We start from the raw sequence: 129,379 nt of genomic DNA, 5'->3' as shown, positions 1-129,379 counted from the left end.
GATCTGTGGACAATCCACCCCTTCTAAATTGGGTATTAATACTATCCATCTAATCTAAAACAACATCTACAATAATGAGTAAATAAAGTCCGTATCTTTAGATCTTCCATTCCAGCTATCTCAAATGTAAGTGATTCAGAAGTTCAAAAAACAGGAACGAGGAAAACTGTCTTCTCGTATGTGAAATGAAGAAAAGGACAGGGATTCCGAGGTGACTCAGGGTACTCAGGGTTCATACTTGTGTACCATAGATTCCTCATGGATTCTTCTTTTGGGTGTGATGTTGTACCTGAAACACATCATAAAGAGGTTTCACAATCTGACTATATCCAGGAATGTGCACTCTCCAAAATCGCACTGTACCTAAGAAACACAGGGTTTCCTTCTTGTTGATGGGATTTGCCACAGTAGGGACTTTGTTTATCACATCCATTGGAATGTGACGGCGACCATCTTGCCACAGCACTCCCAGAAATTGGATTTCTCTGGCAGGTCCTTTCACCTTGTGTCACTTAATGGCAAAACCAGCTTTCAAGAGAATGTCAATTATTTTGTTGCCTTTTTTGAAGACTTCTTCAGCGGTTTTACCCCACACGATGATGCTGTCGATGAACTGAATGTGTTCTGGAGCTCCACCTTTCTCCAAAGCATCATGGATCACTGCATGGCAGATGGTTGAACTGTGAATCCACCCCTGGGGCAAACGATTGAATGTGTATTGAATGCCTCTCCAGGTGAAGGCAAACTGAGGCCTGCATTCCTCTGCTATGGGAATAGAGAAGAAAGCATTAGCAATGTCTATGGTAGCATACCATTTGGCCTGCTTGGATTCCAGCTCATATTGGAGTTCCATCATGTCTGGTACAGCTGCACTCATGGGTGGAGTTACTTCATTCAAGGCACGGAAATCAACTGTCAGACGCCACTCTCCATTCTGCTTTCACACAGGCCAAATCAGACTGTTGAGAGGTGAATGAGTCTTGCTGACGACATTCTGACCTTCCAATTGATGACTCAAGTTTTGAATGGGCACCAAAGAGTCACGGTTAGTTCTATATTGTCTGTGATGCACAGTTTGAGAAGCAACCGGCAGCTTTACATCCTCTATCTCATGATGTCCCACAACTGCAGATTAAGTATCAACTGCAGTTACAGAATCGAACTGAGAATTTTTTGTTGCAATACTCTTTGGTACTTCTGAAGTAGTAAAGGTGTGTCTCCCATAGAGTGTTCTGCTTCATATCAAGAACAGATGACAGTGGGCAGAGGAAATCAGGCTTTCCCACTGCTCTTTGAATTAGTCACTGCACTGAAGGAAGCACAGTGAGGTTTTATTTATGCACATGCTGAGAGCACTGTGGCTATCAAATCTGTGTTATTGTTTCAACAGGCTCTGCAACCATAGGATTAAAATGTGCACACAAATACGGCTTTGAGATGAGAACTGTGTGTTATATATGTATACTTAGGGCTTTGATTATTTATGCATTTTCTTAGTTGTCTTCCAGTTAGAAATGGTACAAAGTAAAATGTGTTCTGAAACTTGAACAACTGATTATTCCTCCCCTGGTACGCACATTAATGTCTACTGCATTGCTGGTTTTATACATACTAAGATGTTAATTAAAAAAAAAATGAACTGAGATTTGAACTGCTCTTCAATTAATATTTTCATGCTAGGGTAAAATAAAATGTCAAATGAAGTTTTGAATCTCTTTCATGTTTTTCTCATTTAAAGTACTGTAAGTCAGTATTGCCTCCAGTGGCACTGAGTTGTGAGGAGGGAGGAAAGGGATTTGGTGTGATTGGTATAAAAATAACCATCAATACTTGATACACAGTAAATCGGGATAGGCAAGATGAAATATTTTTCACCCCAGTTCCAACTTATCATCACCGTTGCAGAAGAGCCTTGAGCCTCTATCCATTAAAGACACATCGTTCACCAGATAAAAAGAGTGCCTGTGCTGGCTCCCTCTCCCTTTGCTCTGTGCAGCCTGGAGTTCAATCCCTGGATATTTCTGAGGGGAGGAAAAAATAAGAAAAAAGAGATGTGGCACAGAGCATGTCCTTGATCAGCCACAGCACTTGGCTTTGGAGGTTTTGCTGTTTGCCTGTGTAGAAACCTGACTTTCTGAGCACAGTTAGCTGGAAAGGCAATGCATGCATAATAGGCTGTCTAGCATACAGTCATGAAGCTTGAGGAAAGGAGTGTTGTTGGTGTGCTGTTGAACCACAACCTCTTCCAGAAGACCTAAATATATTTTACACTGTGCAGATTAATTCTGTGGTTTCAGTGAAAAGGCCTGGACACACTCCTGGAATCTACATTACCTGCATGTGCCCCAAAACCTGCTTCAGAAAAATTCTGAAGGCATGAGAGAAAATCATACCTAAGCTAATGAGTTAAACACCTTGTGTTCTTTGTAGTACCTTTTACTGTTAAATTCCACGTTTGTTTTCTATCCCATTTCTCACTCCCATGTCTGTGTTTCAGTCTTTCAATACTGTTACCTTGTGTGAGCCTCCCACATGTACCTGAAACCATTGGACACCCATGTTTGAAGTTCATCCATCACTTCACAGTCAGAGTGTATTTCCCTTTGGACAGGCTCCTCAGCCTCCTGGCTCTCATCCCATGCCATATTGCCATAAGTATCACAGAGTAGCTCACAGCTGTGCCCTGGGTCAGGGTCCAGTTCAGTCAGTAGAGCGATAATGAAAGCTGTAATGTGGCCACAGAGGAAACTGGACAGAGATGGGTTATGCATATTTTGGGTACACTTAAGCCTACAGAAAATACTCTCAGTGCCAGAAATTGTCATTACAACTAGGACTGAAAGAAAATAGCCATCCTTCATCCCAGGAAACTGGCCTTTCTTTAAAGTATGGGAGCTGCGGGGGTAAGAAAAGGGAGCATCCATGTCCAGTGAAGACAGTTTTGTTAGTGGCTGACTGTTGCCCTGTGCTGGTTCTAGCTCTCTGGTAACGCATCAGTTCCTTGGCATGGCACCAAGCTGTGCCATCTCTGAGACCCTTTCTTGCTGTAAGCTTTGTTTTTATACCACTGATTCTTTATGTTGGGTGAGGTGAGTTTCAAAAGGACTCAGCTCAGTGGAGTTTGGCCTTCAGTTTCACTTAACTAAGTACTGTGAATTTCTTTTCTTTTTTTTTTTTTTTTCTCCCCAGAGAGTGAGAGGAACTCTTCAGGACACAGGATACATCAGTATAGGAATATAGATGTATAGATAAACCTATATACCATCTGAGTAAGGCAGGGGCACAGGTGTTTATGAGAGCTTCTGGAAAGAAATGGAAGGCCATTACATGAAAACAGAGTTAAGTGTATTGCTCAGAAGTCAGCCATCCATGAAGATGAGGACTGTGTTCTTCAACTGACATAATTTTGTCACTTCCTGAAGTTGCTCCTCTCATGCCAAAGTGCCTATTGGAATAGGCTTTGACCCACATCAAAAAGCACTGAATAAGTACAATTTTTAGCCACTGCCTATGAAGGCTTGGCCCAGAGCCACGCAGTCCAGAAGTCATTTCGTATTTTAAAACCAGATTTTGAGAAGCCCTGCAGCTAACCAGGAGCAGAAAAAGCACAGGCAGGGTGAGGAGATAAACCATGGAGGAGTAGAGGCAGCAGCAGGGAAAAGAACAGAGAAAGGGAGCTTTTTCACACATAAAAGCAAACACATGGGAAGAAGGGTCTGCTGCTGCTTATTTTTCCAGTAGAAAGTGAAGGAGCAAGAGGTAAGAGATGACAAAATACGAGCTCTAACCTCCAGGGAGAGATGAGCTGGCATACGCCAGTGGAGAGACCAGATTTAGTTTGGAAGAGAAGGAGCATAATTAATAAGGATTTCAAGGCTGGCTTACTTTGCCGGGCGGTGGGGTTGGCTGCACTTGTCTGGTCATTAAAAGTTAAGGAATGCTACTTTCCCAATTTGCCACTTGAATCTTCCCTTTTCTTTTAAGTGGTTCCCAAAGCAAATTGCTGGCAAAGGCTTTCGCCCCCGTGCCAGGGGCACCACTGCTACCATGCCTGCCGTCAGGCAGCAAGGAAGTGCTGGTGGATGGCAGGCATACCATGGAGGACACAAGGCTTCCTAAGCTGCTTCACAGCAAGGATTAGCCTCTGTGCTCTTAATGGGCTCAAATTTTTCTAATCCTGTTTATGTGCTGCAGACTGGTTTTCCCTCCTCACGTAGGGCAGACATACACTCTCTGCACTTTTGTCCACCTCAAAGAGCTTGATGAGCACAGAAGATGTAATGATATGAAGCCCCTGTCTCCTGGTAGGTGAGTTGCCTGGGCTCTGGTGAGAGGCAGGTGGCTGCAAACGCCCAGCTGATGGCACTGTGTTTTCATCAGTCTGCCTGGCCGGAGGAGAACAGCGGGTTACCTGCCTATGGTCAGTATCTATCAGGAATGCTCCAAACATGGTGCATGATCTGGCATTTTTATCCATTAATTACCAGTGCTTTGCAGAATAGGGTGGTGGAGTCTGAAGGCTTTGCACAGGGGGAAGCTCTTGCATACACTGAGAACATAGCTTGGGTGCAAATGGAGCCAAAGGCTGTAGCACAGATGGTAGTCCTTGATCTCCTCTTGGGTGTTGCAGGTGGTCTGAAAGCAAGAGGAGTGTCTGGTCACTGGCCTACACTTTCCAAATACAGTGAACTCCAGCTCCACTCCAATACCAGCAGTACTGTCCTCAAAGGAAGAGATTCACTCAATCTTCATTCACAACCAAGCAGATCTATTTCCCTTCTCCACAGCACCTGCGTGCTCTGCGGGGCAGGGTGGGCCCTGCTGCAACCAAAGACATTCCATGCCCATCATGGCCTGCTGGCTCCCTCCACAGCATGGGATGGCAGACCAGATCAGTAAAGCTCCAGCATGAAGCATACCTTTCTTCACAGAATAAGCTGTCTGCTGCTAATGCAATTTAGGTGTGTCTGGCTTGAGGAGTACACCAGATGGCCAGATGGGTAGCTCTCTGATCACTGACAGGTATTTATAATTAATAGTGTTTTTTAGTGGGTCCTTCTGAGGGCATGATCTCTTCAAAGGTTCCCCAGTTTTCTCAGAATTGTCAGGGTTGGAAGGGACCTCAAGGATCATCTAGTTCCAACACCCCTGCCATGCGCAGAGACACCTCACACTAGATCAGGTTGCTCAGAGCCACATCCAGCCTGGCCTTAAAAACATCCAGGGATGGAGCTTCCACCACGTCCCTGGGCAACCTGTTCCAGTGTCTCACCACCCTCATGGTGAAGAACCATAATATCTAATCTAAATCTACCTAATGTCTCATCTAAATCTTCCTAATGTCTAATCTAAATCTACCCTCCTGTAGCTTGGATCCATTCCCTCTAAGTCCTGTCACTACCCAACACCCTAAAAAGTCCCTCCCCAGCTTTCCTGTAGGCCCCCTTCAGATACTGGAAGGCCACAATAAGGTGTCCTCAGAGCCTTCTCTTCTCCAGACTGAACAGCCCCAACTCTCTCAGCCTATCCTCACAGCAGAGGTGCTCCAGCCCTCTGATCATCCTTGTGGCCCTTCTCTGGACATGTTCAAGGACGTCCAGATCCTTCCTGTAATAGGGGCTACAGAACTGGACGCAGTACTCCAGGTGAGGTCTCACCAGAGCTGAGTAGAGGGGGAGAATCACCTCCCTTGACCTGCTGGCCACACTTCTCTTGATGCAGCCCAGGATCTGGTTGGCTTTCTGGGCTGCAAGTGCACACTGACAGCTCATGTTGAGCTTCTCATCCACCAGCACCCCCAAGTCCTTTTCTTCAGAGCTGCTCTCAAGCCAGTCCCTGCGCAGCCTATATCGGTGCTTGGGATTGCCCCAACCCAGATGCAGGACTTGTTGAACCTCATGAGGTTGGCTTGTGCCCACCTCTCCAGCCTGTTCAGGTCCCTCTGGATGCAATCCCTTCCCTCCAGCGTGTCTGCTGCACCACACAGCTTGGTGCCATCAGCAAACTTGCTGAGGGTGCACTCAATGCCACTGTCCATGGCACCAACAAAGATGTTGAACAAGACTGGTCCCAGGACTGATCCCTGAGGGACTCCACTTGTCACTGGCCTCCACTGGGACATGGAGCCATTGACAGCCACTCTTTGGATGCAGCCATCAAGCCAGTTCTTTATCCATCTCATGGTCTACCCATCAAACCCACGTGTCACCGGTTTGGAGATCAGGATGTGGTGTGGGACAGTGTCAAAGGCTTTGTTCAGGTCCAGGTCAATGACATTAGTTGCTTTTACCTTGTTGATGTTGTGACCTTTTCATAGAAGGCCACCAGGTTTGTCAGGCAGGATTTGCCCTTGGTGAACTGTGCTGATTGTACCCAATCACCTCTTCATTATTCTTCTGCCTCAGTAGTGCCACCCCAAAGATCTGCTCCATGACTTTACTGGACAGAGAGGTGAGACTGACTGGCCTATAGTTCTCTGGATCATCCTTCTTTCCCTTTTTGAAAATGGGGATTATGTTTCCCCTTTTCCAGTCAGTGGGGACTTCACTGGACTAACACAAATTTTGGACTATAACAGAGAGCAGTTTAGCAACCTCATCTGCCAGTTCCATCAGCACCTGTGGGTGTACGTCATGAGGTCTCATGGACTTGTACTTTCTCAGGTTCTTCAGATGATCACAAACCTGATCTTCACTTACAATGGGCAGTTCCTTCTTCCATCCCTTGCCATTATCTTCTGTGATTTTGGGAGTGTGGCTGGAGCCCTTGCCAGTGAAGACTGAGGTAAAGAAGTCATTTGGAACCTCAGCCTTCTCCACATCATTTGCCACCAGTTCTCCCATTTCCTTTCTGAGGGGGCCCACACCTTCCCCAGTCTTCTTCTTACAATTAATATAACCATAGAAATTTTTACTGTTCCCCTTGATCTCCCTGGGTAGATTTAATTCTAGCTGAGCTTTAGGTTTTCTAACCAAGGTCTCTTGCTGCTCAGGCAGCTTTCTTATATGCCCCTCATTCTAGCTGTCCTTTCTTCCACTCCTTTGTAGTTTCTTGTAGAGTTTCTTTTCTTGTGACAGTGTGTCCAGGAGCTCCTTGCTCATCCAGGCAGGTCTCCTAGCATTCTTTCCTACCTTTCTCTTTGTCGGTGTACTTTGCTCCTGGACACAGAGAGGGTGATCCTTGAATACTGACCAGCTCTCCTGGGCCCCCCTTCCCTCTAGGGCTTTGTCCCACTGTACTTTGGCCAGCAGATCACTGAAGCAATCAAAGTCTTCATGCCTAAAGTCCAGCATGGTACATTTCCTTGTTCGTTCCTCCACCATTTGGAGGAAGAAGTTGTCATCTATGCATTCCAGGAACATCCTGGATTGCTGGTGCCTTGCTGTGTTGTCCCTCCAGCAGATGCCAGGGTGACTGAAATCCCCCATGAGGATCAGGGCTTGTGAATGTGAAGCCACTTCTATTTTCCCCTTTTATCTGCTTATGTAGGGCATCATCTGCTTGATTCTGCTGGTGAGGTGGCCTGTAACAGACCCCTACAGTAACATCACCTTCCCCTGTCTTCCCTTTAATCTTCACCCATATGCTCTCAACCAGCTCATTATCCTTTGCCAAGTGGAGTACCTGAAATCTCTTTTAATTGATTGTGAGCCTCTCATTGCTACATCATCACTACCCACCTGAAAGATCAGAAGTGGGTAATAACTTGAAGGTCTCACAAGTGTGGGAAGTTTTTCTATGAAGTCCTTTACCTGGGCCCCAGGGAGACAGCAGACCTCCCTGTGGAGCAGGTTTGGTCTGCACATCAATGCCTTCTGCTCCCCTCAGCAGGGAGTCTCCTACTGCAATGATTCCTCCACTTTTCTCCTGAGGGTCAGTTTTTATGGCTGGCCTGGGGCAAGTCGGCCTTGGTGTCACTTCTGGCCTTGCCTCGTCCTTGCTCATACCCAGTTCCTCCTGAAGAGCCTTGTATCTGTTCCACAAGGCAGGGGCTTTGCTTCTCAAAGGGACGTGCTTGCTCCATTTGTTTCATCGGGCAGAGACCTGTTCCCATTGCCCCTGCTCCTGTGGGATACTTCAGGAAGCAGGGGGGATTGCTGATGAGAGGATATGGAATCCTTTGCCCCACTAAGAATTACCATCACACTAAGTTTTTGCAGAGATCAGTTTGTGGAAATAATCAATTTCCCTCTCACACTCTCTGATGTTTCTCAGCCTACTCACCTCCTCCCTGAGCTCCATCACTTCGTCTTAGAGCTGTGTCACCCTCACAAGCAGGTCATTAACCTGTTCACACCACATGCAACCATAGTTAGCATTGCCCCCTGTTGCCAGTGAGAGGCTGTGGCATTCCTCACAGCCTGTGGCCTGGATGTCAATATCCATCTTGGTGGATGCTGGGAACACAGTATTCCTACTCTGAGTAGCCACCATCACTCCTTGAGTAATTTCCAGCACCAAGCTGGAGAAAACTTCAGCCACGCACCCAGGTGACTCAGCACCTCCTACTGCCGACTTTGTTGGGTGCAATTGGAGCGTTTAAATCCCTTGCTGCAGCTGTGGCTCTGCCCACACTTTGCCTGCCTCTCTCTCGAGATGCTGGCTCAGGGAAGGTGGAAGGGATACTCTGCTCTTCGTGCTTTGCTTGGTTTCTGCTCTCCAGAAGCCACCACTCAGTACCAAGCCTGTGCTCCAACATGCTACAAAGACAGAGCAGCTCCAAAGGCTGAGATCGCAGACGCAGATTAGGCAAAAAGAGTTTACTAAAGTTGTTCAGGGCATTTGAATAACTTTGTGAAATATTTGAAGAGCAACAACAAAGGAAAATTTACAAGCACTTCTGCATGTTTTACAGCAGCTTGTGTTATCCCAGGGCATGTGTGGCATCCCCAGACCTGGATACCTGCTGCACTCATTGTTGCACTCCCTGTCCCCACCCATGCCCAAAGCTCCCTCAGTCCCTGCTGTTGCAGGCACTTGTCTGACCCTGTACCCCACAGCCCTCATGCATCCAGGGATGCCAAGGGTTCATGCAGAAGAGGACACTGTGAGGCCACTGCAGGGACAAAACTGACAGTAGAAGAGCTTCCATGTATGTTGGTCTGTGTGCCCCAGATCATGGGGTCTTCCACTTGCCAGCTGTGGTCTCTTGGAGAAGAGGTGGGTAACAACACATGGCACTATGCTCTGTTGATGTCACTAATCGAAGGAAGACTCAATTAAAAAATGCTAGGAACTGAAAACACAAAGTCACTTTAGGGGGTCTTGAGTTTCAGTTGAAAACTGCAGTGAAACCCTGCAGAAATCCATGCAAGTCTCCCTGTCTTACCTTCCCTGGAGCCTGTGCAGAATGTGCAGCTTCCTCCTGTTTTCTCAAAGAGAGCACATCACATGAAATACAGTATTTGAATTATAACTGGGTCCACACTCTAAACAAAAGCTATAAGGTTGTTAAGATCTGAGTCCAGACTCTATCTCTGACTGAACAAATTGCTGTTTTTATTTATGGTTGTGGTGCCATGTGCAGACTGCTGTGGCAAGGAGGGGCCATACATCTAGCACTTTCACTTAAACACTACGTGAAGAATGAAACTGAAAACCACCATTCATATTGCCTTCAGGTCCTCGTTCATTTTAGGGTGAGATGTTTAAAAGCACTAGAAAGTGCACTTCGGTTCTCCATTCTGCTTGCAGGGCAATTAAGAGAGGGCCGAGACAAGCACAATTGAAATTCCACTAGTAATGTTTTGTGTTGGAGTGGGACTCCTGGTTTTACCAAGCACTACACAATGACGCACCTACACAGAGGCAGAAGCCATAGCATAGGTGTGAAAGGAGGTAGCAACAGATCTGTGTTCTCTGTTGCCAACATTGCACTACAAAGCAAAGAGATTAAAGCTTAAAATAGCCACAGAACAGCATGGTCATCCTCTGATCTTGTAAAAGGCAGGACAGAGATTTGAAGATATTATCCATCTGCCTAGCTTCACTGAAGTTATCAGGGCAAGCCAGAGTTGCAGAACAGCAAAGGCTTCCATTTTCTTTTTCTGAGAGACATTTAAATTGTGAGACAGACAAACTTTAAAAGGACAGAGATAGCAGGGGAAAGATGAAGAACACCATCCCAGATTGCAGGAGCAAGTGTCAGGGTAAGCAGCAATGGCTTTGTGACACCTCAGGCCTGAACTGGAAGAGAAGAGAGGTGCCAAGGAGGGAAAGTCTAGGTAGGAGAGAAGTGAGGACCACACACGGCATTCAAGGCTGGGGGTAAGGGAAAATCACAGGAAGGCGCAACAAAGGTGGTGCTTGGATAAGAGCATGAGTGAAGAGAAGGGGTGTAAGGCAGGTGGGGAGAAGGAAAGCAGCTGATCATATGGACAGCAGATGCACAGACTGGAGTTTTACCTGTGGCATGAATCACAGAATCACAGAATGCCAGGTTGGAAGAGATCCCAGGGATCATCTGGTCCAACCTCTGTAGCTGATAATGGAGCTGAAATGACCTGGCACAGTACCCTATCTAGCTGAGTCTTAAAACTGACCAATGTAGGGGACTCCACCACTTCCTTTGGGAGATGATTCCAGTGTCTGACTGCTCTCATGTTGACCCATGGTGATCACTAAAAACAGTGGGGTTTTTTCAAACATACATTTGAGGAAAAGAAAGAAATAGGCGTGCAGTGATTAAGATGAGGTTAAAAAGGTTGTTCATGGCAGGTGGCCTCAAGGACAAAAAGAGAATTAAAAGAGAGTTGAAGGTTACATTTCTGCACGTGTGTGAAGGCAGTGTCCTGTATGTTTGTATGTCCCCTTAGGAGAGCAGCAATGGATGATGTATCTGACCCCTTAACTTCCCATATCTTGCAGAGAAATCTGGCTGCACAGCAAGAGTCTTAAGATTGGCTGCAGAAAAAAAAATCTGCAGTACTGTTGGGCATGATGAGCTGTAACTCTTCGTAAGCACATGAAGCTGGGGAGTATGAAATGGGTGTTCTGACCCTGTCCTGCATTTACCTTAACTCAAACACAAAGGGAACAAATCACCTTTGAACCAAAGGCTAATTTCCTGCTACCTTTTGGAGAGCAATAACCCCTGGCACATCAAATTGGGTCACACTCTGATAAGCTAGCTGGAGGGGGCAAGGACAGGAGCTGGGGGAGGTCAGCAATGCCAGAGCCTTGTGCAGCATCTCCTGACTCTGGACTAGGCCAGTCAAGAGGTGAGCTAATTAGCTGTTCACACTTCTCACAGTGCTCATAGGCTGGCTTCCTCCAGCATGGAAATCACACCAGATGCTCGGACCACAGGCTGTGAGGGGCCAAATGCTGATATTAGTCCGCCCCTGCTTGAAGTTGGGGGAGGTGGGAGGGGGACACAAGGTCATCAAGCTGGCAATAGTCCTTTAGCCAAGAGGGTAGTAAACCACACAGCAATCCTGGCACAGCCATGGGAGCCCACCCTTGGGGCAGGCTCAGAAGAAAGAGGGGGAACTGAGATAATAGGTCACAGGAAGGGTCATTTGGAGTCTTGCCACCCAGCTGCAGCACTGCAAAACAGAGCGTCTCAGAACAGAGCTGTTCCAAACTGGAGCTAGTCCAGGAGGTGCCTTTGAAGATTGTAGATTTTGTTGCACTAGGATATTATTGTGGTGAAAGATTTCATGCCATAGGCTCTCAGGAGACATACTGCCCTTTGCTGGTTTGTTAGACTCCTAGAATAGATACAAAAGGGACCAGTTTGCTCTCACAGGAGAAACTAGAGCACCAAAAAAAGTTGCAATTTCCTTTCAGAGTGGACATTGCTGGGCGGCGGGGGGGGGGCTTCCAAACCCAGGGAGTGCCATGCATGCATCCATGCATGCTGTTGGAAGCAGTCACACATTACCAAGGCATTAAATTAGATTCCCTAATGAGCTCTGAGCAGCTAGTGAGGTCTGCCAGCCCCTGCAAAGCTCGTGTTGTAGGAGGTCCATGAAATAGTCCACAGCGAAACAAACACAGCTGTTTTTGTTTCCTGGTCTCCAAGCACAGGGGGAAGAGCAGGCCTACAGTGCCCCAGAGGAATAAATACAGCTCAACACATGCCACACTGAACCAAATTTAGTTATTTATGGAGGACACTGAACAGTCAAGTGTGCAGCTGGATGGCCATGATGCTTCTCCCACATGAGGTCTGTGAGGGAGAGCTCTGGGCAGCCTAAAATATTTGCAGCTAACATTTGGAACCATGCATTCCTGGCTGTGCTTGGGGGAAGGGTATGACACAGAAAATTTGCTTGTCAGCATAGACCTGACACAGCATTCAGCAGAGAAATTCCTCCCAGTGAAATCTCTTGATGAAAATCACCTGCTGGCTTCTTTGTAACATTGCTTAATTGAACACAATGAGTTTCAGAGAATGTGCATTTCCCATGATGCTGCTTTGATGTCAAAATTACTCTATCACCAGCCCATTTAAAATGGGGTTATGATAAAGCACCGATCATATTAGCTAATTGTGCTTGCTAGTCTACAGTTGTGTACTTCATGGCCAAATTACAACAGTTGGCTGATGGACACTGCAGTCGAAATACTTCTAATTCCCTCTGGATTTCATTATTGTCACTGTGAAGGAAGGAGCAGAATAGCAGCCGAAGCTGTTTATGCTCATGGTGATGCCTCTGCCTTGTACTGAGCTGTGCCCTTAGGCTGAGCAAGTTGGCAGGACTCATCTGGGAGAGTGAAAACACAAATTTTGTATTTGTCTAAGCTTTTTTAATAGGGGGGAAAAAAAGTAAAAAAAAAAAAAATAGCCCTGTGGCTCAGGAGCAGCTGCTCTTTTTTTTGGTGTGAGTCTTAGACTACTTCAGTGTGAAGTGCTTAAAGAGTTTCTAATAGGTAACCTGTACAAGCACACCATAGGTATGTCTGCATCTACGTGATATGCTCAGTACCACTTACTGCTGTTACTGCTATTACAGCAGGATGCCATGTGTCCTGGCCTGCCAGTGGTGCATCATCTTACCAACCCTTATTAACAGATTTTCTGCCAGAACAGGCAGCAAGGACAGCTTTGTCCCCTTGCAAAATTAAGACACTCAAGAAAGGATCTCTCCAGAAGCACCTTATCTTGCAAATCCAATGATTCTTAGACTGCAGGGGCTCATCTCTCTTCATACAATTTTCCTATACACCTCCATGCTAATGGAGCCAAAGAAAAGTTAATTCTCTTTGATTGCTTGCATCTGCAGTTTGTCCATTCAAGTTTGCTGTAATTAGTGGAGACAAGCACAAATAACACACTGATGCCATCCCTCCAAAAGGTAAGGCATGGGTAATGCTCTTGGATCCTCTCTGAGCTTCCCTGCAGCCCACTTCTGAGGAAACTCTCTTTATTTGGGCATCTCGTTTGCTGCTTATTGTCTTTTCCATATTTATTGTCTTTTCCATTGCCTTTCCCTACCTACTGCCTTCCTTGCCTCATTCCTCCAGGTTTAGCTGGGAAAGTTCTGCAAGAGGTCAGCAGGGAAGGGCATAGCTAGAAGGTACAAATACAAGTTGTTCAGCAGTCTGAACACTGAGCAAGGCTTCACCATTTCTGGGACTTACCCCAGCTGATGTCCTGCCTCTGGCTTGGCAGGTCATAAATCCATTCTTTTCTTCTTCCCATTTCCTTCCAAGCCATGGCTGAGATGCTTCTGGAGCCTGAGCAGTTTGTGGCCACCAGATGTTCCACTTGCTTCAAACAAGTTGCCTTGCTATGGCTCAAAAAACTCGATGGGCATTTTTCACTTGTCTTATTACATGCTATTCTTGAAATCAATCTAGATGGTGATTAGGGAAAGGTTGGGGGCCCTGCCCTATAAACACAAATTGTGTAAACATACATATCTAGTTTCTGTGTAGTTCTCCTGCATCTGTCATTCAGGCTTGGCTTCTGTATCATTTATCTCTGAAGCTTATTAGCTTTTCAAGCTGTACATCTTCTGGCAAATTCAGACCTGCAAGCTCTTGTGCTGGGATTTTGGGGGTGAAAATTTTACTTTGATAAAGCTCTCAAGCTCCCTCTTCATCATAAAACCCAAGAACCTCAGATGCTCTTTTTGCAGGCTAGTTTCCTGCTGTGATCCACCACAAGCCCATCTGGGGTTTCTTGTCCTCCTGTTGTCTCATGATGAATGGACCATGAAAAAGCAACGTGCCCTTGTTGCCAAGAAGGCCAACGGTATCCTAGGGTGTGGTACAAAGACTGTGACCAGCAGGTCGATGTAGGTTCTTCTGCTCCTCTCTTATGTCCTAGTGAGGCATCATCTGGAGTATTGTGTCCAGTTCTAGGTTGCCCAGCTCAAGAGAGACAGGGAACTACTGGAGAGAGTCCGACGGAGAGCTGTGAGGATGATTAAGGCACTGAATATCTGTCTTATGATGAAAGGCTGAGGGACCTGAGACTGTTTAATCTGCAGAAGGCTGAAAGGGGATCTGATCAATGTTTACAAATTCCTTAAGGATGGGATTCATCTTTTCACTGGTGTCCCGTGATAGCAGAAGGGGCAACAGACACAAACTGGAACACAGGAAGTTCCACCTCAGCACGAGGAAAAACTTCTACGCTGTAAGGGTGACAAAGCACTGGAACAGGCTTCCCAGAGAGCTTGTGGAGTCTCCTTCTCTGGAGGAGGAAAACCCATCTGGACATGTTCCTGTGTGGCCTGCCCTAGATGATCCTGCTTTGGCAGGGGAGTTTGGCTTGGTGTCCACAGGTCCCTTTAAACTCCTACTGTTCTGTAGTACAAGACCAGACCTTTAAAGACCAGGCTGTGATGCTCCTTGCCTGGAGGCAACGGACTTCTGTGTTCCTAAGAATGAGGTAGTTCTCTGCACTCCTTCTACCAAGCCTTATTAAACAGGCAGGAAACTGACACTTTGAAGTCTCTTTACATTCTCTAGCAATGGTCCAGTGTTAGGTATTAAAATCAAGTTTTGCTCTTGTCATTGGTGCAACTTGGAGAGGTTTGGAAGGGACACAAGCAGCTCCTTCCAACAAGAGAATTTTTCCTCTTGCAGAAAACAGGCTCTTGCAGTGGTGTTCCTGGCCTGGCATTTGAGAGATCTTGTTTCAGTCCAGTTCTATCAAAGACTGCTTTGTGCATGGTTTGTTTGCTTAAAACAAAATAAACCACTTCAGTTCCCTCGGGATGTTCTTCTGAACCCTCCCCTCCCCGCTTGCATCGGACTGACATTGTTACCATTCTTCCCACTCCACCCTTCCATTGACGAAAAGTCAGGGCAATGAACCCCTATGCAGAAAAACACAGCATAATGACCTGCATCCTGTGCCAGGAAAGCTTTCACTGAAGGCAGAAGTGCAGGAAACAAATCAGTAGATGATTTATGGTGAAAAGATATCAAAATGGCTGCATGCATCTAATGAGCTACCAAGGCTCACTAAAGCACCGGAGGCAGTTAGCTAGGGGAGGATTGAGTGTTTTATTAGGTATTTATCAGAAGAGGGACGACTTCCAGATGCCTGTGTCTCCATCATCTCCCTGCAACTTCTGCCTAATTCACTGCCTTCTGCAGCTGCAGAGAGGCATTTTTATATCCCACCTCCCATGTAGCCTCACCTGCCCCTATTTAATCCATCTCTCCTCCTGCAATATATGAGTGCCTACTGATCTTTAATATACTCACCTTGACAGCATCTCCATCAGCAGGGAAAGGGAGGCACAAAGACAGCAAGTGATGGGCCCCAGGCTATAGACAAGGTCTGTGATGGAGCAGTAGTGTGTTGGCCCCAGGCTGTGCCTCTTTTACCTAGTAGCCCCTGGAGAAATGATGGGGCAAGGGTATGTGATATGGTGGCCAGACTGCCCTGCTCCATCTGGTACTGCCAGTGCCTACTGGATGTTTTTTGCCCAAGGTTTGTATTCCTTCAGAACTTAGCATTTAAAATGAGGTTACAGCTAAGGCCTGACAGAAAAGTAATTAAAATCAAAGGATATCTTATCACTATTTCTGGTACTGCAGCAGATTCTTGCTCTTTCTTTCTTTCTTTTTTTTTTTTTTTTTTTTTTTTTTTAAGGACACAGGATTCAGGCCTGTGATTCCTTCAAAGTATTGCAGTATGAAATACCTGCTCACCCATTTACTTCTCTCCTGCTTGGATACGGTCAGATGAGGTAGCTTCTGTCATAGGCTTTAATTCTAGCTCTGTCTCAGAAAATCTATCCTGGCACCAGATCTTCTCCCACTTTCCTTTTGGTATATCTAAGGTAAACAAGGACTGAGCATTAGATGGAGATTATGGCACTAGGTGTCAGAAACACAGCTTTTTTAGGCAGTCTGTGTGTGGGAGTGCAAGCTCCATCCATTTCACACATTTATAATTTAAATAGTAATTAAAAATTCTAAATAAATCTCTCCCTGGGCACTAGCTAATCTTCATTAAACATCTAAATGCCAACTACTAAAAATGGGTCAGCTCCTCAGTGGCCCACAGTGGGAAAAAGGAGTGGTGCCAGATTTCATCAGCACAGGATCTGTCCTCACTGGCTGGGAGAAGGAGCCAGTTTGCTGCATGCACAGACAGCTGCACTCAGAGGACCCCACAGGAGACAGAATAGCTCCTTCAGCAGCAAGGAGCTGTGCTTTCCTGTAAGCAAGGAGGCTAGGTCTTTGAGCTATAGTGGGAAAGCATGGTGGCTCAGGGAGCAGGTATCTGAGGAGGCCTCTCCCTTGTGCTGTTCTGCAATGGCCAGTGCCAGGAAGTGGGTCCCTTGGCTAGCATGAGGTACATGATCACTGTATGCATATTGTCTTGGCAGAAGGAACAGCTGTGTGGCCAAAGGACAAATCCTGCTTTTGCAGCTCCAGTCCTCTGTCTCCAGGTCCCTGCTCTCCCAGCTCCTAACAGCTTCCCAGGTTTTCATACCCCCTCTGCACCAGTGCTCTCAGGTTTTCCTTTCACTCCAAGCCCCATGTCACATTTTGCTGTCCCTGCACACGCTAATCTTAGGGCTTCTCAGCCCACCTTGAGCCCCTTCATTTGTTTTTCTCCTGGAAGCCACAAAACTTTTGCTTCAGAGCTTGAGGGTCAGCACTGCTCTTCTCAGACAGTGCTTCAGTCCCTCATCACTGGAGAGGGTGAAAAGAGACAAAGAACCTGTTCTGCATTTCTGACACAGGAAAAACCTAATAGAAACCAGACAGGCTTTCCTTAACTAGCACATGACCTGCCTCCTGCCCCTAACACTTCTATTGATGAAGAAGGCCATCAACAGTCTCTTATGCTCCATGCAACTAACCACCTAACCAACCAGCTTCATCCTTAATAAACCAAGGGAACAGATGTTCAGAGGAAGTGCAGAACACTGAGACATGTAGCAAAACACTTGACTCTACAGCATGGCACCTTGCCTGTGTGCAGGGGTCCTGCCTGACGGACCTGCTGGTCATTTTCATCCTAACTGTCATTAGCAATTTGCCACAACAGCTTCAGCCTCGGGTTCAGGAATGACAGTGGTTCCCAGGTAAAATAACCCCTCTAATGCAAAGACAGTGATGAAGTGGTTTGCAGTAAAGAGTAATACAAGTAAGAAAACGTGGTGCATCTCAGCTTATTAGTATCTTAAAAAAAAACTGACAGTAAAGAAAGCAGACATTTGCTGTGCCCGTGGGAGGTATATGCCTCTGGTAGTAAGAGCTGATGTTATTAATTGCTTCCATTCACCATCCATCTTCAGCTATCCAGAGGCAGTTAGAACAGCTCTCTGGAGAGGGGGGCCTGCTCTGGGGGTAGGGACCATATACAGGACCTTGCAGAACAAGAATGTGGCCTCACAAAGGTGCTGCTCTGGGATGTGCAGTTTGCATGACTCATAACACACAAAGAGATTGTCTGCCTTCCTCCCTCCCTACCCTGCATTCCCCCTTGAGCTGTCCCTATAAGGCAAAGCATACATAATCAGCCAGTCTGCTCCAGATAGCCTTGCCCGTCCCAAGAATCCTGCATCCTGGGTATGAGAAAGGGATTCTATGCACGTGTGATGGCAACCTCCATTTCTATTGTGAAGACTTGAGCAACTTCTTCTGTGTGGGAGGCAAAGGAAGCCAGGGAGGCAAAGGAAGCCAGGGATGCATGAAACTGTTGGCATAAAGGGGCAGTTTCCCATCCACAGGAAAGAAACTGAAGAACAGGTTATAGAGAAGAAAGATGGCAAAAACCCCACCTTTGTTGTACAAACCCCTATTCACCTCATCCAACTCAGCAAATCATTAGCATCACTAAGCTTTTCTTGGCACCAGGACAGAGAAAGACAAGAAGGTGTGCCTGGGACTACTGCAGATACTCAGCTAAAGGGCAGGCACAGAGCAAAACAAAGCTTGAGCTAAGATTTGGATGGGCTCTGCTTGCTTTCAGGGACATGAGGCAGTATTCCTAAAAAGAAAACAAGGGCTTTGCACTCAAAAGAGAATACAGAGAAATTTCTTTCTTACTTAAAAAGAAAAACTTTATTTTGATACATTAAAAAATCTATACATTTCTTAGACTAAAATACAGTTTTGCATCAGTATCCTGGCACAATGTCAGTTTACACAGAAAATCTAAGATTAGATCAGCACTGTTAATTTCCCTTCTCTTCCTGCATACACAGCTTGCAGTATGAAACATTTCACATTCTCAAGACAACAATAAACTGTGTCACAATTACTTTTCCCATTTCCCAAAGGAGGTGGCATTCCACTGGAAAAAGGAGCACTTGTTAGTTGATCTTGATTCAATGTAAAACACTAAGCCAGTCCAGGGGTTTGATTGCCCTGTTAGAAGTATGAATGAAAAGAGGATGAAAAATTTATTTCCAGGTGAATCTTTGATGGAGTATGACAATGCAAGTACTGTCGAGCCTTTAAAATCTGCTCAAAACATTTTCCTTTTTTTTTTTTTTTTCCCCTTTGGCTAGCTGCTATCACCAGCAACACAACACATCATATAGAAATAATGCCTTTCTATAAGCATAGGATTCCACCTTTTTTCTTGCTCTGAAGAGCTCCAGAGCAAAATAAAAGCATGGCACAGGGGATGTTGCTGTGAGATGTCTGTGAATCAGAATGTGAATTTTCTTAACTACTTGTATAGATCTTGCAAGCATTTTCTACTTGTGCAAGCCTGCTCTCCATGGCTCCACCTAACCTCTGGCAGCTGCTTTCTGACCTACATTAGAATCAAAAAAACCTTCCTGTTTTATCCTTCCTCCTCTCATAGGAGACACTACTATCACACTGCCTGTGTCACTGTTTTCTAATGGGAGGTATTCTCCCTTTTCAGTTTGAGCAGTAAGGGACCCAACCAATACTACGACTGGAGCACTCCCAGTATGTATTTGAGAGTTAAAAATTATTTTCATGGGAACTCCAGTCAGTGCCCAACTTCTGCTGGGTTTCAGGGGTAAACAGCTTCCTAATCTCACAAAACGTTTCTGAAACAGTCCCTAGCTGCCCCTAGCCAGAGGGGGTGCACTTGGGAATGACAGCCAACTATGCTGCCAGTGTCTTCTATTACATACTTAGAGAGGCCAGGGCTGTCACGGGAGTCAGCCTAGTTCTGCTAAAGTCCGCTGGTACTTCTCTGAATTCTTGCAAATCTGGTTCTAAAGGGAGTCCCTTGTTTGTACACAATGCTTAAACCACCAAATTCTGCTCATCATATTCACAAATTGTGATTTGACCTTATTGAGACAGGGGAGAACAATCTGCTGGTTTAGGCTAGTTCTTTATTGAACAGATCTTTGTTAAATGAATGCCAGATAGTTTTGCCCCACAATGGGTATTTTCAGATGTATTCATGCTGCCTGTTATCCCTACAAATATTCTCATAGTCCTAATGTCTCTGAAGAGCTTTGGCTTGATTGCATCAGCTTGCAAACACTGCAAGACACATCACAGCTTCATCCCAGACCAGAAATTCTGCCTCTTATACATGACCCATATCACAAGAGATCTCTCTTCTCTCATCTCTCTAAATATAAAATAAAAAAATACTTTGAGAACAGTATTTGGTACAGAACACAAGAAATACAAATTTACTAGTCTCCATAATCTCTTGGTATGTGACGGAAATAACAGTAGGGATTAAATATGTGAATGAGCATTTTAAAATGAAATATTTAGAGTAAACTTCCATCATTCCATCAAATGAGATGTGTGTAAGGAATGCTTCAAATAAGTCTGTTGGGGTTTATCTTAGGAAATACAAGGGTTTTGTTTTTGTTTTTCACAAAGATGAAATGGGATTTCTGTGGTGGTAATGTGACACACAAGCTGTTCTAGAAACAATGGACTAGTGATGTTTAGATTCAGTAAACAGTATCTGCACAGGCAAAGCCATGATTTAAAAAACAGGGAAGCTGTTAGGTATCTACTTTTAAATCTTAAGTGTTTCTTAAAATGACTGTGCCATATTCAATACAGCATATAATATGTGCTCAGAACAAAATGATCACTGGATGGTGGTAATGAGAATATGTCTGCTACATGCATTTTATTCTGACTCTATAACATACATTCACAGAATACATCATAACCACTCAGAGCAAACAGCTAAAGTGCATGCTCTGAGGGCACATTAAATATGTTGTCTCCAACACTGGCTGTTCAGTTGCCAGAACACTGATACATAAAGGGCTCATTTTTGCTTTATATCCCCATTTTGTGCTGAAAGAGTAAGAGCTAGCATCCCCTGTTCCCTCCATGAAAGGGAGCACTGTGAAGCAGGTGAACTGCCTGCTGCGAAAAAAGCCCTTTCAGAAAGAAGTAACCACCCTGAGAAGGTGCTGTACAGAAACACAAGGAGTCTTGGGTAAGTGGACCTGTGTACTGGGTTAGGCTGGGACAGAGTTAATTTTATTCACAGCAGTCCAAATGGTTCTGTATTTTAGACTTGTGACCAAAACAGTGTTGATAACACAATGTTTTACTGTTTGCCGAGTAGCGCTTTCTCTGTTTCTCACTCTGCCATCCCAGCAGAGCAGGCTGGGGCAGGGCAAGAGATTGGGAGGGCACACAGTCTGGACACCTGACCTGAACAGATGAAAAAATAATTCCAAACACGTAGTGTCATGCTTAGCAATAAAACTGGTGGGAGGTGGTGAGTGCCTTTGCATCACTTTGTGTTTGTTTTTGTCACTTTACTTAATTATCCGTCTTTGACGCTTTTGTCCTTCCAATCCTCTCTCCCATCCTGCAGTAGGAACTCAGCAAGCAACAGCGTAGGGGATTACATGTCAGCTGCGGACAGTTCTCCACAACCTGTAACTGGGTTTTCCAGTTTAAGTTCTCCCTACCAGGACATGCTTTCCTAATGCAGCTAAGGCTGCACGTAAGAAACCCCATCCTGGTTTTGTCAGCTGGAAGTGTGAACGTGAGTTACTGGAAGGCTGAAGATACAATTCTAAGCTGACCATACCCTATCTTTAGTCTAGCTGTGGAGCAGCACTGAAACCATGGAAGTGCACTCCTAACCACAGCAAGTGCAGTAATGGAGCGCTATCATACAAACCCCCTTCAAACGCACAAAAACAAACCCAAAAAACAATCCTCAGCTTGTATCTTGAGTCATTGCCTCAGGAAGGTGAGAAGGCCTGTGTGAGATGGCATGTGCTAAGATTGGTGGGAAAAAGGGGACACTCTGCAACTTGGCACTCCTTTGCTGAAAAAGTAACACAGAAATGAGAGCTAAAAGAACCCCCAAAAATATCTAGAGCTGGAAGAAGCAATAAAGACAACGCACTGCTGTTCAACTGCCAAATAAATCAGAGTAAAATAGTGTGGGAAAAAAAGGAAACTATTTATTGAATGGCATGATATTTTCCTTCGAAACCTGGCTGATCAGGGACTATGATGCAGAGTGTCTGCAGAAACCAAATGCTGCAGAACCAGTAATCCCATCCACTTGGATTTTAAATCCACATTGTCCAGCCTGAATCTGCAGTCCTCAAGCACTACTTGGTTCAGTGGACTTCCCAAGCAGATGATTTCTCTGTTTCAGCTGTCTCTTCTGCTCCTCCTGCAGCATTATTCCCAGCGCAGCATCACTCTCTAGTTAGTCTAGACTGCTTCCCACAAAGCACTGGCTTTAATGGCCAGCTGGCAAAAAAAGAAAGTTATTTAATCCACCACAACTGGCAGACCCCAGCACCTCTACTGCCAACTAGGGATTTACACATCAAGTGTTCTCCTACTCCACTATCCCCACTGGGGAAGGAAAACAGTCTAAATTTGTCCTGAAAAGTTGTCTCTTCAGAGTTCAGTCCTGTGCTTACCTCCTTGCACAAGACAGAGCTAGAAGGGGGCAGCTTGGAGTCTGGTTGCCAATGAACTTCAAAGGACATTCAAAAGCTTTAAAGGGCCACTGGAAAGCCTGTGTGTAGACGGAATGCCTTTTTGGCATGACCAAAAAGCTCTGCATGCTAGATATACACTCAAGTATGGTGCACACAATTTTTATTAAGAACTTTGTAATGATATAGATTTCTCACTTATACATTACAACTACCCATAGAAAAGTGTTGCCTGTATCTTCTAAACACCATGTAAATAAAACAAATTTATTTTTAAAACAGGATAAACTGCTATAAAAATGGTGCACAGTCAAGTCATACAAAAATACAAAATTTGCTTCCAACTGTAGTCCTACTTGCAATTACAGAGAAAAGCCCCTACTCAGGACTTCAAACCAGCAGAGAACACAAACTTGTGGAACTGGTCATGGCAGAAATTTGTTGTCAAAATGACCAGAATGCAAGGCTTCCGTCAAAGCACTTCCAATAACTTCCTCACAAGATGGAAATCAGTTTCTCTGGAAGCAACTGGATATACAATAAAGTCTCTTAGCCTTGCAGTCCAGTTTATAGAATTAATCTCGGCAGTCCAGTTTATAGAATTATTCTTCTGTTGCTAAACCCTTCTGATCTACACAAATATCATAATTCAGTGCCACTGCTGTCTTAAGACCTGGAAGAGCAGGAATGCCTCCTCTCCATGAACTAAAGGCTGCTCCAGTGCTTCTTCTAGATAGTTTGACCTCTAAATTTCACTGAGAGGCCTCACCAGTGCTCCAGTTTTAATCCCTAGGTTGAAGCTCCAGTCCAGTCAGCTCTTACATGGATGCATAACTTACAACTTTGACAGCTGGTACTGTACCAACATGGTTCACTTCAATGAGCATCTAAGTGCTTGCAGGACTGTATGATTCTGCCTCCCTGACTCCCTAGCAGCTATCATTTCTAAATGTATCTTTATTTTCATACCTTTCATACAGTTTGGGATCTGTGATATGAAAAGAGCAAATCCTTTTAATTGGCTTACTAAAAGGAAACAAAACGAATCAAATGACTTCCAGAAGCAGAAGTGAAGAATTTCACTACTGCAAAAAGGTAAGAGCACTGGTGAGCTACATGATACTATGCATTTTTTTCTAAACCTTCAACAGCAATTTAAAAATCTGATCCTTTGAAAGGAAGCACAGATAACTGCTTACTTAACTAGACCTTGACAACACGAGTTGTGCATGTCTCTACCTGGATATACCTCTTCCACTCTATCATAAAGCTTCTATAGAAGGGCTTTTCTCTTTCAAAAGGTGTTCTTGCATGGAGTGATAGAACCATTGAGGCATTATTTATTTGTTTGTACAGAGCTTGTATTTAGTGCAATAAGTTTAAAAAGTCTGCTCTGAAATATTAACTTTACATTAACAAAAATAGTTTTTTTAAAAAAATTGTAACAAAAGGAGTATACAGCATAGACAGATCATGAATTCTTAGCAAATACTCTCCTAAGCATTTACCATTACAATATGCTGAACAACTGAATATTAGCATTCATATCTGGTGAGCTTCCAGATGGAAAAGAAATGTAAGTATCTAATAATAATAATAATAATAATTTAAAAAGCATGTTCTCTTGCCATTATTTGTTAACTTTATATAACTATCCTGGCAGTTACACTTCCAAAGAAAAGCTTCTCTGCCCTTTTGTGTTCTAGCCACACACTACATTACAATCAAATATGAATGAAACAACAGGCAAGGAATGGTCCCTACCACCTTCCAGAGCTCTCTGGCATTGAATGAAATGAAGCATAGAGTACTTTTTTGTAACAGAAGTACAGTTCATTTCTCTTCCCATCCTCATCATCTTCATATTTAGTCATGAATTAATCATGAGTATGGCTAAGACTAAGCTTTAACAACCTGTTATTCCAATTGCTCACATGGAGAATCCATGCCCTTCGAAAGAGCATTGCTGAAGTGTGAATGAGGCTACTGAACTCAAAGGGAGGATAGAGGGCAATATGTATGAGCAGTAATTAGGGTAAACCAGGAAGCTAATTGCATATAAAAATTATCTGTCCCCATTTTGTAGTTTCTGTTTAACAGCAGATGCAAGGGCTCCCACACTTCTGAATACCTGAGGAGTTGGTTATTGTGATGTCTGATACTGATAAACAAAACTGTGCCCTACCAGGGCTGTAAAGTAAAGTGACTGCTTACAAACCCATTCGAACTGAATGAACTCTCAGTGAAATCACTTTTTGAAAAATTAAATTTGAAACATTTCTTGATTTGAAAGTTTTTCTTATATGTCACTGTCATGAATGTAATGCAAATGTAAACAAACTAAACAAATAAAACTCTAAACAGATCATCAGTGTCATGGGAAACCTGTCTCTAAACTCATTCACCATTTCAAATTATCTTTACAATGACACTTCCTCCAGACTGTAAAATATCAAGCAGATAAGAATCAACATTTCCATGACTGCAATGAGTAATTTAAAAAATGGAACAATGATAAAGCTGCTTGTAAAAGCCACCCGTATGAAAAGAGTACATGTTTCACAAAAATAATTGTTAAAAAAAGTATTAAATCCCTGTTCCTTTTCTCTGATTTTGGCTGTTTATTTATATCTTTATATATATATATATATGTATATATGTATATATATACTGTTTTGGAATGTCAATGGGTTCCAATATGGCTGGCTAGTTTCAAGATGAACTTGCTCCAGAGGCCTAGAAAACAAAGTCATACAGTACAGTCTTAGACAAATGCCAAAGGACAAGGAGAAACTGAATCAAAGGGATCGCTGGAAACCATAAAGAAATGTGAAAAGTTTGGGGTTTTTTCCTTGTGCCTTGATACAAGAACAGAAACTCCTATATGTTTCCACATTTCTGCTATTAATACCTACTTAAAATACATCTGCACTCAGGGCATTTCACTTCTAGAACTAATTGTCACGTTTAAGAAACATCTGCACTTCAAGGAGATTCAAGCAAAACAGTAAAGATTTTTTTTTTTTAAAAAGAAGGACAGGGAGAAAGAAAACAGAAACAAAAATCAATCTAATTTTCAGAAACTAAATTACAGGACTGTAAATGCTACTAGTACAGAACAGATTTATGAATTATCCTGTTCCAGATTCAACTAAGGCCTTTTATCAGTGTTTTGGGGAAAGGTATGAGAAATTTCATGGAGGTAACTACTGTGTCCCATCCTTGTGAGGAAATGAGATCTTAATATGTCAGAGTCTACTCAACTTGAGCTGTACACCCGAGAACAGAAGATCACTTGAGAAAACAAGGCCAAATCAATTCCAAACAAGACAATCACGTGAGCAGCAGGACTGGGAGTAATTCAGCAGGTGACACTCGGGCTAAGCCCCAAGTGCTCAGCACCTTCTCCAGCAGTCCTAGGAGGACTTTCAGCCAGTGCCAGGCTCAAGCAGCTAAAGTCAAGGCCCTGGAAGAACAAGACCAGCTTTGACATAAAAGTACATGGTTTGCCTTTTACAAAGGGGAGTGATAAAAAGGTTTTAGCAATTCAAGCTCTGGGCAATCAAGTACAAAAGCAGAAGGAGGGGTCTGTGCTAGCAGTTGATGAGAGTGTAAGTGGAAAACCATGTAAGGTAAACCAGATGTTTGAATTAGAGGTTAACATACTGAAAATTTGGACTCAGATTTTTTTTTTTTTTTTGCATATGAATAGAGGGTTTGTATACCAAATTCTAAATCTTTTCAGTGGCAGCTTTACATTTACAGCATTTGACCACTCTGAAATGCCCAATGTTAGTGTCTGTTTGAACAGCTAGAATTACTCCCAAAACAGTAAATGAGCATATAATTAGTTTTTTAGATGTATAAACACAGCAGCATTTAGGCATAAGCAAATCTAAAAACTGGTCTGCTGTAATGAAATAGCAAAACACACAAAGCTATACATCTGTCCACTCTACAGCAGGAACCCAGCTTGGTAAAAAGTGCTCATGCAACATAGCTTCACAGGTTATTGAGGGGGAAAAAAGGCTACTGTTAGGATACATTGATTTAGATTCCGTGGCAAGGAACTGACTCAGGCCCCCAGTACTCTGAGAAAGTAATGATGGGAAAGTATTTTTATTTCACAAAGATATATTGCACGATGACAAGTCATACCTTGCCCAGCCTGGCTCTCCATCATACGCTCTCAGTTCTCCACCTTCCAAACTCATCCTCCTATCTGTTATCTGTACCATGTATAGCTGTTCCTTATTCCAGGCTACTCAGACATGCAATGCCTTCCTAACAGGCACACCATAAGTAAAACAGGCTGCAGAAGCATAAATGATGCATTGTTCACTGTCTGTGTATCTGACAGTGTGAGATGGAAAGAGCACACAAGAGACAAGCAACGTAAGTAGTTGGCAATAAAAACAAACAACTAGGAGAAATGTCATTTGAGCAGGTTGAAAGGAATCTCTGTGTCCAATTCCTTGGCACTGTGTAAAATAATTTGGTGAGAGCTTTATATGCCTGGCCCTACTTTGCAACAATGGATGTGCTCAGTAGTGTTCTTCAGGCTTTCATGGTGAACATAAAAGGAACAAAAATTGTTCAGCTCTGGGCTGAAAGGAAGACTGAAAATAGCCCAATTAATTCTACAGCCATCTTATTTTGAGAGTAGTTGGAAACTGGGGCTATCTGTGTATACCACATAGCATGCACTAATAATCCTAATGAAATGATATTGCATTTGTTTTGTATGACACAGTTCCTTTCATCTTACTTTTACAGGAGATGGTCTCAGCTGTGACAAAAACTCTGCCATCCAGGTGATAGGCAAGCTCACAAACAGAAAAAGCAGAACATCTTGAGTGATACAGAGAACAAAAACTTCTCCTGAAGAAGTGCAGTCAGTAAAGACAAAGAGGGAGAAGAAGTAAAAGTGAAACTCTTGGAGGATCGCCACCTCCTCATCTGCACCTACCATTGGTTTCAGCTCTCTGCCCTCAGCTCCACCTCCTCGGCCAGCTTCTTTCATAGATTTCCTACTATTCTCCACAAACTCCTGAAAAACAGCAATGAAGTAAAAAGTGCTTTCTTAGACTTGACTCCAAACATCCAATCTCTAAGATGTAACTGCTCAAAATGTCCACACAACTTGTTACTCCTACTTCTCTTGCTTAAACTTGTACACAAAGTATCAAAAAAGCCTGTGTAATAGCAACAAGAGTCTCCCTCAGTTAGTTCTAGAAGCCGTGCAGGTATCTGCCTTGTGTGCTGCCACAACTTGTACACTTACCACACAAGGCTCTCCTCTATGGAGAAGGAATTTGGAGGGTGGTTAATAAAAAAAAAATTAAAAAAAATAAATAATAAAAAAAAAAAGGCCCAAACCCCCAACCAAAGCAGAACTAAACCAGGCAAACAAACAGAAAACAGCCCCAGAGATCCTAGTTACTACATTCTGTCCTCTGAACTGCATGTGGTGTTAGAACTCCATTAAACAGAAGCACTTTGAGATAACTATTTGCAAGGTCTTTTTGATTTTCCTAACTTCCCTTAATACAAACTCTTAAATTTTTCACGGGATCACAAACATCTATTCACAAAGATCAGCAAAGATGCTGATTAAGTTATGTATAATATTTTTCTCTTTTAAGTAAGCACCCTGTAGCAAATTTCAGTAAACTTTAACTTCCGGTGTTTGGTAATATCAACACCAGTCTGCAAGTCTGCAATGCTTTTATGGCTTATCTGTGCTGTCTTCTGAAACAGCACTGTGCATTTTACTATGTGCTTTTTAAAAAGAAAGTCATCAGCTACTGCTTGTTTTATTATATACTCTAAATTCTGTATAATTTTGCAAAATATTTAACATTAAATTCTTGACATGATTTTCCAACAAGTAATCAGAAAAATAAAAATTATGCTAAGAAGTTGTGTGAGTTTTCCTCTAGCCAGCACATGAGGGTACATCTAACAGGGACATATTCTACAGTTGCCACTTAAAAACGTTGTCAGAAAAACTACCTACTTGATAAGAAACTGAATGGCTTGAGAAGCAGAATTTTTACATCTTGGTCTCTAGCTAGAGTGATCAAGGAATAAGAAGGAAGAAACAAGTAGAAACTGAATTGTGAAAAGGGCCTTGTTATAGCATTGAGACTCCAGGACAGAACATAAAACCTGTTGTTTCTGTGAAAGACAGACCGAGAGTCAAATTCTGGTTGCTGTCTACCTGAAAGATGACAAACTCCACCTGTGGTCACTCCGTGTGGGGAGTAGAATAATTCTTTTTTTCCTTTAACATCTCTAGACAGATCCTTCTTAGCAAAGTGCAAATCCAAACCCTTATCCTCATCTTGCTTTACTCCATTCTGCACTATATCACTTAGAAGAAATGATACCCAAGAATACTCTGCACAATGAGTGCTCATATAACAGGCAGCAAAGAGAAGCCAATACCAGTGACGCCAAGGGAAGGAAGCATCATTACTTACCTGATGATGCTCATCATACCACACTGTTTGCTGATCAAGCCATGAAGCAAGGTTAACCCAGATAAAAAAAATACCATATTAAACTCAGCTCATTCCACTGTCAAAATACCCATTTTGTGGAATAACATCCTTAGACTTAGAGAGCAAGTGGAAACTCACCATGAGAACTTTATCCATGTAGAATTCCCTCCCAGGGCTCCCATCATTGTATTTTGTATCGATGGCAAAACATAAGAAAAGGACATCAACAACCATTTCATAAATGGAAAGGAAGCAGTGAGCAACCAGGAATGCAAAGAGGCAGACAATGATGAGTGGCAGCACCCAGATGGTATAATCTCGTTGGTAATTCAGCAACATAATCCCAGCCAAACCTGTACTGCAAACAATCAGGACCTGAAGAAGAAAACACGAGACAACTCTGATGGCAGAAGTCTTTTGATATTTTTCATTTGGTCTGATTTAGGACTTTTAACCTATGCGCATCTTGTTCTGCTGAGCAAAACTGGAACTACAGGTTACAGAACCTAGTGGTAATGACAGCTTTACCTCCTAGATTCCCCACACCGGATATTTTATCCACAGAGGACATTTTGTCCATCCCACCATGTGCAAATCAGAATAGTTTCAAACACATCCTTCAGCAAAAAAAGATATTTTTCAGAGCAAATTATATTTATAACCTGCTGTCATAATTCTAATGCTACAGAACACTGCTGTAAAAACTGACTTTAAAACCCCAGAAACTGATGTTACTAATCAATTAAAATGTAATTTGTTGTTATTGTTGTTAGAGAGGAAAGAAGATAGGTCTTAGGAGGAAGGCATCCTTTTCATTTTGCTGAGGGAAACAACTTCCAAACTTGTCTTATCTCTCTGTCATCTCAACACAGGGGAAGGTAGATCAGAAGTCACATGAAACACTTCATGTAACAGTCTCCAGAAAACTACACCATGCATGAGGTACTAACAGAAACTTCACTAGATACCAGTTCGGTCTTTTGGAACAGAAGGACTAAAACAATTGTTGTGTCCACTCAACATTTTAGTGAGTTCTGAAGCTATTATTACGAACTGCAGCAGAACATGAAATTCTAAAATAGGTCAGCTTTACTGCATTATGTAAACACCAAGACAGACTGGTAGAGGAGAGAGGCTGGTAGCAGTATTCAAATTGACACTATTTGTTACATGCTGCACTGTTCATTTTAGCATTTCTGCTTTCTGTCCATCTCCCTAATAACTTGAACAACATATTTTCAGAAAGATGTTTCCTAATACTTCTCAGACTCCTCTATAACACCCTAAAGACCCATGGTTTTCCAAGTACCTACATCTTTACTATGTGTTTATTTGTTCTCACATTTTATTGACCTAACTGCTAAATTAAAAATTCAGCCCACTGTACTGTGTCTTGATAAAAGTAGAGGAATGTAAGAAGAAAGATATATTGGTCCAACCAGTGTCCAGATGCTTAGATACAAGTGATATAAGTGGATTTGTGTTAATAGTTTTAATAAATAATGGCACAAAATTCTTCAAATGATAGCAATAATTCATTGGAATAAATTCCCATGAAGTGCATTTTCATTATTCGGAAAGTCAAAAAGCTGAGCAGAGCAAGTATTCTAGTCTCCTCTTAATTCTCAGAGTAGTATTAACTAAGTTCCTTAAGCTGGCAGTTCATCACAGCAGTCTTCTGTACTATCTTCCAGTCCAATTTTGTCAAAAACAGTGATCGATGTGTCGATTTCCAACATACACGTGAAGTGTTTTTATTAAACAGAATTTAGAGCTTCAGAAATGCTTCTGTTCCTCACAATTCTACTTTTTAATCACAAAACCAATGAAAATATTAGAACTTCTAATCAATTTTCTCAACTCTCTGGAAAAAAAAAAGAAATCATCATCTTCAGCTATTCCTTTTTAGTTAACATAAGTAGATCATCTATTTATCCTCCATATCCTGGACAATCCCTTCCTGACATAATGCAGCTAGATGTGATAAAGTGCATGCTAAGAAACAGGATTTTTAAGGCATTTTGTACTTGGGGTGCAAGACTCTGTTAAGCAAAGCTTGCTACTATATAGGTCTGAACCAACTGTACACAGCAGACATACCTTTCCTAGAAAGAGCATAAAATCCCCAACTGTGTTTATGGCAGCCACTCGCAAAGCATTTTCCACCAGAATAACAAAGGCATCCTTTGCTGAGGTGCAGAAGTTGGTGCTGTTGATAGCTGTGGCTGTATATGCATTCTGAGAAAAGGAGATTGAAGATTTACTCATGGAAAAATCAGTTATTTCAGATGGGGTTGGGAGGGAGGAGAGGGGATAGATGTGGCTTCTGAATAAGTCACCTAGGTCATACAATGTTAATGAACACAGATTCCCTTGAAAGTTGTTAAAACAAGCAGTGCAAACCAGCTTGCGGAAGACTATGCGTTTATGCTCATCATTTATGCATTAGCAAGTTTATTCAAAAAAACCCCTAATTAAACAGATTTTGCAATTTGTCTACATGGGAAGCTGAGCAGTAGCCTAACTACAACAATTAAGTAGTTGGAAAGAAATTGTCTGGAAACGTAAAAGAGTCTGAGAGTCATACAAGTCCACCAGGACAGTTTCTAGATACCTCACTAGACTGCATTCAAGGTTAGTGCCAGAACATTTTTCAAAGATTACACTGGGTTTTTAAAAATGCTTTCTCCTGATTTTATTTTCTATAGCTCTACAAGAAAAACGATGTAGAAGTACTTAACAAAGGTGTAACTACAGGCCAATAAAACCTCTTTTACAAAGGGGTCTGACCAGCAAGTGTGTTCTAACTTGCGTCTCTTTTTCCACTTTGTAAATGATGATGACAATGATTTGATGTTATGTACAGTCTTTCAATTATGTGAACCTTAAATATTACACTAAGAAAAGCTTCACTCTCTTTTTATAGCGAACTCCAATGTTGTTTGACACAGTGGACATAAGGGAGCACATCTCCAACCACTGAACAAATGTTACAGAAGTTGAGGTACCACATTCACAAATATGAACACTGGGTATTTTTCACCTTTGCAATGCACACAAAGTCTAATGTAGTGATATGTAGTGTAATTTCAGTAATGGAGACAAGACTGAAGTACCATCACTCAAGTTCAGTTCCAAATTTACGATACTTTGTATGTCAGCCTCAGGTTGCATTCTGGGAATGAATACACACACACACACATATATAAATATATATATATATAATCATCCCTTGCATAAAATTTGAATATTGAAAAGTCTTACCTGATTTAAGTAGGTCAGGCACTTTTCTAGACACCAAAGGCAGCAGATACAGGCTTTAAGTAAACAGCGAGCACAAGCGTTTTCCTAGGAAGGCACAGAATGTGGGAAAACAAAGGTAAAGAGTTAAAAATCTTAATTAAAGATCTTAATTAAACAATATTCCTTTTTGTTTCAGTAATACTCAGCTTGGTAACTTAAGCAGTCCCTTTCAATCCTACAGTCCTTTAAATTCCAAAGCAAGACTTCAGCCTCTCAAAAATTAAATTAGCTGTCAACAAGTCAGGGCTTTCTCTTACCTTTCCTTTCAGTTGTGTATGAATGTACATAAGAATCATTCGTGGTATCTTTACTAGTGTGATAATGAAAGACCCCTTTGCTACTGTTCCTAGGTGGTAACAAACAAGGCGATTAACAGATGCCAGAATAGGAGTAAATGGCAAATTCCTTTTCTCCCTGTTGAAAAGAGAAAAAGAATAAAGTAGAACAATCAGTATGCATGTAGTATTATCTAAAAATGCTACAAATTATCACTAAAATAATGTGTACAAAGAATGTATTATACTAGCTTTCAGGGTATAGTGTTCGCTACACATTAAGATTCTGTGCGAGTCAGTTTAGCCTCTAATGCAGTAATGGGAATAGGATAAAGAATCACTATGTCTTAAGGGAAGTCCTACTAGAGGTTGGCTGAATTACCACTATTGACAACTAGCAGCTTCTAGAAAACTAAATTTGGTGGTGTGCAATTCCAAAAAAGTGAGAAACAATGCTACTATTTTTTCAGTTGGATTACTTACACATCTGCTTTCCCCTTCTCCCTGTTCTGTTCAAGATCTTTGTGGAGACTTTTGAAAGGTTATTATCAGCTTTTTTTCTCTAGGTAAATTCTTTTCTCAGATGTTTTGTATTTCTGGTCTAGCTACTATATCCTCAAGGAACCAAGTGATTCTGTGAACTAAGATGTTTTATTGCAGTATGACTAGAATATTTTTCATCTATCAGATGAATACTCGCTTTCACAGTTTTCAAGCAATTCTCTGGTGTTTGTTTATATGTCCTAACAAGGAAGCCATTTCTCTTTCTCTCCCAAAGAGCAGCTCTATTCAACATTTAAAGAACAATTATTCTTTATTAGAAATATGGACACAATAATACAAATATTAAAGGAACAACTGCTAATATTCCAAATACAGAATATCTCCCCAGTTTGACAGTTACTTTCATGTGAGTTTCATTCATTTCATAAAACTAACATTTGTGTAACTTAATATTGGGATGTTAATCACAAAAACAGTTTACCCAAGATTTTCTTCCAATTCACTTTTAGAGTTCAGGTGAGGGAAGCCAGCCCTCAACTCTTTTCGCTTTGGGACACAATCACATAAATGGTATGAGTCTTGCACTCAGGCAACCCAGACACTTCCTTGTTTTGAAGTAAATATAACTGAGGGCAGCGTCTGCAATGCAGAATACCTTGGGGTTGGTTACTGCCCGAGTTGAAAGGAATCCATCTCACTAGCATGAATGTACTTTGACCTACCTAGTGGATGAGGGAAAGGCAGTGGATGTTATCTACCTGGACTTCAATAAAGCATTTGACACTGTCTCCCACAGTACCCTCCTGGAGAAAGTGGCTGCACAAGGAAGTGGTGGAATCACCATCCCTGTAAGTGTTCAAAAACCATGTAGATGTAGCACTTAGGAACATGGTTTAATGGTGGACTTGGTAGGTAGTGTTGGATTCAAAGATCTTGGAGGTTTTTTCCAAAATTAATGATTCTATGAGCATATATGAACTGGAACAGGTGACCAGAGAAACTGTGGATGTCCTCCTCCCTGGAAGGTTGGACAGGGCTTTGAGCAACCTGATCTAGTAGAAGGTGTCCCTGCCCACGGCAACGGGGCTGGAACTAGATGATCTTTAAGGTCCCTTCGAACTCAAACCAATCTATATTGAAAATGTTTCTCCATGGGTAAAAATCTCATTTTCTGTGGAATGCTGCTAAGATGCAAAATAATGGGGAAGCCCAAATAGACGTCCTTTAAGTCACTCTTCAAATTAGAATTGTATGTTAAAATGCACAAAAGGACCAGAGTAGGGAGAAAAGGGTATTTTCTAACTTGAAATAAGATTCCTGTTACACAGTGAGACAATACAGTTTAAAAAAAAAGATAATTCACCGTCAGGTGAAAATAAGTAAACTTACAGATGAAGCATACACATTGCTAAGCCATCTATTTCAATTTGAAGTTATCCTCTCTGTGTTTTCTTAGTTCTGTACTCAATCTTGTTTAAGTATTCACAAAATTACATCCCTGTAACATCTTACAATCACTTCATACATGCTTTTCATTGGTAGACTGTAAGACTTCATCATTAATAGAATAGCAGAATGTCAGCACAATAAATTAATTCCTTGCCTTTGATACTGTTTTAAAGACTAGGGCAGATAAGGAGTCAAAATGTAATTCAGATAACAGTCTTAATTAAAAATACAAACCGACTAAATCATGCACTTGAATCATGCACTTGAAAAATATCTGCATTAAAAAACACATTTTTAAAATTCACAGACTCTTAAAAGAGCCTGGCAAGAATAGAATGTGGTTGCTGGATATCACTGCAATTTTTTTATATACAATATTCTTCTTATGAAAGGCTAAAAGCATACACCAAACCCCATAAGATGAACTACGTGTGTATTTAGGATACTGACGTTTTTTCTTTGTGGGGTGGCATCACTCCAGCATCTGGGGTTTCCTTTTTGAGGTAAACCACCATTGCTAAAAATTACCTTGTAAACATCCACTACTCATGCTGCTCTTTATCTATGGAAGTTTTATTTATACTGTTTGGAAATTATTTTGAGAACATCTGAAATAAAACTACTTCACTAGACACTGAATAACAATGGGGGTAAGGGAGAGGGGGAGGTGTTTGGTTGTTTATTTATTCAGGAATCACAAAATGGTAGGGGTTGGAAGGGACCTCCGGAGATCATCGAGTCCAACTGCCCTGCCAAAAGAGGATCACCTAGGACAGGCTACACATAGAATCATAGAATCAGTCAGGGTTGGAAGGGACCACAAGAATCAGCCAGTTCCAACCCCCCCTGCCATGGGCAGGGACACCTCACACTACATCAGGCTGGCCACAGCCTCATCCAGCCTGGCCTTAAACACCTCCAGGGATGGGGCCTCAACCACCTCCCTGGACAACCCATTCCAGGCTCTCACCATTCTCATGGGGAAGAACTTCTTCCTCACGTCCAGTCTGAATCTCCCCACTTCCAGCTTTATTCCATTCCCCCTAGTCCTGTCACTACCTGATAGCCTAAAAAGTCCTTCCCCAGCTTTCTTGTAGGCCCCCTTCAGAAACTAGAAGGCCACAATAAGGTCACCTCAGAGCCTTCTCTTCTCCAGACTGAACAGCCCCAACTCTTTCAGTCTGTCCTCATAGGAGAGGTGCTCCAGCCCTCTGATCATCCTCATGGCCCTTCTCTGGACATGTTCCAGCCTGTCCATATCCCTCTTGTAATAGAGGCTCCAGAACTGGACGCAGTACTCCAGGTGGGGTCTCACCAGAGCTGAGTAGAGGAGGAGAATCACCTCCCTTGACCTGCTGGCCACACTTCTCTTGATGCAGCCCAGGATCTGATTGGCTTTCTGGGCTGCAAGTGCACACTGACAGCTCATGTTGAGCTTCTCATCCACCAGCACCCCTAAGTCCCTCTCCTTCGGGCTGCTTTCCAGCCAGTCACTGCCCAGCCTGGATTTGTGCTTGGGATTGCCTCAACCCAGATTCAGGACCCTGCACTTCGTCTTGTTGAACCTCATGAGGTTGGCTTGTGTCCACCTCTCCTGCCTGTCAAGGTCCCTCTGGATGCCATCCCTTCCCTCCAGCCTGTCTGCTGCACCACACAGCTTGGTGTCATCAGCAAACTTGCTGAGGGTGCACTAAATGCCTCTGTCCATGGCACTAACAAAGATGTTGAACAAGACTGGTCCCAGGACTGAGCCCTGAGGGACTCCACTTGTCACTGGCCTCCAGTGGAACATGGAGCCATTGACAGCCACTCTTTGAGTGCAGCCATTAAGCCAGTTCTTTATCCATCTCGTGGTCCACCCATCAAACCCATGTGTCACCAGTCTGGAGACCAGGATGTGGTGTGGGACAGTGTCGAAGGCTTTGCTCAGGTCCAGGTAAATGACATCAGTTGCTCTCCCCTCATCTATTAATGTTGTGACATCCTCACAGTAAAGTTTTTCCTCCTGTTGAGGAGGAACTTCCTGGGTTCCAGTTTGTATGCAATGCCCTTCATCCTATTACTGTGCACCAGTGAAAAGAGACTGGCCCCTTTCTCTTGACACCCACCCTTCAGATATTTGTAAACATTAATATGATCCCCTCTCAGTCTTCTCTTTTCCAGTCTAAACAGCCCCAGATCTCTCAGCCTTTCCTCTTAAGACAGATGTTCCAACCCCTTAATCATCCTTGTAGCCTCTATTGGCCTCTCTCCACTATTTCCCTGTCCCTCTTGAACTGGGGAGCCCAGAACTGGACACAATACTCCAGATGTGGTCTCACTATAGCAGAGTAGAAGGGGAGGAGAACCTTCACAGACCTGCTGGACACACTCTTCCTAATGCACCGCAGGATGCCACTGGCCCTCTTAGACACAAAGGCATGTTGCTGTCCGTTAGACAACTTCTTGTCCACCAGGACTCCAAGGTCCTTCTCCAAGGAGCTGTTTTCCAGCAGGTCAATCCCTAACTCTACTGGTGCGTGGTTCTGTTCCTCCCCAGGGGCAGGACCCTACACTTGTTCTTGTTGAACCTTATTAGATTCCCCTTTGCGCAGCTCTCCACTCTGTCCAGATCTCACTGAATGGCAGCAGAGCCTTCTGGTGTGTCAGATGATCTTCCCATTTAGGTATCACCATCAGACTTTCTGAGGATACACTCTGTCCCCACATCCAGGCCCTCCCTGATGAAGATCACAGGATGTTAGGTGTTGGAAGGGACCTCTGGAGATCAAGTCCAACAAGACTGGACCCAGTACTGACCCCTGGGGAGCACCACTAGCTACAGGTCTCTGACTGTTGATTAGCCAGTTCTCAATCTTTCTCACTGCCAACTCTTCAGATCCACACTTTCTGAGCTTACCTAGGAAGACGTTATGGGAGACAGTGTCAAAATAAAGTCAAGGTAGACAACATCCACTGCTCTCCCTGCATCTACCCATGCAGTCACACCATCACAGAACGCTATCAGATTAGTCAAACGTGATTTCCCCTTGGTAAATCCATGACAACTGGTCCTAGTAACCTTCTTTTCTTACACATGCTTAGAGATGACTTGCACAATGAGCTGCTCCATCACCCTTCCAGCAATGGAAGTAAGGGTGACTGGTCTGTAGCTGCCTAGGTCTTCCTTGTCGTATTTGAAGACTGGTGTGACATTGGCTTTCCTCTAGCCCTCAGTCACCTCTCTCATTCTCCATGACCTTTCAAAAATGATGGAGAGTGGTAGAGCAACAACATCAGCCAGCTCCCTCAGCACTCGTGGGTGCATCCCATTAGGGCTCACGGATTTGTGCATGTTCAGTTTACCCAAATGATCTCTAACCCAATTCTTGTCAACCCATGCAGTCTTCCTTCCTCCAGGTTTTCTCTCTTAATTCCAGGGTCATGAAATACCAGATCTAGGCTGACATGTGGAGAAGCTTCATTAAACTATACTTCTACAAAATAGGCATTAATGTACTTGCTTCTCCTTACCAAAAATATTGACTTAGTTCTGCTATTTATACCAAAATGTCATACTTCAGATCACCATTTATTCTCGTATCACTTTTTTCCTAAAAAACTCTGGGTTTTAGATGGCTAAACCAAGAACTTTAATCTTCACTTAAAGTAAATTTTAAGCAATCTTAATTTCAGAAGTTTTCAAATAGTAGAGGCTATGTTTCTGACATTGTTCTTACCTCTGTGAAGCAAAATTTTGGTGCCTGAAGGTTGGCAAAACCATTGCTTAATAATTAGTATTGCCTTCTTGAACAGCTAGCAGACACATGCAGAATAGCCGAGGTATGCCCTGATTCACAATTAGTACACAGATATGGAGCTTTAATGCACATATATTTTGAATCCTTTTTTATTTGTACATGATATTGTCAGAATCTATATGTAAATTATGAATCTAATAAGACCTTAAGTAATCTTGTATAAAAAAAATAAAGCACTGCAAATAATTTAAAGGGCTCTGTCTTGCAGTTAATACAACCAACTATTTTCAATATTTTTTTAATCCTTGTAGAGTTTATCGGCATTAATTATTAGCATCACAGATGACCTTCCAGGTCATCCTGCTTCGCAAGCAGCCATTCATGTCTATACAATGTGCACAGGTTACAAAACAAACAATATTTGAATTCCTAAATGTAAAGAACACCAGCAAAACACATTATTTTAGGACTTGACACAATCTGAAAGAGTCAATACAATTCAACCGCTCTCCAGTTTTCAGGATGAAAGCAAGTTTTCTCCTGTAAAGCTCTGTACCTCATTATTTCTGCTACTTCTGTTCTGGCCTACTCACAACAGTAGAGCTAAGTTGTCCTTACCTTGTAAAATAGTATGTCACAACAGCTCCTGCTACTGTCATCTGCTGACAGGCTAAGATAAACTCGCTGATCCAGATGAGTCCCACTACATGGTACCACCACATGTATTTCAAAGGACCTACCATCCGAAATTCAACAAACCCCTCTTCATTTGGGACAGGGCTACCTAGAAGTAAATGAAGATAAAAAAAGGAAATGGTGTTTACATCACCTCAGAAAGAACGAAGCATGGTATTAGTAGTTCATAACTGTCTACAGCAGAACCCCTCTAGTTTCTAATGATAGTTCAAAATGCCACATTTAGGAAGGTTGTTCATCAGTAAGGTTCAGGTTTGAGACAATGAGTACAACGGTATTTCAAAAAGCACTAAAAAAGACCCAAACATTTTCTGGGCACACTCAAAATCCCACAACACTTCTTTTAATTTTAAGCCACATGGTTAAGATTTCCAAAATTATCCATCAAGAAGTAGCAAAAATTATAATTAAACATAATAGAAGCTTTCCTTCAGTCATTCCTTATTTCAGTGTCTTGTTCTGTTAATATTATTCATACAGTAAGAATCAATATTAAAATTCATAGTTCCTTACACTTAGATATCAATATTAACTGCTTCTGTTTTCCTTACACTAAGTCTTTGTGGATGTATTTGAAAAATATTTGTAGCTTTAAAAGTATTCACAGATATTCACAGTGGTGAGAGCCTGGAATGGGTTGTCCAGGGAGGTGGTTGAGGGCCCATCCCTGGAGGTGTTTAAGGCCAGGCTGGATGAGGCTCTAGACAGCGTGATCTAGTGTAAGGTGTCCCTGCCCATGGCAGGGGGGTTGGAATGAAATGATGCTTGTGGTCCCTTCCAACCCTGACTGATTTGATGACTCTGTATAAGGTGCAGCTTCAGAGATTCTAAACATATTACAGAATTACAGAAACATTCAGGTCAGAAAAGACCCTCAGGATCACCAACCGATAACCCTCCTCTACAAGGCTCACCCCTAAACCATATCGCCAAGCACCATATCCAAACGACCTTTAAACACATCCCGGGTTGGTGACTCAACCACCTCCCTGGGCAGCACATTCCAATGCTTGACCACTCTTTCTGTGAACATTTTTTTCCTGACGTCCAGTCTAAAGCTACCCAGTCACAGCCATTCCCTCTTGTTCTATCATTTATTACCTGTGAGAAGAGACCAGGATCAGCCTCTCTACAGCATCCTTTCAGGTAGTTGTAGAGAGTGATGAGGTTTCTCCCCTCAGCCTCCTCTTTTTCAAACTGAACAGCCCCAGCTCCTTCAGTCACTCTTCATAAGACTGATTCTCCAGGCCCTTCACCAGCTTCACTGCCCTCCTCTGTACTCCAGCACCTCAGCATCTCTCCAAAACTGGACACAATACTCAAGGTGTAGCCTCACCAGCGATGAGTACAAGAGGACAATCACCTCCCTACTCCTGCTGGTCACAGCATTTCTGATACAAGCCAGGATGCCATTGGCTTTCTTGGCCACCTGGGCACACTGTTTGCTCATATTCAGCAGCTTGTCAATTAGAACCCCTAGGGCTCTTTCTGCCAGACAGATTTCCAGACACATTTCCCCAGGCCTGTAGCATTGCTTGGGGTTGTTGTGACCCAAGTACAGAACCTGGCATTTGGCATTGTTGAGCCTCATCCTGTTAACGTTGCCCCATTGATCCAATCTATCCAAGTCCCTCTGGAGAGCCTCCCTGCCCTCATACAGATCAACATTCCCACCTCACTTGGTGTCACCTGCAAACTTACTGATGACACACTCTATGTCTTCATCAAGGTCATCCATAAAGATGCTAAACAGAAGAGGTCCCAACACTGAGCCCTGAGGAACACCACTTGTGACCAGCCACCAGCTGGATTTAACTCCACTGACCACCGCTCCTTGGGCCTCTTAGCCCAGCCAGTGCTTCATCCAGCAGACCCTCTGCTCATCCAAGCCATGAGCAGCCAGTTTGTCCACGAGAATTCTGTGGGAAACAGTGTCAAAGGCATTTCAAAAGTCTAGGTAGACAATATCCACAGCCTTTCCCTTATCCAATATTCAGGTCATCTTGTCATAGAAGGAGATCATGTTGGTCAGACAGGACCTGCCCTTCATAAACCCATGCTGACTGGGCCTGATCCTCTGATTGGTCTCTATATGTTGTGTAATGGTGCTTGAGATGACCTGCTCCATGACCTTCATGGAGGTCAGACTGACAGGTCTATTGTTTCCTGGATTCTCCTTTTTTCCTTTCTTGTAGATGGGCGTTACATTTGCTACCCTCCAGTCCATTGGGACCTCCCCAGTCAGCCAGGACCTCAGGTAAATAATGGAGAGTGGCTTGGCAAGCACATCTGCCAACTCCTTCAGCACCCCTGGGTGTAGCCCATCTGGCCCCATAGAGTTGTGTGTGTCTATGTGGTGTAGCAGATCACTGACCACTTCCTCATTTATTGTGATGACCTCATTCTGATTCCCTTCCCTGACTCCTACAGTTCATGAGGCTCAGTGCCCAGGGAACTGCTGGATTCAATAATAAAGACTGAGGCAAAGCAGGCACTGAGCACTTCAGCCTTCTCCTCATCCTTAGTCACTATGCAACCAATAAAGGATGGAGATTTTCCCCAGTTCTCCTCTTGCTGTTAATGAAACACTTTCCCCACTGACTTGTTTTTTGGCACACAGGGACAGCTTGCTCCTGAGCCTTTGAGACTTCCCTCTTGAAGTATGTCCAGCTTCCTGGACTCCTACATCCTTCAGGGTGGCCTCCCAAGGGACTTTGTCAATCAGTCTCCTGAACTGGCAAAAGTTTGCCCTATGGAAGTTCAAGGTGGCAGTTTTGCTAAGCCCTCTCCTTGTTTCCCCAAAGATAGAGAACTCAATCATCTCATGACACTCTCCAACCTTTACTTCCCCCACAAGTTCTTCCCTGTCCGCAAGAAGAAGGACCAGGAGGACACCTTCCCTGGTTGGCTCCCTCACCAGTTGTGTCAGCAAGTTATCCTCCACACACGCCAGGAACCTCCAGAACTGTTCTCTCCCTGCTGTATTGTATTTCCAGCAGACATCTGAGAAGTTGAAGTCTTCCACGAGAACAAGGGGTAGTGATTGTGAAACCCGCTTATAAAAAATTTCCATCTACCACTTGAATTTCATCTATCTCTTCAGATTTCACACACTCAGAAAGGTATTGACTCTTTGCCTAATCTGAACAGCAATACAGAATCGTAGAATCTTTTTGGTTGGAAAGACCTCTAAGATCATCGAGTTCAACTGCCAACCTGAGACCATGGCCATTAAACCATCTCCTGAAGTGCCATGTCTGCATGTTTTTAATACCCCCAAGGACAGTGACTCCACCAGCTACCTGGGCAGCCTTGTTCCAATGCCTGGCCACTCTTGCAGGAAACTAGTTTTTCCTAATACCCCATCTAAACCTCCCCTGGTGAGCCTTGAAACCACTTCCTCTCATCCTATCACTTGAAACTAGGGAGAAAAGACCAACACCTACTTCACTTCAGATGGTTGTAGAGAGCAAGATGGTCTCCCCTAAGCCTCCTTTTCTCAAGGCTGAACAACCAAGGTTCTCACAGCTACTCCTCATAGGATGTGTTCTCCAGACCCTTCACCAGCTTTCTTGCACCTTAATGTTCTTCTTTGAGGGGCCAAAAACTGAACACAGATTTAGAGGTGTAGCTTCACCTCTAACCAGGGACTCCTGCTGGTCACGCTATTCTTGATACAGGCCAGGATGCTGTGTGCCTTCTTGGCCACCTGAGTACACTGCAGGCTTGTGTTCAGCCAGCTGTTGAGGGACACCTGCAGGTCCGTTTCTGCAAGGCAACTTTCCAGCCACTCTGCTCCCAGCCTGTAGTACTGCATGGGGCTGTTGTGACACAAGTGTAGGACCTGACACTTGGCCTTGTTGAGCTTAATAGAATTAGCCTCAACACCCTGATCTAGCCTATCTAGATTCCTCTGCAGAGCCTTCCCACCCTCAAACACATCAACACTTCTCAGTTTGGTGTTGTCTGCAAATTTACTTACTCAATCCCCTCATCTAGATCATTGATAAAAATGTTAAACAAGACTGGCCCCAGTGCTGAGCCCTGAAGAACACCACTTGTGACCCACCACCAACTGGATTTAACTCCATTTATACACCACTCTGGACCAGCCAGCCAGCCAGTTTTTTACCCAGCAAAGCATCCAACCATCCAAGCTACGAGCACCCAGTTTCTCCAGGAGGATGCTGTGGGAGACTGTGTCAAATGCTTTACTGAAGTCCAGGTAAACAACATCCACAGATTTCTCCTCATGCACTAAGTGCATCACCTTGTGGCAGAAGGAGATCAAGTTTGTGAAGCAGGCCTCATCACCTGGTTGCCCTGCACATGCTGCGTAATGGCACTCAGGATCCGCTCCATGACCTTCCCTGGCATTGAGGTCAGACTAGCAGGTCTGTAGTTTGAGTCCTCCTTCTGGCCCTTCTTGTAGATGGGTATCATTTTTGCCAATCTCCAGCTGGCTGGGACCTCCCCACTTAGCCCTCCCCAGGGCTGTTGGTAAATGATGGAGAGTGGCTTGGTGAGCATTTCTGCTAGCTCCCTCAGTACACTTGGGTATATGCCATCTGGCTCCATAGACTGGTGTACATCCACGCAGTGCAGCAGGTCACTGACCAACTCATCTTGGGGATCTTCTGCTCACCATCCCTATCTTCCAGCTCAAGCAGATGGGTATCCAGCAAACAACTGGTCATACTACTAAAGACTGAGGCAAAGAAGGTATCGAGTACCTCATCCTTTTCCTCATCCTTTTCCACTGTTTTCTCCCCCACATCCAACAAAGGACAGAGATTCTCCTTCCTGTTGTTGCTGATATATTTGTGTGAGGATTTCCTGTTCTCGTGTAACAGATGAGGCCAAATTAATTTCCAGTTGGGCTCTGGCCCTTCCGAGTTTCTCCCTGCATAATCTCATAAGTTTGTAGTCCTCCTGAGTGGTCTGGCCCTTCTTCCAATGGCCACAGACTTCCTCTTTTCTCCCCTAGCTGCAACCAGATCTCTGTACAGCAAAGACTGCTGACTCATATTTCAGCACATGGGAAATCTGTTTCTGCACCTTTAAGACCTTCTTCTTGAAAAATGTCCAGGTTTCCTGGACTCGTTGGCACTTCACAACTGCTTCCCAAGGGACACTGTCCACCAGTCTCCAAAACAGGGCAAGGTCGTCATTCTGCTGAAATCCCTCTTCACTCTTCCAACAACTGAGAACTCTATCATTTCAAGATCGCCGTGCCCAAGACAGCCCCCAACCATCCACAAGTCCTCTATTCACAATCAGCATGTCCAGTAGTAGGGCACCTTCCCTAGCTGGTTCCCTCACCAGGTGTGTTGGGAAGTTATCCTTCACACAGTCTAGGAACGTCTGAAACTGCTCCCTCTCTGCAGTGTTGTACTTCCAGCAAAAGTGAGGCAAGATGAAGTACACCACAAGAACAAGGGCCAGCAATCATGAGACCTCTGCCACATGCTTCAAGAATATTTTATCTTTCTCTTCATCCTGATTGGATGGTTCACAACAGATCACCATATATTAAGACTGACAGCAAACAGAATCATGGCAAAACTCTCCTCAGCTAAGCATTATTTCAGTATATTAATTCACATTGAAGATATTTAATCCTATAAAAGTGTTACATGAACAGCTGATGAAATTCAGTGAAGTAACAAAACACACCTCAAAAAACATTGTTTGGACTAAGCACTGATAACACCTTCTCTACCTTCTTAGCTATGCTTCTACACATATAAAAATTATTATTTTCTTGTGACTAAATTGAACTATTAAAATAATTTTGGGTTCAGTGAACAAGTTCTTCCTAAGTGTAGGTGTCTTCTCATACACAGTTATCCTTGTCTGGATTTAAAAGATCTGGTCCTATTCACACAAAGATTTTGTTTAACTGGTATCGGTGAAGATACAAGAGTGCATATAAAGCTGAAAGCACTTTAAAAAGCCAAAAGCATTTTAAAAGGTAGAAGTCTTTGCAGAATCAAGGCCAACTTAAAAGTTCTGTCAGCAAAATAAAGAATCAATCTGCTACAATAAATTATTGGTTCTGCTACAAATTTTGTTCCTGGGCAGTGGTCTTTACCTCAAAGAATGAAGCATGGGAGTGAGACAGCTCATTTACAGAAGTGAACATTTTCTGCACATAACAGAGCATGTAATGAAAACTGAAATTTTCAACTAGAACAGTAATATACAAATTCTACTACATCAATCTCTTGCTAAGAGTCCAGGCTATGTTAAATACTTACCTTGTATTTTCCTGAAATAGCTCTGTGACCTGAAACACTGCTACATTTAGATCAGCAGTGAACAATGCAGTTCAAAATTCTAAGGTTTTTATAATGAATGATGTTCCTAGTGAATACAATTTCCTATAGCATAACAGAGATACTGATTTTAAAAAGCAGTTGCTAGGTTTCTCCGCTAAAGTAAATATGATATGGACCTACAGGATCAACTAATTCTAGTCGGTCTTCTTAGACCCTGAATACAAACAAAGCTCTCATCTTCTATTCTCCTCTTGGGAAGCAGAAGTTGAGAGTACATTGGCTGCTTTCAGAATACAGTGTACAAACAGCACAACAAGCTTGCTAATCAGCTTGGAAAATTGGGCACCTAAGTTATGAATACTGAAAACTAACTCCAGTATATTTACATTTCAGGAAATAGTAATTGTATGCAACAACCTTTTCATTGCTATGCTTTCATCTATCTGAGTGCTGGCCACAATACACTCATTTTTAAGATTAGCTGCAAGATTCGGCTGGTTTTAACCTATCTGTGTAAAATTAGAGCGAATTACTCAAAAAATCGTTATAGCAATCTTATTAATGGAGCCTTGTGGTTTGCAGCATACCAATGTGCATCAAATAAAAAAGCCAGTCTAAGGCACCAAGTAACATACTGGTAATGCAGACTCATAAACACACAACTTCCTTCCAACGAGTGTTTTGAAGGCCCTAAAGCAGACTAGAACAGAAGCACAATATGGGGGATTTTTTTTTCTAAAGGTTGCCACATGCTTTCAACCAACTCTGCCTGAAAACATGAAAAAACAGAGCAGAATTTATTTAAAAAAGCAACTGGTAGCTCTTACCTGTAGTACCAAGAAAAAGCAGTACTGTGATCCAGTAAGTCCAGAAGAGGACAAGCACAAAGAATGTCCAAAATGGCTGGAAGACTAGCAGTGGCAGGTGAATAAAGACTTTGCCGGCCACGTGGAACAAGGCAATGGTGAGAGCTACTCGTTTGCGCATAATTAACATGATCAAGAACAAGATCACCTGGAGAGAGGAATTTCAAAATCGTATTTTAAAGAACTGAAAAACAAGCAACCTGTTATTTTGCAACCTGTTATTTTGTAGGGTATTAAAAACACACCAAATGGACACATTCTCTACCTACAAGATCACAAGATCTAATTGTAAAACCTCTGTAAGTTTCTTCTGGTGATAAATTACTTTCAAAATCATATTTTTGGGGAATTCCAGTCTCATAGTTATATATTTGGAATCATCAGAAGTCTCAGGCTGATGACAGCAGACCAGATTCTATCCTCAATTACATTTTACAAACCAATCATCATGATTCAACAAAGAACACTATTTAACATTTATATTTGAGTATGCCGTGGTGGTCTTGTCCTGTAAATTAGTTAAACGTTGTGAATTTTTAGGAGTAAAGTCAGTGACTCGGAAAAGAACAGCAAGGCCTAAAGAAGGTAAAACTGGTTCAGTAACTAGTGTTAATATTTTAGTTCACAACAAACCTTCTGTAAATGGAAGAAGTTTGGGAACAAGCAATTTCAGAAGTAGTAGTCTGAGGACTTTCAAATAGGCTTAAATGACTAAGTACCTCTGAACTGGGAACCTAAGGGGAAAAAAACCAAAACTCCTAAACTGAAATTGTAGGACTCCAATATTGTGCCCATTCTTGGAAGAATGTTGACATTTCACAGTAGAAGTTTCACAGTTCAGGGTTGGGAACTCTATCCTGACTCAAAACCAGGTATTAGAGAACAATGCCTAGAAGCTAAAAAAACAAAACAAAACAAAACAAAACCAAACACTGTAACAGGACTTGTGGTAGAAATAAACTTCTCAAGGATGTCTGCAATATAAACCTTCGACTTCATGAAAAATGTAGAGATCACCAGGCAGACAGAACAAGAACATAATACATTCATTAGCAAAGCATACCGTGAAGACTGTAGCTGAAATGGCATAGACCAGGAGAGCCTGAAGATTGTCTTTGGCTATTTGAGTCTCAACAACACCAACAGATGCTCGTTGCTTCGCATACAGCCACCACAGGACTCCTGTACCACCTATGTTTTAGAGAGAGAGAAAAAAAAAAGGAGATAAATAAAAAATGATGAAAGATGCTGTTTCTCTGTGACACAGTCATGCTCCCTGGTATCAGAGAAACTAAACTGTTTCTTCTTTTTATGTCCAGTCTGGTACAGAATACTGAAGGGCACCGACACTTAACCTAGTAGGAGCTTCAGAGAAGTGTTTAGTTCTCTTCCGTTGCCCTCTTCTCAAGTGCATATACTCTTCTCACAGTCTCACCCCACTATGACCAGCTGTTTGTGCTTTAGGGTGAAGTCCATGAAGGAGTAGCCCATGGGGAGCTCAAACAATGAACATCACAGCTCTCTTTAGAGAAATAGATGAATATAAAGAAGAATGAAGAGTTATCTGGTAAGATGTATGTATATATTTACATAAGGCAGGGAGGTAAGAATTTAGGACAGGGAACACAGAGGGACCATTGTATTAGGTTGTGAAATAACAAGAGGAACAAAATAAGGAGCCTCCAACTCCTGGGAAAACTAATCAAGGAGAGAAGTAACAACCATGTTGCTGAAAACAGCACCACATGTTGATGACCTAGAGCTACACCTCCATCAGACAATGTCTTTTGGACGTCGGAAAAAACATAAGCGAAAGGCACAGAAGGCCAATCAAGGTGCTTTCTTCTATCCCTTGTTTCAAAGTCCTAGCCTTACAGCCAGAAAATAATTTTCCTATTCTAGCCATCTTTCCAAGGTAAAACTTCTCACAAATACAAGACTCTAGTCCCTCAAGGAAATGACCTCTCCCATTTGACACCCTTTCCCGCCCCCCGCCCTCCTTTGAGTATCCTTTTCTGTTCTGTTGTTATTTCTGAATCAGCCACACAAACTTATCTAGAGATCACAAGTCTTTGCTGAAGGTACTAAAATGGAGGATGCTCTTCTGGCATCTCCTAAAGGAACAGTGAATACAGAGTAACCAGTATGTTTCATGTATGACATGCTCCTACTCAGTCTGCGTAAGGGATGCAATCTTTTAGAACATAATAACAGATGGTAGTAAGAGAAGTCATTCAAATCTGTCACTCACTATAGCTGCTCAGCTTTTAAAGAGAATAAAATCAAACAAACAAACAAATCTATTTTTTCCTTTTCTGTGGTCCTGACACCAATGATCCTGAAAAAAATACTCTGCTGATTTCTTCCATCCCTTGCGAACATGAATTGCAAGAATTACATTGCCAGTGCTTCCTAATTTAATTACTCTTTTTTTGTGTCTTCCCTACAGTCATCTGCTCATACATTTTGGCTTAGCTACTGATACCAATAATAGAAAACTTTCATTTTACAAATGTAAAGGTTACTGTGGTAAAGTTAAGGCTATTTTCAGGCAAACTGTATAATTCTGGATGAGATGATCTCTGGTCATTCCCAAGACAGCATAGCTAGTTGCATTATATACATGACAGAGGTCATATGGAAAGACAAGGATTTAGAAATGCGAGAAAAGCATTTATGTCCTCTCCTTAAGAACAGGTCACAGACACACCTACAGAGCTCCTCAGAAGACTGAAGAAGATGATCGAACATTTCAGGATTGCACACACAAATCTTCATCCTGAGGTCCCTCAAAGCTGCCCTTTGATTCCACAATGCCTGGGTACAGCCATCAGACACACCCAGCCTAGCTGCCTGGCTACCATGTTTGGAAGGCCCGTTAAGAAGCAAGCAATGTGTAGGGCTGTGTGACAAATGCTGTGAGGAACATCCTGTATTGCCTATGTGGACTCTAGTGAGCTACACCAACAGGAAGCTGGTCAGTCCAGCAGCTGAGCAGCAAGTCTCTAAGAAGCAACCTGCTCTCTGGGAGAGGACTGCAATTACAAAGGTGATATGGCATTTTTGACAAATGTATTGCAAGGGGCTCGAAGAAAAGCTGAAGTAAAATGCATGGTCCAAGATATGTGCAGTGTGTAGCAGGCATGAGGACAAAGATTAGAACTGCGTATTCAGAAACTTACCAAGTGATCCCAGTATGACAAGAATTGTTAAAATCCAGACAAGTACTCTTGAAATGTACCGGATTATAACCATCAGAATCATGGACAGCACTGCAAAAGAAGACAAATAAAATAAGCAGAGAGATTATTTCAAGTAGAAATAGCCTTCCTCATTCTCCTACTGCAATAAGATAACTGCTTTCCAAGAGAATTTTTAGACAGAGATTTCTTTTCTGAGGCTTACAAACTCACTGCACAGACTTAGTTAAGGAAATTATGCACCTCTACAACTTCTGCTTTGATACTGTTGATTAAAACAAAGAGAATATAAATACATTTACATGGTACATTAAATACAAGACATAATGTGTGCATACAGACAGAGATGTATTTAGACAATGACAAAACAGACAGCAGGATATGGAAGTACTCCAGAGTCTGGTAACATAAGCACACCTTCTGAGGACCAGAGTAGAATTTGTACTCAAACATGCCTGTCAAACGAGTGCAGATAATGTGATGCTTGTGTATTCCAAAATGTCACGTCAGTAAGAAGTAAAAAAATTAAGACTTCATTTTCAAAACAAATTATTTAACAAGCTTTGTTCATTTAGTTCCACTGCCATTCAGGAACTGGATGTTAAAAAAGTCCTCTGTGATCTCCACCAACTAAGACCTAGTGAGTGGCATAAAAGCACGTGCATATTTTTGCACATATGTATTTGTGTACAGTAGTTAGATGACACCCACTGAAACGTGGCTTTCTGAAATACACAATGTTAGCTATTATTTAAATATAAATAAATTCTTTTTAACTGTGAAGGTATGAAAACTACTGTTAAAATTAACTGTATGCAAAATTCTGTACTTGAACTTCTGATTCTAACTGAACAGTAGCTCTACTAATCAGCTAGCCACTAGCTTTCAGAACAATAAAGGCAGTCTCAGAGTAAAAGCTTTCTTTATCTGGTACAATTTTGCAGTCTTTCTTTCTAAACCACACACTGCTCATACACACAGCTAATATCTGGAGCCTCCCATTTTAGTATTTCAGATTTCATACTTCATGGGAGTACGCCAGACTTATTAGGAAAGTAATTTATGTATGTGAGCAGCACTCCACCTTAATTCACAGGCACAGGATTTTATTAAAACAGAACTTCAGTCTAGTACAATTCATTACCATAGGACAGAGGCATCTTACAACTGTACATACAATTCAGCACCTCTATACTCCTGGGAATTCTCAGCTCTTCAGACAAGGCTAAGATTTTCAAAGACCTGCAGTTTTTAATTTTGGGGAAAGGGGAAGGAGGAAGTAACATACAATACTGCAAATGGGTACCCAAGGTTTTTTTTGTTTTCCCTCTGAAAGTTCTCATATCCCTGCACAAGTATGTTAAATGAAGCAAACTCAACCCTCTAAACTTTAGAAGAGTGTGCTGTTGCAGATTTCTTGCTCTGTTTGGTTTTGTTGGTTTTGGTTTTTTTTTTTTTTTTTTTACTTATAAAGGGTTTATTTGGATTTGGGTTAGCAGAAGATGGTATTAGAAATGAGAAAGGGAAAATACCATGATAAAAATTAGAAGAATGGGGATGTTCTGTTAACTACACCAAAAATAACATTGGCTCATCAACAGCCAAATATCCTCAATCACATAAATAGTGGAAGAGGGGAAAAAATGAATGCATTTGTATATTGCTTCTGAACAATTCACCCAGCTGTCAAATAACATTTTAAAAGAGCAGCACTCTGAACCATTTTATAAGGGCTTATTGCTATCATACATATTTTTTGCTCATATTGGGGTTAGAGGGTGTTAACAAGCTCCTAATGCAGTACTAAGAAATAGCTAGTAATGAGAAAAACAATTACCTAGTGATAATAAGCAAAGTCCCATTATAATCTCTTTGCTGGTCATAACTCCACTAATCAGCCTGTGTAAGACACTACTGTCACTGACAAAGGTGATCAGGGCCTCTGCAAACTTGGCATAGCAGGAAATGTTCACAGGAGCACAGCGATGGAAGAATGGAATAGGTGCACTGGTGACACAAGAAAAAAAAATCAGAAAAAAAAATTACTCCTACTTAATATAAATGTCACATCAACACAGAAATGAAAAGTGAATAGATGCAACCATTCCACCCTCATAACATCACAACCAGAAACCATGTGTTGAATGTACAAGTGCTGCTGGAATGAGGATGATCACAGTGGGAAGTGATGCAGTTCTTACAAGTAACCCTGTGAGGCTGGAGTGCACAGTCCAATAGGAAATTATTATCCTCCCACCCTTAAACAGCAAGGCTCACAAAATATCTATTTTGCCTTAAACGTCTTTCATTCAACTGTCAGGTGGTGTACCAGCAGCTGAAACAAAGTCTTTCACTCATGTCAGAATGGAATGCTGGCCCGTATTTGCAACGAAAGAAATCCCAGAACGACAATCTCCTTGAAAGCATGCAATTTATGCTAAAAGACATTACCATTTATAACTGCTGCCAAGCAAAACAAATGTATTGATTCTTAGTTTTTCCCTATAAGAAACTTGCTCTTGTACTGAGGAAGTGCTTACTTCCATTAACTTTGTTTAAAATTGTGCACTACATTCTTCGCAAAACATGCGGATGCCTCTGTTGTTTCATCATTCCTGAACTGTTTTGGAAGCATCCTCCTCAAAAATACTGATGCTATGCTCAAAACTTTGCAGAATGCTCAGCAGAACATGTTATCATGTCCATCAGAGGAAGATACAAGGGAACAAAAAGTTGACTTTAAAAGTGCATAATTTTGTTTTTCAAATGTTTCCCATTAAGTAGCTAAGAAACTATGTCAGATTTTAAAGTGGCCTATTACATCTTTTGCTCAATCTTCCCAATTACACTTCAGACACGTGTTCCTTCCTGTAATTCAATCCAATGGAAGAAATGCCTTTCATATTGCCAGTCTTTTCTTCCAACCCCTGTATTTGTTTCACTCTGCCCAATTTTCCTTACTTAAAAGATTTCAGCAGACTGTAGCAGCAATGCACATCATCTTTTGTGGTTTCCCCACTTCTGCAATGACCTAAAACCTTGCAATTTTCTGTACTCCATAACTATTTTTTAAGCCCATGCCTTTCCAAATTTCTGTCATTTTATACACGTACCGAACAAATTAGCTGCCTCAGGCACATTCCTCCTGTGCACCCTTTTTTTTTGGAAAAAAACGTAATGTGCTGAAAAACACTAGTGTGTAATTACTCTGCACAGAATTTGGGAGAAATTTTAGTCACTTGTCATACCCAGGTAATTAGTGGCTTCTAGGTTTTTGTTTGAAGTGATTGAACATTGAGATTAGACACTTTTAAATTTACTGTGCTGAGTAGGTAAATGCATCTGGAGATGCTCATATTGATGGTCTACTTTTGGGTAGTGATGAAGACAGCAATTAAGCACAGCAAAGTAAATGTGAATTAGTCAGTTGTTAAAAAAAAATTAAGCCCATAATGATGGCTGCCCTATTTAAAAGGCGGCCCATGTATCCCCTCAGCCTCTTACAACATAGCCTGTTTTGGAACATGCAGCATACTGGAATAGCAGTAATATTGGAAAAGACTGGAATTTGAGATGTTAACTGCTCCAACTTTGCAGAACACCTAGAGCATTTAGAAGTTGTCAGTATCAGTAACAAAACTCAAATTCTGAGCTGGCAGTAAGCTAAGGACTGTTGTTCCTGCATTCAGATATCAAAGTATCTGTTTTGAAAAGGGGAACGAATGGGATTAAAATACCATTCCAAAATATGTCCCAACAGAGGAGAACATGGATTCTGTGTACCAGTTTGTATTATTCATCTAATATACCCTAGGCAATTTCACTACACATTTCAAGTTACCTATTTTCACATGCAATAATTAATTTCTAACTTTGTTGTAATTAATAAAAAAATTAGGTTAGTGGTTCCTACAAGGTTTCATGTAAATAGGAGTAAATAGGACTCCTGAGAATCCAGCTTTTCAGATACGCTGCTGTTTCAGTGGGTCTCACTGAAGGAACAGGTAAGGTAAGGTGTCTTATTTAATAAAAAAAAAATACAGTAATATTCTGTGCCCTCTGACATTTTATATGGCTTCTTGATTATAACTTGGTATATTACATACTGGAATGGAATGACAAGTTTCTGAAACTAAAATGATGCTTAATCATGAGTACAGTTTCAGTCAGCAGAGGATGGTGTTAAAAATTGTACTTTTAAAGCATTATTCCAATAACTTTAAGAGACCTTATTGTTAGATCAGTAAATTTCACAGGACTGCTTTTTCCTCTTACTACTTCACCTGGGAATATACAGCAACTGGTTGGTGTGGATCTTGGCTGGAATGTAACAGCTGTTGGCTGCTTTTGGATCTCTAGAGGGCAGCCCCTTGGCACAGCTCTGCACAGCTGGTTGACAGATAAATGCTGCAGGGAAAACCTGGATAGGTTTTCCTCTGGAATCCTCTAAATTAGGCTCTACTGAGGCTGAGATATACTAGGCATGGTTTCTGAAAGAAACGTGTATCACTGGCTGCATTACTAGACTGCACTGCTGCGTCAAAGTTGGACATAATGCCTTGAAGCTGAGGGATCAGAGTTCACTGAACTCTGAAGCCTCAGCTCAAGTGCTTGAAAAAGCCTGGTCACCAAACAGAAAATATCAAGGGACAGTCCTCACAGCACAAGCTACCTCCATCCCATGGGACTAATGGGAATCAGTTCATACCCCTGACAGATCAAGTCTGAGAACACAAATGTTAGGTAAGTTCTCCCTGAATGCCTCAGCCTACAGGATGTTGGGCTTTCATTTGTTTGTCTCCACAGGATTCCATTTCCTTTCCAAATTACACTAACTTACTCAAATAATTTAACTATAAAAATCTGAAAAGCGGAGTGGCTTACAGATGCAATATTGGCCCTGTTTTGTCTCAGGACATTAAGTTCAGACTTTTCAATCTCAGAAATATTCAAATATATTGTACATTTTATTCATATAGAGTAAAAAAAAAAAAAAAGGGAAACACTCCACCCACACAATAACTTTTCAAAATTAACTCTTGAGGTAGTTGGGGCAATTTGTGTAGTGCCATTAGAGCTTTAACACAGCATTTTAGCTGTTTTCTTATTAAGCCATATTCATTCAGATTGAATGACATCATGTGAGAAGTCAATATAATTTGGGCAAAAATTAAGACTGGCAAGCTTTTTTAGTATGCAAGGTGGCACTGAGGTTTTAATTTGGTTTTGTGTTACAGCTATAACAGCTGGTTAGCTGCATGGAGCATTAATCTGCTGTTGAGAAAACTTTTTTAAAAATTTTAGTATTCCAGCTGCTCCTTATGTCACTACAATGTAATAAAATTATTTAGTGGAGAGGCTACAACGAAGACAAGAGAGACTTAAACCAGAGTTTATGAGTTTGGTCAATTTTCCCAATTACACTTCAGACACAGAGGTTTGGGGGTTTTTGTGGTACTTGACCATCCTTGTATCAGTCATTTTGGGACTGAAAGAATATAAAATGAAGCAATTTGCTAAACTGCTGAAGTAAAGCATAAGAAGTGAATGCTGCAGAGAGCTGCATCTAAGTACAGCCTTTTTCTTCCCAAGAAACCAAACTGCTCCACCAAATGCTCCATAATTGTCTCTGATCTGCATTGCTGACAGGCAGATGGCTATGGGGTGAAAGCTAGTGCAACAGCTGATACTCAGCAGTATGAGTTACACAAGATAGAACAGAACTTAAAGATACCAGCTCAATATTCTCAATAATACATCCAAGGATACTTTGCATTTTTCTTTAAGAGTTGCCTTTACAATCTTTTTAAAATGCGTGCCAATAATACACTAAAACATCCACTTGTTTCTGTCCTGCATATTTTCTGAAGAACTGTCATGAACAAAACTTTTTGCTCCCTCCACCCCCAATCAGACAAGATGTTAATATTACCTCTCTGGAACAGGGTATTTAGGACACAACTTGGCGGCCCTTGGGTCTGTGGTGTATTCTGATGGTGTTAGTTCATAGCTACACAGAGTGGATCCTGTTGAGAGGGAAGGAAAAAAAAAAGATTGGAAAAAAATAACAATCAAATATTCCTGGTCTTTGAAAATAGTATTAAAACTGCTGCTTCTCATGTTATTACCACAAAATTATGCTACAGTTCATCCTTTAATGGAACAGTGAATTAAGTCCACCACAGGCTTCAGGCTGAGAGAATTAAAGTCACTATCTAGCTTTAGGACTTCCAACATTTGTATATTTGAGTGGGAAAAGCAAATTCACAATGCAATTTAAAGAGAAGGACAAAAAGAATTTTGAAATGTTTCTCCCCTGCAACTTCACCAGGCTTTTTTTTTTTTTTTCATTTTTAGTGCATCAATATTGCATAAGAAAACATTCATTACTGAAAGAAAATATTCAAGTGTTTTTTCTTTTTCTTTTAAAATTTTTTTCTGTTTTTAAAACACAACCAGTCTGTAGACTCCAGGGAGAGGAACCAAACTGATGATGTTAGAAATTTGGCTGAAAAATAGCACAAGCTCTGCACCAGATGCTCAAAACTTCTAATAAAGTTGAACTGTCTCCATAAACAAATTGGTTTGGCACAATAAAGAACAAGTTGCCTACAACAAAACTCAAAATAATTTAAGGTTTCCTTAGTCCCTGGCACTTGCATTATAGATGTACATTACACAGATCTCTTTCCATTTGTCTATATTCAAGACATCGACATCCGAGTCAATGCTTCTAGGACTATAGCAACAGCCAAATCAGATTGGAGCAGCAGTCTCTCAGAAAACGCAAGGGAAAAGTGAGAAAGCCTCTAACAGTAAAAGCTGCCTATCCAGAGTAGAGTTCCTTCCCAAGATTGTTTCCTAGCAAGTTTATTTCACCCCCCAGTGCAAAGTCTCTGCGTATATAGCCTTCAGTGTCCTTTTTTCCCTACATTATAAGGTACGGGCATCTTGACCATCCTTATAAATATTCAATTTTTTTCCATTGTGAAAGTCTCCCCTCCAGAAGTAGTAGTTTGTAGCAAAGTTCTACAAACTGGATAATCTGGATAATACATACACACTTCTGCCCAAATTAACCCCTGACTTATGACAAATAGCTTTATCTTGACCCATGTGATACCAGAGTTATTATTTGTAGAAGCTGCATAAAATATTTGCAGAAATTTTGTTTTCCTGTGCCACATTGCTACCTCTATGAAAAGTGATCTTCTATTTACAGACTCAAAGAAGAGGGAGCAGCTGGCAGGTTATCTCATGCAGTCTCTGGAAAACTACATAAACACCACTTCTATGAATTCGTCTTTTGGGAGCAGGTCATTGAAGAAAGTTAGATCTCCGCAAAGAGAAGGAATAGGTAAAACATCCTATTTGAAGATTAGCCAATCTGATTACTGCTGTTTGAGTTTGCAAGACGTGTAAAAGTTTAAAGAAGAACTCAAATCACCTACTTTGCTGTGACAATTAGGTTTCTCAAAGACATTATGATTCCTAAATTACTATCACTTGTAAATTGTGAGTAGAATTCAGAGAACAAATATTTTTAAATAAATAAACAATTTAAGTAATACATCCTTTCCTTCCTACAGCAATGCACCCATTACTTCTGGAGAAAGGAGAACAACTTCAAACTGTCCTACAGGGACTGGCTTTGGGATCCCAACATGTTGTACCCTTGTAGAAAAGTATTTTGAAACTATGCACTGCAACAGGTGCTGGGCTACTGGTGAGCACACAGGGTTTATTGGTCCCCCAGGGCAGTATTTGGTACTTTCACCTACAAAGTGGTATCCTGAAGACACAACACTGCTTCTGTTCCATGGTTTCTGCAGATGAATATTCTGTTTCATGCTGACATCAACACCAGATGAAAATGAAAAGTGCTGGCCAGAGCAAAGTATCATGGGGCTTGAAGTTTTAACATGGGAGGCTTCCTGTTTCCAGTTGCCGCTTCCAGTTTCCTGGTTTCGGGTGTTCGTCTTTCCTGCTGGGCCGATTGTGGGCTTGGCGGGTAGCAAAGTTGTTTTCTTGCTGCCTTCTGCTGCTGCTTCTGCTTTTGCTCTGCTAAGGTAATTGTGCATCATAGCACCTCATTCAAATCCTTATTTCAACCCAGGGGATTTTTTTTTTTTGGGTGTTACTTTTTCTTGTGTTTGGGGGAGAGGGGCTTGTGGGAGTGGACTATGTTAACCCAAGACACCTAACCCTAGGGAACAACAACCAGCATTTCCTTTAAAAGCCTTCTTTCTGTTTTGGCTGATCTTGGATTAGTAAGGAGCTGAAGAGCTCTGGCATTCCTAAAACGAGCTTCATTTATGTAAACGTAGTGTAGAAAGCCAAAACAAAGGTAGATCAAACTCTTCAAAGATTCTTTCCAGCTCTGAAGACAAATTGTTAAAGGTCTTACGCACTCAGTGGACATAGCACACAGAATAAGACATAACCTGCTTTCCACAGCAGTAAGTAAATAGAAAGTTCCAAAAGACTTTTAGAGATCAGAGCTCCAGTACAGCTTTCTTTCCAGCATTTCCTGTGGTGTAAACAAACACACAAAACCCCTGCTACATCAGCATCACTATCAGTATCAGAGTTTACAACAGAAGAAATGGTAGGACTTCCTAAACCATCCACTAAGAGGACCAGCCTACACAGAACACCACTGACATTAAGACTGCCTGAAAGAATGACAGTGGTGGAAAGTACTTCAGGGGTTCTGGATCCCATTCTGGGCTGCCCAGCAGTGCTTATCCATCTATCAACATTGTTAACTGGAACTAAAGTAAGGACTTTCAGGTCTGAAAATAGAGACTCATATTCAAAGTCAAGGATTTAAGCAGAAAATACACAACTATGCAGATACTTGGGATAGCTTCAGTATCAGAAATAGAACAGTCTACTTAGGCATGTTCTGCTTAAGTTAGGCATGGCTCCAAGCAGCTCCACAAAATCACAGAGTAACTCAAGTTGGAAGCAACCCATAAGGATCATCAAGTTGAATTCCCTGCTCCTCACAGGACTGCGTAAAAATAAACCGTATAACAAAGGGCATCCAAATACCCCTTTTCACAGACATATGGTAAAGCACAGACAGAGAGACTACAAATCACTGTTTTGATAAGGTAATTTATGATCTTCCATGTATGGTCTCACAGTTGTGATTCTGACTGACACTACGCATATTGTGCACATATTATGCCATTAACTGACTTCTAAAAGACCATATGATGAAGCAAAGATTACAGTTAAAAACCTCAACATCTTATTCCAAGTATTTCGTCTCCTCAAGCAACATCCTGTTGGTCCATCAGTAATGCAAGTCCTCTAACACAATAACCAAATTCCAGGTAATCACAGATACAGAGAACTACACAAAAGTTAGCAGGAGTGAGACTGTTTAAATAACAACTACTGGCCTCTCCATTTTCAGCCCAGGGATAATTCCTCTTGGATTCTGGGTGTTATATATGAGTATCACCAAATAAAACACAGCTAACATTGTGAATACGTGACTCAGAGATTATATTATTTGACCAACCTATCCAATACAAGCTAGAGATATTGACAGCTGAATGTTGACAAGAGCTGGAGATCACTGGTTTTCAGGAAGGACAAGGCTCCTAGACTAATAAAGATGGCATTCTTAACACTTTTCTACATTTTTCACTCCAGAGCTTGCCTCAGATCTATCTGTTGAACTCTATCATCCCAAAACTGTCAGTGTAAACCATGTTGCCAGCCCAAAGTTTCAGACAATGAGACAACTCACAACAGAATCACACATTATGTTGGCATATTACAGACTAGTAACGTGGCATAGAAAAGTGGAAGCTTAAGGCACTGGCTCATGTATCTATAGGGAATGCACAGCCAAAAAACACAGAACAGGCAGGATGCCAAGCACTACTTCCACAAAAGGTGGTAAATTGCTATCCATTGTTGGAGAGAACAAATGCTGCATGACCTCAGAAAAAGAGTGCCTATGGGGAGTAAACTCCTGCCAAGAAGAAAAAAGGTTCAGGCCATCATGAAAAGAAATACACAGACACTGACCAGACTTCCTTCATTACTGGTCTGCTAGGTCTGCCAAAGATAATTATACCCCGTCCATAACTACAGGAAATAATTCTGCTCCAAACACAAACACTGAGAATGCATAAAGTTTAGGCTTGTATAAAATTCCTATTTGCCTGCAAGTTTTTTCAGAACAAAAATATTCCAGAAGCAGACATATTTCAGATTTGATGCTTCATCTTAGAATTAAGTAGCATTTGGCTGTGCACAGATTAGCACCAGAGCTGGAAACGAGTGAGAAAACAAGACTTCCTTCAATGTGAAGTAGCAGTCAACGTGGAAGCATCAGAAGACTGCACAAACCATAGCTAAACACTGCAGTTATGTCTTTTGCAAATGGTGCAGGAACAGAGCCAGAAGGCCTAACAAGGATATAGCTGAACATATGCAAACCTAATAATAGTAGTAAGATAGGCATGAACCTAATTTCTGTGTCCTAGTAGAGCCTAGAAAACTAGCAATGCTTTGAGATGGGCAAGAAAGCACAGGAGTCCATTTAGCGGTCAGGACTTCTTATTAATATGACAGATTTGTTCTTAGTGAAGAAAGCAGGTTCATTTTCTAGATCTATCCACTGATGCCTTCCAAAAGCAGAGTTTGTGTATTAAAGGAAGGAAACTAAGGATTGTATGGACCTGAACTTCTAGTTGTTGCAGAGAGACATACCATTACTTCTCTAAAAAACTGACTGCCAAAGGGCAGGAGAGATTACAGCTTGCTTTTATAAATGTGGGACTGAAGTGAAAGCAAGTATTCCCCCAGTGCCCCCAAGAATACTCCCCAGAAAAATCCAACACAAACCCCCATTACTCAGAGCTTTAAAAAAAGTCTCCAGAACTGAAGACTACAAAAAGAACTATTGAGATAGCTAAGCACAACTGCTGTTACAATCAATTGTATATTAAACCAAAATAAATTTAGAAAATCCTAGCCAGAATTCATTTTCCTGTAACTTAGGTTGTAATTAAGAAGCCCAGACTATGCTCTTCTCTATCCCTCATTCTACAAACAGTACAGAAAGTTGAGAGAAGTACTAATTTAGCAATTCTTCCGCTCGTATTTCTTCCAGTGCCAAACAAAAGCAGCTATTCTGGAATCTAATTAAAAATCCATCTAGTCCGGGAGCAGATGTTTCCCCTACTGTAGGTCCCCACCACTTATATAGCTCAAGCATACACTTGAGTACTAACCATCTATTAAAACATCCAAACACTGTAATTCTAACAGTTTATCTGTTGACATCTAAAAATATTCTCATGACAGTAAGTTTTGTAAATTAACAGTAACTAGTGTGGAAAAAAAAATCTGTCTCTTCAATGCCTAATAATTTAACTTTTTTACCTCTCGTCTCATGTTACTCAGGTTATGAGATCAAGGAATACTTTTCTTAACCTTCTCTAAGCTATTTCTTCTTTTAATGTCTTTTCTCTTCCTGACAGTTTTCTCTTTTCCAGGCAGAAGAATCATTTTGTTTTTACCTGTGAGTATCCTTGTTTCCCTTCTCAGTATGTGTGTACAGTGAGAATACACAGATGTGTTTATGTGAGAGTGTGTGTGTGTGTGTGTGTGTATTTGTTAACAAAGTTAAGAAAATACTTTGTCAGGGAAGGATCAAAACACAGTCTTTATAATGCCAATGGAGTGTGAGTTTACAGAAAATACAGTCCCTATTTTTCTCTTTTCACAAGTGATAAACATTATACTTTCAGACCAATGCTATGCTGTCATCTAATCCTCTCGCTATCCTCAGTAGCTTCACAATCTCTTTCCCAACTAGCAATAACCATTTAAAATAAAATGCTAAGTGCACAGCAATTGTTGTTTCTCATCCCTTCATTCTGCAGGCATTCCTCTCCATTCAACATTTTATTCCACTGCAACTGAAATAAGATGTTATTTGTTTGGGTTTTCTTTCATGCAATTCTAAATAATTCAATAGCTGCAACAAGATTTATTACCTCATTGTTTCTACTCCTTTCCAAATGATTTATCAACATAATCAATGACACATACAATATTACTGGACAATTCCACATGAAGCCACTTTCTGCTGTGTCAATGAATTCATTCTGACTAGGGGATCCATTTTCAACATAAGAGAAGCCTGATGGTCCGTTCTGGTAACAAGGTAGAGTAGCAGCGCATGACTCCATAACTCAAACCCAGTCAAAGTATACTTTTATTCCAGTCATTCAAGAAATGACACTCAACATACACAGGTTCCTAAAGACCTGTATACAAATCATGAGAAAAGGATTAAGTTTTAACCACCACATTTTGACTATAAACAAAGTACATGGAGGGAAACAGGCACATCAGAAAAACATCAGAAGCTGCTCACAGTGTAATTGCTCTAAGGAAAGTATGTCTTGGTTTAACAGAGTCTGCTCTAAACAAGGCTCATGCCCATGATCCAGAGCGAGTGAAACACACAAAAATCCCTGTGGGTTGATATACAAAGAGCTTAATGGAAATAATACAATGCAGAGTTACCTTAGCTATCTCACAGGAAACCAAAAACAGAAGCAGCAGCCAGCCATAATACAAACCCCTACTCCCCAAGCCCACAGCTAGCCGAGTGGAAAAGACCAACGTCCCCAAAATGGAACTCAAGTCTCTCATGCTACAATCAGAACTTCAAGCCCCATTACATTTTCCTCCAGCCAGCACTTTCATTTTAAAGCTGGCATGACCTCAGCATGGTACTGAATACACATCACCAGATTCAATTGGCTAAAACCCATAACATTCTCCACCCATTATTCTATACCATCTATGCCCAGTAGCAATTAGCATTGAATACGTTTATGGACCTCCCCAGACAGTTCCTTCTCAGTAGAAACACAGGCCCACTCAGAGGTAGAGACACTTCCCTTGCAGTGCTGGAGCCTGCTACTCGTTTCATCTATTTGTCCTTGGCCATCTTTCAAGGCCAGATATGAAGACCGAGTGACCACCTATGGTTCTTCCCCTTGTTCACTTGATAACCCTGAGTCATCCTCATCCTTTGCCAGACAAACTTTCCCTTGTATGTTTCTTTTTCCTTACAGGGTGACTGATACTGGCACAGGCTATTTCTCTGGGGTAGCTGCTATGCCTGCTGTTGGTGTCTGAGTAGCCATGGTGCCTGACGGTCTGCTTGTAGGTCCAGAGACTTCCTCCTGCCCCCGAGTGCTCTGAACAGTAATGAGAAGGGCTCAACAGACATGGGACAGGCTCCAGCATATTGCAGTGATTTCTGTCTCTTAGGAACTTCTGGGCTGACAACAGACTTTTTCCAAATATTTTACCAGTTTGTCAGGATTTTGTGCTTTTTCAGGGGTGAAATTCCAAGAAATCAGAGGTGACTACCATCCCAGGCACTTGCCCATACTCTTCTACATACCCTGCCACTCATAAATATCCAGCCTCAGGACAGATCTCCAGGTGATATTCTTGGAAAAGACCTGCATCACTCTGGACAAGACCTGGCCCCTCAGCCAGGTGAGATTACATCTAAAACAAGTAACCACATCACAACATGCCAGTAACCATCACAGCAACAGAATAGCTTTAAGCCATTTCCCTGTGGTGATAAGCACCAGCAGAAAGAGCACATCAGGTACAAGTGTGCAACATAACCAGGGCTAGGCCCTAGCACATCAGCCCAGCTGCCCCCAGAAAGCAAATGCATCAACATGGCAAACATACTACAGAAATGTGTATGAAATTCTGTTAACAATGTTTAACTGAATCTTCTTGTTATCTCACTTCTCATTATCTCAACCCTTTCATGCTGCACATGGGGCGCTAAAGTAACACTGCCCTGTTTTAGCTCAGTCTGTTCTAAACAAGACTCATGCCCATGATCAGGAGAGTGAAACACACAAAAAGCCCTGTGGGTTGATGTAAGAAGAGTTTAATGGAACCAACACAATGTTCAGTTACCTTCACTATTGCACAGAAAAGCAAAAGCAGGAGCACCAGCAGAAGCCAGCCACAAAATGACCATCCCACCCACTAAGCCTGTGGCCAGCCTGGCAGAAAAGACCAACATCCTCAAACTAGAAAAAAAGGAAGCAGCAACCGGAAACAGGAAGTTTTTCCTGTTACAGCTACAAGCCTCAAGACATCTTGCTCCAGTCAGCAGTTTTGTTTTAGAACTGGCATGATGGCCCCATGGTATTGAATACTCATCAGCAGATTCAACTGGCTAAATCCATGACAAATTACCAAGAATAACTGCAAAGACACTCCCTGATTACTACACATGAAGAGGTCATTATCTGCAGACAGCCATTGCTCTTTCACACAGCTCGGAGAGAGCTACAAGTTACCCAGAATGATTTTATTGATTTCTTTCAGGCCAGTCTTCACAGCAGACTGAATGTAGCTTTATATCTAAGTGCACCCAGACCTCAACAAGCCCAACCTAGCCACACAATTCTGCCCGCTAAGATGCCTGCCAACATGTTACAAAATAGAACTTTCATTTTAGATTCCTAAATCTGCATGCAGTCATTTACATAGGAATAGGAATAGATAGGAATATTAGTTCCCACACTGACCAGTCAGTATATTTATCAGTGAATTAATCACGACAGAAGTTATGACCACCTGTTTAGAGTTTCTTTCTAACAATGACATTTCACTACTCATTTGGCACAGTCATATATGAATTGTATTTTCAAGGGTATTTCATATCACTTTGGCAAGTCCTCGAAAAGAGCAAAGCAATGTTTCTTGGACATCAAGTTTTACACAAATCAGCTTTACGGAAAAATCAGCTTTCAGCCAAATAGATCTTTTTTTAAGTGCCAAAACCAACAAAAACATTGAACTGTGGGAAGATAGCTACAGTTATATTGAACCCCAAGTACTCTCTGCCTGAGGTGTTTTGCTGGGTCATAAGTTCCTGGGGAGGCTAGCAGCAGCCAGTTCACAACATACAACACTCTCAATTGTGTCCAATCCATAGTTCTACAATTTCAATTATCATAGTATGTCTGTGTAGGAATAGCATTAGAATTGCTAATGTTCTCAGCCATCATTGCACCTTTCTGCATCACCTCCAGGAGTTGCTCCAGAACATGCCTGCACTTTAAAACCTGCATCTCTGCACAGGCTCAATATCTGACTGGTCAGCTGCCCAGATTTTTCCTTCCTGTTTTCCTCCTTCTTGTGAAAGTTCTCAGTGTTCAGGGTGTCAACTATTCTGCGGGCACACATGTTCTTGTTTTCCTAAAAGTCAGGCACACTTTGTGAGGGACAGACTTCTTTTCTTAAATGGGAAGATACTGTAAATGTCAGACCTGACTGTGGGACAGTAAGTGGGGTGGGGGTTGGAGTAAAGTTACTGTCCTGAATTGGTGCAGCGTTATTCACCAAATCAGCTCCTTTCACCAAATTACAGCAGAATAGAAAGTACATCATTACTGACTCATAAAGCCAAAAGGCTGCTTTGTCATGAAATTATCTTCATGCCTTAAGCAAGCATTTCCTCTGCCCAAAATGCTTAATTATAATCTTGCCTACAGAAGAATACAAGCTGTACTGCACAATAAGTAAGAGCTAGGCCATACTGCTCTTAATCTTAGGGGTTGGCACTTCTGTTATGTTCTGTACAGCCAATCAAGTGCCTGTCCCACTCTGGGAAAGGGACTGAAAATGCTAAGTTAGCTGAAGGATCATACCTCATTAATCAATGAAAGGATGTTGAAGTATGTTTTAATATGTCACATCTTTTTATAAAGCTGTTTAGATAAAACCAAAGCAAAACAAACATTATTTGAACTTACTATACCATCTCTTGATGGACTGAAGCACAAAAGAGGATTTCTGTAGGGTGGAGGAGTTCTTAAACAGTAATTTATGAAAGAATTTCAAGGTGCATGGACAGGTAAGGTGATTTCAGTAATGGGCATGTGAGCCCCACGAAAATGGTTAACTCTTCAAAAGCACATGCAACAACCTACAAAGAACTGATGTCCAGCACAACTGCTATTTTCAGGTTGAAAGAAGGGTTAAAGCTTTCAGAAATGTTCAGCAGAGCAAAATTAAGAGTTGACTGCATTCTCTACCCATATATTTAAAACATTAAGGTGTTTTTCTTGTTGAGTGGCAATTAGACGTTGCAAGCCTATGAAAATTCAGTACTCCAAATCACAAGAAATCAAATACTCAAGTTCAACAGGGCAAACTTTAGCCCCAATTGTTAGGGGAAATCCCATGGGACAAGGAACTAGAAGGTAATGGGTCCCAAGACAGCTGGTTAACATTCAAGGACCACTTCTTCCAAGCTCAGGATCACAGCATACCATAGGAAATCAAGAAGGGGAGCCAGGAAACCTGCATGGGCCAATTCAAGTGGAAGAAGAGTCTACAGATCATGGGAGGAGGGGCTGGCCACTTGGGAAGAGCATAAGACTGTTGTCAGAGGAAGTAGGGAGGCAGCTAGGAAAGCTAAGGCCTCCTTGGAATCAAACCTTCCAAGGAAAGTCGAAGACAACAGAAAGGGATTCCTCAAATACATTGCAGGAAAAACTAACACTGGAGACAACACAGGCCCATTGCTGAATGAGGTAGGCACCTTGATGACAGAGGATGCAAAGAAGGCAGAGTTACTGAATGCCTTCTTTGTCTCTGTCCACACTGCTGGAGACTGTCCTCAGGAGTTCCACACCCCTGAGGCCTCAGAGAAAGTCAGGATAAAGAAGGAGTTTCCTTTGGTCGATGCAGACTGCATTAGGGATGAATTAAGCAATCTGAACATCCATAAATTCATAGATCCTGATGGGATGCACCCACACTGCTTACAGAGCTGGCAGAAGTCATTGTTAAGCCACTCTCCGTCATCTTTGATAAGTTGTGGGGAACAGGGGAGGTGCCTGAGGACTGTAAAAAAGCAAATGTCACTCCAGTCTTCATAAAAGACAAGAAAGAGGACTTGAAAGAAGACCTGGGTAACTATAGACCAGTCAGCCTCACCTCCATCCCCAGGAAGGTGATGGAACAGCTTATCCTTGGCACCATCTCAAGGCATAACAACAATAAGAGGGTCATTGGGAGCAGTCAACATGCTTTTTCCAGGGGGAAGGCACATTTGGTCAATGTGATAGCCTTTCATGAGGACATAACCAGGTGGTTAGATTGTGGTAGAGCAGTAGATGTGGTTTATCTTGATTTTAGTAAAGCACGTGACACTGTCTCGCACAGCATCCTCACAGCTAAGCTGAGGAAGTGTGGTATGGACAATTGGGTAGTGAGGTGGACTGTGAACTGGTTGAAGGAAAGAAGTCAGAGAGTTGTGGTCAATGGGACAGCATCCTGTTGGAGGCCTGTATCTAGTGGGGTCCCTCAATGGTCAGTACTGGGACTGGTGCTGTTCAATACATTCATCAATGACCTGGATGAAGGCACAGAGTGCACTGTCAGCAAGTTTGCTGATGACACAAAACTGGAAGGAGTGACAGACATACCTGAAAGCTTTGATGACATTCAGCAAGACTTAGACAGGCTGGAGAGTTGGGAGGGGAGAAATTTAATGAAATACAATAAGGATAAGTGTAGAGTCATGCATAAACCCATGTATCAGTATAGACTGGGGACTGACCTGTTGGAGACCAGCACAGAGGAGGGGTCCTGGTGGATACAAGAGTGACCATGAGCCTGCAATGTGTCCATGTGGCCAAGAAGGTCAATGGTATCCTGGGGTGTATTTCAAGGGGTGTGGTTAGTAGGTCAAGAGAGGTTCTCCTCCCCCTCTACTCTGCTGCGGTGAGGCCACATCTGGAACATTGCATCCAGTTCTGGGCCCTTCAGTTCAAGAAGGACCTCAGGGAACTGCTTGAAAGAGCCCAGCACAGAGCCACAAAGATGATTAAGGGAGTGGAACCCCTTCCTTTTGAGGAAAGGCTGAGGGAGCTGGGTCTCTTTAGCTTGGAGAAAAGGAGACTGAGGGGTGACCTCATTCATGTTTATAAATACATGAAAGGCGAGTGTCAGGAGGACAGAGCCAGGCTCTTCTCAGAGATGCCCAACAATAGGACAAGTGGCAACACATGGAAGCTGGAGCACAGCTGGAACACAGCTGTTTCCACGTGAACATAAGGAAAAGCTTTTTCACTGTGAGGGTGACAGAGCACTGGAAGAGACTGCCTAGAGAGGCTGTGGAGGCTCCTTCTCTGGACACATTCAAAACCCACCTGGATGCATTCCTGTGTGTCCTACTCTAGGTGATCCTGCTCTGGCAGAGGGATTGGACAAGATGATCTTTCAAGGTCCCTTCCAACCTCTAACATTCTGTGACTCTGTGAAATACACATATTTTACCCTCCATCTTCAGAACCTGACAGCTGACATCTAGGTTCTAACTAGATATCATCACAGAAATAGAAGCTGCAACTAAGTTCTGTGCAGTCATGTTCAAAGTTCTCAGATTTCCTTATTGTTTCACAGCAGAGTCCATGGTTATTTGAAACAGACTGCCAAATGTAATCCCAGTATTATTTAATTTAAAAACAGAAAATGGCTCTTAGAAAAATTATTCTGTTTACTGAGTACTATATTCTTGCTGTATTACAAGCCTGCATTTTCACTTTACATATGCAACATTTAGGGTATCCAAAATTTAAGCTGTTCATCTGCTGCAAGCCATTACTTTTTGATAGTTGCACAGGTTGGTGAACATTTAAGCAGAAACACAACTATGAGGATGACAGTATTTCTCTGAACAGTGTGATTTCAGTCTTGCACAGAATTAATCTAAAAAAGGGAAGCTCCATTTAGTTTAGTACTTGTTTCTGATAAGCTCAATATGATATAAAGAAAATAAGGAGTTGAGCTTGGTAATTCTGTTCTAGCCTAGCACATTTCATACTTTTGATCAAGCTTCTATAAACTGAACTAATTGGCTGTGTTAAGTTTTAAAATAAGTTTTAAAATAAGTTCTAAAATACTATGGGAGATACAGTTAGAATGGAGAAATATGAGGGCATGGCATAGCCTATTTTAGAAGACTGGAGCTTGGTGTACTTTGAAAGATGGTTCTACTGAAGAGATTTCAGGCAGAGTTAATAATGTTTTATAAATACAGAAACCATGTTAGTGGTAAAATAAGGCATGGCTGCATTTCATTATTTCAAGACATACTTAAACATTGCTACTAATGACCTTGACTTCACACCAACAAGTAACTGTCCTTCATTAGTTTAGAAATATATAGCATGAGGTAAGAGTAAAATGGTAGATACTGTCTAGTTCTACTGCAGGCTTGTATTTGACAATAGTGCACAGATTACATAAGGAAGTTTCTGTTCTCAGACCACCTGGGGCTCTGTGCTGGCACAGCTGTTTATGCAGCTACATGCACACCGTATGATAGCTTCCTGAACATAAGCTGGCTAACACCCAAGGGTGCAGGCACAATGCACTGGGAAGCCCAAAGGCACTAGCAGTGTCCTAGGGCAAATTCAGCTTACTCTGCTTAAAAACTAAGAAGCAACAAAAATAACCTGCACCAGAACATTTAGGGACACAGAAGAGGGCTGGAGTACCTCTCCTATGAAGACAGGATGAATTGTGTCTTTTTAGCCTGGAGAAGAGAAAGCTCCAGGGAGACCTTATACCTACATTTCAGTGTCAGAAAGGGACCTACAGAATGAGTGGGGACAGACTATTTAGAAAGGCCTGTAGTGATAGGACAAAGGGCAATTATTTTAAGCTCGAGCAGGGTAGATTTTGGTTGGACATAAGGAAGAAGTTCCTTACCACAAGAGTCATAAAATGCTGCAACAGGTTGCCCAGTGATGCGGTTGAGGCCCTGTCCCTGAAAACATTCAAGATCAGATTTGATGGGGCCCTGGGCAGCCAAATCTAGTTGGCTGTGTCCCTGTTCACTGCATGGGGGTTGGACAGAATGACTTTTGAGGGTCCCTTCCAACCTGATGCAATCTGTGAATTTCATTTCCTTCTACAAAAATTAATCAGTTTCACCAGTTTGATTTGGTCATCCAAACTGACTCGTCATTTAAGAAATCTCACCACGGCATTTAGAATGATTAAGTAGAAAAGTTTAGGACAAAATGCTCCCACTTGAATAGCTGAAAATCCCTGAAATTTCCTCAAATTAAGTTTTTGTCATTACTTTCTTTTGGAAGGTCCAGAAGTTGGTTATCGCTCATGAATTTTATTACATACAGTGGTAAAATATAAACTGGGGTAGTAATATCAATATTATTACTACAGAGAAAAAGTACTATTCTTAAGTAAAATAGGGTATAATATTTCATTTGGTAGTTTCCTTTACACTTCTATGAAAAGTGTAAGAAAAAACCAACCAAACAAAAAGAAACTGCACCATAGCACTGAAAGAAAACATTTTCACATCCACACCCATACTCTGTGCAGTAAGTACCATTCAATAGCAGCAGGGCTCTCAATAACCCCATATACATGAGGGCATTTCAAGAGCATTACTGCTGAGCAGCAACATCAGAACATTTCCATAGGAGCTGAGAACATAGCCTACGAGACGTTCCCCGAAATCCATTTTTACCTTTTGCACTTCTGTTTTAACAATGACATTTCAAAACTGTACAAGACATGACAAAATCATATTAATACCATGAAATTGAGCAAAGTTTTAGCTTAATAACAATGACAATTTCTATAAATGTTTCTTCATATGTATTTAATTTTTAGCTCAGATAATGCACAAAAAAATTTAATGCTATGAAAGTATCTGATACATGAACAAAAACAGACTTGCTTTTTGCATACCATTAGTTTCTGCAAATTTCTGAATATCAGCCAGAGTTTTTAGTTCTTTCCTTGGGCAAGCTGATACACACAAAGCAAGAGACTTGATCTTCTGATGTACTAAATCAATGTTGCATGGATCCAAGAAGAACACATATCTGGGGAATCAAAAAAAGGGAATTACTTTAACAAACAAAATATACTTCTTTTCAAACTACAAGGTTTAGCCAGGGCTAACTTTCAGTCTACCCAGAAACACAGGAAATTTAATACCATCATAATTGTGTGGGTCAAAAGAATTAATGGACTCAGCATATGCACCACAAATACATGGACCTCAGGGCCACATAGAAAGGATGTTAACTCTACCAGATTCAGGTCCATCCAAAGAATAGCGCTCATAAAACCCGCAGCAATTCTACCATCTCTTCACAGATACAAATCTAAACATCCACAAATCTTCACTACAACCTTAAACTTGACTTCAAGATTTCCCACTTTTTCAAAAAAAGCCTCAACAAACCAGATGAGATTATATTTACACTTCAAAAAGTCCATGGCTATTTTAATAAATACACATCATACCAGTAATTAAGAACAGCTTTTTGCTTTAGATTGAATTTCCACACCACTGGTCCCTGTAACTGAGCATGTAAGTATTTATTTTGAAATAAAAACTGTTCAAGTATTTCAAGTAGAATGATCCAATGTTCACATGCAGTATTTTAAAGAAATTCTATCTGCTAACTCTCTATGATGAGTCACTGTCCTTTAAAAAATACTATGTGATGCGTATTAGCACTTTCCAGCCAAGGTCTTCTCCTGGCTACATGCATTTCATCACAAATGCTAACCCTACAGTACTGTCCATTCATGATATAATACGAATACAGAATGTTTTTCTATTCAGAAACTGAATAAGTCTTTCAATTCCTACAATTCTGGTGATACCCCATGTGCTGAAATACTCTCTTCGTAATATTCAACATCATTATAGGAATACAACACCAAACCACCATATAAGATGTCATTTCAATTTTTGTCCTCACAATGAGAATTCATTCTGTATCAATAAAAATCCCTCCTGCTCCTAGGAAGCACTAAGGTCCTGCCTGAACACTTTCAGCCTATCTGCCTGGTGATACCTAACTTGTTCCCACAAAACACTATTGTACTATGCAGTCTGTAACAGAGTATGTAAGAATTATTAGTACTTAGTACAGTCTGTAAGAGTAGGTAAGAATTATTAGTACTTAGTACAGTCTTTCTGGGAGTCCATCAAAATCTACATGATCTATAATGTGGCCATAGACTACTTACATTCTTGAAACATTCTCTTTTCCTGTGAAAATTATCCTGTATTACTTCTCATTTCTTACTTAACAGATACATCTCAGGACTCCAGATCATAAAAGTCTAAGAAGCAAGAGGAAAAATGAAAAATTCTGTCCTGCAGACACAGTGAAAGCACCTGCATGTAAGCAATAAGCCACTAATCCTACGGGTTTCCTTCATTTCAAAGAAAATTCTGATACCAAGACACAAAATACTTGGTGTTTACTAGACACTCCTGTTTGGGTTTCCTCTTCATTACGGCAAGTTCCTGCAATTGCTATTCCATAATTTAAGGGTTTGTGGAAGGAGTGTCTGCTCCTTTAGGGGTATCCAAAGGAGCTACAAGCAGCAAACACAACAAGCAAGTGTAAAAGAGAATGGTTGCCTGTAAGCTGATGTTGGTCAGTGCCCGATCACTAGTCTTCCCTCCCTATCCTTTTACTAAAGCCTTTTTCTTAAATCACTCTCTGCATAATTCCAGTCTCTATCCCATGTGCACAGATAATGCAAGTGCTGCAAGGACGATATGCCAGCTACTGGGGGAACATGACAGGCTGAGGGAGCTGGGGTTGTTCATCCTGCAGAAGCCTACGACCTTCCAGTAGCTGAAGGTAGCCTACAATAAGGATGGAGAGAGACTGTTTACTAAGGCCTGTAGTGACAGGACGAGGGGCAATGGTTTCAAACTAGAGAAGAGCAGACTTAGATTGAATGTTAGGAACAAGTTCTTCGAGGGTGGTGGAACACTGGAACAGGTTGCCCAGGGAAGTGGTTGAGGCCTCATCCCTGGAGATACTCAGGTTGAGGCTTGACAGGGCTCTGGGCAATCTGATGTAGTTGAGAATGCCCCTGTTGACTGCAGAGAGGGTTCAACTAGATGACCTTTGGAGGTCCCTTCCAACCCAGACATTCTATGATTCTATGACAACTCACCCACAAATTCCAAGTTGTACCAGGAGGTTTTTTGGGAGTGAGTGTGGAGTGGCCTCTGGGAAAAGCACCTGAATGTTTGCTAGCGAGTACCATGCTCGACCAGCTGCCAAGATGTGGAGACCTATGGGGTGGGTAAGGGGACCTTGGATCAGGGAAGTGACCCTGAGTACATTGGTACAGAGCAGAAGGAGCTGTGGTGGTGGTTCTTGGGGATACATAAATGCCATGGGTGGTTGTGAACCCAGAAAGTGTCATGCGTGTGCTGCACTAGTGAACTTCTGTCTCTGCCAGCCCACGAGGAGAAGACATGGCTGGCTGTGCTTGTCCTGCAAGTCCTGCTTTGTGGGCACTATTGAAGGCAGCGCCTTGTCAGTGCTAGTCATAGAATCATAGAACGGTTTGGGTTGGAAGGATGACCTCTAAAGATCATCTAGTCCAATCCTCCTGCAGTGAGCAGGGACTTCTTCCATTAGATCTGGTTGTCCAGAGCTCTGTCGAGCCTGACCTTGAATATCTCCAAGGATGGGGTCTCAACAACCTCCGTGGGCAACCTATTCCAGTGTTCCACTACCCTCATAGTAAAGAACTTCCTTCTGAAGTCCAAACTAAATCTACTCTAATTTAAAACCAGTGCTCCTCATCCTATCCCTACAGGCCTTTGTAAACAGTCCCTTTTCAGCCTTCTTGTAGGCCAGCTTCAGGTACAGGAAGGCTGCTATTAGGTCTCCCTGGAGCCTTCTCCAGGCTGAACAACTCCAGCTCCCTCAGCCTGTCCTCCTAGGAGAGGTGTTCCAGGCCCCTGATCATTTTCATGGCCCTTCCCAGGACACACTCTATTGGGACCATGTCCATCCAGTCCATGTACCAAGATGCGTCAGTGTCCCATGTGTGTCCCATTCACATCGCTTAGCCCAGGCAGAGATCCTGGATCCTGGGATGTATTGGGCTGTACTCCAGTGGCCAGATAGAAGACTTTTCCAAATGTCCCGTAACACATATTACTTAAGAATACCAAGACTTGAATGTTGAAATTAACAAGTTAGACTCCATCCCACTGCTCAAGGTCAAAGCTATAATTCAATGGCCAAAAGAAATGGCTTTGAGCAATGCGGCTAAGCTGAAGATGTCCTTGCTCATGGTGGGGGGGCAGGGGATTGGACTAAATCATCTTCCATCATCCCTTTGAACCCAAACTATTCTAGGGTTCTATGATTCTTTTGATCCTAACAATTCACTTTCCTGAAAATCAAAGTTTGTTAAAAGTACCTCTGAAATATGTCAGGATGAAAGTGTTCCCTAAGTAAAAGTAACTGCATGTAATTTTTACTATGTCTACCTCCTGTCTCCATAATAAAAACCAGGAATTTAAACCTCACCTTTAATTTATCTGATTCCTATACATAAAAGAAAAATCAGGAGAAGAGTTTAACTTTTCAAAAGCTATAGTTTTTCGACAATAATGTCAAGGTGTCCATCCTGAGGCATGTAGTTCAAAACTAATTTCAGTCCAATTTTTCAAAATGCAAAATTATTTTAAAGATCTACAGGATAACTCTTCTTATACTTTATTACCATTTTGAGTTTATATTGCAGCATGTTTCTTTTTTTCACTTCTGAAAGAAAAATCCAGACTACTAGTCAAATAATTAAAAATACTCTAGTTAAGAAAAAAGAAAAAAAAAAAAGACATCAACACTTTTGGCTTCTGACTGGTAGTTTACTAGACAAGTATTCTATTACTTATTCGTGTCCACAAAAAACACAGCAGTCTTCTCCTTGCATGAAAAACAGGAAGACAAAATATCATCATGCTGTACACTACACCTTGATTGTTGGAAGCACTGTGGCAAGTCTATGAACAAGCCTATTTTACCTTATAACATTTTGATTTGCTAGTGTCACTGACTTTCTATTAGTCCTCAAGGCATCTTTTTATAGGCAAATAAGTTCTTTACAGAACAACTGTTTGCTCTGATCTATAAGCATCTTAATTCACTTTGCATTGTTGTAATAAGTGCTCACATCTACTCTAAACAAATGAGTAGGGCATCTACAGTTTTCACTTACCTGAATCCTCTGTATCCCTGCTGAAAATTTTCCCTGGGTTTTCCCACTACCTAAACCCCAGACATTTTCTTAAGTCAAAGGCATTTATTAAGGCGAAATGCCACTCTAACTCTTCCCTACAGTAGAACATGCACATCATCTAGTACTTGAGTGAACAACACAAACTGAATCCTGTCCAAGCAGCAAAGTATTGCTGGTGATGAAAAATCAAACTGAACTAGCACTTCAGGCTTTTATTTGACTGCCACAGCAATTGTTTATTTCTGAATAAAATGTCATTTTAACCCCCTTAAAACTGCCAGAGCTTGAAAAGCAAGGAGCTCTTGTGAAGCAGATGGGTTTAACAAGAATTCATTGCCTAGACTATAATCCTATGTCTGACTGTGCAGTACAGCCTATTAAAGCTATACTGTGTTTTCTTCATAAAAATAAAAAGATGCCTGGATTCACTGCTTGTTGATGAGACCAGGCTGTAAAGCTCTCCTTCCCAACATTTTAGCTCACTGGTTTCAGATTATCTGACATGCACAGACCAAGTCTTATCCCTGTAAGGGTTCTGCTCTTCACTTTTACTACCTTGACTACTACCCACACAAACCACATCCACTTCAGTTCCTCATTACAGTGCCTTGGTTTGCTGTCATTCACAGAGAATAACATGTTATTTTTATAGATGATTTAGTTTTTCTGACTTAGACTGGGAAATTAAGACAAAATTACCCTGAAAGCAGAATGAAATAACTTGATGTTTCCAGAACCATAGCTGTAGAGCTTAAAGTTCCTTCTTTCTCTACATAAACTGAAGTGTATAGGAAGGAAGAAGAGTTCATTTTTATAGTCTGTCTGAAAAGTACTCCTATAAAATATCATGAAATACTCCCACGAACTGCACCTCAAACACTGCAGAAACTCCATCTGCTAAAGACAGATGGTTTCAAGAAAGCAGATCATTTCTTCTGGAAGATTGCCAGGGAAATTTTAAAAGCTACAGGGTGTGAGAGTGGAAATGACCACTTGTTTATGTAAAAACTGGCCTCTTCCAAAGCTGGGTACCCTAGACTGTACCAGGCACTTCACTGTGAGCCATCACAGAATAATTTTTCTGGGTAGGTTTTCTACCACTTTTAACCAAATGAAGAAGATGATATTCCATGTGAGTATATCCATGTCTCAAGCTACACTATTACAAAAACACAGTCCTTCTGAATCTTAAGACTGACAAGCACTGTGCAGTCTATTAACTGTGTTGAGAGCAGTTTCTACCTTTATTTTCTCTCCTGCAGTCTTGCCTTTACAAAATGAACTCACTTACCAGTAGTAGGTATTTCTTCTCATGGCAGCCTGACTTCTGTCATGTAGGAGAATAGTAACACTATTAATTGCTACGTTTCAGTGAGATGTCTCAAGTTTCTCCACCTTCACACAAACTCAAACACCATTTGTTTCTAAAGGTGTTTAAAATTCTAATTTTGAAATTTGTATTTTCTCTCACAATGCAAGAATTGCAATTTTATGCTGAACACTCACGGGTTTAGAGCATGTTACAGTATTTATAAGTACGAAAATTATGCTGCAGAAGTTTTGAGTCATTCAACCCTTCTGGAAGCTGTGATTAAGTTTAAGAAAGCATTATTTTGACAGAAGAAATCTGCAAGACATTTCAGGCTATTTTATTTAGCTCCAAATCTGTTAACACAACCATTAGCTAGCCTAAATTATAAAACATAAATTTAGAAATCTTTAGTACAGCAATCCAAAATAAGCAGATTACAGGGAAGCACCCTTGCAAAATCACACAAATTATGGATTTTCTATAAGTTTGAAAATGTGAAGGTCATCACTCTCAGAAATTAGACACTTTTTAGTTCTTACAAGTAATTCACCGTGAAAGAAACTTTTTTCCCCATCAACTAATACACCATTTTTCTCAGGTTAGACTAAATAGTTCACTTTCTAAAGGCATCCAGGCTGTAAGATGCACTCTAAGAAGTGACTGGCAGACAGACCTCAACAGACATCCACAGGTTTTCAACCTGTCAGACCAGAATTCTTGTTACTCAGCTCCAGCAGTACTACTGCAACATGATGTGTTTCTGCACGGAAAATACTGTGCTGGCTGTGATATATGTATTTTAATACGACACTGCTTAACAAGAGCTGTGCATTTTGTTTGTGCATTTTCTCCACAAGCAACTTGATATATATTCTGCTTAGTTTAGACTTTGAAGTCTCATTCTGATGTGTGAGATACATCCCACCTCACCTTAAACTCAGTGGCAGAAACTGAGCATATGTTAAAATTGAACCACTTCTACACAGATGTCAAAGGCCTGCTCTCAGATCTGAGAATACCTGTCACACCCAAAAATCCAATAAGTAAGATTCTTTAGTAGCCTGACAGCATGTATTTCACACAGCGAATTTTGAGAAAGTTAAATTCATTAATGTCTTAGCAGAACTCATACTGCACATCTGTCAACACACGCTCTTCGCGTGCTATCGCTGGTTGTTACAAAAGATTGTTGTTCTTTAGGTGAGAAGAGTGGAGAAGGACAAATAGGAATGAGTTATCACATCTGCTTTCCCATTTTATTGAAAACCACCCCAAAAGGCAAAACCTTGCCTTTTCTGTCTAACAGATGAAGCAACTGAAAGAGCAAATACTCACTTCTTGTGTGTGAGGTCCAGACCACTGTTGACTATTCCCTCCACTTTGACATTTTTTTGTCCACAAATATTTCCATAACTGTCATACCCTGAAAGCAGTCTTGCAGCTGCTCCTGTAGCTATTGAAAAGCCGCAGATAAAACCCTGGAGGAAAAAGAAAAATAAAAAGCACAGTTTAGTAAAGCTCTGTTTGATAGCTGGAAAAAGTCAGCTTAATTCGTTTGTTTCTAAGGGAAGACTTTAAAAAAAAAAAACAGTCTTTGAGTGTGAAAAAAATAAAGCAACCACAACAAGGACAATCCACAGAGAACTGTAGTGCAACTATGAAATTGAATGCAAGTCAAAAGAGGATTCAGACATCTACACTGCATATTATCCAAGCACAGTTAAGAACCTTGTAGGCATGTTTTTTGAGAGTTATACTGTCAGCAAGTGGTGCATGAAGCACAAGGGAGGCCAAGGGCAGGCAGCAAAAGAAAGGTACAAGCCGAGCTGAAGTTATTGTGGGTTAGTATGCACCTTAGAGGATTCCAGACCATCCTGATTTTATTTTTTAAGATATTTTTATCTCCTTCAGATTAAGTGCCTTCAAAACTAGAATGAAGAGGCTATCAGACTTAAGTTTCTTTTAAGGAAATCCTGCAAAGCGAGTGACCAGATCAAGGCCACTATGGTTTCAGATGCTGGGTTCAAATGCAGGAAAGAAACAGAGAGAGAGCAAGAGTATGCAAAATGGCTTAGATGGAGTAATGTGGAAAATACCCTACATCAGGCAGATCTTGCTCTGAACTCCCAGACATATTTCTCTTACAAACCCAAGATCAAGGTGCCGACTTTGCAAACAGGAGATTAACCCAAAATAATCATTAGCTCTCTAGCATCAGCACTAACAAGAAGTGAACTAATCCACTACTATCAATGAATTGTTTTTACAGGTGAGGCAAGCTAAGATTCCAGAAGGGGAAGCAGAGTAAACAGCTGAGACAAATGGGTGAAGCAACAGATGGCAGTGATGGGATCAGATAAGATGATGATAACATGAAGCTGGCATGGAACAGTTAGAATGAGGGTGGTTTTTAAGGTCTGAAGATAAAAGGAAAGTGACCTTCTCTGACAAACAGGCTATACAGATGTTCCAGACAGCAAGTTGGTCATTAGCTTTCTCTTGCCAATGCACTAATGCACTTACAGACTTAAAGTGAAGACAAGGGCAAAGTAAGCAAAAAGCAATCACAAGTATTAACTAAAGCTGATTTCCAGCACTCACTTTCAGTTTCTCATATCCTTGACAGAACAGTCAAGGATATGAGCTAGCATGTTTTTACATACAATAGTACTCGGGCTCTTGGCTGGTTCAAGAACTTTTTTCCCTCCAGAAAGGGTAAGGGAAATCATGTGTCCTGAGAAGGGCCACCAGGATGATCAGAGGGCTGGAGCACCTCTCCTAAGAGGACAGACTGAAAGAGTTGGGGCTGTTCAGTCTGGAGAAGAGAAGGCTCTGTGGTGACCTTATTGTGGCCTTCCAGTTTCTGAAGGGGGCCTACAAGAAAGCTGGGGAGGGACTTTTTAGGCTATCAGGTAGTGATAGGACTAGGGGGAATGGAATAAAGCTGGAAGCGGGGAGATTCAGGCTGGATGTGAGGAAGAAGTTCTTCCCCATGAGAGTGGTGAGAGCCTGGAATGGGTTGTCCAGGGAGGTGGTTGGGGCCCCATCCCCTGGAGGTGTTTAAGGCCAGGCTGGATGAGGCTCTGGCCAGCCTGATGTAGTGTGAGGTGTCCCTGTCCATGGCAGGGGGGTCGGAACTAGATGATCCTTGTGGTCCCTTCCAACTCTGACTGATTCTATGATTCTATGTGATTCCCCTGTCATCTAAGCTGATTTTCAACAGTGTGAGGATGCCCTCCTGACCCCACACTGACCCATCAATTGAAGTCTTCTAGAACAGTAACTAACAGGGTATTTGACCAAAGAGAATAATTGCTCTGTATATCATATTACTTAGACAAGAAAAACTGGGACACTCAGAATAGACTCATTTATAATTGGAGGAACAGGTAGGTATAGACTGAGTAACCAGGGAACATAAAGGAAGGCAGGAAAAAGACAACTACAAAAAAGACCTTTGTTTCAAGAAGTACTGTGCTTTTCACAGTCACTGTTTAGGAAGAGGAGCATACATAGGTCGATGAAACAAAGTAAGATGGAAAAGAAGTTTATTTCCAATCTTCACCAATCTGCAGCTCCTAAAGGTTTGGGTTTTTTAATATAAAGCACACAATGCTGTGAAGCTGCCTGGAGAAAGATCACACAGGACAAAGCTGGGATAACTTGCAAATAAAAACCTTAGTAACATGGTCGTTAATAGCAAGTGGTCCTACTATGCATCCAAAAAACAACAGTCACCTGTTTTATAGTCAGATCTTCCTTTATCAGCAAAAAAGGTTTACTGTGATTCACAGAATAGTTTATCAGACTCAAAGCCACCAATTCTGGGACATCCAGAGTCCCAAAAGGAACAAGTCAAGTGCTAACCTCACCATGCTGAAATTCACTCACAAATTAAACTGGAGTTTCAGGGCAAGAGGAGTTGGAGCAGAAACAGTAAGTTAAGGAACTCTAACAAAGGTCCTTGATATACCCATACCACACATTTCTACTCTCCAGGTGATAGTGCCCATGCCAGTATACCCTGATCTTAGCAAGTAACTAAGTTACTGAAGGGCTTTAAACCTTCTTTCCAATGAACACGAACTCTGGAACTATATAGCATTCACAGAATCTTTTAAGTCTTACTCACCATTCCTACACAGAAGATGATGAACAAGAGCAGCCATGGAACATCTGTGCAGCTGTGGTCCTCTAGAGGCTTCCACTCTCGCTTAGAGCTCTTGTGAGAGAAGAGAGGAAGTTAACACCACTTTTTAAAATATCTTCTTCTCATGATAGAAAAAGACAGAAAATTATTCTCCAGGGCAGAAAATTATTCTTTAAAATGCAACATAACAAAAGCAGCTTGGCTGAAAATTTTAAAGAGTAAAGCTCATGAAAGGCACTTCAAAAAAAATGTCTCCACTGAAAGCCATATGAACAAATAATTATTTACACAGATAGGTAATTTAACCAGGAAAGTACAGGTATTTTATCTACAGAACAGGTTATTTTCACTCATTTTTTAATTAATACTAACAAAAAAAAGAAGTTAATGCATGGTTAATATCTGCTAATGCACAGCCATGTTCTAGTGATCTGCTTTTCAAGAAGGGTAAAAGGTTAAACTTATCAAAAGTATCAAAACAGTATTAGCACATTTAACAAGCACAGTGCACATATAAAGGAGGTAACAAACTGCTGTTAAGGAATGATTCTCTACCTGCCAAGAGACAGCTGAGCTCAACATCTGAAATCCCTTGTCACTATTGCCCAGGTGCCAGAAAGAAAAGTCATGTACTTAAAGGCTAAAATACTCCATGACAGAGGTTCTATTACAAAGTATAAAGAGGCAACTGTAAGCAATTCAAACAGTTTGCTGCTGCTGAGGTAAAATTTCTCAAGTGTGTATACACTGCTAAGATAATTAAAGTCTGTTATATCTGGGCAAAATGTTTTTAAGAAAAGAATGATTTTAAGAAATTAATGGTTAGTGGCTCTAACACAAAACTAACCACTGTATCAGAAGTTATGATAACTATTGATTATAGACATTTTTAAAAATACCCAGTTACACAGACAAGCCTTTTCAGTTACTTCCCAAATACTGACTGCTCACATCGGCCTACTAAGACCCAAAAGCTGCGCGCATCGTTTTTATGCTTGAGGAATAAAATTACATCATTTACCATTTTATTCTCCTATAAATTAAAGGGAATATTTATATATTCTCGCTATCATAGGAGATATAAGGAGAACACAGAACAGCTCTCTTCAGAGACAAGGCAAAAGGAATAGCCTATTCAAATTTTGGATTTCTTTTCCTCTCAACACTATGAAGCATTTTCAAGACTTTGTTGACAAGGTTGCAAATGTCAGTACAGAACTAAAGCAGAATGACTGGATGAAATGTCAACAGCTTTTAATTCCAGTATGCATCTTTGCAGATGTTTTATCAGCAAAAGCTACAGCATCCAACAGATTTGGTATCAGCAAGATGAGTCTTCAGTATTCATGGCTTTTGTTTTTGCTAATTCACAAGGCCAAACCAACCCTTTCAAATATTACCACTAGAATACTGGGTAGAATATAGAAACTGGGTAGAATATAAACAAAGTCCTGCACACACCATGCTTCAAAAAGCACCATTTTCTAAGTAGTCTGTGTTCGCATTAAGGAAATTCAATGCTACTTTAGCAGTCTTGTATTAAGGAAGTTCCACTTGCAGATGTTAGAATGATAATTTTGCTTCAAAGTACAGAAATTTGTTCTGAGTTCTGAACATTCAGGTTGCTGTTTATCTTACTCGATAATCAGTAGTAAAAGGTGCTAGGTCACGTGCACGCTGCTCCGGTTATTCCACAAAACTGCCTTCTGTTCCTGGCAGTTCACATCTAAAACCAACATGCTATTCAAACAACGAGATTGTGACATTATTATCCGTACTATTAGCATAACCATAATTGCATAAAATATGTAAAAATTCATGCCTCTTATTTCTCAATCCACTTCAAGTACTCTGGATTCTTTAGAGATTTACTTCCATAAACAAATGGCAGAGATAAATTTCAGCTATAGCTGCACCTTAAGAGTAAGCTGCCCTGGACAGAAGAGGGAAAGGCAAGATGCACCATATAGTGTGGTTTGTCTGCTTTGCTAGCATTTTTTTATCCTCTCTGTACCATCTGCAAACAAAATCTTTTAATAGGATTTTTAAAAGCCACTGGACATCCTCTGGAATAGCTGTGGCAAAGATTCAGGTTGCCTGACTAGTCACAGTTACTCTAAGTAATCCATTTTATTTATTAAGTGGACCGTAATTTGTATGTCAAAAAGAAACCTGATATGCCATGGTATAGCATGCAGGAGGGTACACATTCTGTGCCTGTGTTCTTTAGTCTGCTTTAGAATATAATTTTTAAAAATCAAAATAAAAAAATAAGGAAGCTATTTTAAACAAAAACATCCTTGGAAGCAACACAAAAGGCACTAGATAGTTAACCAGCCTTCAATTTAACCACCTAGCATTTCATGTTATGAAATTATGCAACTTATAATATGAAATTATGCAACTTATAAATATAACACCTTCTCCAGTAGCCTGCCTAATCTTTCTTCTTTACAGACCTTGCTACAACCTTCCTTGTATTCTGAGCATCCTTGTATTCTGGATGCTCACTGAATCTTCTTCTATAGTTTCATAGCCCTTCACCCTCATCTTTGATACTGGTGGGTGATTCTATAGTATACACCCTGTCTACTCTACATCCTTAGATATTTACTCAGTCTGTGATATTCAAGCTTGGCCAACACAAATTGCTAAGCTACGGTCAACATAAGGTCTAGAAAATGTTGTTTGTTCTGCAGTTTGGAAACCATGCTTCATAAAATTATAGCAGATGTGCTTTGCCTGCAATCCTAAACCAGTACTTCTACTGAGTTTGGCCTTTCCTCAGACAGATTTAAAAACCCTCAGAGTATTTGCTGATGCAAGAAATCCAGATATCGTAGAGGAAAAAGAAATTTTTTAGAAATTATTTGATTACGTTTTCTCTTAAAGCAGAGCTTTAATAATTTATGCTATGCTTTCTGTGTATATCTTTAACAAAGCCCAGGACTACCTGTGCACTCTTATGGCAGTTAGAAATACTATCAGTCAAGAGTAAAAAGCAGGCAAAAGAGCTACTCTTTCCAAGACAAACTTCCAGCTTGGGAATACTTCCTGCCTTCTGTGCTGATTTTAAATTCTCATTCAAGAACCCAAATGAGTGTGTTCAGACTTTTCCATGTGTCCATTTTGCAGACCACGGCAAACTCAACACTTTTCAAAAACATCTCAGAACTGTTGGGTTAAGCACAATTTTAATTCCACATCTAGAAAGTAGGGTATCCAAATTTAGGGTTTCCATGGCAGAAGTGTGAAGTACAACAGTACGTTCGCTGCTGGGTTTTCCAGCTGAATTCAGACCAACTACTTCTATTCAAAAGCAAAATAAATAGGGGCTGTTTTCTTAGTATTCACTGCATCCAATCATATAAAAACAAACATAGAAATCCACCCCCCCTCCAGATTTCCTTCTCACTTGCCACTTTCAAAAATATACCTCTGCAGCACCAAAAAGCAGGTCTAAATTTATGTCTTTCTGCATGCTGGAATGTTGTCTTTACAGGTATCGGTGTAGTACAAAACCAGTGGTTACTACTTTCACTTTCAACTGCAGTAGTTGTACTGGATGCTGCCATACAAGCACCCACCTGCTTCAACCAGAGTGCAACACACACATAAAAGCACCAAAAAATGTAAAAAAGCCAGTGTGTCAGCAGGAGAATACAGATACAAGGAGTTAGAGATGTTTTCCTTTAAACACAAAGCATCACATGCAATGTACAATTTGGGAGTGATGTGACTGATGCAAGAAGCCATGTAGATGACATGTGCAGTATTATGTATATGGGTAACCAAGCTGTGGGTAAGAAGCAAAGATGTAAATAAGATCAGAATAAAGATAGAATTTGCCATCAATGGAAGATGTCACACTGTCAAGGAAAAGGCAGCAGAAAAATCCTAAAATCTTGTAGTGACAGCTAATAAGTTTAAGATAGAAACCGGAGAGTACAGGACTATTTGCTTAAAAAAACAAAGCTTCTACAACATATCAAAACTTCATTCAGAAAGCTAAGGACAAAAATTTTAAAACCAAACCAGAACAAACAAGTACAACCCCCTTTATTTCTTGCCCAAAACGAGTCTCAAACAAGGATGTCCCATCAAAATCCTACAGGAAGATGCTCTGGTCACGAGGAAGAGCAGGCTTGCAAACTGTTAATCTTCTAATCTAACTCCAGAGCTACTGAGAGGGAAAGGAGATATGCGGATATTCTCTAACACCTTCACAAATAAACAAGGCATAAAGTCCTTTGGCATTGGCAATATGAAGGTCTCTGTTCGTTACCCCTAAGGAGAATAAGTATATAATTATTGTAGGATCTTCTATTACTCTGAACATTGGCTGACACTGTTTCTGACAACTCTAAACCACCAAAAACCCCACACTTGCTTCACCACCCAAGTACATTTCTGAGAACAAAAGCAGCAACTCCAGTAGACTCTCTCTCTCTAAAATCTTAATGTGGTGAATGTGTGCTGAAAGTGTCCAAAACAAGTCTTGAAGCACGTTAAATAATCTTTGGTTCATGACTTTGTGGTGGGTTGGAAATCCCCCCCCAACATTAAAGTTGCCAGACCAGCTCAGTTGGAAGCAAATGAAAGCTGTATTTACAAGCAAAACTGCAATCTACAATGGAATGCCATGAGTATGTACAAAATATACAGTATTTGTAGGTATTTGCAATTAATTAACAGCACAAGGACCCCCCTGGCCAAAGACCAGGCGAAGCCAATAGCTTCTCCCTCCCTGCCCCCCCTACACCCCTGTACAAAAAGGGACAAGAGAAAGAGCAAAGCAGTTAAAACTTAGCCAAAACAAGGCAGCCAAGGTCAAGAAGCCAGCAGAAGCACAAAGTTAGTATCTCCCAGAGCAAAGAAGCACGAAGAGAGAGATTGTTTTGGCACAACTACTTTTAAGTCCCTTACCTCTCCAATTAGATTCATTGTTTTCCTTTTTAAACCCAATAACGATTTGTTTACATTTTACTACTTTCTGTTCAGGATCTGTGGAAAAAATTTAAAGGCATAGCCTAAAAGTACCACAGACTTCATCAATTATCTTACAAATTTTTATAGAAAAGTCTTACCTGAGGGCACCATGAAGCCACAGAATATTGTGCGAATTTGCCCTAGTTAAAGTGCTCATCATCACCTATAGAATTCCTTGTGCATGACCTCTTCAGATAAAGCACTCAACAGTAGCTTACTGCAGTGCATCACAAGTTCAGATGATTTCTCAGGTTTACACTAAAAGTGATTTACTGTACAGCAAATTAATGGTATGCCTCCATTATTAGAGGAGGAACACAGCACAGAAAATCCAGACTTTTACTCCACTAAACTGTACCTGTTCCTTGGAAGAATGAAATACACTGGATCAATAAAAACATCTTCATAAACGTGCCCAAAAAATTCTTAATATAGGCTTGTCATGGATCTACCTCTGGGGAAAAGCAGTATTCCCCTGGAGACAGATGTTTGAATTCCCCCAGATTTACAGAAAGGGAACTATGCCTCCTACTTCCAGGGACAGGTGAGCTTGTTGCTATTTTGTTATTATTAGAGCTGGAAGTGGTGACAATTCTAGAAAAAACCTAAGATAATACACACTGTTGCTTGCAAGTGCCCTCCATGATGACACTATCCTCTGGATAACGTATCCAAACACCTCTGAAACTGCATTAGAGAACACAAAAATCACAATGGTGTCCAACACTCATTTTTGTGGAATTTCCACTTCAATCTCATTACAAAACACTTTATTTTTCAATTTACTGCAAAGCAGACATTAGTCATGCTTTTAGATTTTACTGAGAGCCACATGTCAGTGCTTTACTTATAATCACCTACGTCCTTATTTGCCTAATAGCTCCACATCACCACTTGTTTGTCAATGTCTTGTCCACTGAAAAGATGCATCTGCCCTTTTTAAGAACAAAACTCATGAGTTCTTACTAGGAAAGTTTGCTGATGGTGTAATACTGCTTTAAAGGTACCCACTCATGGGCTTTATGAATTTATACTTTGCTTCCCTTCAGAGACTAAACATACTGCTAATTCAATGTGTCCACACCTGGTACCACTAACGTTCTCATACTCCACACACAGTACTTACGACTTACTGACATAGTGTACAAAACCGAGAGCACTTAAGACAGCATTACAAGATTACTGATGGTGTAATATAAAGATGTTTACCCTGAAAACATTTATGTAGAGACTTCACTTACAAGTCTGACATGTGCTATGTTGCGTATCATCTTCTATTCATGTTCTCATTGAACCATATTAAATATTTTTTTAAACTCCTTTATTACATGCTTCCACCCCTGTCTACAACTTAAGTATTTATCCTGAAACATAACACAGTTGATTAAATAAAGATCTGACATGATCAGTTCACTTCCTACATTTTAAAGTTTAGAAATAAGATCATCTGCCAACAAAAGCCAAGTTTTTAATTCTCGAAGTATTTATTTATTTATTGGGGGTTTTTTATTACTATACAACACATTAAGCACTTAATAGGAAGCTGCAATAAATAAGAATATTTTATATGTATCACAGCAATTTTTCAGGGGATTGAACTATCCATTTCAACTCATGTTCTGTATTTCTGTGGTTCTTAATCATTAATAAAAAGCAGTCATATAAAAAAAACAAAAAACACACCAACAAAACAAACCAAAACCAACCAAACAAAAATAAGCTCCAGCAACAGCAAAAAAAAAAAGGCTAACAGCTCACTTTTGGGTCTTCCAGTGCCAGAGAGTGTTCACCAGGGTGTCTGCAGAGGGACTGTTTCTTAGGGGCCTGAGGTGATGAGACAAGGGGTAGTGGTTTGGGATTGGAGAAAAGATTTGGATTGGATGTTAGGACATGGCCATGGGGGTGGTGGTACACTGGAACAGGTTGCTCATAGGCATAGTTGGGACCCCGTCCCTGGAGATGTTTGGGTTGAGGCTTGACAAAGCTCTGGGAGGCCTAGGCTGGTGGGAGATGTCCCTGCTGACTGCTGGGGGGTTGGACTGCACGACCTTTGGGGGTCCCTACCAGCCCAGGCCATCCTATGATTCTGTATTTTGCAGCTACCAAGTCGCTTTACTACACTGAATTTTCTACTTGTTTGTTGACCTATTCAAAGATTCTCAGATTTTGTTCTTACTAGAAGACTCCAAGTCCCAAATTACAAAAATATTGTCAAATTTAGGACTAGTAAAACATTGTCCAACCACAATGTTTGACACACTTTGCTTCCAAATGTTAGTTTGATCACAACATGACATCAGCAGGACAAAACCCAAACAAAAACAAAAACAAACAAACAAAGCAACACCCCAAACACACAAACCAAAACAAGCAAAAAAAAAAAAAAAAAAAGAGAAATCCAACAAACAAAACATCCCAACAAACTAGCAGAACTTCCCAATTAGTGGTCTCCACAGGACATTCCACAGAAAATGCTGCCACTCTTTCCCTGCACTCTCTTCATGTGTGATGCGTAATTTACTCTAAAACAGCACTTTTATCATTTTAAAGTGTCTAAACCTAGACTTTGAGACCAGAAACACCACATCTCTTTAATAGACAGTACTGTCGTGAAAAATAATGATGTTGCCACTTCCCAGAGACATTCATTGCAGTTTCACAAGTATTCTTTCAGAATGCATGCTACATTCAATTTGGTTTGTTAACTGAAAATCAAATCATTGTGCACTTTTGTATCATATTTACAATACTTGCAGAAGCAAAAGGCCTGCTTGGTGGAGCATCCTGCAAGGTTAGAGGCTCATATGTGCACATTAAAACAAACAAAGTCCTTGTGGTGCTACACCAAACACAATGACCTAACTGTTGCATCCATCGGCCATGTGTGTTCTTCCATATGAATGTGTAGGAAAGCCAAAGCAAGAACTATGATGTAAATTGAGAAGACAATAGCCACATTAAGTTACATTTAAAGGATGTCACAATAATAAAAACTTATCAGACTTTTCTCTTCCACCCTGTTTCCTCTAACAAAGATCAGGAAAACTTTAAGCTTACATCATGGGGGTGGAACTTGCACAGCTTCTTAAATACAAATTCCTGACTCATGTCCAGAATTCTGGCATAATAAGAAAGCAAATGACTGAAAACCACAAGAGGGAAATGCTTGAGAACACTGAAGGCATATTAGATTCAACAGGCACCAACAATAAGAAGGCTCTATCTTGATTTATGGAAAAGAAGGTGAGAGGACAATGTGTCAAGGGGAAATAATGTGTCAGTCCTTAGCTTATCACATAAGCATACTTCCTTGTAAATAAGCAATTATTCTGCTGTTTTTCATAGCAAACTAGGAGTCTGACAAAGCATTCCTAAGACATGGTTACTATGACCTTGAACAAAACAGATTTTCCAATTTGTTTCTATGGATTTGTATGCAACACTCAGACTCTTTACCTCAGTCGAATAATGTACGTAGAGAGCAAGAAGAGTGATTTGAATTTAAAACAAAATCAAAACAAATTAGAGTTAATTTCTGCTGTAAACGGTTGTTGCTTAACTACAATACATTCATTAAGAGAGGATAAATAACCATGTTCAGCTCACAATGATAATTGCTTATCTACAGTTAAAAAAACCCAACAAACAAAAACCACAACAACAACAAAAAAAGTAGGGGCCACAGATAGGAGGCCAATTAATGCAATGAAATTTATTTACCTCATAAGTCTCCGAAACTTTAAAGTGGATGGAAGACCTCAAAGAGCCCTACTTTACATTCACCAACACAGACTTGTTCTCTAAAATTTATACATAAAAATCTCTCAGTACAGTTTCACAAATACAGGTAAAAATTAGCAATCAGTTTAGTCAGCAGGTAGGAGTCACCTGGCAGCACTCTGCTAAACTGTTTTCAGAAGCAAAGCGTAAGATTTACACAATTTTTCAACAGCTCCTTCAAGCGAGAATGATTCAAATACAAAATTACAAATACACAGCTTCTATTAAGTTGGTTTGCAAGCTTTGATTTTCACAAAGGAAACGACCGACGTTAAGTTCAAAGGCACAAAAATTAGAGCCAGACCAACAAAGAAAAAGGCATGAATGGGTAGTGCAAAGGTCACCTTTAAACAGCCTAAAGATGGTTGACAACTTCCATACATAAGAATCATTGTCATTTCTTCATAATGAAAAAATAAAAGCAGTCGATTGGATGATATTAAACATGCCCTCACAATTACTAACCTGAAAGTGTGATGGTTGACAGCATTCTAGATGCCAGTTAGACTACAGTAAGAGAAGCTTTGGATTTAACTCACTATAAACAATGCAAAATAATCAGTCATCTCCAAAACTGTTCTCGTCAATAAAGTAAAAATCTTGTAAGGATGCAATGTCCCGTGCATGTTCTTCACACTTCAAGCACTTCAATTCCTGAAGTGCTAAAAAAAAATAAAATAAAATAAACTATCTATGAGTTACCTCACAAAGCAAGGGAAGTAATGTGATACTTGATATGTGACGGAACTGGAAGACAGTCTAAACTTCAGAAGAATCTAGTCCTCAGTGGGAAAAACTCAATGAAATTGGAAAAGTACTTACAAGTACCTGTGAAGCTGAAGTATTTCCACATTAAGATCAAAAGGAATAATATGCACAGGTTGCACAGTTTGTGACAGCATTTGTAAAAGGACACCACATGCTTCATAAGAAACTAACAGAATTCACAGACCAGAAATACAGAATAGTAGTCAACAGCTTCATGAGACGCCTGACTCATTATCACTGTTCTTGGACCTTGATTGCATGCTTCATCATTCATACTGTATCTGTTTGCCAGAGGCTATAATGGAAGCTTTGTCTGCTGTCACTGTGTTGAAAGGGAAATCAAGCTTTCTAGCTCCTGGAAGTAGAATTCACAATTCATTCTTTTTCTGCCTATCAACAAAATTTTTCAGGTGCTCTTCTTCCCTGACCATACTCAGACCTACAATAAAATAGGCCTGGTTTGATGCTCCCTGTGCTCATTTGACTGCCAGAACTTCTGACAACTGAAGCTATGGCTAAAGTACAATTAATGATCTGTACTGCCCACAACAGCCCATGTGAGACGTCTCACCAAAATTGTGACTTAAAAAAAACAAACAAACAAACAACAACAACAACAAAATTTAGGGACTCCAGATTTATCTTGTGTTGCTTTGACAGCAGATGCTCAAGGGAAAGTTAACAGATAACCTGTGTTCATCTCTTATAATGGGAAGTTTTTCATCTTGTAAAAGCCAGTAATATGTGCCTTCTTTATCCCAGTCATGCCTGCAATTTGCAGCAAGATTTCAAGCTTCTCCTACACGTATCTTAGATTAAGTCACTAATAAACAACACTTCAAGGATAAGCACACAGAGCATTTCTCAGTCCCAACACAAACATTAAGACCTCACTCAGCTGCCTGGTTTCTGTAACATTTGCCAAATCAAATGCCTTTTGACTACAATCAGCCACTTGAATTCAACTGTGGAAGGGCAGGAAGGGAGAATGAATTCTGTATCACAGCTACTTCAAGACAAAGCATTTTAAGGTCTGCTTCTGCCCACATTCCCTTTCATGAGCTATGAATTTCTGGCTTCTCAGATATAACAATATGAGCTTTACAGAGTTGTGCTGTTAAAAAAAAAAAAGAAAAAAGAAACCAAAACCCGTACAGATGACTTCAACCAAAAAGATTTGCAGCACAGCCCACCAGTCAGCTATGGTGGCATGAGATCAATGAACTCTGAAAGTTATCTTCTGCAAATCCAGTTTTTTAATAAACTAACGCTGTGAGATAGTAGAAGATAGCAATGATAAAGGAGAAGAATAAAAATAAATGGAAGAGTATTGCTACTTGGTTGCAGATTCTGTTTTTCTTCTTTAATGAAACAAAAGATTTGAAAGAAGTTTGATTATTCTGTCAGTTCACAACTTCAGCACCATTTGCTCAGAAGATCTCCAGCATTTAGGAAGAAGTCAGATACAAAATAGCACAAATTACCTGTATCAAAACCAAGTATAAACTTTTTAAACTTTGTTGCACAACACAGTCACAATGAAAGAGATGAACCTAGAGAGAAGTAACCATTTTGAGAAGCTTGTGACAAAGATAAGGCAAGGTAGGCCAGCGGGCTGCAACCACATAAAGGTATTGACAACTAACAGCACTGCAAGAATGGAAATCTGCCAGGATTGTTTTTATTCTCCTGTCCTTTACAAGATTTTAATGTCATAACACGGCACACTTTGGCCAGAAACTACTGTTCAAAGAAGTGTTAGAAGGACCTGTTCATGATTAATTATTGATGAGCACATAGATTGCGCTAAGACAGTAACTGTATGATGTAGCTGACATTCCACAAAGTTTTCCCAACAAGCTCAAGCTTCAAGGTGGTGACAGTTAAGAGACAGCAAGCACAAAAAAAATATAACTAAATTCTACTTAATAAGTGGAAAATGGCCTGAGCCCCTAAAGAAACAAAGAGGATGTCACAGTTTTAACAATAAAAAGGTAAACAAGAACACTACTTGTGATTATAAGCTGTAGATCACAGAAGATGCTACATGAGAGAAGTGAAATAACTTTGTGCAGTAAGAATGAAATGGAAAAAAGAAATACACTAGAAAGACACAGATTGAGGTGCCTCAACAGGTAAACAAGCAGTGCAATAACAGGAAAGAATGACCACACCTGAAAGAAAGTCTGATACGGTTGTATTAAGTTATCATTACACATAACAGGTCAAATTGAAAAATTTGGTAGAGTACTAGGCAAGTTAACAGAAGGGTGGAAAAAAGACTGGAAGTACAGGCACGGACAAGTGTAGAGGCAAAGAAATAATAATCAGAGAATAGAATACAGAGACAAAAAAAGAGGACAGTACTTTCCCTCTTCCCACACCTGCTGAGTGGATGGACCATAAGACAGGGAAAGGGGGAGCAAAGTCTCTCCACTGCAAGAGAGCTAGGGAAGGATGATGACTGGGAGGACCAAAGTCACTGTAAGTGACAGGGACCAGATAGGTAAAGTCAGGTTTGTGACCACATGAGGAACCTAACAAGTCTATGGGATCTGACAAGATGCATCCCAGAGTCCTGAAGGAATTTGCTGATGTAGTTGCCAACCCACTCTGTATATGTGAAAAGTCCTGGCAGTCAGGTGAACTCCTGGGCGACTGGAAAAAGGGGAAACACTGCAATCAATAGTTTCAACGTGTATAGTCCTGCCTGACCCATCTAGGGGCCTTCCACCATAAAATGTCTACATCAGTGAACAAGGGAAGAGCTGTGGATGTTGTCTATCTGAACTGTAACACTCCCACAACATCTTTCTCTCAAAACTGGGAGGTATATGGACTTGATGAGTGGACTGTGCATGCAAATTTGCAGATGACGCTGAACTATAGGTGTGGTTGACACATGTGGGGGAGGTACCAGAACAAGCAGATGCAGCCCTGTGTGAACCTCATGCTAAGTCCTGCACCTGAGTAGAGGCAATGCCTGGTATCAGTGCAGGCTGTGGGGGAAGAAGGGATTGAGAACAGCCCTGCAGAGGATGACTTTGGAATACTGGTGAAAAGCTGGACATGAGCTGGCATATGAGCTCACAGCCCAGGCGGCCAACTGTATCCTGGGCTGTATCGAAAGAAGCATGGCCAGTAGGTTGAGAGAGGTGATTCTGCCTTTCTAACTCTCATCTGGTGAGACCCCACCTGGAGTACTGTGTCCAGCTCTGGAGTCTTCAGCATAAGAAAAGACATGAACCTGTCTGCATGGTTCCACAGCAGGGCCACAAAAATGATCTAAGGGATGGAACATCTCTCTTTTTAAAAAAAGGCTGAGAGTGTTTGGGTTAGTCAGCCTGGAGACAAGAAGGCTCAAGGGAGACCTCATTGCAGCCTTAAAGAGGGCCTATAAGATGGGGACAATCTCACTAGCAGGGTATCTGTGGTAGGACAGCAGGTACAGATTTTAAGCTAAAAGACAGGAGATTTAGACTAGATAGAATCCTAGAATCATTAAAGTTGGAAAAGATCTCTAATATCAAGTCCAACCATCAACCCAACACCACCATGTCCCATAGTGCACTGCCTACACATTTTTTAACCCCTCCAGAGATTATGGCTCCACCACTTTCCTGGGCAGCCTGTTCCAATGCTTGATCATTCTTTCATTAAGTACCTAATACCTAATACAAACCTCCACTGGTGTAACTTGAGGCCATTTCATCTTGTTTTTTACAATGAGGCTGGTGAGACACTGGAACAAGTTGTCCAGAGAGGTGGTAGCTGCCCCACTTCTGGAAACATGCAGGTCAGGTTGGATGGGGCAACTTGATGTAGTTAAAAATGTTCCTGCTCACTGCAGTGGGGTTGGACTAGATGGTGTTTAAAGGTCCCTTCCAAGCCAAAACATTCTATGAGTCTGTGATGCTATGATTACAGAGGCACCGGGAGAACAAGACATCAAGTAGTAGAGGAGTACAGATTATATTGAAAGCAGCAGAGATCTAAGAGGGTGAGAAAGGAGGGGAATCCTTGGAATTTGCCCAAGAAAAGCCTGCAGAGATATTAAGGCAATTTCAGCAGAGCACAGGACCTGGATAGGAATGAATTTAGTATGAAGGAAAAGGAGAGAACCTCTGAGAACAAACATAAATTCTTTGGTTCAGGACTTTGGAAAAGGAGGGAACCATACTAGCATTGACTTTTTAGCTTTAAGGATGTTGAATAAAATTAGGAAGGGAGTAAGATAGCAGATTGCAAAGAAACAATTGAATGTGTATGTTGAATAAAATTAGGAAGGGAGTAAGATAGCAGCGAGAGGTAAAATAAAACCAGAAATATGGAAGTAAAACAGAAAGAGTGAATCAATGTGGCTTTGGAGTCAGGCTAAGCATTTAAAGGTGGAAAAGCAGAGAGAAAACATGAGAATCCATCACTGTAAGTAGCAGGAAGGAGTGCTGAGCACAGGTAAACATGCCAATTCTAATCAGTTTTCCCCTTGAAAACCCTTGGTTCTGCACGGGAAGGGATACAGGGAAAAGCCTAAGGCAGCACTCTAGACAGAATGCAAAGAAAAGGAACTGGGAAATGCATTTAAGGGAGGAAAAAAAAAAGATATTCGAGTTATGAAATTGAGTATGAGTTAGGGAGATGATGTCAAAGAAATCTGCCTGGTTCAACAACCAGTCACAGGTAGGTGCATTACCATAAGTGAGATAAGGAGGTCAGTCATGAGAAAGGGACTTGGAGTAACCAGGTAAGATAGCTGGCAAAATCAAAAAACTCATAATCATTTCTCTCAGAAACAGAATCAAGGATTAGCAGATGAAGAACAAATAGGCTACAGAGATGAAGAATAAACTTAATGAGAAATCACCTTGAAAAACAAAGGCATAAGGAACGAGGGTGAGGCATCCATGATAAGAGGAGAGACTGTATGCCAAACTTTAAGGTGTAGCTCCATAGGGTAACATGAAGGAATATCTTCTGAACGGACCCCTGCTGAAGTAAAGTTTAAGAGGAAACAAAGGGCTAAGTATAAAGACAAAGGTGGATGAGGAACAGAACATTTATTGTTAATGATAAACAGGGAGGATAAGACAGGCACTAGGCTGTAATGTAACACTAATGATAAACAGGGAGGATAAGACAGGCACTAGGCTGTAATGTAACACTATTGTTGATAGCAAGGCTTCTGCAATCAATATATCAGACAAAACTGCTGCTGATAAAATATTCAGCAACAAGCCTTTAATTTAGGTTTCCTGAGGAGACACACAATTGCTCATGGCTAAAGAATTAAATAAACTGATTTTTCATACATCAGTTATGTATACAGGGTACAAAGCTCAATTACTGTACCATATCTTGCCACACTGCAACACAGAGATTTCACCAAAACAAACAAACAAAAAAAAAAAACCCCAAAACTCACACCAAAAAAAAAAACAACAGTTAGTTGAAATCTACGAAGAAGCCAGGTATTTAAAAGATCTGGTCCCCTGTTTCTTCTGCTTTTGATAAACTGTTACCCACAAATGACCCTGGATTTTCATTTAAGAAGATCATAACAGATTAGCAATTCAAATTCATAAAGAAGAGCTAGAAAGAGACTATTAAACACTTAAGAAACACAATTTGGATAGGAATCACATAAAATAACATTTGAAAATACTGCAAAACATTACTTCTAAACATCAAGTACTGCAAGTCTGCATCAGCTTTCCTTAAGCCACTCCTGACAGATGTTTATCTAACATTTCTTTTAGCAAACCTCAAACAATACAGACTCCAACCTCTACTGGCAGTCTACTGCAGTAACCAAACAATTTTAAGATCTTCCTCTAATATTTAGCATATATCTCCCTCTGAAATGCATACCATTTCTTCATGTACCATAAAGCTGATTGCCTTCCTCTTTGCAGCAAATTTGCTATACAGAAAGGTTGTTCTCTATTGCCACTGGACAGCTCTCTGCAGTGTTTTGCATTGGAGGGCCAGAGCCTCAATTCAAAAAAATAAAAAAGAAGTATCCCTGAGCAGATGAGCCACAAAAACTCATCTCTGTGATGAGTCATCTGGGACAGTAGAGACGGACTTTCACACATAAGCAGCCTGCTGGAAGCTGGATTCAGCTACTGCAAGTGACACAGCCAAACGAAACTAACATTTACAAGCAAGCAAAGGACAGCCACAGCATTAGTCATGATCGCTCGTCCTACAGCCTTCAGAAGGAGCCAAGAAGAAAACAGTATAGCCCTGGTCACGCTGTTCAAAGGGAAAGTTAAAATGGGAAACATCCGCAAACTGGAGCGCTGGGTGGAGCTCCCGATTGTGCCTTGGTTGGCAGCACCACTCTGGGGGAAAAAAAAAGGAGTCAGTAAGGGCAACGTAGAGCAAGGGGGGAGGGGAAAGAAAGAAAAAACGAGCTCGGAAATGGATATGTACAGGGAGAGTCACACACAGGGAAAAGTATGCAGGGAGGCACCTGAACCCTTGGCCATGGGAGTGGGTAAATGGAATGGGATTATGACCACCTTCCTTTCCAGAGAGTGGACCTGAGGAAGTCCCTCGACGTTACAAGTTTCCTCCCCAGCAGATGGCTTCTCTCTAGGGTGGGGCAACAGGGACCCCAAAGGAAAAGCTGCAGGGAAGGGGTGGGAGTGCAGAGTTACATAGGGTAGTGCATGGAGGCATGGCAGAGGGGAGGAGAGAGTGCAGAGCCTCAGGACGGATGCAAAGCAGTATATGGATTGCAGGGGAGAGCTGGAGATACACAGCTGCAGCCACGGCTGAGAACTGGAGCAGGGCATGGTGAAGACTGCAAAACCTAAGAGGACTGGGGGAAGAAGAGAAACGATGATGGTGATCCACAGGAAAAGCAGCTCACAGAACAGTGTGCAGTGCAATGCAGAGGGTGGAAGTGCATAGCATGGTGGGAGAAAGGCTATGGGGGGGGGGGCTGAACAAGGGGGTGCACAGCCATAAGGAAAAACACAGAACTACAGAGGGGCCAAAATGATGCATAGTTCCATGCATTAAGGCTGGGGAGAGGGAGGTGTAAAGCGGTTAACAGCCATGAGCAGGACTGCGAGAGGGGAAAGCAAGGGGTTCAAAGCCGTGTGTGAGCAGAGTTGTTGGCAGGGCGTGGGGATTGGAGGGGGAAGGAAAAGCAAAGGGCTCACAGACATGGGTGAGTATATTTACACGGGATGCAAGCGAATGAGTGCGCAGCCATGGGAAAGTGGTGCTACAGGTGTAGCACAGACACGGGAGAGCGAGGCTGTGGTGGTGGGAGTGGGAGGAAAGTGATGCACAGGCACAGGAGAGCAGGATTATAAGGGTAGAAGAGGATGCACGGCCACAAGAGCGCAAAGCTGTGAGGAGAACAAGCGAATGCAAAGCCATGGGATATGCAGACCCAGGGACAAGCGGAAGAGAGGCACAGCCATGGGGGACAGCAGGCCTGCAGGCGGGTCTAACAGGGCCTGGCAGCGCGGGACAGCAGGGCCAGGGAAGAGGAGGGGGCAGCAGGACCTGGCAACGGGAGGGGGCAGCAAGGGTCGGCGGCGGGCGCAGGCCGCTCACCTGCGCGGTGGAGCTGCAGCAGCCCATGGCGTTCGCGGGTCTCTGACCTGGCGGTGCCCGCTAGGCGCCAGGCGGCGGCGAAAGGCAGACGTTGGACATCCACTGGCCGCGACGGCCCGCCCCGCCCGGGGCGGCGGTGAGACGCGGTGCGGAGGACCGCCGGGCCAGATCAGACAAGGGCGGCTGCAGCACCAACCCCGCCACGGCACCCCCACATCCTACCCCTGGCGGCGGCAGTGGCCGCTGCTGAGGGGAAGGAGGCGGGGCCCAGCGGGGGACGGGGGGAGGGAGGGGGCCGAGCGGGGCGGGGCCAGGGTACTGCAGCACGGGGGGTACCTGCCCGCCGAGTGGCACCGCCCCCGCTTCCACCCCGCCCCGCGGGTCGCTTCCGGTGGCGCAATTGCTTTCCTTTGGTCGCCAAGGCGACGACCGGGATGGTGAAAGGACTCTGGCGGCAGGCTCGGCCCGGCCCGGCTTGGCTCAGTTGTGGTGTGGGGCCTTGGATGTCGCCTTTTGAAGCCAGACATGCTTAGGTGTACCTGCCTCTTTTTTTCTGTAGAAACCTTTCTTTTTTTCTCTAGAAGCCCCGGAAGACGGGCCGCTGCCTAGTGCAGGGACAGTACGGGAGATAGCAGTATGAGCAACCTTTGCTCTCGTCAGGGTTTCCAAGTGAAAATACGCTCGCGGGAGGGCGGGGAACAGGCTGGGGGAGAGGCAGGAAATAATTTCTAAAAAGAAGAGAGCTGCTTGTGTAGCACTGTAATACATGTAGTGGGAGGTGAAAGAGGAGACATAAGGTGTCTCTGCTTGCCCATGGGAGACACTTGAGAAATCTACGGCCCGGCAGGCTTATGTCTTACACTGCTTTTAGTGTGGTTTATCTCATTCTCCTGACTAGTTCTTACCATTGGTGCAACGTGTTGAGTACCCAATCATCTGAAATGGTCGCCTTGAGTGATTGTAAAAGATGTCTCTCCCCTGGATTTACAGCTGATTGCAGTTTTTTCCACTGTTTTTGGTAAGCTTTGTAGCCTTCCCAGAGACATTCTTTTGAGGTGTATGCCTCAGTAACTGTTAAGAACTGGGTTTATGAACTACATCAGGATGATGCTTGCTATGTAATCAACTAATAGTAGTTCAATCAGCTGTAGGTTGAACCATGTACCTAAACCATGCAGGTAGCAACAAATGCCCTGACAGCTTGTGAACCAGTGAAATCACTACATGGCTGCACCTAGTAGTCATTAATGGCAACAAAGGCAAGAGCTTAGAGTTCTCCCTGGAAACTGGCAGTCCCTCTTAAAATAAGTTTTCTGGCCTTACAGTTCTGTTTGAACGTGTTCTAAACATAGTGAGTGACACTCTAAGGTAAAACAATATTTTTGTTGAGTCTTAACTCTTTATCTGGTTTAATTCTATCAATATAGTAGAATATCTGTGATTAGAAATAACCTTGCAGTGACTTAAATTTAAAATTATTCTTTGACAGGCAGGAGGAGGGAAAAGAGGCCTTGTGACTGGAGAAGGAGTCTTGTTAAGCTTCCAAAATAGAACAAAAACTGTCATGTGGGTGAATTGTGAATCATACTTTTTTTTTGTTTAGATCATCTCAATTCAGTGGCAAGTAACATCACTTCTCACGATTATCATATTTTTCTAACACCTGGTTAAAATACTTTTTTACCACTTAAATGTGTATCACTGTCACTTCTCATTGTTCTACCTCATTCTATTGAGATATTTCTGTTGTATTAAAAGATGTAGCCATCAAAGAACTGTTTTGCTGGATCGCTCTCTATGAGGCATATTTATTTTGTGATTGATAGAGGAATAGATAACAAGAAATCCTGTTCCTCAGTTTTGTCATTTATAAAATTTACTTTTGTCCCAGTGTGGTCCTTCTTGTTTTAATGAGTAAAAAGAGCATGATGTCTGTGCAATATATGTGATTTAGTCTCTTAAGTCGACAAAATTCAATTATGTTAAATACTGCTTTCACTTAGGACTCTTAGTTCAATAGTTTCTTTTAGCACCTGGGAGTGTTGTAGTGGTAATCACATACTGCCTCCTACTTTTTGCATGTAGGCTAAACACATCCAGTACAATTACCAAAACATAGTAATGGGTTAAAACACAGTCTGCCTCACAGATTCATGGACTCTTGAAAAAAACCCCAAAAGAACCATTCTAGCCAATAACCAAAAGTTTTGTGCAGGAGTGTAGGGAGGAATAGTAGCTTTTTAGTGATTAAGAAATGCCAGTCCTTCACTGGCTGGGGAAGCCAATATGGAAAAGCTTCTGAAGATCTACCACCTGTAGCATAGGTAACTGCAGTTTAGCATAGGTATGTGAAATTCTAGAAAGTATTTGGACAAGTCTGAGTCTTCCAAATAATTACACAAAGGAGGGGAAGATTTAAAGGGTTCTTGCTTATTCATGACTGTACTTGCTTTTATATTTATTCAAATTAGTATTTTGTGAAGAAATTACGCCTGGCACCTAGCATGTTCTTAAGTGTATTTTTTGAATTGTGCTTTATGGATTCCTTTCTGAAATTGATTACAATCTGCCCTAAGGCATGGTTGCATCACTACTTAAGTGCAAATCTGACTGCCTGGATTTATTGTTACTAAGAGTCTAGCTTTTTTTTCCTATAACAGATTTGATTCTGCTCTTCTCCCCTCAGCCAAGAAGGATGAGCTTTATCTATATTTTCATTTCATTGCTAGGCTCAGGATGACAGGTTAGAGTTTTTGAAGTTACATCTGATACTGAGACAGCAACAGAAAAAAGGCCATGAAATGGCAAAAATGCTTTTAGTACTTGGGCAAGTTGTAGGTTGTGTCCAGGCTGCTTCCACTCCGGGAAATGTGTGGAGGGGAAAAAAAAAAAAAAGAAGGAAATTTATGGAAATTTTCCAGACAGCATGAATTGTATGATAATATTTTCCCCTTTTCCCACTAGGTGTAGGATCCTGGCTTTAGGTACCCCTATTCAAACATCTAAGGATTTTGCAACATATAAAACAATTTATAGATTTTGCTCTATATTAATGAGAGAAATGTCTTTAAAGTAGCAGTAGATAAATCCAGACCATTTGGTCGTGTTCTTAAGTATAAGATTTGGGATGGAGTTTTCAAACAGGTTCAGTACAGGGCCAACTTCTTAGTCAAAGGATGGCTTTCCAGTTAGTGAAATGGAGGAGTTGCATCATAAAGACTAAAAATTGAGTACTGCACCAGCAAAGCATTACAGTCTGTGTTCATCTCCCTTTTCTAACAGACAAACTGAATTTATTACTGGTCTGCTGACTTGTTCCACCTACCAATAAATCTATTCCTATGAGTGCCTGGCAACCACTCTGCATTTTTTAAAGTTTTCTCCTGTGTGCTTAGCCTCAGTACAATAAGGTATTGGACATTGTATTATTCCATTAAACTCTCCTTGTTTCAACCCACAGGGCTTTTTGTGTTTCTTAGACTCCCAGTCATGGGAGTCTCAGTCACGTGTGAGCAATTGTTTTTGGAACCCCCTGGCTGGGTCAAAATCAGGACAGCCAGCTATGGACACAGACCTTCATTCATATACTCAATGTACATGAATAAATGCTGATGGAGTTCAAAATATTGATATGTGTCCTGTGTGTGAGTCCTTGAAAGTGCTCTTTGGAAGCTTTTGAAACCATCAAGGTAGATAGAGACTGTGACTGTGTACTGTCATAGAGCGCAGCATAATTTAGCTACATTCGGCAGCTGGCAGTATACACACAACTAATGCAGCTGTCAGTGGCAGCTAAGAGAAGACAGGAGGAGCTTCACATATAATTTCACTGGATGTTTTCCTTCTGGGGTGGGTTTTAAAAGTCCCAGTCTCACTCACTGTTTGTTCTTGGAGTCACTCAAGTTCACCTTTAAAATGAGAGTATTAAAAAGTTACACAAAGTTCACCATTCCAAATACAAATATTACTATATATATATATATATACACACACACATATGTAAATATGTACACACACACACATATATATACATACATAAAAGCAAGCATAAAGATTTGTTTGAAATTAAGGATCACAATTTGCCTGTTTCCTACGCGTATAGACATGTTTAACTTTAAACTCAAACAAGCCTTATGCTTTGTGGAAGCCCATAAGTGATGATAAGAATGTTTGAAAATCTGGTGTTACATTAATTTTTCTGTTTCACAGAAAAGATGGAGACTTTTAGAAGTTCTGTGCACCTATCAGCTCCTGTAATCTTGCCTGCGTTTTGGAAACAAAACAAAACAAAACCAAAACAAAAAATCCCAGAACACCTTAAAAAACCCCAACACATTTAAGAAAATAAACTGTACAGGTATAACCTAGCTGGTCTAGTTGTAGAGTTTCCATCCATCCTGGACAGCTGGATGATACTGTGAACAAAGTATGTGCTCCAGAAGATGTAGGATTTATCTACTCAGCAGTATCAAACATCAGGCTGCTCGTGTTCATTGAATAGGATTTGTGTTGGCTGACACAGCCTCATAATAACAGGGTGTAAGACCACAAAAAATCATGTGGGGGAAAAAAAAAGGTCCTTTCACTTCTGCAGTACTCACTGTGATATAAACACCAAATAAAAAACATTGTCTGGCAGTATTCTTGAACTAGTCCAGTTGCTTCTGATTGTTTATTCAACCTCAGAAGTAATTTACAGGAGCACAATCAGTCAATTTTTTTTTTTAGATTTGTTTTGTTTTGTTCTGGCTACATCTGTCCATTTGGTGAAGCATTCCCCTAAACACTGGAATAATATCCACCAAGTAAATTGTTTGATAATGTGTAGAAAGCCATGGGATTTGTCCATGGGAATTTTGTTTCTCTGTATTTCTCCTAACAATTTAATAGTAGTCCAGAGTGTTCTGATTGCTCTTTGCTTCTTCCTGACACCATTCAAACTTAAGCCTCTAGTCACCTGCACCATTTCAGTCCATCAACAGTCATTTAAAATTCCTAGTTTAGGAGAATACTTCCTAAACAAAAGCAGAAACAGTTTGCCTGTAGGTAATAGGCTGACATGCCAAACGTTGTTGTTTCACTTGAAAATTCATCACTGTTGACCAGGTAACACTGAGAAATAGCTCTTTCCCTGTGACATCTTCACAGTTGTGGTAGACAATCAGAAGTGTTTAAGTTCTGTTACAGGACAAATGAGCATGTGATTAATGACACAGAACTGAGATATTGGGTTGGAGGGATTCAGACAGCAGGCTAAGGATGTGGGAGAAGATGTAATGACTGCTAATAACTGACTGAAGAGTTTTTCTTTATTCTTTCTCTCACTTCCCTGTTACCTCACTAATTAGATTCCAGAAACCTGACAGTGAAGGTTTTTTTTGGTTTCCATGTTACACTGGAAAATCCACTGGGGAAGATGCAATGCCTGGTAGGGATGCTCTTGTAGCTATTTCTGGTAGGAGGGATTGGTGAAGAGTGAAAACTCTGTCAATTTGAAATTCACAAGATTTAGTGAGCTTTCAAGCTGAAAGATGGAAAACATTTAAATATGGAAAAAGTGGGGTTTTTTCTAACAGTGCTGTGGGAATGTTTAGAGAGACAGAGTCTATCCACAATGGATGATGATGCTAGCTCATTACCAGAAAGCCTCTCCCTTCTTGCTTCAGGTCTTTACTATCCAGGGCCCAGATCACATCTGCCTTGCAGGAGTTTAGTTGGCTGGGTTAAAATCAGCTGTCTGAGCCCAAAATCAGCTCCTTCACTAGTAGTAATGCCTGCCCCTCCTCTCCCTTGGGAACTGAATTTATGCTGAGGTTCTGTTGCTATGCCACATCACAGTTGTGTAAGCAGGTGTATCAGCATCTGGTCTTCACCTTGACCTATACTCACTGGCCAGGCTGCTTGGCTGGACATCAGACTGCTTTATCTCATCTGTCTGACCCTAATCATTCTCCTCGGCCCTGTTCCTGACCTTGACTTGCTGCTCTGCAACTCAACTCCTTGGTGAGTTCTCTTCTCCCGAGAGCCGTAACAAAGCACCTGGCTACAAGTTCACCTCCCGTGTGGAGCAGCTGCCGCCTTCCTGATGCACTGTATTTGAGACAGATTGAGGGTATGGCAATGTGGAAATCCAAAGGGAGTAGCTAATGGATGTTTAGACGGCCTTCACGTCTGTGAGGCCCTGGAGTGTGATAAGAGATGTTGTACCCCCAAACCATGTCAGAAAGGATAGGAGTAAAAGATAAAAAAGTGCTGCATGTTTGAAGCAGGTGGGAAAGCAAATGGAGAGAAGAGTACCTGTTAAAATAAAGATAAAACAGTGGGCTTAATGAGGCAGGCTGTGGGAAAGAGGAACTGTAACATTCACATACATCTTAGTAAATAGCCACTGGTTCTGCAACATGAGGCCACTTAGCTCATCTTGCAGGCGTGGTCTGGGCTCACAACTGCTCTGTCAGTTTGTATCTCAGCTCATCGTGATGGAACCAGATGGACCAGGACCACTGTATTTTTCACAATTTTTGCAGTGACACTGCATGGCAAGCCTTGTGTTTGCAAAATAGGAGCGATGAATAAATTTAAACAGTAAAAAGCAGGAAGATTTGTGAGTAGATAAACACAGATTCTCTGACTCTCAGATGACTTAAGTTAGACATTGGACTTTGCACAATAAAATCTCCTTATCAGTAGTAAATGGTGACCATCCCACAACAGCAAATTTCAATGGCTGTTTGTTCTGCAATATGTATATAAAAGGGAATTGATTCCGCATTTTTTTCTGTTTAAAAAATAAACCTTTTTGAGTTATCAGCTAATTGTTAAGGTGTTGCAGATGCTGTTGGAAGCATTGTGTTGCTATTCACTCATTTTCTAAACGAATGCCTCAATCCTTGAAGTTATGTTTCAGTTAATGACCAGAGGTGGACTCTAGTATAGATGAGACATTGTACTTCAGGTATCAGAATTATTTTCTGATATATTTAGGGCAAGATTTATGCTATCAGTTTTGAAGTATTTGTGGTTTTCAGTGAGAAACTGCTTAGTCAAAATATTTTGTAAAAGAAGAGAAATCAATCTTACTAAATGTGATGGTAAAGTCTCAAAGAGCTCCAGTGATGATTGAGAGTTCTGCCCTCCTTCAGGTTTTATTCCGTCTCATTCACATAACAGCTCCACCTCAGAGGCTTTCCTAGAACACACGTCACCCTACTGTGAAGTTTTTCTCTGAGGAGAGCCACAACATCTCCAGAGGATGCATGCTGCTCCTTAGTGTTGGTGGCTGGGTACAGGAAGAGAGGACTTTTTCTGCCCCTCTAATGGGTGGATCTACCTTTTTCAAAGGGGGAGGCTAACCTACGAAAGAATAAAGAGAGCTGACTGTATTTGATCCTTCTTTAGAAAAACTCATCTGTGGCAGTGGATTGCCCAAGAGGTATTTCCTGTGATGTTTCTACATCTTCTTAGGCTTAAAGGAATAATAAATAACCACCTTAGATACTGAACCTGCAGGAGGAACTGCATTTGTTTTGTAGAATAGATTCATTTTGTTGCGAGGAGGGGTTTTTCTCTAAGTCAACAAGGAAATCATTAAGCAGATGTCAAACTATGTGTGTAATACATTGGTGAAGAAAAGAGAGATGAGCTACCCTCACTCTGTTGTAGAGAGGACATTGGCTGCTGCTGTACTTGTGTTTTCTTTTACCTGGATCTGACTGAACACCTCTTGCAGCAAATCCTCTCCCTTGAGTTTTTAGGTGGCATGAAATATTAGTCATTAGCTCAGGTTTGTTAGGGTAATAGTTCTTTTGTATTGTTACCATTTTAGTGATACATTATACAGAGCTGAATGTGACATTTGCAACAGTGTTTCATCCCCTATCAGAAAAACAAACAAAAACCAAAAACAAAAACCTGTCAGGAAATAAATAAATAAATGCCTCACTGACTGCTCAGAAGTAAACAGAATCAGAATCACAGAAACTTTCAGGTTGGAAAATACCCTCAGGATCACCAAGTCTAACCGATAACCACTAAACCACATCCCTAAGCACCACATCCAAACAACCTTTAAACACATTGTGCTGGATTACACCCATCCTGGATGGGGCTGAAAGGGCCCAGCCCTCAGGAAGACAAAAGAAACTTGACCCAGGTGGGCAGAGAGAGAAACTTGGTTTTCCCCCTCCCAGGAGGAGGGGTCTCCTGGGTCAAAGGTGGTCTATTCCACTCCCCTTTCCTGTCCAGCAAGCCTATAAAAAGGGGAGACATCTTTTACTTCCTTCTCTTTCCCTGCTTTGCCTGCTGGAGAGATTGATCCTTTGAGGCTGCTGCTTCCTGCACTGACCACGTGGTCGGGACCTACTTCGCCAAGTTGCATCCACACTTTCTAAAGAACTGAGTCCACTTGCATCCAGGGAACACAAGGCCATCCAGGCTTGCTTTTGTATATTTTCCCATTTACCCTTACCCCTTACCTTTGTGAACCCCCCCTATTACTGCTATATGTATATATTTTGTTAAAAATTTACCTCTTCTACTTCCAAACCGATCCCAGACAATTTCTTCAGTGGGTTTACTTCTCCTCCCCCTACCTTTTTTTTTTTTTTTTTTTTTTTTTTTTTTTTTTTTTTTGTGTGTGTGTGTGTGTTTTTTTTTTTCCTTACTAGGAAAAGGGAGGGGGGAGGAATCTCAATCTGTCATTATTTGAGCCTTTAAACTCCAGCAAAAGCTCAAACCAGCACACACATTCAGGGTTGGTGACTCAACCACCTCCCTGGGCAACACATTCCAATGCCTGACCACTCTTTCTGTGAATTTTTTTTCCGAATGTCCAGTCTAAAGCTACCCAGTTGCAGTTTGAGGCTATTCCCTCTTGTTCTATCACTAATTACGTGTGAGAAGAGACCAGCACCAGCCTTCTTTCAGGTAGTTGTAGAGAGTGATGAAGTCTCGTAGAGAGTGATGAAGTCTCTCCCCTCAGCCTCCTCTTTTTCAAACTGAACAGCCCCAGCTCCTTCAGTCACTCTTCATAAGACTGATTCTCCAGGCCCTTCACCAGCTTCACTGCCCTCCTCTGTACTCACTCCAGCACCTCAGCATCTCTCCAAAACTGGACACAATACTCAAGGTGTGGCCTCACCAGCGATGAGTACAAGAGGACAATCACCTCCCTACTCCTGCTGGTCACAGCATTTCTGATACAAGCCAGGATGCCGTTGGCTTTCTTGGCCACCTGGGCACACTGTTTGCTCATATTCAGCAGCTTGTCAATTAGAACCCCTAGGGCTCTTTCTGCCAGACAGATTTCCAGACACATTTCCCCAGGCCTGTAGCATTGCTTGGGGTTGTTGTGACCCAAGTGCAGGACCTGGCATTTGGCATTGTTGAGCCTCATCCTGTTAACGTTGCCCCATTGATCCAATCTATCCAAGTCCCTCTGGAGAGCCTCCCTGCCCTCATACAGATCAACACTCCCACCTCACTTGGTGTCACCTGCAAACTTACTGATGACACACTCTATGTCTTCATCAAGGTCATCCATAAAGATGCTAAACAGAAGAGGTCCCAACACTGAGCCCTGAGGAACACCACTTGTGACCAGCCACCAGCTGGATTTAACTCCACTGACCACCGCTCCTTGGGCCTCTTAGCCCAGCCAGTGCTTCATCCAGCAGACCCTCTGCTCATCCAAGCCATGAGCAGCCAGTTTGTCCACAAGAATTCTGTGGGAAACAGTGCCAAAGGCTTCTCAAAATTCTAGCTAGACAATATCCACAGCCTTTCCCTCATCCAATAGTCAGGTCGTTTCGTCATAGAAGGAGATCATGTTGGTCAGACAGGACCTGCCCTTCATAAACCCATGCTGACTGGGCCTGATCCCCTGGTTGTTCTCTATATGTTGTGTAATGGTGCTTGAGATGACCTGCTCCATGACCTTCATGGAGGTCAGACTGACAGGTCTATTGTTTCCTGGATCCTCTTTTCTTCCCTTCTTGTAGATGGGTGTTACATTTGCTACCCTCCAGGCCATTGGGACCTCCCTAGTCAGCCAGGACCTCAGGCAAATAATGGAAAGTGGCTTGGCAAGCACATCTGCCAACTCCTTCAGCACCCCTGGGTGTAGCCCATCTGGCCCCATAGAGTTGTGTGTGTCTATGTGGTGTAGCAGATCACTGACCACTTCCTCATTTATTGTGATGACCTCATTCTGATTCCCCTCCCTGACTCCTTGATCCAGTGCTAAAGACCGAGGCAAAGTAGGCTTTGAGCACCTCAGCCTTCTCATTCTTAGTCACTATGTTTCCCTCTGCATCCACAAAGGATGGAGATTTACCCTAGTCGTCCTTTTGTTGCTAATGAATTTATAGAAATATTTTTTATTATTCTTAACAGCTGTAGTTAGGTTGAGCTCAAGCTGTGCTTCAGCTCTCCTAATTTTCTTCCTGCACAGCTTTACTACATCTCTATAGTCCTGATGATAGACCTGTTGCCTCTTCCAAAGGCCATAGACTCTTCTTTTGTTCTTGAGGTCCAGCCAAAGATCCTTATTCAGCCAGGCCAGACACCTTCCCTGAAGACTTGTTTTTTGGCACACAGGGACAGCCTGTTCCTGAGCCTTTAAGACTTCCCTCTTGAAGTGTGTTCAGCTTTCCTGTACTCCTATATACTTCAGGGTGGCCTCCCAAAGGACTTTGTCAATTAGTCTCCTGACCAGGCCAAGGTTTGCCCTCTGGAAGTTCAAGGTATCAGTTTTAATAACCCCTCTCCTTGTTTCCCCAAGGATAGAGAACTCAGTCATCTGATGACTGCTGAGCCCTAGACACTTCCCAACCTTTACTTCCCCCACAAGTTCTTCCCTGTCCACAAGAAGCAGGTCCAGGAGAGCCCTTTCCCTGGTTGGCTCCCTCACCAGTTGTGCCAGGAAGTTATCCTCCACACACTCCAGGAACCTTCAGAATTGTTCTCTCCCTGCTGTATTGTATTTCCAGCAGACATCTAGGAAATTGAAGTCTCCCATGAGAACAAGGGGAAGCGATTGTGAAACCTTTCTCAACTGCTTGTAAAAAATTTCATCTCTTCATCCTGGTTGGGTGGTCTATAAAAGATTCCCACCACGATATCACTCTTGATGGCCTTACTCCTGATTCTTACCCATAAGGATTCAACCCTATAATCACCTTCATTAATTTGCACAGTCTCATATGTTTCCCTAACATAGAGAGCCACTCCACCACCTCTTCTTCCTTGCCTTTCCCTTCTGAAAAGTTGGTACATGTCAGTTGCAGCACTCCAGTTGTGGGATTCATCCCACCAGGTTTCTGTGATGGCTGCTATATCACAGTTTCCCTGTAATACAGTGGGCCTCCAGCTCCTCCTGTTTATTGCCCATGCTGCATGCATTGGTGTATAAACATTTCAGGGAGGGAGTTGAGTACATAGTTTTCAACCTTGAGAGGGGGTAGACCTTCTGGTTATCTAAGATGGCAACACGCTGTTCCACAAGTGTTGGGCTACTACACTCAGAGTTCTCAGTGGCAAGGCCAGCTGAGTCCCTGTGCCCCTTTTAAACTAGTTTAAAGCCTTGTCAGTGAGCCCAGCCAACTCATGTGCAATGATTCTTGTCCCCTTATGGGACAGATGAACTCTGCCTGTCACCAGTAGACTAGGTGCCAAGAAAACTTCCCCAAGGTTAAAACCCCCAAAGTTCTCTTGGTGGCACCAACCCCTAAGCCATGAGTAGGCAAGTTGAATGGAGTCACTAGGTGTGCCCTAGTGACTTCTGACATGTGAAGAGCTACAAATGCTTTAACTGTGTCACTGATGCACAGTGAAAGTCAAGCTGATTGTCTGTGTATGATGCTCTTCAATGGGTATCTTCTAGAGGCATCTGTGCTTTAGTTCACTTCTATTTCAGAGAAAAAACAACCAGGACCACCACCACACAAATACATGCAAGACCTAGTATTAGCTCTGAAAACTGTATCTCTTAGTGGTGAATAGGAAATGAAAAATCTCAAGTCATTTAGGGATCATTTGCAGTTTAGATCCAGGAATATTCCTCCAGGCTAATTGTGGAATTCTTGATCATTCATTTGGACATGAAGGACTGTCCAAATGAACAAAGCTGCATAGACATATATTTCAGGGACATCTTACCTGAGTTGAACATTTTAGGTGGACTACTTGGATTTCTACACCCAGCTCCATTGTGATCCTAAGAAATAGCTGCTTTCTTCAGTAACATGTGTACCATTTGGTTTCTTAGAAGAAGATAAAAATCAAAACATTTTCTGGATCTACTTAGGTATCCATGTAATTTTCCACTTTTCCCTCACTGCTATTTTCTGAATCCAATTTGTTATTGAAACAAACACTCCCTGATTGATTCTGCTTTCAAATAGTAGCCAGAATTTCGCATTCCCTGAAGAAAACAGGACAGGACAATGAACCAGTTGGAGCTGGAGGTAAAATATGCATAACTTGGAAAAAGAATCTGGCATCCTTCACTGTTCTACTAGAATATTGCTGTAATTATTTGTTCCAATATATGGGTTAATCACCAAGCATGTAGCATTTCTATTTTGTATGACAGTATGGAGAAGGGGAAAAAAAAAGAAAAACCAAGAAAATATTTTACAATATTGCTGTGATAATTCCAGGTGCCTTCAACTCCATGTGATAAATATATGCTGCACACAAAGAGGGAATGCCTTCCAAGTATTGTTATAAGTAGTTGTATGACATGAAGTCTGTCATTCATCAAGGAGAGTAAATACTTTTTGGGTTACTTCTTTTTTTTTTTTTTCAGATTGCAGTTGAAAAAGCTCTGCTTAAATGCTATAGCTTCAACCAGGAAACTAGCTAAAGTGAAGTGTATACTGAAGTGCAGTAAAAATGCCTTTCTGAATAGTTACCTTTATTTTCCTGGGACAAGGATGAATGTTTGTATGAGATACGCAGTTCTGAAGACACTGGGCTGGTTTCTCCTCTAGCCTTATTTTAGTTCCACAGATTCTGATGCAGAACTACATGTGTAGAAAGAACAAACCAGGTGCCTGAAACCAAAACCCTGTAGGCAGCTTTACTTCCAGTAACACTTTGTAGCAGAATTGCTGAGGATGTAAAACATATGCACAACTACCTACAGATAAAGGATTTTTAACTCCTTAGAGCAAGGAAAATGGAGATGGCAAGCCTGGATTCTATTTACAGCTCTGTCCCTGCCAAGTTTTTAATCATTAATTGCAGAGTTTATTAATTAATAATACAGACCTAGTAGCTGCTCAGCTTTTTGCATCTTTAGTTTTTCTATCCATTTGCCACGCCCTTTACAAAAACTTGAAGAGTGTTTTGCTATAGGTAAGTGCTGAGAAATTCAGCAAGTAGCAATGAGTTTACACCTATCTAGTCTAGGAAAGCTTCCAAGACAGATGTGTACAGGCTAGTTACTTCAACCCACATGACTTTGCTCTGCAAACACCATGCTGTTTGCCATTTCCCTTCATAAGAGCAGGCACAGCAACTTTTCCACCCTAAATGCTTTATCTTCGCCTAGAACCTGTGCATATGGCACAGGACAATGAAAATAACGTCACGATATCCTGGGCAGAGAAGGGCATACACATTTCCACTAGATGCAGATGATGTCCTTTTCATGTATGGCTCAGCTCAGAGGACTGTCCAACATTTAGGAAATTGTATTCCATCACTCTTTGGCCAGCATGCTTCGGAGATGGAGAGTGCTGATTGCTGGCATCTGGAGAACAGTGTTGTGAAGCTTCAATCTGAGTGGATACTTAAAGGGTTCCCTGCATGAATTCTGAACACAGGAAGGTCCTGCTAAACCACCACCCATATGCTGGAGTGTTGGGGTCCAAATCAGGGTCACTGTCCAGTAAGACAAAGAACTGGGAAAGAATATCAGTGTCTGCTGCCTTCACATCTAGAGTGTTGTGCTTCTGGGCAGGCTGAAATTACTTACTGAGCTTCCTGAAGACAAGTCTGGAGTCCTCAGCAGTTCCAGTTTGTACGTGCTGAGGAATAAACTTTGAGACTGGGTGTCAACGTATTGGCTTGATCATCCTCATGAACTGCTGTGCAGCATACACTCATTCTCTTTTACGCTCTGAGCACGCAAGGCAGACTGCTTGAGTGAACACTGAAGGCATTATGGCAATGCCCATCCACCAGCTGTGGCACAGTTACAGCTATTAGAGCTCATCTTCTCTCAGCTCATTCATAAACTCTAGATTAATTTTCCTTGATCACTAGGTGGCAGAATTTGCGTTTTGTTTTGTTTTGTTTTGCTTTGTTTTAAATACTTACCAACTATTTAAGCTTTGTCCCTGTACATGAATTGCTGATAGAGGGAGCTGTGTGACAAGAACAAGCAGGACTCCCTCTCAAGGATATGGTCTGTTCTGCAGTTGATGGGTCACTGCATTGAAGACATGGCCAAATCTGTTCATGCAGTCTTTCAGTCTGGTGTCAGCAGAGGTCCAACCATGACTCCAGGATAATTTTCTATTTGCTGAACAACATTTGCACTTTTCATCAAGAGGAATCTGCCTCTGAGATGCATCCTGCAGTGCCTTTGGCTACACAATAGTGGAAACTGAACTTACAAAATCTAGATACAATGCAGAAAAGGTAAACATAATGATACACGAAACAGCTCCAGATCACATTAGCTTCTAATATGATAAATTAATCTTGAAGTTGCCATGTCTTCTATTCTTGGCCATAGGTCAAAAGGAGCATCAAATGGGGAGAGCAAGATCTCCCAGTCTGGAATAAAACTGCTGTTTCCAGTCCTGGTAGATCTGGAAATACTCAAATGGCTGAAAGGCAGGTTAAAGAACTGTTCTGCTCTACAGCTGTCAAGCAACATAGATAAAAAACCACTCAACGCATTCCTTTGCCCTGTAATTGTTATGGTCTGATGTCTTGTACACTCTGGAGAGAGAGACTCTTCCATAATTCTCCCAACAGAATGGAGGAGGAATGAGTACAACTTGCATAATATTTCAGTAAAGGAATGGCAGTCTTCCTTGCTTTTCATTCCAAAGAAGCAGGCCTCAAACTCATAGTGGCATTTGAGGAGAGCTTGCTAGTTATGAAACCTCCTTCACGTGTTTACAGAGGTTGAATAAAATTTCAAGATTTTGAAGCAAATTCTTTGGACCTTGAGGGAAATTTGACTTCAGTAAAAACTTGTGGATTTCCATTTCACAGGCTTTGTAATCCTACGAGCCATGTTTCCAGATCTCTGCGTTTTCAGACTTGAAACCCAATTCCAGCTCTGTGCCTTGAGCCCACTGAGAATTATTCTGCATGCACAATTCAGTGTTCTTAACCTTCACAAACTCTGTTCCCCCTGGCTAGGAATGTTGAAGGCTCTGAAGGAAATTGGTTTTCTGTGGTGATTCGAGTAATTTTTTATTTTCTTCCTTCTCCCCTTTGGTCTTTGTACTCAAATATGTTGGGCCTTTTCTCACTTTTTTTAACAAAATCAAAGCAGATTTATTACACGAGAAAGTATAATATTTTGGTACTTAATTTGCCTCAGTCTTTAATAATGAGATCAGTTGTTCTCCAAGTACTCAACCCTCAGACCTGGAAGACAGGGAGCAAAATGAAGATCCCATAATCCAAGGGCGAATGGTTAATGACTTGCTGCACCTCTTGGACACACACATCTATGGGATTGGATGGGATCCATCCAAAGGTACCTGAGGAAGCTAGTGGAAGTGCTGGCTAACTGAGGAGGCCCTATTTATATGGACATTAGCAAATGTAACACCCATCTTCAAGATGGATGGAAGGAGGATCCAGGGAACAACAGCCTGACTCAGTGGCAGGGGAGGTTATGGAGCAGATCATCTTCAGTGCCATCATGCAGCATGTACAAGACACACACACACAGAATCACAGAATAATAGGTTGGAAAAGACCTGTAAGATCATTGAGTCCAACTGTCAACACCACCATGGCCATTAAAATATGTCCTGAATGATCTGGATAAGGGGATTGAGTGCACCCTCAGTAAATTTGCAGATGACACCAAGCTGGGTCTCTGTGTCGATCTGCTAAAGAGCAGGGAAGCTTTACAGTGGCATCTTGATGGATTAGACCTATAGGTCAAGGCTAATTGTATGAAGTTCAACACAGTCAAGTCCCAGGTCCTGCACTTGGGTCACAACAACCCCATGGTAAGTTACAGACTTGGGAACGTGTGGTTGGAAAGCTGCAGCTTGCAGTGGGACCTAGGAATATTGGTTGACAGTCAACTGAATGTGAGTCAGCAGTGTGCCCAGGTGGCCAAGAAAGCCAATGGCATCCTGGCTTGTGTTAGAAACATGGTGGCCAGCAGGAACAGGGAGATGCTCATCCCCCCATACTCAGCACTGCTGAGGCCACACCTCAAGTATTGTGTTCAGTTCTGGGCCCCTCACTGTAGGAAGAACACTGAAGTGATGGAATGTGTCCAGACAAGCACATGAGGCTCATGAAGGGCATGGAGCACATGACCTACAAGGAGAATCTGAGGGAGCTGGGATTGTTCAGCCAGGAGAAGAGGTTGAGGGGAGACCTTACCACTCTACAAAAACCTGAAGGGAGGTTGGAGCAAGGATGGGGCCAGCCTCTTCTGCTGGATGACAAGCAACAGGACTAGAGGAAATGGTTACAGACTGTGTCACAGGAGGTTTAGGCTGGACATCAGGAGGTACTTCTGCACTGAGAGGGTTATCAAACACTGGAATGGTCTGCCCAGGGCAGTGGTGGAGTTCAAGTGGCATGTGGATCTGGTGCTTAGGGACATGGTTCAGTGTTGACCATTCAGTACTGGGTCAAAGGTTGGACTAGATGCTATGTTGGACCTTCTTCTCACAGATAGAGAAGGGCTGGTGACCAGTGTGAGGCTCAGGGATAACCTTGGCTGCAGTGACCATGAAGCAATAGAATTTAAGATCCTCAGGGTCACTAGGAAGATGTATCCCAAGCTTACAATCCTGGAATTTAGGCATGCAGACTTTGATTGCTTCAGGGATCTGCTGGCCAAAGTATCGTGGGAGAAAGCCCTAGAGGAAAGAGGGGCCCAGGACAGCTGCTCAGTGTTCAAGAATCACCTTCTCCGTGCCCAGGAGCAAAGTATACCCACAAAGAAGAAAGCAGAAAACAATGCTAGCAGACCTGCCTGGGTGAGCAAGGAGCTCCTGGATACACTCTCACACAAAAAGAAACACAAGGAGTGGAAGTAAGGACAGTTAGAATGGGGGCTCTATAAGGAAGCTGCCTGAGCAACAAGAAACCTGGTCAGAAAACCTAAAGCTCAGTTAGAATTAAATCTATCCAGGGAGATCAAGGGGAACAGTAAAAATTTCTATAGGTATATTAATGGTAAAAAGAAGACTGGGGAAGGTGTGGGACCCCTCAGAAAGGAAACAGGGGATCTGGTGACATGGAGAAGGCTGAGGTTCTCAATGACTTCTTTACCTCAGTCTTTGCTAAGAAGAAACATAACTCCCATTTTCAAAAAGGGAAAGAAGGATGACCAAGGGAACTACATACCAGTCAGTCTCACCTCTGTGCCTGGTAAGATCATGGAATGGATCCTCCTGAAGGCACTGCTGAGGCAGAAAAATAATGAAGAGGTGATTGGGTACAATCAGCACGGCTTCACCAAGGGCAAATCCTGCCTGACAAACCTGGTGGCCTTCTATGACAAGGTCACAACATTAATAGGTGAAGGCCGAGCAACTGATGTCATTTACCTGGATCTGAGTAAAGCCTTTGACACTGTCCCACACCACATCCTGGTCTCCAAGCTGGTGCGGTCTGGGTTTGATGGATGGACCATTCAGTGGATAAAGAACTGGCTTGGTGGCTGCACCCAAAGAGTGGCTGTCAATGGCTCCATGTCCCAGTGGAGGCCAGTGACAAGTGGAGTCCCTCAGGGATCAGTCCTGGGACCAGTCTTGTTCAACATCTTTGTTGGTGACATGGACAGTGGCATTGAGTGCACCCTCAGCAAGTTTGCTGATGGCACCAAGCTGTGTGGTGCAGCAGACACGCTGGAGGGAAGGGATTGCATCCAGAGGGACCTTGACACCCAACCTCATGAGGTTCAACAAGACCAAGTGCAGGGTCCTGAATCTGGGTTGAGGCAATCCCAAGCACAAATACAAGCTGGGCAGTGACTGGCTAAAAAGCAGCCCTGAGAAGAGGGACTTGGGGGTGCTGGTAGATGAGAAGCTCAACATGAGCTGTCAGTGTGCACTTGCAGCCCAGAAAGCCAATCAGATCCTGGGCTTCATCAAGAGAAGTGTGGCCAGCAGGTGGAGGGAGGTGATTCTCCCCCTCTACTCCACTCTGGTGAGAGCCCACCTGGAGTACTGCGTCCAGTTCTGGAGCCCTTATTATAGGAAGGATCTGGACGTGTTGGAACATGTCCAGAGAAGGGCCATGAGGATGATCAGAGGGCTGGAGCACCTCTCCTATGAGGACAGTTTTTCGCCATGAGGGTAGTGAGACACTAGAACAGGTTGCCCAAGGTGGTGGTAGAAACCTCATCCCTAGAGGTTTTTAAGGCCAGGCTGGATGTGGCTCTGGGCAACCTGATCTAGTGTAAGGTGGAGGATTGGAACTAGATGATCCTTGAGGTCCCTTCCAACCCTAACAATTCTATGATCTTTGAGGTCTCTTTCACCCAGATATATTCTGTGATTCTGTGAGTTGGGACTGTTCAGCCTGGGGAAAAAAGGCTCTGAGGAGGAGAGCTGGGGAGGGACTTTTTACAAGGGGTAGGATGAGGCTTTGCGCTGGAAGAGGGGAAATTTAGACTGGAGATTAGGAAGAAATTCTTGAGTGAAGGTGGTGAGACACTGGAAGAGGGAGCCCAGGGAAGTTGTGGATGCCCCTTCCCTGGAGGTGCTCAAGGCCAGGATGGAGGGGGCCTTGAGCAACCTGGGCTGGTGGGAGGTGTCCCTGGCCATGGCATGGGATTGAAACTAGATGATCTTTAAGGTCCCTTCTGACCCAAACCTGTCAAATACATAATCTCAGAAAGCACGAGTGGAGTTGATACCACTCGAGACATATTTCAAGGAATTAACTTTGTAATACCAGTGAAACAGATAACTCAAGCCTGCCTTCCCTGAGGAGGTCATTGGTGTCCAGAAGGACCCTGGCACAGATAGCTACTGAACTCTTTGTCGAGACTTCTGCTTCCTGCTAGTTGCATTATCCGATCTGAAAATTATGCTGCTTATTATGACAAAACTGGAGAATAATCTGTTTAGTAAGAGGAGTTTTACTTCATTGTGAGCATCCAGTGGCCTCACATGTTAGTGTATCTCTCAGACACAGTACTGATGGCTCTGCCTTCTCCATCTAGGCAGCAAATTAACATTGCCTTTCTCCTTCCTATATTTTGCAACGGTTTTGCAAGTCAGCACATAGAAACCATTTGCGTGTGTTTAGTTAAGAGGAGCAGTGCTGGAAGGGGAAGAAGCTGGTTTGCAGTTAGCAATTAAGAGAATATTCTTCTTTCTAATCAGTCTTTTTATATGGCAGTGGTGGCATTGCTGAAGTACTGACCAAAGCATGTAAATAGATGGCAGTGTGCTAAAGAAAGGAGCCACGTCTCCAAGCCATTAAGACAGAAGAAAGCAATATCTATACCCCTGTATGAATACACTGATATGTGCAAGTGGGTCAAAGAGTGGGTATTTTAAACCAATGAGTGGTCTGTCTCTTTGTGAAGACATACCACAGCATTTCTTTCCTCCCTGCCCTATTCTGCAAGAGCATAGGAAAAGACATATTTGATCAGACTCTTATTTCTCCAACATAAGCCAAAATACAGTGCTTAGGAAGAAGTTTTAGAACAGAGAAAGAATGCAGTAACATCCTTAAACACTCCTCCAGATTCTACTGAGAAGACTTGATGTGGCCACTGGGATTTTTCTCCTACAGATCTTTAACTGCTCTATGTTTTCTGTGTGGCCTGAGCTATTTCTGCTGCTGGATAGAGCCAACTTACAGCTTCTGCCTCATCCCAGCAGAGAGGAAAAAAAGCAGAAGTTAGCAAGGAGGCTGTTGCTGTTGTGATTATAAAACCTCACTGAATTGGGATGTGGTCCCCATAAGTGCTGAGAAAGGATTTTCTGGAATGAATACCTTCGTTTTGAATGCAAAAGTACTTCTGACCGCAATACAAGATGGGAGAAAGACCACTAAAAGAGTTAAAACTACAGCACAGATAAATAGAACCAAAATTTTTTAAGTGTCATGGTTGTTGAGTCAAGTTCAAGTTGAATATTTGGAAGTGAAAATAATGCATATTTGTGAAGGCTTCCTATTCTATGATAAATACTGTAAAAGCATCTCCATAGAGCATAATGGAGAAATAGTAATCTCTTTGACCTTGCAGGGTCTAAGTTTTTGTCTTGATGGCATGGAATTTGTTACATTTCAAACCAAATGTGAATATTTTCAAAATCCTGAAGAATATTCAAGCAGTAAAAGCTCAGGAGATGTAAAAGAAAATCATATTTCAAAGGCAAATCAGTCTTTCAGGGATAGGTTTGCTGAATTTTACCATTTATATATCCATACTGCTGAGTTATTTTAGGATACCAGATTATACACTACTCATAAAAAATGGGCCATGTTATTGGTTACGGACAGCACACTGTGACTAAAAAGTGAGTTTTAGTACACAACAGCCTCTCCTTGTCTTTACTTTTTAAGTGGGGAGAGAGTCACTCTGGAAGCAAGATACCTCCATGGATGTCAGTAGAGAGTTGTGTAGAGAACTCAAAGACAATTTTTAGGACAAATTCTCTCATTTCACAGTACATTGTAGCATTTATCTCTTCCAGAAATGGCCAGAGATATTGAGGGCAGACTGTGTGAAAAAAGAGAAGCACCTTCTCTTTCCATTATTTCCTTCTGTAAAGGATACTGAGGAGAAGGTGTGATGCTCTAAGAGTGTCACTGTTTCTATGCAGAGCAGAAATGCAGGCTCCTGTAAGGTATGACCATGACAGAATCCTTTCTTGAACATGTAAATCACCTGGTGATGTGGTGATTACATTAAGAACTGAGAAGTGTCTAAACAAAGATAAGATCATCCTGAAAGTCCTGCCTAATGCTCTGTCCACCAAGACAGCAACTGCCCAGGGAGTGTGGTGGACAGCAAAGACAGGTGGAGGCTGCTTGGTGCTGACCCCTGCAAGCACACAGGAAAGACCCTCTGAGATGTGACAAAGGTGTGGGTCAGGAGGAGCTATGATGAATGAACCAGGAACAAAATAAAAGCCCTGGCCTATGCCAGCTTACGGCAGGAGGGGCAGGGCGTGGAACATCACCAGGGACATGTCAGGCTGGAGGCAGCAGCCCAGGATGTCTCTCCTCCCACCCCTCCACCGAAGATGGACCATGGGGTGCTAATTGTCTTTCCTTCTCTCTCTTTCTCCACGCTCTCTCTCTCCCTTTCTTTCTCTGTTTAGTTTGCTCCATTCTGTCTTTAATAAATAGTCTTGATTTCACTCATTGAATGGTCAAAAAGAACTGTGTCCCCTTCTCAACTTCCAGACCAAGATAGACCATAAGTCACTTGAGACAGAGGCTTGGGGGATTTCTTCTTCTTTTCACTTGCCTATAAATTGTGCAGATCTGCTTATACAGCTCTTTTGCCAATGAGAGAATTTATGATAGCTCTGAAGTAATGAGTTTTGGAAGGATTCTGAAAGAGGGAAAGGGTTCCCCGTCTCTTTGGTTACCCACTGGCTGCAGGTATAAGAGTCTTGCAGTGTCTCAGTGTTACTTAAATCTGTCAGGATGTGACTGGTTTTTCTCAGTGACTGTTTTTTCTCAGCAACAACAGCCAGCACAACACTGCATTTAATTTTTGATTTGGAGAGTTTGGTTTGTAGATCAGGAAATATAATTTGCACATAGTACTCAAACTGAAATTGCCTAAGCTGACCAAGTTATGACAGATTCCATTGTGGTTTTAATCCTTTTATTAGGTGCAATTATTTCTGGCAGGCTGCGTCAGGCATTATTTCATCTGGGAAGGCTGAGGACTGGGTGTATGATTTTTTTCAGGCAGCACTCCTGCTTTTCATGTAGTGCTATTTGGACCGAAGATGATCTTGTTAGTGGGGTTTCTGTCTTCTGGGAAATCTGATTCTAACTGTTGTCTCAAATCTGAATTCTTCTCTGGGGTGCAAAAGCCAATCAACACACAGAGTCAAGATATTTATTCCATTTCTGCACAGAAAAGAATGCTAGATGGTAATTCCACAAAGCTAGTGTATAGTCTGAAATTGGCAGTGGCTATTGATACAGTAAAATGTATTAGCTATGCCTAACATCAATGCCTACTAACTAGACATTGGTTAGTTCCTTTCTTGCTTTATCTTAAAGATATTTACCTTCAATTCACTGTGCATGCTCAGAGGATAAGTAACTTGTTTGGGTAGGGGGCTAGGAGGTACAACATTTCACATTATACTGATATTACAATGAGGTAAGTTCAACATCAGGGTACTAGTTTGTGGAACTTTGCTGACAAACTATGTTAATCCTTAAGGTTACAGGTCTGGTGTTTGGGGAATCTCCAATTTTTCATACTTGGTAAGGTTCCTCTTGAACCATTTATCACACAGTATCACAGTATATCAGAGGCTGGAATCTCAGTATGCTCTTATCTTAAGGTAGACATTATTAGCATAACTTCACCACTTCTTCCTAAGATTATCTCATTCTAAAGTAAGCAATGCCAGCCTAACTTTTAAACACAAATCATCAGAACCACACAGCAATCCATAAAGAAAACACTGCACAGATTCTGTGAAGAAGACAAAGAGTTCAGAAATGTGCTTCTCTCTCATATCCCAAAATCCCCTTGATTTTGACTGTTAAGGACCGTTTTAACTTTTACAGTAAAGGAAGTGTTTTAACATAATGTTTGGTACTGAAGAGCTCAGACTAAGTCCCTGAGGAAGTTGCAACAGAAAGATTCTGTGATACGTATTTCAGTGGCTCTGACTTTGATATATTTCACATACTTTAGTCTTGTGTTTTCACTGTTTAAAGTTGACTGCTAGGATTAAATTCAATGGGTCAGGTGACTGTGAGTTAGGAGAGATCTTCACATCTAACTGTTTGCCTACCAATGACATATGTGGTATTTCAGTTCATGGTAAGTGTTTTCTGTTTTTAGAAACAATTTTTCTTGAGAGCTCTGCTTATTATTTTGTGCTGTTTGATTCAGAGGAAAAAATGTTTCTCAACATCATTGTTATTATTGTTGTTGTTAAATAGTGCAGCTTTATTTCCCATGTTTAAATAGCCACTTCTCCTTCTTTAGCCCATCTGCACCCCAACTCATTTGTACTGCAAGGACAAAGATCTTAGAAGTTCACTTATGTGTCACATGCTATTTGCATAATATTCACATGAGATTATATCTATGTAATTCCAGAAATATTTGCTCAGTTACAGACAATGTCTATAGCTGTATAATTCTGATAAAATAAAGGACTACCCTAACAGATGGCTCAATATAAAGTCTTAGCTGTTCACCAGTAAACTAGGAAGCAAAGAAAATACTGCAAAATACTAAGGAAAAGCCATCTTGGAATAGCATGGAGAGCTCCCCTGAGGGCAAAATAGCAATGTCTCAGTTAGATTGTTATGAAAGCTGTTCTGTGACCCACTCTTTAAGGAAGATGGTGTTTTTATAGCTAAACTATTATAACTAGTTGTGAGCATATTATAACAAAGCAAAAATGACCTATCACCCATAACAGCTGACTGACGAGTATTCATCAGGCTCATTGTATGCAATGAATACCTTGAAGTATTATGAGAAAGCCCTTTAAGTTGTGGATGACTTCTATGCTTATTAACATATTGTCTATCTTTTTACTGACCTTTTGCAAAGGGTTTTTCAGTCCTTGGATGAGTAAGATCCCTACAGCATCAATAGCGCTTTTTTACTAGCATGAGCTGGACAGCAAATGAAGCAGAATTTTGAGTGCCGGATGACAGTGCTACTCAGGACCTCAATAGACTGGTCTGTGAGTAACACCTCTGTGGGCAGACCTTTGTAATCTGAACAGCACAAGCAACTACTCCTCCTGCTTTGAAGCTGTACAAAAATTCCAAGAACATCAAAGCTATAGGGATCTAGTGTGAAGCATCATAATATTTACTTACTCCCATCTTGAATGAGTCCTGCATCAATGCCATTAAAATAATGCTACCTAATCCCCTGCTCTGATGAAGATTTTTTATTCAGAGCTCTTGGTGAAGAGAAGAATGCAACAAAGATCTGAATGTGACAGCCTAGTTTTAACTTTACTGTTTCTGAGTGTTTTGCTTATTATTTTTTCCTTAGTTCACTTTGCTGGCATTTAGACCAAGACTGAATATTCACTTTATTGAAACAGAGGCATATCCTGTTCACTGCACATTTTCAAAAACAATGAGACAAGAAGGCCAGTAAAACACTCATAACCTTGTACGTAAAATTCTGACATGCAGTTGGCAGTGGAGAGCTGAAGGAAGAAATTTATATCTCCCTATTAAGACCTAGTCATAACATTGCAGACAAAGAAGTGCAAACCACTTTCAGGGAGATAGTAGAGAGGCATTGGCACTGACTTGGATTGCAATTCTGACACTAAAATCAAGCATGTTTTTGAGTGTATAATTCCGACTTTTGATCCGCAACAGGTAGACAGCAAATTAATTACTTATGCCCCATGGATGGAGCATGAGCAACAGCTAGGTTTGAATGGCCAGTGTCAGATGAGCAGACTGCAGAAAATATTAATAGCTTCAGAGCTGTTGATCAGCTCTGTGGATTCAGACATCAGGAAAAGTACCATTAAAAAAAAAAAAAGTTGGGATTTATTGTTTTGCTTAGAGTCATGCTTGACTACTGTGCTCTTCTTGGTCACAAATTTCTGCACAGATGTGCTGGTTTGAGCTTTAACTGGAGTTTAAAACCTTAAATAGTAACAGACTGAGATTCCTTCCCCATCCCGCTTCCTAGTAAGACCCTTGACCTAATCTCATTAGTATTTTTAAGGAAGAGCAAATTCCTGAATCTGAGAGGCATCTGTAAAATAAAGTCTTCTCAGACTACAGTAAAGAATGATATTAAAAGCCAACAGTTTATCTGTACAGGGCCTTTTATGCACTATGCAAGATTTACTTGACAAGATTCATATGTGTAACAGTGGCTGGCAGGTGCAGCACAACGTCATAGTTCTATCAGTTCTTGCCTTTGAACAAATACAAACAGGTGCAGTTTAAGGCTCAAGGTGCAGGGATTTGCAGCTGCAAGCTATGTAACAAACTACGATGACTGGAGATGTCATGAATCCAAGTTACCCAAGATTGATCAATGTTCAGAGGCAGGGAGTTCAGAGGCTACTAAAGTAACAACTAGCTAATAAGCTTTTTGTCGTATTATTAAATATCACACTGGCTGAGAGACCCAGGGCTTTTTAGTCTGGAGAGGAAAAGACTAAGAGGGAATCTAATAAATGTATATAAATATCTGAGGGCTGGGTGTCAAGAAGGAAGGGACAGCCTCTTCTCACTTGCATCCTTTGATAGGATAAGGGGCAATGGATGTAAACTACAGCACAGGAAGTTCCACCTCAACACAAGGAGGAACTTCTTTACTGCAAGGGTCATGGAACAGGCTCCCCACAGAGGTTGTAGAATCTCCTTCTCTGGAGACTTTCAAGACCCATCTGGATGTGTTCCTGTGCAACCTGCGCTAGATTCTATGGTCCTGCTCTGACAGGGGGGGTTGGACCTGAAGATCTCCAGAGGTCCCTTCCAAACCCTAACATCCTGTGATCCTGTGAACTGTAAATTACATTTACCCTTGTTCCGAGGATACTATTACAATGACAATTTCACTAGACAAGAGAATATTGCAGGAGAATATAACACAGGACAGTGTTTCACAGAAGACATACATCCATAAAGTTGAATGTAGTACTGCATCTGTGTACAGGCAATAATTGTACAGCCTTACTTGGAAGACAGGCTAAAATTCACAGGTATGATTGTGCTGGTTCTTTTTCTACTCAGTGTCTGATTTATATAGACACTACCTTTGCTTATACAGGGCAAATCCAGGCAACTCCATGGCAAAAGTGTAAGGAGCTTTGAGTTTCAGTCCCTGTGTTTTGACTCCTAATTTTGAATTTGCTATCTTTGCCTGTTTCATATTCATGTCATTTTTCCAGGAAAGTTTAGATGCAGAATAAAATGGCACCAATACAAATGCTATGTGTGCTACGTGCAGAATGAATGTTGAGGTCTGTGTTAATCATTGGAGAGGGAGATTTCCTGCTAGTCTATCTCAGAGAGTCTGAGTTGTGTGACCTTCTGGTCTGATACTATGAGCATAGCTTGAGAGTGGAGGGACTTAAACCAGCTTCTCAGAAAGAGAAAAGGAAATAAGAGACAGGAACAGCAAAAGTATGAAAGCAATGCAAGTAATTTTGAAGTTTAAAAATGCCTGTGTCCAAGAAAATTTTCAGTTTTCAGAACCCATGCTCACTTCCTAAGGAGTGGCATGGACACGTGTTCAGGAATCGGAAACGCTTATGTGCTGTGGTAATGAAAAGAAGCAGATGCCTTCTAGACTACTAGATTGAAGATTTTGTCAGTTATTTCACAAGGTGCTTTTGTTCTTGGCTGAGCGGCAGCCAGTGGGAGGTACTGTTTTGGTCACCTGCAGTGTCACTTTGGCTTCGAATTGAGACTGTTTGGTTTGTTACAGCTGAGAAGATGGCAGTGGTCTGGGGAAAATTAAAATTAATTGAGAGTAAGATGAGGAACACTTGTGAAAAACCATAGACCACAGAGACTGCTTAGAACAAACAATCCAAACCCCATATACACCTGAATGGAACAAGAAAGAACATTTTCTTTTAAAGTACTGGTAAACTCTCAATCTACAGTTCATAACTCTGCTTCATGCTGAAGTTTTGGAAATCAAAGTCAAGAGAGTGAATTTCAAGTTTACTCAATTCTACTCTATGGACCATCAGAAGAAGTCCTTCGTTTCTGATGCTATGTCGCATTACACATTCAAGTGAAACGACAATTGAACACAGTGAAGCCAATATTATAGGAAATAGGGTTCATGTGAAGAGAAGAAATAATCTCAGATCTGCTTGCCATTTACAACAGTAATTGGAGCAAATGGTTCTTTGCTCTATCCATACTGATTGTGTTCCTTCAAATTCCCATTCATGTAGTTTTATCTCAGTTTGTCTAGAGCTCCAGGGAATTTATCACCACTCAGGCCAAAGTCAGGCATGAGGTTTTTCAGGACAATTTTTCCTGCCACTACTTGAATTTTTGGTCTTTGTAGGATCTCAGCAGGACTCATATTAACAGGAGGAACTTCACCAAAGTGTACCCATTCAGCTCTATTTGTAAGTATTTCATAGCAACAAGGTTATTTTGAATAAAAATCCTAAAGATTTAACACACATGCCACTGTTTCATCTAGCTAACAACCAGCTTCTTGCACATTTTCTTTGTCATTGTTGGTTTCTGTCTTTTTGTAAAGATGGAAGTAAAATTCACATGTTGCTAGGTGTTTGAGGAGCACCATGCATGTGTATCAGTGGCAAATCAGTGGTAAATCAGTTTCACCTTTAATTCCTACTGAACAAGGTATTTATGCCTGTGCTTCCTTTCATGTGCATAAGAATCTCTTCTGCTTCAGATGGATTATCCATGTACTTGAAATCAGATTTCAGGTTTGCTTAAACTCTCTAATTTTCTAAATATGAGCTTCACAATAAGAGCACAACACAGTTGAGTAAATGCATCCCAAATGAATTATAGGAGAGATATGAGATTCCAAAACTGTGAGTCCTAGATTTAGGCCTAGTCTGTACTCTTCTTCAAGATGTATTTTTTAATATTTTTTCCACGGCTGCCTTCTTTTAAATCTTTTTAGAGACTGCTGTGGTATCTGTTTCACAATTTTATAAAGTGTGATTATTAAAAAAAAAAAATATTTCTCCTTACATGTGAAGACATGAGGGTTCTTAGTAGGTCTTTGTTTCTGTATCTGTGCATGTGCTTAGAGGAGTGATGCCCTGTGCAGACATCTCCTCTAGGAGATCATCTCAGGTAGCTAAAGCAGCTGCTCTGTCTGTTCTCCGAGCTTATGGTGACAGTGTCCAATGTGTGGAATGAGCCTTCCTCAGTCAGAGAGAGGTCATCTCTCTGATAACATGAAAATCAAAACTCTCAACTTATTTTTTCCAGGGGAAAGAGTAAAGCCCAGAGCTGCTTTGTTCTCAGCCATCTGTGTTATATGAGCAGATGGCCTGCTGTGTAGTAAACCAGCTGTGAATGTTTTAAGGGACATCTGTTCTGCACCTAGGTATAGCAGTTGATGCTATTTAGACTTGGCAGTGAAAAGTGCTGGGTTCATGTAGCTCACCTGACTCTGACAAGATAGGTGTGACTTCTTGCTTGTCATCATGGAATGGTCATTTCAGTAAGGAAACAAGAAAAACAGAATGGTTCAACTGTTTCAACAAAAGGGGAGAGCACCTCCTAGAAGCACCTTGCAACAGGCAGGAAGAGGAAGAATTCAACTAATTAAGCACTAGCTTCATTATGTGACTTGGGCAAATAATTTGTTTTTTTATATTTGATTGATAAATTGATAAATTGAGCAGTCTCAGGCTACTGCTTCACTGGAACAGGCAGACTGCATGGTGCCTGGATAATAGAGATCATATAACTCCCTAGGAAGTAGATGGTGCACTGTGAATTATTCAGAGTGCTTCCTTATGCAGGCTTCCTTAGTATTCCCTGACATGAGCCATCTGCTCTTTCAAGTCAGATGAAATTTCAGAGATCTCGGTGGTAGATTTATTTGCACAGGATGCAACATTGATGGGAGGAGGCTGTTCCTAGCATATTAACTTGACCAGTATTTTCATAATCTGCCACTGTAACTTCATGAACAGGATGAGTGCAGTTCACAGAACTAGATCCTCAGTATGGAAAGTGCCCCCACTCTTCACTAAATATCTGCTCTGGGTTTTTTTGACTGCTTGTTTGTTTGACAATTTGTTTGTTTTGTTTTGTGGGGGGTTGGTTTGTTTCGTTTTGGTTTGGGTTTGGGTTTTTTGGGGGTTTTTTTTGGTGTTTGTAGTTGTTTTGGTTTAAGTTGTCCTAAAAGGACTCTATTTCTAGCAGCTACTCTTGGTGAGAATTTGTTGAGTGAGTTATTCTAGGAAAATTTGCTGGATTAGCTTAGCTGAATAGCTGCTAAACTGACCTACACATGTGTCCTCAACAGAACTACTAACCCAGTAAATCAACAGTCTCCATCTTGTCTGTTTTAATTTCCGCTGCATAGGTATAACTGAATACAAAGAACTGTAAAAAGCAGAGCATAGGCTGCACTATTAACTCACTCCTTAGCATGCTCCAAGTCTTGCTCATGCTAATGTTTTCAGAAATTTAAAATGTCGCTGGGGATTTAGATGAAGCCATCTTCTGACTATACTTGACTAGACTTAGAGCTTTGGATATCTGCATTCTGTCCCTACCATGGTACATTTTTGTGTAGTTGCAGTAAAGCAATAGAAAGTACTTGAGAAGAGCCATGACACAAAACGGTATTCATGGCTATTCCTAATTATTCACAGTGTTTGTAATATAATCATTCATGCAGATATAGATAAATGTTCTGTTGTATTTGGCATTGTAGAGAGTGATAATGATAATAATAAAAAAATCCAAAACCTCCTGCAGTGGACAGGCAAGAGTCATTACTTCCCACTGCAAAGTCATAGAGGGGTTTGGTGATTTCCCAAGATAGCAGAGCACACTGGTCTGTTTGGGACTGTAATCTTTCACTGCGTGGAAATGCCCAAATCCCAGTCAGAGCCTGAAAACCAAAGAACGCTGCTTCCAGTCTCTGAGGTTCAGCTTCTGATACAGCAAGTACTGCAGTAAGTAGAGCTGTTCAGTGTTCATCTTTACTGATCCCGTACTGCGACCTGGCATTGTTATGGTTCTCTTGGAGCCACACTTGAAAAATTCATAACCTCCAGAAAAAAAAGTGAAAAAAGTGACATTGCTGGATTTCTGTTTGTATTCGTTACAGTCACCGTAGAAACAGATAGGGTGGAACTATGTCTGTCATTCAAAATGCATTCTTCTGTGGTAATGAGGGGGTTGTTTCTTCTTACAAATAGGAGATAGGGTAAAGACTGACACTGAAACAGAATCAAAGGAACAGGTGATGAGAGAGAAGGTGACTATTGTAACAAAGTCTTTGAATTAGCAGCAGATGAAAACAAACTTGAACTAATTCAGAACTAAGATACATGAGGATGTCTGTCTGTGATAAGGCAAAAGACAGAGAACTAAGCAATTAAAGCTGAACAGCAGCTTACATTATGCCAGCACAAGAGAGGGTCAGGCAGAAAACAAATCAGAGAGAGGAAGGAGAATACCAGAACTGAGGCCTCAGAAGGGGAAGGAGCTTGAAATAATACAGCAGTCAAATTGCTTACAAAACAAGTTTGGGGATTTTTTCCTGGCATCAGTCTAATAGTGTTTGTGGTATCCTAGCCTAAGACACATCATACCACGTTCTACATCATAAAATGCAATCAAAATGCAGAAACACAGCACCCACACAGAAGATTCTGATATTTCAGACTCCTTCCCAAATAGCAACAGCACTGGTAGACTACTTTAAAATATATGAAGCAGCTCTATCTAGGTTGAAATGCTTTGTTTAATCTTTCTCATCTGATATATTACACATTGCAGCATGGCGTGGCATAGTACATTAAAAAAATATCTGAAATATCAAATAAACTAAATGAAAGGTCTTTAAATCTCCAAACATTTCATATCTTGCTCACATCAACATTCATTAAATGTTTCTGACTTTACTGCATGGAGACCACATTTCCATTAAAAGTTCTGCTAAGAAACTTTTATTCTGCTTAGCTTTCTACTTTCTGTAATCATTCGCAAACATGTAAAGAGGTGACAAATAGGTTCCATATGTTGTGAAACTGAAACAGAAGCATTTTATGCCCTGTTCATTCACGTACACACCACAGAACAAGGTATGAGTGGAAGGCCTGGTGAACCAGGACTTCAGTGAGCTACTGGTACTTAGAAGAGACCAGGAGGCAGTACACTGCCTCCACTAGATCAGCTATTAGTCTGCTGAACACTGAAATGGCACAGTGGTAGATAAAGCAAATGAGAAACATGCTCAGGTATTAGGGTTTGACCCTCTGTTTGCAAGTCTGATTTAATAGAATTTTAATGCTTTTATTATATCTGAATAGGTTGCAATTACATTGTTAAGACTGATGTAGGAAGCTACCATCCAGACTCATAACTGATTCAATATATCATCTTGGGGCTGCAGTCTTAATAACTTTGCCAATACTCCTTGCTCTGCAGGATATTGTGTAGGTCTTGCAGCAGAAACAAAGTGGTAAACCTATAATTTTTCATGTAATTTATTCTTTGCATGTTTTAGTGTGGTGTAGTAGTTTGTGAGTAAGTAGTTACTTATTACTGTTAGTAGTTGCCCTAGCAGCTTAGGGGCCATGTGAACAAAAATACCGCTGTGGTTAGAGTCATACCAATAGAGGACAAAGATCATTACTGCTCTCCTGTTACAGAAACTGGTACCTCTCCTTCAGGGTTATTGACACCATGCATATTTACACCAGTTGAGCACTAGTCTCCTATTTTTGAAGATACAGCAGTATGCTGCAGCTTCCAAGAGCAGCTGAAGACAGCCTGTTTTCCTGCTAAACTGCAGATTCTGTCTTTGCAGCTCTAGCTGTTATCTAGAAGCTTGCTGGGTAGCTCCTTCACTGGGAACTGCAGCTTCCCAGTGTGCTTGTCTTCACATACTGAGATAAAGCAGTAAGACAATCATTTTCATTCCTCAAACATTAAACAGAAATGTTTAACTTTCCCTCTTGTCACCCTGCAGGTAAATTAGCATTGCATTGGTACAGCTTTCCAGCTGCCGCTCCTTGGGTTGTTGCTGCTCAGTTTCTCAAGCTGCTGGCATTGCTCGGTTATCAGAAGTTAAGATGGGGTGACTGGATGTGCATGAGTGGGAGGGTGGGAACTGCTTGTGTCTGGGACATGGTCTTTCCTGCCTGCCAGGATAAAGTCTCTTCAGACAGACACATTTTCATTTAAAGCTTTAAAATCTGGACAACTGCCACCTTTATGCACGTTGAAGGGCAAGCCATCCATGTTCAACAGCGAATCCTGCAATGATGCCAGGCCTCCCCCACTGGCCTTGGTGTGGTTCAGGTCTTGTCCATGCAGTAAACCTGAACTTTAGGTTGGTTTCAAGCTCTGATTTAGTGATTGTTCATACCATTGAGTCCTTAGTTTCGCTTCCAGTGGCTACATAACCTTCTG

The 129,379-nt window shown here is 41.6% G+C and overlaps 1 protein-coding gene across 1 annotated transcript; it reads right to left on the bottom strand.

Moving 5' to 3' along the window:
• Positions 1-25,018: 25,018 nt before the first annotated feature.
• On the bottom strand, positions 25,019-82,309 carry SLC44A1 (solute carrier family 44 member 1). Its single transcript, XM_054397613.1, has 16 exons — positions 82,271-82,309; positions 79,742-79,831; positions 76,945-77,087; positions 69,963-70,099; positions 55,066-55,159; positions 50,971-51,140; positions 49,116-49,205; positions 46,997-47,124; positions 45,895-46,081; positions 38,709-38,874; positions 32,380-32,536; positions 32,084-32,167; positions 30,920-31,057; positions 28,958-29,194; positions 27,283-27,363; positions 25,019-25,049 (listed from the first exon to the last, which is right to left on the bottom strand). The coding sequence occupies exons 1-16, from the start codon at positions 82,307-82,309 to the stop codon at positions 25,026-25,028; spliced, it is 1,965 nt and encodes a 654-aa protein (XP_054253588.1). The 3' UTR covers positions 25,019-25,025.
• Positions 82,310-129,379: the final 47,070 nt, after the last annotated feature.

This window comes from Indicator indicator, chromosome Z, assembly GCF_027791375.1.
Source record: "Indicator indicator isolate 239-I01 chromosome Z, UM_Iind_1.1, whole genome shotgun sequence".
In the NCBI taxonomy this organism is placed as follows: Eukaryota; Metazoa; Chordata; class Aves; order Piciformes; family Indicatoridae; genus Indicator; species Indicator indicator.
The sequence above is the reverse complement of the archived record's forward strand: the minus strand, read 5'-3'. Positions and strand labels throughout refer to the sequence as shown.

Excerpts from the sequence above, each read along its gene's own strand:
- SLC44A1 (XM_054397613.1), bottom strand. The coding sequence starts at position 82,309 with ATGAGGGTGAAGGGCTATGAAACTATAGAAGAAGATTCA. Across the intron at positions 47,125-49,115 it reads TGTCATACTGGGATCACTTG|GTGGTACAGGAGTCCTGTGG; the intron begins GTAAGTTTCTGA and ends TCTAAAACATAG. Across the intron at positions 38,875-45,894 it reads GCTTTTTCTTGGTACTACAG|GTAGCCCTGTCCCAAATGAA; the intron begins GTAAGAGCTACC and ends ATTTACTTCTAG.